This window comes from Euleptes europaea, chromosome 18 (assembly GCF_029931775.1).
Source record: "Euleptes europaea isolate rEulEur1 chromosome 18, rEulEur1.hap1, whole genome shotgun sequence".
Classification (NCBI taxonomy): domain Eukaryota; kingdom Metazoa; phylum Chordata; class Lepidosauria; order Squamata; family Sphaerodactylidae; genus Euleptes; species Euleptes europaea.
The window spans coordinates 13,588,820-13,708,858 of NC_079329.1; the positions used below are offsets into that span (position 1 = coordinate 13,588,820).

General features: G+C 48.3%; 5 protein-coding genes and 4 non-coding genes across 9 annotated transcripts; 2 read left to right on the forward strand and 7 right to left on the reverse strand.

The window, feature by feature from the left end:
- Positions 1-742: 742 nt before the first annotated feature.
- LOC130490202 (trans-1,2-dihydrobenzene-1,2-diol dehydrogenase-like) lies at positions 743-16,538 on the forward strand. Its single transcript, XM_056864025.1, has 7 exons — positions 743-841; positions 6,593-6,704; positions 8,141-8,304; positions 11,322-11,574; positions 13,063-13,187; positions 15,261-15,411; positions 16,402-16,538. Exons 1-7 carry the CDS (start codon positions 752-754, stop codon positions 16,536-16,538), a joined length of 1,032 nt encoding a protein of 343 aa, XP_056720003.1. The 5' UTR covers positions 743-751.
- A 2,247-nt stretch (positions 16,539-18,785) lies between these two features.
- Positions 18,786-25,119, reverse strand: RPL13A (ribosomal protein L13a). The gene is made up of 8 exons (XM_056864022.1): positions 25,037-25,119; positions 22,459-22,531; positions 21,754-21,819; positions 20,890-20,991; positions 20,659-20,744; positions 20,394-20,453; positions 19,500-19,622; positions 18,786-18,912 (listed from the first exon to the last, which is right to left on the reverse strand). Exons 1-8 carry the CDS (start codon positions 25,049-25,051, stop codon positions 18,826-18,828), a joined length of 612 nt encoding a protein of 203 aa, XP_056720000.1. The 5' UTR covers positions 25,052-25,119; the 3' UTR covers positions 18,786-18,825.
- On the reverse strand, positions 20,014-20,101 carry LOC130491012 (small nucleolar RNA Z195/SNORD33/SNORD32 family). The gene has a single exon (XR_008933849.1). It is a non-coding gene; the product is annotated as a small nucleolar RNA Z195/SNORD33/SNORD32 family (small nucleolar RNA).
- Positions 20,525-20,605, reverse strand: LOC130491013 (small nucleolar RNA SNORD34). The gene has a single exon (XR_008933850.1). It is a non-coding gene; the product is annotated as a small nucleolar RNA SNORD34 (small nucleolar RNA).
- Positions 21,478-21,562, reverse strand: LOC130491011 (small nucleolar RNA Z195/SNORD33/SNORD32 family). Its single transcript, XR_008933848.1, has one exon. It is a non-coding gene; the product is annotated as a small nucleolar RNA Z195/SNORD33/SNORD32 family (small nucleolar RNA).
- A 1,658-nt stretch (positions 25,120-26,777) lies between the features above and the next one.
- DHDH (dihydrodiol dehydrogenase) lies at positions 26,778-31,269 on the reverse strand. The gene is made up of 7 exons (XM_056864023.1): positions 31,168-31,269; positions 30,650-30,761; positions 29,538-29,701; positions 28,645-28,897; positions 28,084-28,208; positions 27,552-27,702; positions 26,778-26,887 (listed from the first exon to the last, which is right to left on the reverse strand). The coding sequence occupies exons 1-7, from the start codon at positions 31,258-31,260 to the stop codon at positions 26,778-26,780; spliced, it is 1,008 nt and encodes a 335-aa protein (XP_056720001.1). The 5' UTR covers positions 31,261-31,269.
- Positions 31,270-33,142: 1,873 nt separating this feature from the next.
- On the forward strand, positions 33,143-33,211 carry TRNAA-AGC (transfer RNA alanine (anticodon AGC)). Its single transcript has one exon. It is a non-coding gene; the product is annotated as a tRNA-Ala (tRNA).
- Positions 33,212-42,979: 9,768 nt separating this feature from the next.
- Positions 42,980-92,927, reverse strand: SLC17A7 (solute carrier family 17 member 7). Its single transcript, XM_056864020.1, has 12 exons — positions 92,837-92,927; positions 55,660-55,912; positions 55,335-55,453; positions 54,814-54,928; positions 54,496-54,583; positions 52,407-52,493; positions 51,937-52,079; positions 50,721-50,870; positions 49,366-49,498; positions 48,463-48,573; positions 46,314-46,441; positions 42,980-43,336 (listed from the first exon to the last, which is right to left on the reverse strand). The coding sequence occupies exons 1-12, from the start codon at positions 92,896-92,898 to the stop codon at positions 42,980-42,982; spliced, it is 1,746 nt and encodes a 581-aa protein (XP_056719998.1). The 5' UTR covers positions 92,899-92,927.
- Positions 92,928-104,758: 11,831 nt separating this feature from the next.
- PIH1D1 (PIH1 domain containing 1) lies at positions 104,759-116,323 on the reverse strand. Its single transcript, XM_056864269.1, is given in 10 exon segments — positions 104,759-104,863; positions 107,814-107,957; positions 108,082-108,169; positions 109,701-109,751; positions 111,125-111,221; positions 111,451-111,535; positions 111,651-111,712; positions 112,768-112,953; positions 114,624-114,690; positions 116,230-116,323. Coding segments are annotated over 10 exon segments (972 nt in total). The 5' UTR covers positions 116,317-116,323.
- Between the last annotated feature and the right edge of the window lie 3,716 nt (positions 116,324-120,039).

A 120,039-nucleotide genomic window follows, 5' to 3' on the forward strand; every position in this document is an offset into this window, starting at 1 on the left:
CAATCTTCTACAGCAGCAATGTAGACCAGTAATGGGAACTGGTCTACATCGCTGCTGTAGAAGATTGAATTGAAACAGACTATTTTTCTATGTAATTGATTTACTACAAAATTGATGACATGCTATGGGGCTGAAGAAAAGAATGTGAAACGGCCGTCCCCCATTTCTTGGATTTATACCTGCGATTGGATATCCTAAAGGAACTGGTTATCTTTGAAATCCAGAAGAGGACTTTTGCCTCCTGATTTACACCGAAAATTACTTCATACTTACCTTGTATCTTTGTATGTATTTAGCAACTTAGTAGTTAAGATTTCATGTTGCACACTATGTGCTTCTTTGTACCATTTCTCCCGTGCTAATTTCCAAACCTTATGGTATAGGCACGGAGGTGCCCTTGTTTTTGATTTACGACCTGGAGGTTGGCAACCCTACCCCTGGATCTGAACTCATTTCAGCAGAGAGAGGCCGTGGTCTCCTGGCTCCTCGTCCACCTGCCGCAGCAGCGCCGAGAGCGAATCTCAGGCCTCCCTCGCCACAGGCCTGCTTCTGGCCCGTGGCTTCTGTGTCAACGCTGAGGCAGCCAAGCAGGTGGCCACGCCCTGCCTGCGGGGAGCCCTGCCCTCCCACCGGGGCCCAGCCCGCTGTGTGGGCAGCTGATTCAGCCACTTGGGACGGCACTCTGGCAAAACAAGCACCGGCATCGGCTCTGTCTCGCTCTCCTGTGCAACCCAAGATCTGAAAACCCTCCATGGCGATACGCTGGGGAATCTGCTCTGCTGGGATGATCAGCCACGACTTCCTCGTGGCCTTGTCCACGTTGCCGCCTGAGGATCACCAGGTTGGTCCAGAGGGGCTGGAAGGGGATGGGGGAGAACAGGGGTGGGGGGATCATGCTTCGTGAGCGGGACACTCCGCTTTCCTGTGCCCTTCAAAGCTCTCTGTCTCTGCTGCTTTATCCTGTGGGGGTTATTGAGGCTACTGGTTCCTGCAAGGTTTTCATCTTCTCCTCTGTTCTGTTTAATGCCTGCACGAAACCATGGGGAGAGATCTTCAGGGCTGGCAACCCTAGCAAGGGGCCTGGTCAATGCTGATTGAAGAACTGGACTGTCACATTGCATGAATACTGCTTCATACTCAGAGAGGGTTGCCAGCTCCAAGCTGGGAAATACATATAGACTTTTGGGGTGGAGTCTGAAGAGGGCGGGGTTTGGGGGGAGGGACTTCAATGCCATAGAGTCCAATTGCCAAAGGGGCAGTTTTCTCCAGGTGAACAGATCGGCTACAGATCAGTTGTAATAGCAGGAGATCTCCAGCTAGTGCCTGGAGGCTGGCAACCCTATACCAAGATATGACCATGGAAACCATGCTAATGGCTCCATTCGGCTTTGGTATGTTGGGTGTAGGGATGCCAGCCTCCAGATAGGACCTGGGGATTCTCCCGGCATTACAGGTCATCTGCAGACTACAGAGAGCAGTACCCCTGGAGAAAATGGATGCTTTGGAGGGTGGACTGTATGGCATTGTACCCCACTGAGGTCCCTGTCCTCCCCAGGCTCCTTCCCCAAATCGCCTGTAGTTTCCCAACCTGAACCTGGCAATAGGTTTGCCAACCGGCAGGTGGTGGCTGGAGATCTCCCGGAATTACAACTGATCTCCAGCCGATAGAGATCGGTTCACCTGGAGAAAATGGCTGCTTTGGCAGTTGGACTCTATGGTATTGAAGTCCCTCCCCTCTCTAAACCCCACCCTCCTCAGGCTCTGACCTCAAAATTTCCAGGTATTTCCCAACCCGGAGCTGGCAACCCTACCTGTCAACCCTAGTTGGGTGTCTTGAGTGGTTTCGGCCATTTTGGAAAGTGCTGTGTCATTCTGTAACTGTTCCCAAGATGCAGATTGCTAAATGGCAATGAACTGTGACCCACTTTGGAATCCAAGAAACAACTTGGACAGAGGGAATCTGAAACCATTACTTAGGCCTATGCTGACAGTATGTGGTAATCTCAGGTTGGGTTCATACCTGATCAAGAGCAATTGAGGGAGTCAAGTGGTTATGGAGCAGTGGAGTCTGATCTGGAGAACCAGGTTTATTCCCCACTCCTCCATATGAGCGGCGGAGGCTAATCTGGTGAACTGGATTTGTTTTCCCACTCCTCCACACGAAGCCAGCTGGGTGACCTTGGGCTACTCACAGCTCTCTCAGCCCCACCTACCTTACAGGGTTTCTGTTGTGGGGAGGGGAAGGTGATTGTAAGCCAGTTTGATTCTCCCTTAAGTGGTGGAGAAAGTTGGCATATAAAAACCAACTCTTCTTCTTCCTCCTCTTCCTCTTCTTCTTCTTCTTTCTTCAATGGAAAGTCTAGGTTTTGCAGAAACTCCTTCATGATCTTGAGTGAGTTATAACATGTTGGGAAATGAGTGCCCCAAATCATTTTGTGGTCCATAGAGATAAAAAGTGGGTTCGGAGCTATTGCAGTCAGTTTATCGTGGCTTCCTGCAGATCTAACCTCACGCCAACCCCAAGGCCTGAGCAGAGAAAGAAAAAATTGAGCAAAACCTTCAGGGGCTGTGGCTCAGTGGTAGAGCATCAGCTTGGCATGCAGAAGGTCCCAGGTTCAATCCCCGGCATCTCCAGTTAAAGGGACTAGGCAAGTAGGGGATGTGAAAGACCTCTCTCTGCCTGAGACCCTGGAGAGCAGCTGCCAGTCTGAGTAAACAATACTGACTTTGATGGACCAAGGGTCTGATTCAGTATAAGGCAGCTTCATGTGTTCATGTGATGTTAAACAGTTTACTCATATCTGGGAGTAGGGTTGTCTCAGATCCCTCATGGGGAACCTCTTAACCAATGTATTAGCTGAGACCCCTCGTTGGGTCAGACGGCTTTGGTGGGGCGGGGGGAGAAGAACATAACTATTTGGGTGACAAATGTCTGCCCTGGAGAGGTGAGCCATACTGCCTGATCAAGTGTTGGATTAGTTAGTATTCTGGAGAAGTCCGCATCATAAAGCAGATCCTTGCACGGTCTGGAATTCCGGCTTCTTGTCCTGTAAACATCAGTCTTTAATCATTGCTGGCGTGCGATGAAGCTCAGACAGTCATGGATGAGACTTGATTAGGGTGTAAATGGAGTCCCCATGGGTATCAGGTGTCTTCTTCATGCACTAGCCTCTAGCTTCATGCACCACGAGCCAGCGTGCTGTAGTGGTTAACAGCTGTGGTGTGGAACGATGGACTCTAATCTGGAGAACTGGGTTTGATTCCCCACTCCTCCACATGAGGGCCGGATGCTAATCTGGTGAACCGGGTTGCGTTTCTCCACTCCTGCACATGAAGCCATCTGGGTGACCTTAAGCTAGTCACAGCTCTTAGAGCTCTCTACGCCCCATCTACCTCACAGGGTGTCTGTTGTAGGGAGGGGAAGAGAAGGTGATCATAAACCGGTTTGATTCTTCCTTAAGTGGTAGAGAAAATCAGCATATAAAACTCAGCTCTTTTTCTTCTTCTCTTCTCCGTCTTCTTCACACATGGCCCAAATCATTATTCTCTAGCTTGATATCAAAAGATGAATTCGATGTTCACCTCCGTCTGTTCAAGGCTTCAGGATCTGTAGGGGCTTAAAAGCATGAGGGGGGTGCCTTTCAAGTTACTTCCATGGAAGACTGCAGGGATTCTCCCATTCCACTGCAAATGCCCCCAGACCATATCCCATGACATCCTCAGAGGTCTCTAAACCCTCAAAACGGGGGGCTGCAGTGGAAAAGAGGAATTGGCAATGGCCCCGTCAGAAAACTGCTTTGTAGTTCTCTAAAAGGTAAAGGTCCCCTGTGCAAGCACCAGGTCATTCCTGACCCATGGGGTGACGTCACATCCCGACGTTTACTAGGCAGATTTTGTTTACTGGGTGGTTTGCCAGTGCCTTCCCCAGTCATCTTCCCTTTACCCCCAGCAAGCTGGGTACTCATTTTACCGACCTCGGAAGGATGGAAGGCTGAGTCAACCTTGAGTAGGCTACCTGAAACCAACTTTCGTTGGGATTAAACTCAGGTCGTGAGCAGAGCTTGAGACTGCAGTACTGCAGCTTAACACTCTGCACCACAGGGCTCCTTCTGTAGTTCTCTAGATCCAAGCAAATCTCTCATATTGTTTTGACACAATTTACATATAGGGAAAAAAGAAGGTTGGGTCTAGTAGCTTTCCCACGCCATCTTGCCCAATTCCTCCCCTCTCTACAGTCTTGTCCTCTATGGCTTTTGCCCATGAAGGTCCCACGATCTCCAACTAGGCTTACCACGTGCCTGCCTGTGGCAACTCCTGTCCCCACATGAGCAATAAACAGCTGGAGAAAAAGGAGAGGCAATGACATCACAGCCACCCAAAATTCCAGGAATGTCCTCTTATCTCTATGTCTTTACCATGAAGATTAGGAGGATTTCTAGAGTATCATGGGGTGTGTGACATCACTTCCAGGTAATCACCCAGATCATAGATTTATCGAATCATAGAGTTGGAAGGGACCACAAGGGTCATCTAGTCCAGCCCCCTGCACAATGCAGGAAATTCACAACTACTTCCCCCCCCACACACACACCCAGTGACCCCTACTACATGCCCAGAAGATGGCCAAGATGCCCTCCCTCTCATCATCTGCCTAAGGTTATAGAATCAGCTGACAGATGGTCATCTAACCTCTTCTTAAAAATCCCCAGGGTAGGAGAGCTCACCACCTCCCGAGGAAGCCTGTTCCTCTGAGGAACCGCTCTGACTGTTAGAAAATTCTTCCTAATGTCTAGACGAAAACTCTTTTAATTTCAACCCGTTGTTTCTGGTCCGACCTTCTGGGGCAACAGTAAACAACTCAGCACCATCCTCTAAATAACAGCCCTTCAAGTTGCTTTCTCCTCTCCAAGCTCCACTCCCCCAAAGCGCTCAGGGTTCACAGGCATGGGGGCTGGTAAATCTACCTCCAGCTTTTTTCAGTGGTTAAAAGGGGACCCCCGTCCTCTCTTTCTCACCAGCAGAAGAGCTGCCTAGATTCAGCTCAGCGTCTGATACTGTATTTATCGATTGCAAACTAAATTAACTGCAAGTGGGCATGAATCACAGAACCTGAAAAAGAGGAAGGGGAGGATCCTAAAACCCGAAATCCACCCTAATGGAGATAAAAACTTGGCCGTGTAGCCAGCCTTAATTATTACTCTGTGCATACGCTACTTAGAGATAAAATTAATAGCCCAATTAAAGAACATTTCATATATAACCCGAATCATATATTACAGCCTTATACTCTGCAACCATCGTCATTATCGCTAGAAGATCTATAAGGCGGTTTGTGACAATTATGAAAGCAGGTGAAATCGGACCACCGAAGAATTGCTGCGTGCTCTATTAATATGCAAGAAAAATGGTACTTTCAGACACTTCAATTAGATGGGTTGGACCTAGACAACTTTTTTTTGCTCAGCCTCACCCAGTTCTCCGCCTTACTGCAACCCCGATCTACAGTTGCCAACTCCAGGTTGGGAAATTCCTGGAGATTTGAAGATGCAGCCTGGGGATGGTGGGGTGAGGAAACTGAGCTGTAGAGTCCACCAAAGCTACCGCAGGGTAACTGATCTCTGTAGTCTCCTGGAGTTATAACTGATCCCCAGGCCCCAATTAGGGTTGCCAACTCCAGGTAAAGCCTACCTTGAGAGTCATGATGAAGAAGGGCTCAGCCAACAGACATCTGGGATCATGTGGTTTGTGCTCAGTGTAAGGGCATTGGGAATAGGTTTGCCTGCTCCGGGTTGGGAAATACCTGGAGATTTTAGGGGTGGACCCTGGGGAAGGCAGGCTTTGGGGAGGAGAGCTCAGCAGAGTATAACACGACAGGTTCCACCTTCCAAAGCAGCCATTTTCTCCAGGGGAACTGATCTTTGTCATCTGGAGAACTGTTTTAATTCCTGGAGAACTCCAGGTAGGGTTGCCAGCTCTGGGTTGGGAAATACCTGGAGATTTTTGGGCAGAACCTGAAGAGGGCAGGGCTTGGGGTATAATGCCATGGAGTACAGCTTCCAAAGCGGCCATTTTCTCCAGGTGAACTGATCCCTGTTGTAATTCCAGGAGATCCCTCTTTGCCACCAGTGGGAGGCTTTTGGTGCATAGCCTGAGAAAGGTGGGGTTTGGGGAGGGGCTTCAATGCCATAGAGTCCAATTGCCAAAGCGGTCCTTTTCTCCCGGGGAACTGATCTCTATCGGCTGGAGATCAGTTGTAATAGCAGGAGAGTTCTAGCTTGTACCTGGAGGTTGGCAAGCCTACACATTGCTAGGGCTGCCAGGTCCCTCTTCACCACCAGTGGGAGGTTTTTGGGGTGGAGCCTGAGGAGGGTGGTGTTTGGGGTGGAGAGGGACTTCAATGCCATAGAGACCAATGGCCAAACTGGCCATTTTCTCCAGGGGAACTGATCTCTAATGGCTGAAGATCAGTTGTAATAACAGGAGATCTCCAGCTAGTACCTGGAGGTTGGCAACCCTAGATCTAAGCCACAATTTGTCAATAGATAGGCTAGCTCCTTCCTCCCTTTGACATTACCCCTCTTTCTCTCCCCAGGTAGTAGCCATTGGTTCCCGGGATCTCACACGCTCCCAAGAATATGCCAAGAAGCACGGTATCCTCAGGGCCTATGGATCTTATGAGGAATTGGCACAGGACCCTGAAGTAGGTGAGGATGGCGCCTGGGAAGTGCATCAGGGCAGGAAGGAAAAGGAGGGAAAGGAGACGGAGGGTGGTATTTCCCAGTCTGCAAATGGAGACATATAAGTCAGTCTGTGGGGCTCAGCCCCTGGGTCGACAGGGATGGACTTCTTGGCCTAACAATAGGGATGCCAGACCCACACCCAGGGAGTGCTTCTGTACTTTTTTTGGCAATGGTGGAAAGTGGGGCTGCCAGGCTCCAGGCACTAACTGGAGGTCTCCTGCTATTACAACTGATCTCCAGCTGATAGAGATCAGTTCCCCTGGAGAAAATGGCTGCCTTGGCAATTGGACTCTATGGCATTGAGGTCCCTCCCCTCCTCAAACCCCGCCCTCCTCCGCCCTAAAAACATCCTGCCAGCGGCGAAGAGGCACCTGGCAACCTTAGTGGAAAGTACCGTCAAGTCATAGCTGACTGAGGCAACCCCGTAGGTAAGGTTGCCAACTTCCAGGTAGTTTATTTAGAAATTGCAACTACTATGGCTCAAAATAAGAAATAATATCACTTTGTGTGCATAATATTGCAGATTAGATATATTGGTGCCAAATATATTAAACTATAGCACTGTAAAAAGAAACTCTGACAATAAACTATTTCATTTGTATTAAACTCATACAAATAATTTTGCAAATAAATATAGTATAGCCAATGTAATACTTCTTACAATAGGTCAATAGGACAAATAAATGAGCATCTTGTTACAAATCTGTTATACAACATATAACACAAAACCGTTTTTGAGTTATATGTTATATGTTGTATAACAGATTTGTAACAAGATGCAAATTTTGCAAAATTATTTGTCTGAGTTTAATACAAATGAAATAGTTTATTGTCAGTTTCTTTTTACAGTGCTATAGTTTAATATATTTGGCACCAATATATCTAATCTGCAATATTATGCACACAAAGTGATATTATTTCTTATTTTGAGCCGTAGTAGTTGCAATTTCTAAATAAGCTTTTCCCTTAAGCAACTCTGTTTATATTTTTGCATAAACTTCCAGGTAGTGGCAGAAGATCTCCTGTTGTTACAACTGCTCTCCACCCGACAGAGATCAGTTCACCTGGAGAAAATGGCCGCTTTGGCCATTGGACTCTATGGCATTGAAGTCCCTCCCCTCCCCAAACCCCGCCCTCTTTAGGCTCCACCCTCAAAACCTCCCACCAGTGGCAAAGAGGGACCTGACAACCCTACCCGTAGGGGTTTACAAAGTCACACCTTCTGATTTAGAGGCTCTGGCCACTAATCCCTGACCTGTAACATGGCAGTGATGTTTTGTCAGCAGTGTGGCAGATGCCCTCTACACATGTGCGCACCGAAAACGGATTTGGTGGTTGGGCCAAGTGCAGATCGTCTCCCTTTTTTCTGCTCACGATCTCTGGGGGGTTTCTCTTTTCAGATATCGTGTACGTGGGGTCAGTCCACCCACAACACCACCGGCTCACCATCCTCTTCCTCCAGGCTCAGAAGAACGTCTTGTGCGAAAAGCCCCTAGCTATGAATGCTGCCGAAGTCCGGGACATGATACGCGTCGCCCGGCAACACAATGTCTTCCTCATGGAGGTAGGGAACAGTATGGCAAAGGAGAATGCAGACATGTAGGGTAGCGTGATCCAATGGGAAGGGAGAACTCTTTCATCATATAGTGTTTGCTTTAAGTGTCTTAACTAGGGTTGCCAGGTCCCTCTTTGCCGCCAGCGGGAGGTTTTTGGGGTGGAGCCTGAGGAGAGCGGGGTTTGGGGAGGGGAGGGACTTCAATGCCATAGAGTCCAATTGCCAAAGGGGCCATTTTCTCCAGGGGAACCGATCTCTATCGGCTGGAGATCAGTTGTAATAGCAGAAGATCTCCAGCTGGTACCTGGAGGTTGGCAACTCTAGTCATCACTGTTCTTCAGTTTGTACTTCATTTCAATCCCTTCCTTAAGACCATTTTTTTTTCATTGGAAGGATGGGCAGCACATTTACTATTCATTTAAAAAAAATTCTAGCCTACTAAAGATTTTTAAATACATCACAAGGTATCTGCTATGGGGAAGGGAAGGCGATTGTAAGCCGCTTTGAGTCTCCTTAACGGTAGAGAAAAGCGGGGTATAAAAACCAGCTCTTCTTTTTCTTCTTCTTATAAGAATTAAATACATTTCTAGGTGGTGGCTGGAGATCTCCTGCTATTACAACTGATCTCCAGCTAATAGAGATCACCTAGAGAAAATGGCCGCTTTGGCAATTGGACTCTATGACATTGAAGTCCCTCCCCTCTCCAAACCCCGCCCTCCTCAGGCTCCACCCCCAAAATCTCCAGGTATTTCCCAACCTGGAGCTGGCAACCCTATACCCATCCCACCCCTGAAGATGGAAGTACACAGAGTGGGGCTGCAAAAGTCAGGCAGGTTAATATGGGAACAAGCATAAGAACCACACTTGAAATAATTATTTCCGAGCATAATTTTTAAAAATACCAAAATGATCTCCCCAAATCTGTCACAGTCATAGTTCTTACAGCTGCATTCTGAACCCGTTGAAGATTCTGAACAGTCTTCAAGGGGCAGCCCTGCATAGAGTCCATTGCCAGTAATATAATACAGATTTCTGAGGCACGTTACAGAAGTGTGGTTGAAGGAAGAGGGGCCTTTCCAGAAAAGGAACTGGTAAATCTACAGATGCAGCAAGCAGACACTTGATACTCTGCATGTTGTCTCATGCTCAGTACTATCTGGCTAAACCAGCAGGCTTTGCAGTATTGTGGATGAGAAGCCCTTGGGCACCACTTCCTCCTGGCAGGGTGTGCTGAGCGTGGGTCAGCGCATTCCATATCTCATGCTGCTAATCATGAATATTCATTGTTGCCATGTGTGTGCATGTGTTTTTCTGCAGCAGAGACTTCAGGAAACCAAAAAAGTCAGTGGCTATGGAAGCAAAGTTATCTGCTCCTACAATTTTCTACAATTCTTCAGTCCAATCTGGTCTCTTGCACACGAACACATTCTTCCTGTTTGTGTGGGTGTCGTCACGTCAGGTCACAGCTGACTTATGGTGACTCTATAGGGTTTTCAAGGCAAGAGGCGTTCGGAGGTGGTTTGCCATTAGGGTTGCCAGGTCCCTCTTCGCCACTGGTGGGAGATTTTGGGGGTGCAGCCTGAGGAGGGCGGGGTTTGGGGAGGGGAGGGACTTCCATGCCATAGAGTCCAATCGCCAAAGCGGCCATTTTTCTCCAGGTGATCTGATCTCTATCGGCTGGAGATCAGTTGTATTAGCAGGAGATCTCCTGCTACTACCTGGCAGTTGGCAACCCTATTTGCCATTGCCTGTCTCTGGGTGGGATGGGAGAGTTCGGAGAGAACTGTGACTGGCCCAAGGTCACCCAGCAGGCTTCATGTGGAGAGTGGGGAATAGAACCCAGTTCTCCATATTAGTCTGCCACTCTTAACCACTACACTACTTTGGCTCACCCAATTTTCTCAGCGAACAACTCTTAAGAGAAGGGCTGACCAGATGAGGACAGATGGGCAGGTTGCAGAGCAAAGAAAGGGTGCTATGCTTACACATAAGTACTGCCTTTGTAACTGATCAGATTGCCAGGATGGACTGTTGATGTCCATTGTGAAGTATGTTATGAGGAGGTGATCAGTGAATCATGAGATATTAATTTTATCTGGTCAGATGTATTTATACAAAAGGTTTTACCTATATATTGTGGTGTGTGTGTGTGTGTGACAGTGTTGACCTCTTTTTGAGAATATGTGCCACTGAGGAAGACTAATGGCCAAAATACATTTGCTAATGGCCAATATATAGGAGTCCCGTGACGCAGAGTAGCAAGCTGCAGTACTGCAGTCCAAGCTCTGCTCACAACTTGAGTTCGATCCCGATGGAAGTTGGTTTCAGGTAGCCGGCTCAAGGTTGACTCAGCCTTCCATCCTTCAGAGGTCGGTCAAATGAGTACCCAGCTTACTGGGGGTAAAGGGAAGACGACTGGGGAAGGCACTGGCAAACCACCTAGTAAACATAGTCTGCCTAGTAAATGTCGGGATGTGATGTCACCCAGTGGGTCACGAATGACCTGGTGCTTCCACAGGGGATTACCTTTTTTAAAAAAAATGGCAAATATAGGTTGTGCAATTTTGGCTTTTTTATGATGCACATTTTTGCATCTTTTTACATATGGGGGTGTTGTATTTATATGTGATACGTTGATTCTGACCTTTGCAGTTTCTGGTGTTATTTCTGTGTAGGACACCTATATGCTGTTCTTGTAGGTGATACATCAGACTTTTTTTGCATGGAGGTGTTCTTATGATTTACTGAAGTCATTTGTTTTATGAAGATATTTTACAATTTCGCTTTTCCCCTCAACCTCTTGAGTTACCTAACCAGTCCTTTTTTTTCTGGTTGATGTTTTCCCCTTTTTTGTGACCATTTCCCAAGTAACCGTCTACACTCTTACCAAAAGAAATTGCAACTTTGAGGGCTAAGTAGTTGTTTTTTAAAAATAGTGACATTCTCAGGATGATGAATTCAGGAGGGCAATGTCAAATTCTGCCCCTCTGCGCACACCGATTCTTGATAGCTTTTGTCTCTTCTAGGGCTTCTGGACAAGATTCTTTCCCGTATCAGAGCAGATCCGCGCTGTGCTGGCCCAGAAGGCTCTCGGGGACGTGAAGATAGTCCAAGCTCAACTCGGCTTTCCATTGAAAGACATCCAGAGACTGGTTGATAAAAAACTGGGAGGGGGTGTCATTTTGGACCTGGGATGCTACTGCGTCCAGTTTGCTTCCATGGTCTTCGGGGCTGAAAGGCCACAATCCATTGTTGCGTCAGGACTGCTTCACGGCACAGGTAAAGTGTACGGCCGCTAGAACGGTGGTCTCTGTGGCAAGGGAGAAGAGGGCCCATTCTCTGGCATTTCAGAGCTAACATGGGGTAGCAGTGAGGGTGCGGGAACAGGATCTTGGAGACCTAGGTTCAGATCCTCTCTCAGCCATGAAGCCGACTAAAGTCACTATCTCTCATCACAGCCTAGCCTACCTTACTAGGGGGTTGTGAGGATGATATGGGCAGAGGAGAACCAGGCAGACCGCCCTGAGCTCCCCATAGGTGTGTGTGTGTTAAGTGCCGTCAAGTCGCTTCCGACTCATGGCGACCCTATGAATGAAAGTCCTCCAAAATGTCCTATTTTGAAAGCCTTGCTCAGATCTTGCAAATTGAAGGCAGTGGCTTCCTTTATTGAGTCAATCCATCTCTTGTTGGGTCTTCCTCTTTTCCTGCTGCCCTCAACTTTTCCTAGCATGACTGTCTTTTCCAGTGACTCTTGTCGTCTCATGAGGTGACCATAGGTAGAACAGGATAAAAATGTGGCAGAGAAATAAGACTGACACGTGAAAATAGAGACTTGCTTGTAAAACTCCAGTTCTACTACTTACCAGAACCCGCCTTACCACTGCAACATCACACACCAATGAAGGCTGCGCTTTGCCTGTTGTAGCCATTCATTTTCCAAGCGTTCATCCTTGACTGATTTAAATGAACACATGAAGCTGCCTTATACTGAATCAGACCCTTGGTCCATAAAAGTCAGTATTGTCTACTCAGGCTGACAGCGGCTCTCCAGGGTCTCAGGCAGGGGTCTTTCACATCACCTACTTGCTTGGCCCCTTTAACTGGAGATGCCGGGGATTGAACCAGGGACCTTCTGCATGCCAAGCAGATGCTCTACCACTGAGCCACAGCCCCTCCCTAAAGACACTGCATGTCACATGAACACATGAAACTCCCTTATACTGAATCAGATCCTTGGTCCATCAAAGTCAGTATTGTCTACTCTGACCAGCAGCGGCTCTCCAGGGTCTCAGGCTGAGGTCTTTCACATCACCTACTTGCCTAGTCCCTTTAACTGGAGATGCCGGGGATTGCACCTGGGACCTCCTGCATGCCAAACAGATGCTCTACCTCTGAGATATGGCCCCTCCCCAAGAAATGCCAAGGAAATGCCTGTCCTTTTAGTAAAAATGTTGTTTAAAATCATGATTGTTCTGCATCTGCAATATATTATCAATCATTCAGCCACAGCAGGGCTGCCAATGGCAGGCTGCACATTGCATAGTGCCATAATGTTGTCACGTGTGTATTTATGCAAGTACATGCGCCGGAAACGGGACACATTCTTTCTCCATACAGAGTTTTAATGTTCAGTCCAATTTAGCAGGGGCCTGATAAGCAGGAGCCAGCTGGAGCTTTTGGGAGAGGAAACTGGGGAGGGAGAGAAATTAGGGTTGTGCTTCTGGAAGAGACTTATCAGGCACACGTTCCTTTTTCTGTGTTTCCTAGGAGTGGATGAAACGACCGCCATCATCCTCAACTACTCAGGGAACCGGCAGGCCATCCTTAATGTCACCATGATGCTCAAACTGCCAGGAGGGGCAGTAATCGGGGGAACTGAAGGAGTTATCGAGGTACCCAATTAAGTGGTGGGGGATATCAAGGATTTAGAAATGGCATGCAGGTGGGAAGTGAAAGCAGAGGAGAGGCGGAAGGTGCGCACATAGAGAACTTCATTTTGGGGCAGGATCTTAGGGGAAACAGAGGTAGAACACGGGAAATTTTAGCTGAAATTGGTGAGCTGAGGTAGCATAAGAGTTGTGTGACTCTGGAAGTTCCTGGTCCAAACCTTGGGGGTTACCGCACTTGTATTCCCAGCGATGTATTAAGAGTTTGAAAATGTTATAAAAAATACTGTTTGCACTTTCTATGTATTCCCACCGATGTATTAAGAGTTTGAAAACGTTATAAAAAATACTGTTCGCACTTTGCTTGGCCCCTTTAGCTGTGAAGACGTCTTCCAACAATTTATAAGCCGTGGTATCCAAAAGCCCTTTTAAAGCGATGTTTTTTACAACATTTTCAAACTCTTAATACATCGCTGGGAATACAAAGTGCGGTAACCCCCCTTGCCTCTCTCATGAACTCACTAGGTTTTCTAGTGGAGCTAATACTGGCCTACGTTTAGGGCTGCCAGGTCCAGTTTGGGAAATTCCTGGAGATTTCGGGGGTGAAGCCTGAGGAGAGTGGGGTTTGGAGAAGGGAGGAACCTCAGCAGGGTATAAATGCCGTAGAATCCACCCTCCAAAGCAGCCATTTTCTCCAGGGGAACTGATCTCTGTCACCTGGTGATCAGTCGTAAATCCCAGTACTCCAGCCACTACCCACAGGTTGGTAGCCATACCTATGTTGCAGGACAGTTGTGACCACAGACCCTTATTTCACAGAATCTCCCAACACTGCTGAAGGCCCCACTCTGCCTGAATTTAGAAACCCCGTGGTTTGCCATTGCCTACTTCTGCATAGCGACCCCGGTCTTCCCTGGTGGACCCCCATCCAAATACTGACCAGGGCCGACCCTGCTTAGTTTCTGAGATCTGAGGCTAGCCTGGCCCATCCAGGTCAGGGCTTTACTGCCATGCATACTTACTCTTTTAATTTTTTAGCTTATCTGTATCCCCCCCCCCCCCGGTTTTGGTAGCCATGGGGACGGATTAGTAGGTTTACTTTCATGCATACCTACTAATCCCTCATCCGTGACTACCAAAGCCAGAAAAAAGACAGATAAGCAAAAGAAAAAAAAACCTGGCAGAATTATGCAAATATGCTTAACGCATAATTTATATCAACCCCTTTATCAATCCAGAACTTTAATTCTTTATTAAAAGAACGCACAGCCCTGATGACAGAGATGGAAACCACCTGTGGCCATTTTTTGTTTTTTTATAGATTGTGCAATGGCTACCAAAACACAACTTCCGCTACGTTCCTGCAGAACAGACTCCAAAGTCTATTCTCAGCATGGCGTAGTGGTTAAGAGTGGTGGTTTGGAGCGGTGGACTCTGATCTTCAGAACTGAATTTGATTCCTCACTCCTCCACATGAGCGGTGGATGCTAATTTGCTGAACCAGATTGGTTTCCCCATTCCTTCACATGTAGCCAGCTGGGTTACCTTGGGCTAGTCACAGTTCTTTTAGAGCTCTCTCAGTCCCACTTACCTCACAGGGTGTCTGTTGTGGGGAGGGGAAGGGAAGGTGATTGTCAGCCGGTTTGATTCTCCCTTAAGTGGCAGAGAAAGTCGGCATTTGTCACATACTGATACACAGTGCCTACGTTTTCCTTCGTGTGAGAGATTGCCTTGGAATGAATCAGCGGGGTGTAGTGGTTAGGAGCCACGGACTCTGATCTGGAGAACTGGGTTTGATTCCCCACTCCTCCACATGAGCGGCGGAGGCTAACCTGGTGAACTGGATTTGTTTCCCTGCTCCTACACACGAAGCCAGCTGGATGACCTTGGGCTAGTCACAGCTCAGCGCTCTCTCAGCCCCACCTACCTCACAGGGTATCTGCTGTGGGGAGGGGAAGGGAAGGTGATTGTAAGCCGGTCTGAGTCTCCCTTAAGTGATAGAGAAAGTTGGCATATAAAAACAACTCTTCTTCTTCCTCCTCTGGCCCTAGAAATGACAAAGTATTTCTCTTTCTCTAGATCCCCTCACACATGAACGCTCCCACGATCATGTTCCTGAAAGGCCAGCGCTGCGAGTGGCCCCTGCCCCCCTCCCCGGAACCCCTTTTCTTTGAAAATGACATGGGGTTGAGATACGAAGCCGAACACGTCCGGCAGTGCCTCCTGAAGGGTAACTACCTAGTAGTTGTGGTTTCTTTCAAAGAACGCCCGAGTGGACCAAAGGGTAGACATACACGAAGGCAGCATGGTGCAATGGTTAGCATCAGACCAGGATCTGGAAAGACCTGGTTCATTCCCCCCTCTACTTTGTCATGAAGTTTACTGGGTCATTTTGGTCCACTCTCACTCATCCATACTTTTATCTCAGCCTAACCTACGTCACTGGGTTGTTGTGAGGGGCTGAACCACCTTGGAAGAAGGGTGGGGGTAGAATTTGGGATTATCCACAAAAGCTCGCTGGCAATAAAGACACTAAGAAAGCCAGCATGGTGTAGTGGTTAACAGCAGTGGTTTGGAACGGTGGACTCTAATCTGGAGAACCGGGTTTGATTCCCCACTCCTCCACATGAGCTGCGGAGGCTAATCTGGTGAACTGGCTTTGTTTCCCTGCTCCTGCACACAAAGCCAGCTGGGTGACCTTGGGCTACTCACAGCTGTTAGAGCTCTCTCAACCCCACCTACCTCACAGGGTGTCTGTTGTGAGGAGGGGAAGGGAAAGTGATTGTAAGCCAATTTGAGTCTCCCTTAAGTGGTAGAGAAAGCTGGCTTATAAAAACCAACTTTCTTCTTCTAAGCATCTCTATGGTTGGGGGAATCACTCACATGGAATCATTGCTGCCAGATACGGTGACTGCCCCTAAAGTAGGCAGCTTTTAAAAATGACCCGACTGGTTGGCAAGTAATTGTCAAAGTGGCCCTTGTTTTTAGAACTCTGAAGGACCAGCAGTAATGGCTCTTAAAGCCATTGCTGAAGCCCCCACCCTACTTATTTATAAAAGGGAGAGGGGAGAAGCATCTATCCTTAAGAGGAGAGTGTGGGAGAAGGGTTCTGAATCCCCCACCCCTTCCTTCCTATCAGTCCGTTACACCCCTTGTGGCTCCAATTATAGAAGTGAACAGAAAAATGCAGTGTTATTCATTCAGGTTCTTCCTTATGCAGGTTTGAAGGAAAGCCCCGTCATGCCCTTATGCGAGAGTGAACTCATAGCCACCATTCTGGATGAGGTACGGAGGCAGATCGGGGTGTTCTTCGAGGGAGACGGCTCTATCAAAGGCCAGAGTCGAAACACCAAATAAACTTCCTTTTGCTAAACAGGCATGTCTATGAAAAGGACTCAGTCTATCATTGACATCACATTATGGTTTGAGAGGCAGGAAGATTGGAAAGTTTTTCCTTTGGTGTGGGAAAATCTCTGAAAATAGGACACACAATATTGTCGAAGGCTTTCACGGTCAGAGTTCATTGGTTCTTGTAGGTTATCCGGGCTGTGTAACCGTGGTCTTGGAATTTTCTTTCCTGACGTTTCGCCAGCAACTGTGGCAGGCATCTTCAGAGTAGTAACACTGAAGGACAGTGTCTGACACTGTCCTTCAGTGTTACTACTCTGAAGATGCCTGCCACAGTTGCTGGCGAAACGTCAGGAAAGAAAATTCCAAGACCACGGTTACACAGCCCGGATAACCTACAAGAACCATAGGACACACACTTCCTGCATTTGGCTTTTTGAGGAATGCAGTCTTTTAAACAAGGGGGGGAAGCATCTAGCCCTCAGTGTTCACATGCATGCATTCCAGCAGTCCACTCAACGCTCCAAGTGAATCAGAGTGGAGGACTTCTGGTTTCTCCGCTGACCTCAAAAGTAGGCAACACAGCCAAAGGTTTTACCTTCTGCACACCATCTAACCTTCTGCTTTCATTTAAACAATGCAGTGAGTTTTAGCTTGTATCGGTACCAATCACTACACATACCCAGTATAACAGATACCTAAAACCTACAAAGCTACTTGTATTCCACTGGTATTAAGAGCACTCCAGGATGTAGTGATGGTTGCCAACTTGGAAGGCTTTAAGAGGGGAGTAGACATGTTCATGGAGAGGGCTACCCATGGCTACTAAAAATGGCTACTAGTCATGATGCATACCTACTCTCTCCAGGATCAGAGGACCATGCCTATTATATTAGGTGCAGTGGAACACAGTTGTCAGGCCTTTGCTGGTAGCAGGAGTAAAGGCTTTTGACCTGAGTAGGCCAGTTTCTGGCTACACGTCAAGTCCTTGGTTCCCATGCCTGTAAACTCTGTGTAGTTTTGCTCGTCCTGTTTTCCACAGCTGCGCTCTGATGTTTAGTCTTCCTTCCTGGGAATTGCCTATCTCGGGATTGCTTAGCCATGTTTACTTTCACAGCCTGTAGTGCTTTTAAACATGTAACCTGCCTATGTTTTGCCATTACCAGCCTCACCTGCCTGTAGGCAGTCAGTCCTTTAATCTGTCTTTTTGCTCCTAATAAAGTATTACTGCTTCAGAGCTACCTGCCTGGATGAGTTTGCTTGTGGGATGCTAGGGACAGACGCCTGATCCTGACACACAGGTAGGACGCTGCTGCAATTGTCTTGTTTGTGGGCTTCTTGTTTGAGGCACCTGGTTGGCTGCAGTGTGAACAAACTGCTGGATTTGATGGACCTTAGTCTGATCCAGCAGGGCCTTTCTTTTGATCTTAGCTCATACTACAGGGGGGAAAGGCAGGCACACTTTAAATGAGCATTAACAGCAAAGAGCAGGAGGATAATTACGGGTGGAAACATACTGGCTGGATATTAGGGGGGGGGATTTTTTTACGGTAAGAGTAGTTCAGCAGTGGAATCGGCTGCATAGGGAGGTGGTGAGCTCTCCTTCACTGGCAGTCTTCAAGCAGTGGCTGGATGAACACTTGTCAGGGATGCTATAGGCTGATCCTGCATTGGGCAGGGGCTTGGAGTAGATGGCCTTTAGGGCCCCTTCCAACTCTATGATTCTAACAAATGCACCTTTATGGAAACCCACAGCCATATAGGGGATGGGTGGGTAAGAATTCCCTAACTGAAACACGCTGAACTAAGCCTAAAACATTTTTTAAAATTAAACTGGATTAAGGAAAGGTCTCAAGACATACTAGGGAAGGGTATGGAGTACAATCTCCACCATCCAGAGAAAAGCAATAAAGATATGGCAGGTGCTAAGAACACACAGCATTCTGTAATACACAATGTGGTAGAAGGAGCCACATGCATTAAACAACGGCACTGGGAGGCCTAACACTGCCCCCACCCCAAAACTGGTTGTCTTAATGGGTAATTCATCTCTGACCTGCCAGGTGCAGGGATCATTCTCTCAAGCAAATCCAGAAAACTTTTGCCACATCCAAACCTTACACTATTCTAAGGGGTCCCCATTCCCTCTACCCAACTGAAGTCCACCCACAACAGAATGATTGACCACAACAATCTGTAAAGGGTAATTTTAAAGTGGAATTCCCCCAATTTAAAAACGAAACGAAACAAAGAGCGCGTAAACTATTTTTTATTGTTTAATGAGCCTGGCAGCTATTTAAACCAGGATGCCGTACTGCTTCAGGACATCTGTGTATTTTGCGATCTTGCCCTCCACGTTTTTCTCGGCCTGCTTTCGGAGTTTCTACAAGGAGAAAGGAGGAGAAAGTCAGCTCGGGAATGGATTTTAGCAGACCAAAAACGCCCATGAAACACCGGACAGCTCAGGTTACAGCGCCACATGACAAAGCTGCTCATTTCACAGGGCAACAAAATAGTCAGAATTACAAGAGACAGATTCGTAAGGACATAAGAAAGGCCCTGCTGGATCAGACCAAGGCCCATCAAGTCCAGCAGTTTGTTCACACAGTGGCCAACCAGGTGTCTCTGGGAAGTCCACAAACACGACGACTGCAGCAGCTTCCTGCCTGTGTTCCACAGCGCCTAATATATTCGGCATGCTCCTCTGATACTGGAGAGAATAGGTATGCATCAGGACTAGGATTCATTTTGACCAGTAGCCATGGATAGCCCTCTCCTCCATGAACATGTCCACTCCCCTCTTAAAGCCTTCCAAGTTGGCAGTCATTTAGGATTCATTTAGGATGCCTGAAGGATCCTGACTTCTGTTGGCCTGTGGTTGGCCAGACTACTCCATGAGGATTTCGCTCTCTTTTCTAACACACAAAACCCAGCCCCCTCCCCACTGGCAAGTCCGGCTCACTCACTCACCATCAGCTGCTTCTTCTTGGTGTAGTGAAGCTTGGCCTTCTCCTTCCGTTTCTCCTCTAGGGTGGCTGTGATGGCCTGGTACTTCCAGCCCACCTCGTGGGCAAGGCGGCCCAAGAAAGCAAACTGCGGGGAGAGAGGAGAAGCCTCCGCTTAGGACTTGGAATTACTCCAGCCCTGAATCGCCTCGGTCCCACGTACAGCACCACCGTAGCCAGCTTTCCCATGAATCCTTTCTTGCAAAGCAGAAAATGCGGCTTCCAATCCGGGCATCCTTGCCCACTGAATCCTACTCCCATCCGGGAGACTTCTACACTTTTCCAGAGAGGACCCTCTCCCCCTTCTGGGTAATAAAGGCCCACCCCAACCTGCACTAGGTCAATATCCAAGCCCTTAGTGTGGTAAGCAGCAAGACCACTGCTCCTTGAAGAGTGGCAACAGCCTTCGGTGCCCTTGCTCGAGACCCGCTTTCTGCTCTCTCTCCCTCCCCACAAGCACATCTTTGCGCTCCCCAGAGGCGGTCTCAGATGGTAGTGCATGAGGGGTTGTCGTCTCATGGTCTTGAGACTCGAACAAAAAGGTGGTGTGTTATCATCACAGACCTGCCCCTGAGCCTGCATACCATAAGCTGCTTAAGGTGCCAAGCGCAGTGGTTTTGCTGGCAACGGCACAGTAAGGCTTATGCCCAGTAGGCGGGAGCTATTTTTCAAGCCCGGGGTGCACCAAAACGGAGCTCGTTAAGTCGCAGGACAGGTTATGCCACAACGGACCACAAGAGACAGAACTACGTTTCCTGACATTGAGCAGAATAGGAAATTGATGGTTTCTAATTACGCTTTATGCCTAGTCAGACTCTGGTCCTAGTCTAGAAGCACACAGAAGAAGCAAAGCACCCACCTTGCGAGTGGGCTTGAGGCGAACCACTTTCAAGGCAGCTGGCGCCACCATCCTCTTGCGCTGCAAGAAAAGGGCACATTTTACTTGCAATGTTCAAAATGGCACACAGCTACACTGCAAGACGCACGTAAATCTGCCTCAGCATTGGAAATTTTTTTCTCACTCCTCTAGTCAAACAATGTAGGTATGAAAGTAAAACATCACTGACAGAATTGGGGGGGGGGGGTCATGCAGCCTCTCTGATGCACGACAGCGAGGAAGTTACCTTGTCGTAGGGAGGGGGGATGCCGTCAAACACCTTCAGCCTCTCCAAGGCAGCCTGACCACGTTTGGTCTTGTGTGGGAGCATTCCTGCAAGAAGAGAGGAGGGCTGGACATTTATCCTACGCGTACCCCTCCTTTCCTACACAGAGCTCCGCAGGTCCTTCCTCCCACCTGATGTACTTGTTTGTTTTAAAGGGGATTTTGAACGACAGTGGCAATAACACACACTTACCTCGCACTGTTCTCCAGAAGATTCGGCTGGGGGCACGGAAGTGGTACGGCCCCCGGGAGGGGTTGGTGTTCATACGCTTACGCAGAAAAGAAAGGTATTTCACTGGGAGGAACAGGAAGGGTCACAGGGTTAGATTAGGCTGACAAGAAACTTATCGGTTCAGCAGGCTTGAAAAAACCAGAGTGCTGCCTTGAATCTACTGAGATTTCCCTTCTAGTTTCTCTGTCCTATGTTGCATTATGGTAGAATAGGCTTCTTGGAATGCGGTGGCATGCAGGCCACAAAGGCCCCCAGGGACACATACATCCCATAGGTCCTCCCAGGCCTGACTCTTAAAAATACTAATAACGTAGCATTCAGTATAGGAGGCATACCAGAATTCCAATTTCATCTCCAACATGCTCTCATGGTTTCTTAATCCCAATAGCTTGCCTATCCCCACCCACAAAACGTGTTGGACACTGAAGAACCCAGTTTCTCAGTAAGTTGTGCTGGCAGCGGCTCTGGGGCCTAGAAGCTCTTCTCTATCCTCACAGCTGAACCACGTCAAAGATGCACAAAGGCAAGACATGCCATGTGGTAGTGGGGGTGGTCTCAGATGGTAGTGCATGAAGGAGTAGTCTCATTGTCATGACACTCGAACTAAGGGTGGAAAGGCATCATCACTGACCACCAGCCCACCTCAGCCCAGAAGCATGGGTGAAAAGGGGCAGATACGGAGGTACAGACAGAACTCTGGCTGTTCCCTGCCGTTCCCACAAATAAGAGAGTATCTCCGCAACTGTTGCACGCTTCCTGTTGTGCAGCGGGAAAGGCAAGCCAAGAACCAGAAGCCTGGAACAAATTTAGAAGCCACCATCTTACATTTGTTGCGGTAGAAGTTGCCGGAGATGTTGATCCCTTCACATCGCACGACCACAACCTTGCGCCCTTTAGTGGGGGGGAAAAAGAGAGCAAATCATGTTCATGGCAGGACAAGGTAACACCCGCTCCAGAGTCTTGGCTCAACAGCCAGGCTTGAGCAGAAGAACCCAATGACCATACAAATGTGTGACCTACGGGCTGTACTCTTCCATTCTCCAGTTCTTACACCCAAATGAGTCCCTTCTCTTACCTAGGCCCCTTGCTTTAATTTAAGGCTGGCCCAACCATGGCTTAGGAAAAACTATGTGCGGCGACTAGTTAGCATGGGTTCCTTCCTCCTCCTGAATCTCTGCTGTCCTCCCAACATGAAGTATTAAGTGTCCACGTGTCAAGGTTTTTGTTTTTGCCATCAAGTTACAACTGACTTATGGTGACCCCATATGATTTTCAAGGCAAGAGATGTTTGGAGGTGGTTTGCCATTTCTGCCTCCGCGTCACAACCCCGGTAGTCCTTGAGGTCTCCCATCCAAATACTAGCCAGGGTCAGGGCTGAGAGCGTGTGACTGGCTCAAGGCCATCCAGAAAGCTTCCATGGCGCAAGTGGGGATTCCCTGGCCCTAGTCCGACACTTTAACCACCACACCGGCTCTCATGTGTCAAGGTAGGAGTGATAAAGCCTCTCTTTTCCCCTCAACTGAACCTTACCCAGCAAGACTTGCTTAGCCACGATCGCTGCCAGGCGACCCAACAGGTGGCCACGTCCATCAATCACCAAAACCTGCAAAGAGAGGAAGGGAGAGAGATTAGGGCTTTAACCAAGGCCTAAGAGGGAGTCTCCAAAGGCACTCTCTGAGGATAGGGGGCACGGATAGGGCAGAGGATAATAATAATAATCTTTTATTTATACCCTGCCCTCCCCTGGCCAGTTACCAACACCATAAAATACACATAACATTTACTTATATAAATAAACCAATCAAACATATTTAAAAACATAATAAAACCTTAGCACGCTGTAATTCTAAGAATCTAACTTCGGCACCCAGCTTCTGATGCAGGGAGGGACGATGGTATGACTGGGCTAGTTGTTAAGTGTCACGCCCATGTTACAAATCTGGAATCTCAGGAAGGGGGGCAATGGACCTAGACATATGGGGGAAGGAAGGGTTCAGAATAGGATCATCAGCCCCAAAAATGGGATGGGGAGAAGTGGGGGAGGGGGAAGAAGGAAAGGGGATGATCCAGGCAGTAGCAATAATAGAAGTGCAGAGAGGTTACAAGGTCTCTAGAGATGAAGGATCAACTCTACCCACAAGCTCCTGCGCTGAGAACAGTCAATGGGTATCTGTGGGAGGAACTCAGCCATCTGGTTGGGATGAATACAGTGGTTTTCTTGGCCATTGCCCTCAAGCTTGGGAATGCAGACCCTTGCTCCCAATAGTCCACTTATTAAAAATAGTTTGCTTATTTCAAGCCTTTGGGAGGCCGCTTGAAGCCACCTTTTATCCAGTCATATTTCAAAGACTGAAGGGCACTGCCGTTTCTGCTGCTGCTTCACTTTCACTGCTGACCCCCCCATGCCATGAAATTTTAGGGGGGTGCTTTGGTGGTATGAAGCCCTCTTAAGAAAAAACATCATTCACTTAGACCATCAGATCTGCGTGGTTGGCTGGAGGTCTTACATCCCAAGAGGAAAGGCCTTGGAAAAAACATTGGAATTCCTTCATGGATTTTACTGCTTTTTTGTTTTGTGTACTTTCCCAATCTGCAATTTCAAGCCTTCTGTAAAATTGGGTTCCCCAGTTAAGCATTACGTTTTTTTCCTCTTGAAAACCTACACAAGGTTTTCATGGATTTAGCCACCGTTCATACTCTACTGTACAGTCTGCTTCATACAAGCATACCAGTGCAATGGGAACGAGGAAAAGCCCTCCCACAAAAGGTACAATGATACTTGAGAATGCTGATGGTTGTTTCCAGCTTTCAACATTTTGTCCCATTAAAAAAAAAAAAGCCCCACAGGTAGAAAACAAGCACAGTGAAGGGAACAGTCCCCTTCTCTGCATGCTGCTTTGGTTTTCTATGCGCCAAGAACATTCAACATCACCACATGCAGTCTGAAGCAGCAAGTCCATCCCAGCACAAAAATGCACCCATGCTGAATTAGGCCAATGGCCAGCATCCCGCTTCACTCACTGATTAGCCAGAACCACCTACTAGCACAGCACAGGATGCTCCCCCTGCTGCCGTTGGCCAAAAGCACTGCTTTGGGGGCCCATTGCCACCGAACAAAGAATTTTCATTTATTTAGTTATTTTAATTTGCGCCCCCATTCTATCACAGCCAAGGCCAGGTATTGTTCACATGCAAACGTATGCAACACTAAAATGCAAAAAATATAATCTCGGATTAAAATCATGGTTCATAAAATACTAAAAATCCGATGCCCAGATTCCCCCACGAACAGGCTGACAGCCATCTCACCCTTCATAAGAACATAAGAAAGGCCCTGCTGGATCAGACCCAGGCCCATCAAATCCAGCAGTCTGTTCACACAGTGGCCAACCAGGTGCCTCTAGGAAGCCCACAAACAAGACGAGTGCAGCAGCACCATCCTGCCTGTGTTCCACCGCACCCAAAATCATAGGCATGCTCCTCTGATACTGGAGAAGATAGGTATGCATCATGACTAGTATTCATTTTGACTAATAGCCATGGATAGCCCTCTCCTCCATGAATACGTCCACTCCCCTCTTAAAACCCTCCAAGCTGGCAGCCATCACCACATCCTGGGGCAGGCAGTTCCACAATTTAACTATGTTGGGTGAAAAAATTCTTCCTTTCATCTGTTTTGAATTTCTCACCCTCCAGCTTTAGCAGATGACCCCGCGTTCTAGTATTATGGGAGAGGGAGAAAAACGTCTCCCCGTCCACTCTCTCCAAACCATGCAAAATTTTACAGCTCTCTATCCTGTCTCCCCTCAGCCGCCTTCCCCCGTCTTGCACGCCTTAAAGATGACCACTGCAGAGGGGGGGGGGGCGCTCTGCACATACTCAGAGACAGCCTCACTCTTTAGCTGAGCCCAAGAGCAGGCCCAGGAGGGAAACGGCTTCTCCCCCTCCCCCACCGGTCCGGGCCCGACTCGGCCCCTTCCCTCTTTCCCTCCCCGCCACCAAATCCAGGGGGCCGAGGGTGAGGGGAGGCCTCCCCCGAGGCCTCCCCTCGCCCGCTTCCCGACTAACGCGCCAAAACCCCCTCTAAGGCCCCACAAGCCGGCAGCACCTTCGGCTCCGCCATGGCTGCTTCTCGGCGGCCGCACGGGAAAGAGGCTCCGCCCCGAGCACGCCGCGGGGTCGCCCTTTCCGGCGACTCAGAGAGCAAGAGCGGAAGTGACGTCTCACGTCAGCCCTCCCCGCAGTATCAGCTTCTGGCGGCCATTGGAGCGCCTCCGAGAGTGGCTGTTTGCGCTCGGTGGCGGTCGCTCTACGCCAGTACATCTCTATGGTGAACCCCCCCCTCATATACTTTGCATGTCAACTGCGGGAAACCGAGTTCCGTTTTAGACCGGAAGTGCCAGTAAGGAGTAACGGCAATAGTCTTCCCCCCAATAGGGTTACCGCACATGGTATTCCCAGCGATGTATTAAAGAGTTTGAAAATGTTGTAAAAAACATCGCTTTAAAAGGGTTTTTGGATGCCACAGCTAATAAATGGTTGGAAGACGTCTTCACAGCTAAAGGGGCCAAACAAAGTGCGAACAGTATTTTTTATAACGTTTTCAAACTTAATACATCGGTGGGAATACATAGAAAGTGCGAACAGTATTTTTATAACGTTTTCAAACTCTTAATACATCAGTGGGAATACATAGAAAGTGCGAACAGTATTTTTTATAACGTTTTCAAACTCTTAATGCATCGCTGGGAATACAAGTGCGGTAACCCAAAGAGATGCATGGAAACGGTAGAAACACCGATTTGGTTGATGAAGAGCTACAAAAGGAAGCCACCAAGAGCGGGAATGGGTTCACTTAGGGCGGAAGGGCTTGAAGAAGCCACTTCAAGGCCGCCGCTATGCGAAATGCGTTTTCTGTGCAATCTTTTTTAACAAATATATTTTATTGTTTTTATAAGGGGATACAGAAAATAAGAAGGAATCAAATCTGTTTCTACTTCCGAGCATTGCACTGTCTGAACTATCGTCAAATCAAGATAACATCAATCATCTTAAGCATTTAGCCACTGTTATAAGCACTCACTAAATAGTTAATAAAGTAATTCTCTAAACTTTTTTTATTTTCAGTAAATAATTATGGCACGTGAGCAATGCGTTTTCTGTATAATCTGTAGTACTTTCCTCGCTGCATTAAAAAAATCATATTCGATTTCACTTTCTGTATGCTAGGACTGAATTTACAGTAGGCTGACCATATTTCCTTGAGACAAAAATGGGACATTGGGATGGCAAAAATGGGACGGGTTATGTAGTATTAGTGTAACCCGGTCGGAGCACTTTTTCTATGAGAATTTACCCAGCCATGCCTGCATGCAGCACAATCACCTTCCCTTCCCCTCCCCACAACAGACACACTGTGAGGTAGGTGGGGCTGAGAGAGCATGACTAGCCCAAGGTCACCCAGTTGGCTTCATATGTAGGAATGGGGAAACAAATCCAGTTCACCAGATTAGCCTCCGCCGCTCATGTGGAGGAGTGGGGAATCAAACCCGGTTCTCCAGATCAGACTCCACAGAGAAAAAGTGGGATATAAAAACCAATTCTTCACTTCGCTTGGGAGGCCACCACCTTCAGGGCCTCACAGTATCCCTCCTGAAGGAACCTGCAGGTTTGTCCATATACTGGCAAACCTTAGTTTCCAGTTATATCTAAACTAAGCGCCTACATTCCACACTTCTTGAAAATCCACAGAAAGAATAATTTTGGAGCATGACATCTAGGCTCTCTGATTTATTGGCATGATTGGTTTTCTCTGCTTGCAGACACAGGGCTCCAAAAATGTGCAAAGGTCAAGGCTGGTCTTGAGGATAGGACACCCCCAGCTGCCTTCGGACTTCATCCAGGATGGAGTGAACCAGCTCACTGTCTGCGTGAGACATGACGGGGCTCTCCTTCAAACCTGCGGGAGGGACGAGAGAGCAGAGTCAAGGTCAAGCCTGGAGTCAAGACGAGCAGCTGAGCTGCCACATAGCCTTTCCCCTTTCTAGGGATATTTACCTTTGCATGTAAATTGGTTAGATCTAGAGTGTTGCACCTTGACACATGGAGCACTGGCTGTAGAGCGCGCAGGGTATGCTCCTTGTACTATCTGGGCCTCCCCATTCCAAGGATCCTTCCTGCTTATTGTAAATTCTTTATTGTCCCCAAATATAGAATACTTTTCTCCAAGGCCAGATTAAATCCACTACCACTGGGGGAGTTAGCAGGCAGGTTTTCAGGGATCCCCTTTTCTGAATGTTTTTGTGTTTGTAAATCAGGGAATTTGGACACTGTTTGGCATTTTTTAATTCATTGGAAAAATTATGATCTCGCCAGAGATACATGGAACACAGTATACATTCAGAAATGGGGACGTACCCTAAAGCAAGAGATCCAAATATAATCCTTACCATGGCAAAAATGTTATCTATTATGGCTTTTAATGATACTTTCTTTTAACTGTATATGTTAGATTTTGTATTTCTGTAAGTTTGGTTGTTTCTGTAGTACTGAACGTATTGAATTTGTTTTGTTCATGACCGGCTAGTCCGCGAGCATAAAGAACAGAAATAAAGGATATTTACCTTGGAGAAGACATTGTCGGACATGTTCTGCTTCATAACACAGACCAGCTGAATTGGGGAAGTTCAGTTGTTGGGAGGGAGGGGGAAGGGGGAATTCTTCATTCTTCCCATTGACAACCAGCTGTACTGGGCTCCAGAAAAAATGTGGAAACTGTAGGCACAGGAAAACAAGAGGGAAACGGATGATAAATTGAAAGAGATTTTAGAACTGCTCTAGGATTCTAGTTCTGATCAAGGCCTACTTTTCCTCTCTCCAGGATGACAGCAGGAAGCGCCTCCTCCCGCCCGCCCCCCACACACACCTAAACTTGCCAGCTCTGGGTTGGGAAATACCTGGAGATTTTGGGAGAGGGCAGGGTTTGGGGAGGGAAGAGACCTCAGCAGGCTATAATGCCATAGAGTCTCCAAAGCAGCCATTTGCTCCAGGGGAACTGATCTTGGTCCCCTGGAGATCAATTGTAATAGCGGGAGATCTCCAAGGGCCACCTGGCGGCTAGCAACCCTACACACAACCTTCTTGAGGAGAACTGACCTCGATGATTCCTTTAGTGCCACTGATGGTCGCTTGATTGGGCAGCTGAGTCACCATGGTGTAGTTGAGGACCGCTTGGCGACCGCCTGAGAAGTTCAGGATGATAGAACCTGTTTTGTCTACTCCTGGGTGGGAGGGAAATACATATTCAACAATGGCCATGCTCTGAGTTCTTATATTTAGATTGTTCCCCACTCCTGCGAAAAAACCTCTCCCCGCACTTCTTGTTTGTAGCCACCATGTCAAGCCCCAACCTGGATGGCCCAAGCTAGCTCGATCTCATCAGATCTCAGAAGCTAAGCAGGGTCGGCCCTGGTTAGTACTTGGATGGGAGACCACCAAGAAAGTCCAGGGTCGCTATGCAGAGGCAGGCAATGGCAAACCACCTCTGTAAGTCTCTTGCCTTGAAAACCTCATAGGGTCGCCATAAATCAGCTGTGACTTTACACGCATACACTCTTTGGACCACGAAGCCAAACCAGTGGGGTTTGCCAAAAGGAAATCCTTTCAGGAACCCCCACGGATGCAACCCCTCCCACACACACACACCCCATGACTGACCTGTTTCGTGCAGGAAACCAGAGGCCACGATGGACTCCGGCTTCTCTCCACTGAAGACCATGCAGGCCCACTGGACACAGTAGAGACCAATATCCAGCACGCCGCCTCCGCCCAGTTCTTTCTCCGCACACCGGGGGATCGTTAGCAGATGGAAGCCAAAGTCAGCATGAACCACCACCACGTCTCCAATGGTCCCTTGCCTTAGCAGGGAGCGTAGTTTCTCTGAAGCAGGGAAAAAACGGCTCCAGAAGGCCTGTAATAGGAGAAGAACGTTATCCAGGAGGCTGTCTCTGGATTTAAATGCCTTGGCAGGGAGAATGTGTCATTTGAGCATATGAACCTGCCTTATACCAAGCCATTGATGCCATTGATGGTTGTTAGCGTGTCAGATGAGAATTTGAGGGGAGTCAGGTTCCAGTCTTTATGTTGCCATGGAAGCCCACCGGGTGATCTTGGGCCAGTTGCTTTCTTTTAACTTAACCAACCTCATAGGTAGGGTTGCAGGTCCCTCTTTGCCACTGGCAGGAGGTTTTTGGGGAGGAGCCTGAGGAGGGAGGGGTTTGGGGAGGGACTTCAATTCCACAGAGTCCAATTGCCAAAGCGGGCATTTTCTCCAGGGGAACTGATCTCGATCGGCTGGAGATCAGTTGTAATAGCAGATCTCCAGCTAGTACCTGGAGGTTGGCAACCCTACTCATAGGGTTGTTGTTGTGAGTATAAAAGGGAGAGGGGGGAAGAATGTTGTAAACTGCTTTGGGTCCCCATTGGGGAGAGAAGCAGTGTATAGTGCACATGTAAATAAATGTCCGATGGGCCACTGAATACAGAGAGGAGAACTTCAGGAGGCCACGTGGTCCCAGCTCTGAGCTACAGGGGGCACCACAGCCGCTTACCTCCATGAGGAAGACTCCCTTTTCTCGGGCTGCCCGTACCATCGCCTTGACTTCTGCAGCGTTCATGCCCAGCGGCTTCTCACAGAGCACATTCTTCCCGGCCTGGATGAAGAGGAGAGTGGATGGGAGATGATAGGGATGGATGACCCCCACGTAGACCACATCTGTTGACGGGAAGGTGCCAAAGCTGAACGTAGGTTAGGAAAAGAATCTGTCTAATCCAGCAACTCTCTAGAACAGTGGTTCCCAACCTTTTTTTGACCAGGGACCACTAGGACTTTTTTGTTCAGTGCAGGGACCCCAAGGTTCAAAATAAAAATTCCAGGAATTTGAAAATAAACTTTAATCATAACTGTTAGTTAAACATTAAACTTAGAATTATATTTGAATATATATATTTTATAATAGAGAACTTTTAATTGAAAATATTAATTTAGTATGGGTTTATAACTTTGTTTCGCGGACCTTAATTTAGTTCTCGCGGACCCCTGGGGGTCCATGGACCCCTGGTTGGGAACCAGTGCTCTAGAACAAGCTTCTTAAACTGTGGGTCGCGACCCCAGATGTTGTATTTTCGAGCAAGTCTATCAGCACCATATTCCCAAGCTCTCCCTACAAGCTTTTCCTACAAGCTTTCCTCTTTTACTTCTGAATGTGGGGGCTGCGAAAAATTTGGCAACAACGAAAGGCTGTATGTGTACCAAAGAATTGTTTTAAAATAAAACATTTTTTATTTATTATCAGTAAATGCTTGACTTGCATACCTATTTTATATACCCGTGTTCGCATAAAAATTTCTCAGGCGGAAAGGGGCCGTGAGTGGAAAAGGTTTAAGAAGCCCTGCTCTAGAAGAAGGGCTTGGAATGGGGGGGGGGGCATCCCCATCCTCACTGTATTCCCACTGATCCTACAAATCACAAAATCACACAAGGCTGGAAGAGACCACAAGGGCGAACCAGTCCAACCCCCTGCCATGCAGGATCCCACAAACTAGGGGGCTAGATGGACAGTCAGTGAGAGTCAAATGATATGACTTTTCTTACATGCACCCCCCCCCCACGGCCATCCACATTCCCTTGCGAACGCCCCCCCTTTAGATGAAAGTTGCTCACCAACATCTGGATCCTGAGCCAGTTCTGCGTAAGACCCGTGGGCCTTGGGGATGTTGTGCATCTGAGCATATTTCTGAGCCCGGCTGAGTTCGCGAGAAGCGATGGCCACCACCTTGGGGCAGACAGAGAGTTAACGTTGGGGAATCCTGGCTCCATCTACCACTATAACCTTAGGGCAAAAGAAAGGAGCCTCTTCTCAAGGATCATGGAGTGTCTCTCCCTACCCCCATCCTGGTTTTAACTAACATTACTGCAGAAGTTGTACTTCCAGTTTTCCTGCTGCTGCCTTTGAAAGAACTTTCCTTTTCCAGAGAACGTAGCATTCCCATTCTAATTAGACCACCCAGCCCTCCTCTTCTCCCCAAGAACCTCGGCTGTGTGCACTGTGAGCACAGCCCTATTGTGAGCCCTGTTTTGACCACCTGAAGCAAAAAAAAAAAGATTCCCCCCTTAATCCTTTATGGGGTCTTGTTCCCAGGTGCCCGCCTGTGCCCCACCACCCGCCCTCTCCGCCCTACCTTATGATCCTCAGGGGGCAGAGTCTTCAGGGCCACTAGGAAATCGTGGCTGATCTTTCCCGCCGAGCAGATCCCCCAGCGCGTGGGCCCCATGGCAGAAGGGGACAGATGGGGCCGCCGGGACTGGCTCGAAATCAGAGCTCGACCAGAGCAGCAGGCTCAGCTATGGACTTTGAACTTGGGCATCAAGCCTTTTATAGGGGGAGAGAACCAGAGATCTAAGTACAGAGGAGGCTGAAGTTGGTTCCTTATTCCCAGTTCGTTCCCTATTCCCAGTTCCTTATTCACATTTCCTAGTTTGTGAATGATTTTGAGGACATTTCAAAAGCTCTTCACCCCAAGATATGGATTGGACCACCACATATCATACACCCCCATATTCAGGGGACTGTGCCCTTCCAGATGGCGCATGCTGGGTCCTGGTCCAAACTCTGGTTCTTGTGCCAGTGACTCCCAAGTGGGGTGACCCAGGACAGATGCCCATACAGACCCTGCACCCCAAAATAAGAAACTGGATTGGGATCCACCTAATTCAATTTATAGGTTTAATCTGAACAAAGGAGAGAGAAAAAATACAGGGATGATCAAGACCAAACAACGGCGCTGTACACTTTGGTAGTATCTCTGGGACTGACCGGGCATACTCCTTGTTTACCATCAGTATAAATAAGTTTTTCCAGCAGGGAAAACAGTGGTTCTCCAGGGCTGTTTCAGGTCTGGGAAACGGTGTGGTTGGAAACCTTAATCCCTTCTCCCTGTCCACCGCATTCCCGATCCAAACTGGGAGACGTGTGCCTACCCCATTAAATTCTGAGCACAGAACTCTCAGACTATATCAGTTGACTGAAACAAGGGACAGATAGGGTTGCCAACTGCCAGGTGGTAGCAGGAGATCTCCTGCTAATTCAACTGATCTCCAGCCGATAGAGATCAGATCACCTGGAAAAAAATGGCCGCTTTGGCAACTGGACTCTACAGCATTAAAGTCCCTCCCCTCCCCAAACCCCAACCTCTTCAGGCTCCACCCCCAAAATATCCCGCCGGTTGCGAACAGGGACCTGGCAACCCTAAGGACAGACCCTAGAGAAGCATCCAAACGCCACAATGTTTTTTTTTTAAGTACTGGAGATGCTAGCATAAGTACAAGAATAAAGTCCACCTTAAAACTGCCATTTCCAACAGCACATTTTGCAGAATGTGTTAGATTTAAAGGCATAATAAGTACCAACAGATTAATTGTAGGATTAAAGAGTGTATTAAATATCTAGGGGATTTAAAAACACATTTCACTGTTTGGTGCCTTTTCTGCTTCAGTGTTGGACTGGCAATTGTGAAATACAGGAATATAGAATTCAGATAATGAAAAAGATCCTTGGGTGGCATGCAAAGAAGGGTGTGGCTCTGGAGTAAACTTTGGTGCAAAACGTGTTGCAATTATAAGCACACAAATTGTTCTGTTGCCCCAGAAGGTCGGACCAGAACCAACGGGTTGAAATTAAATCAAAAGAGTTTCCATCTAGACATTAGGAAGAAATTTCTAACAGAGCGATTCCTCAGTGGAACAGGCTTCCTCAGGAGGTGGTAAGCGCTCCTTCCCTGGAGGTTTTTAAGCAGAGGTTAGATGGCCATCTGTCAGCAGTGCTGATTCTGTGACCTTAGGCAGTACATGAGAGGGAGGGCATCTTGACCACCTTCTGGGCACGTAGTAGGGATCACTGGGGGTATGTGGGGTGAGGTAGTTTGGAATTTCCTGCATTGTGCCGGGGGTTGGACTAGATGACCCTGGTGGTCCCTTCCAGCTCTATGATTCAATGATTCTATAAATATCCCGGTTTTCGTCGGTGAAATGTCGGAGAGTGTGTATACAAGTTACATTCTAAACTGCTGTGAAAACTGTTTCAAAATGTGGTTTCCTGCAAAGAAACTTGGGTCTTGTAGTATTACAAAGAGTGAGAGAAAAAATTGCAAGAGAGGGGCCGTGGCTCAGTGGTAGAGCATCTGCTTAGCATGCAGAAGGTCCCAGGTTCAATCCCTGGCATCTCCAGTTAAAGGGACAAGGCAAGTAGGTGATGTGAGAGTCCTCTGCCTGAGACCCTGGAGAGCAGCTGCCGGGTCTGAGTAGACAATACTGACTTTAGTATAAGGCGGCTTCCTGTGTTAACCAAGGACTGCCAGATGGCAACTCCGTGAACTCAGCGGGACTTCTTTGCTTTAGAACTTCCATTCACCTTTTGGTTTATCCTTACCAAAGATTTTTTTTTCTCAAAGAGAAAATCTAGGGTGCCACAACCCACCTGAACCTTAGCTTTACCCCACCTAAGATTTCTTAAAAGTTTTTTCTTTTTAAGTGAAATGGCAGCTTCTGTGCAAAGAATTAGTAGCCCCATGGTAAGCTGCAGTACTACAGTCCAAGCTCTGCTCACGACCTGAGTTCGATCCTGACGGAAGTCGGTTTCAGGTAGCCGGCTCAAGGTTGACTCAGCCTTCCATCCTTCCGAGGTCGGTAAAATGAGTACCCAGCTTGCTGGGGGTAAAGGGAAGATGACTGGGGAAAAGCACTGGCAAACCACCCCATATACATAGACTGCCTAGTAAACGTCGTGAGGTGACGTCGCCCCATGGGTCAGTATTCTTTTCTCAAAGGGGATATTTTTAAACCTACCCTTTAATACCTCCGAGGGGAGGGCATTAAGTCTGGAGAGCATAGTGAGCACTGTTTTGATCTGCTAAAAGTAGTCCAGAGACCACCTGAAGCAAAAGAGATTCCCCATTCATCCTTTACGGGGGTCTTGTTCCTAGATGCCCGCCCTTTCCACCCTATCTTATGATCCTCAGGGGGTAGAGTATTCAGGGCCACTAGGAAATCGTGGCTGATATTTCCTGCAGAGCAGATTCCCCAGCGCATGGGCCCCGTGGCAGAAGGGGACAGATGGTGCTGCAGGGACTGGCTCGAAATCACAGCTCGACAGAAGTGGTGGGCTTGGCTATGAACTTTATAGTGGAAGAGAACCAGCAGGGGGCAGCACAACCTCAGGAACTGGGAGTGGAATCGGTATAGTGGGGACTAGGGGGAAAACGCATGGTCGCTTTAGCCTCCTTTATTCCCTGTTTCAGCCAGGATTCAGCCAGGATCGAGCGCATGCGTTTTCGCCAAACTTGGGTTTGATCCTGGCTGAATCCTGGCTGAAACAGGGAATAAAGGAAGCTAAAGCAACAGTGCATTTTTGCCCTGGGGTTTTGCATATCGATACACCGGAGCCGAAAATAAACCTGAAATTAGCCTTTTCTGCAATATTTGGGCTTCCGTTTTACCGAACGCCAAAACCTGGGGGTCTGCCCAAAGCCGAATAGGCGATTCCTGAAAAAGCCGAATAAAGCTCCCTGTCCTCTCCAGGCACCACCCCAACTCTCCAGGAGTTTTCCAACCTGGTCAGTGGAGATTTATCTCATGATTAGGGTTGCCGGGTCTCTCTTCTCCACAAACAGGAGGTTTTTGGGGTGGAGCCTGAGGAGGGTGGGGTTTGGGGAGGGGAGGGACTTCAATGCCACAGTTGCCAAAGCGGCCCTTTTCTCCAGGTGAACTGATCGATCAGCTGGAGATCAGTTGTAATAGCAGGAGACCCCCAGCCCGTACCTGGAGGTGGCAACCCTACATGATCCCAGTAAGGGCTTGCCTCAGCTCAACACGCAATGTGCCAATTTTCTTCCAAACATCACTACAGAAGAATTTTAACATTAAAAAGACCCCCCCCCCAGAAACGAATGAAGCAACTACGCTTCTTTGTTGATCTGGTGTGGGGGAGGGGGTAAATTTCAGGAAATACAACGAAGGGTTGCCAACTGACCAGGAAATATAGCCTGGCTTGCTCCTGTGCCACTGATATACAGATAAAGCTTTTAATGCCTTGGAGCGAAACGTGATCACTTGCGGAAGGCGGCAGACTCCTGAAAGGACAATTACAGGGGCTGATTCAAAATTTGGCAATCCTAATGGTGTTTTTGCCAGAGTACCACAAGGGCTTCCTAAGACTCAAAACTTGATGGCGGGGGGGGGGGGGGGAGACTGCTTGTTCCTGTAAGCCATCCGTAATGGGTCGGTTGGCATGAGGAGTCAGGGTACGCTGATTGAATGAGAGAGAGACAGAAAGTATTCCTTTTGGGGAAAAACCATCTTTTGTAAAAAACCAGCTTTTGTGAGACAAATATTTCAATTTCAGGCTGATGAAGCCCTAGGGGCGAAAACGTTCCCTGCTTCCTTGCATTTTTTCCCTGACTCCTCGTGCCAACCGACCCTGGTTGGTTGCCTTGTTGGGGAAGAAGGCATGATACAACGCAGCCCTCGCCCAGGCTACAGAAATTGATGATTACCAAGCTGTTGGATTCACAGTCAGCTTTATTTTTGGACTTCTAGTTGCCTGTTTGTTTCATATTGTATATATCCTTGGACCTTTTTCATGTTTATTTGTGTTGTATTGTATACTCACTTTGTATTTCGTGCTTGCAATTGTTACACTTGGTGTTTTTTGTGGATAGATACCTAAGACTGTCGTTTAAATTTGTAGTTCAAATAGTCATTTGATTCTGAGCTTTTTGCTGGTTGTTCTCCTGTCATTTCCTTATTCAGCATGAGGTGTTCTTAGTTGTGCTAAACCTCCAGGTACTAGCTGGAGATCTCCTGCCATTACAACTGATCTTCACAGATAACAGATAAAAGGAAATATTTTTTCACGCTACGCATAGTTAAATTGTGGAACTCCCTGCCCCAGGATGTGGTGATGGCTGCCAACTTGGAAGGCTTTAAGAGGGGAGTGGACATATTCATGGAGGAAAGGGGGTATTCATGGCTATTAGTTAAAATGAATACTAGTCATGCTGCATACCTATTCTCTCTAGTATCAGAGGAGCATGCCTATTATATGAGGTGCTGTGGAACACAGGCAGGACGGTGCTGCTGCAGTCGTCTTGTTTGTGGGCTTCCTGGAGGCACCTGGTTGGCCACTGTGTGAACAGACTGCTGGACTTGATGGGCCTGGCACTGATCCAGCAGGGCCTTTTTTATGTTCTTATGTTCCAGCCGATAGAAATCAGTTCACCTGGAGAAAATGGCCGCTTTGGCAATTGGACTCTATGCCGTTGAAGTCTCTCCCCTCCCCAAACCCTGCCCTCCTCAGGCTCCACCCCAAAAACCTCCCGCTGGTGGCAAAGAGGGACCTGGCAACCCTAATCCATAAACAGCCAGCGTGGGTGGGGTGGGGGAACCGGATTTGCACGTGGCCAAGCCAGCTGCAGTGGGATTAGCCAGGAATAGACAGTTGGCTCAAGGATTACTGGGAGGGCAGATCAGAGAAGCGAAAGGAAGAGCTTGGAATAAACCAGTCTGCAAGGCTGCCAGCTCCAGGTTGGGGAAATACCTGGAGATTTTTGGGGGTGGCGCCTGAGGAGGGCGGGGTTTGGGGAGGGCAGGCATTTCAATGGGGTATAATGCCATAGGATCCAACCTCCAAAGCTGCCTTTTTTCCCCCAGGGGAATTGATCACTATTAATCTGGAGATCAGTTGTAACTCTAGGAAATCTCCAGGCCCCATCTGGATGTTAGCAACCATGACTTCCTTACTTGCCCCTCCTGCTGTAGCCAACAACAAACCCCCAAATGTTGCACCTGGGAGACAAAAGACTCCCAGGAATAACACTGGGGAGTTGGATGTCTGCTGTGTTCAGTTGCCAACTCGAACTGGGAAATTCCTGGAGATTTGGGGATGGAGCCTGGGGAGGGTGTGGTTTGTGGAGGGGAGGGACCCCATTGGGGTATAATACCATAGAATTTGCCCTTCAAAGCGGCCATTTTCTCCAGGGGAACTGATATCTATAGTCTGGAGATCAGTTATAATTCTGGGAACTGATCTCTGTAGTCTGGAGATAAGTTGTAATTCCAGATCTCCAGGCACCACCTGGAGGCTGGCAACCCTATTGCTGTGTAAAGGCAAACTCAGGGAGGGGAAGTCACACACCTCTTTTCAGCTGGTGGAAATTTTCCTTGGAATCCAAGCCAATATTTTCTGCAATGTAGTCCTTGTAACTCCTTGAGAGATGTGCCATCCCCTCTTTTATAAATGTCCCTGCTTTTCATAAATATGCATTAGAGTTTTTACAACCAAGGTTCTTTCTCCTGGATCTCAGGGCATTTACTATCTGTTGGGGAAGGAATGCACACAAATACGCAGATCCACACTGAACCAATGCGCAGTCATTCTGGACGATTTAAAGAGCAAGAAAGAGTGTGTGTTTACATTATACCGGAATGAATAATAAAAGTGTTCCATCAAACTAGGACAGCCGAGCATAAAAACTCCGCTTTGAGCTGGTGGGCATTTTATAGCTGACCCCTTTCCCTGTCGTGAGGCTGTATAACTAGGGTTGCCAACCTCCAGGTACTAGCTGGTGATCTCCCGCTATAACAATTGATCTCCAGCCGACAGAGATCAGTTCACCTGGAGAAAATGGCCGCTTTGGCAATTGGACTCTATGGCCTTGAAGTCCCTCCCGTCCCCAAACCCTGCCCTCCCTAGGCTCCACCCCAAAAAACCTCCCGCTGGTGGCGAAGAGGGACCTGGCAACCCTATGTATAACCTGGGCTGATTTTGCAGTGTTGCCTCTCCAGGACCTTATTCAAGTACCGACCTGTGGACATCACCATGCATCGTGCAGAATCAATAGGGTTGCCAGGTCCTTCTTCGCCACCGGTGGGAGGTTTTGGTGGCAGAGCCTGAGGAGGGCGGGGTTTGGTGAGGGGAGGGATTTCAATGCCATACAGTCCAATTGCCAAAGCAGCCATTTTTCTCCAAATGAACTGATCTCGATCGGCTGGAGATCAGTTGTAATAGCAGGAGATCTCCAGCTAGTACCTGGAGGTTGGCAACCCTAAGACTCAATACTCCACACTGTGGCTCATGTTGAGGCCTTTTCAAAGAGGTTTGGAATGCTTATTTGGGGGAGCAGAGGATTTTAAACTCCCAAATCCTTCTCCTGGCTGCTCATACAGCTCGTTGTTGAATAAAGGACTGGGATTTCAAGCTTGTTGGCTCACATAGCTAGATGGGAACATAGAGTAGCCTCAAGCAGATGGTCCTAGAGCATGTGGGGAGGATATGGGGAAAGACAGTGCCTGTGTGCCTACAGCTTGTACCAATAAAAATTTCTTTCCCCATGTTCTAACACCCCCTTATGCAGCTCTTCCTTGCACGAATTAAAATGTGGTATCACAAACTTCATATTGAGGGGTAAATGGCCACTGTCATGGTAGCTTGCAACCTCAAATGCTTCAACAAACTGAACCATATTTTCAGAAATCAAAATATAATCCAATAGGCTCATTCTTTCTCCTGACTAATAAGCATATTCTGCTGGGTGATCATTAGGATAAGAGCCATTTAGAATACAGAGGTTGGTACGACTGACCATCTGTGCCAAAATATATCCAGCATAATTGGATTTAAAATCTTTTGATAAACTTGTATATGGGAGAAGTACAGCTTATACCTGTGATGGATCTTTAAAGAAGATAAGATGAACGGGCAAGGGCCAGATTCGGGAGCTAATGTGCCATCCTGGTAGGCTACCAGATCTGCTGAATCCCAAACTCTGAGATTTATAGGATGGGGCCCGCTACTGAATAGCTATACTAACGGCAGTGCTTCCCACACAACACCAGGAGTTGTTCCACATGTGCTCTGTGAACATGTGCAGACAACCATCTGTGAAGACATGGCCTATTCAACATGTGTCTGTGTGTAAAGTTCTGTCAAGTCACGGTTGACTTATGGCGAACCCAACAAGGGGGTTTCAAGGCCTTCCTCTGCAGAACCTTCCTTGGTGGCCTCTCTTCCAACTGTCGGCCCAGTGTAGCTTCCAAGATCCGATAAGATCGGGCTATACCATGCCGCCTTCCCTCCTTATTCAATATACATAAATGTAAAAATCATATTCCCTATTACCATGTATGGGTGTGAAAGCTGGACATTGAAGAAAGTTGATAGGAAGAAAATAGATTCCTTTGAAATGTGGTGTTGGAGGAGATGTTACGGATGCCATGGACTGTCAAAAAAACAAATTAGTGGGTTAGAGATTAAATCAAGCCTGAACTGACCCTAGAAGCTAAAATGACTAAACTGAGGCTATCGTATTTTGGTCACATCATGAGACGACAAGAGTCACTGGAAAAGACAGTCATGCTAGGAAAAGTTGAGGGCAGCAGGAAAAGAGGAAGACCCAACAAGAGATGGACTGATTCAATAAAGGAAGCCAGAGCCCTCAATTTGCAAGATCTGAACAAGGCTGTCAAAGATTTTGGAGGACTTTCATTCATAGGGTCGCCATGAGTCGGAAGCGACTTGATGGCACTTAACACACACACACACACACAAATTGTGGAGGTGAACTATGCTCTGAACATCAAATGGTGTCCGTCAGTGCCAGATTATTGCCTCCTATCTCCAAATTATATGCAATAGCTACCAGCACAAAGATGCAGTGAAGTCTCCGAAGAAGGCATCAAGGATGCACCTAGCCAGTGGCCCTGAGAATTCGACCTGATGCCTTAAGAGCAAGCCCTCCAAAACTTCTTTTCAAGGCCAAAGGATGAGACCCAGCAACCCTAGGTGAAGTCAGCAGTAATGCTGGACAGTAGGGCTTTCTGGGTTGTTGCCCCCAGGTTACAGAAACCAGAGTATCAGTACCAAAATTTGAGACTGGCTTCCATATATCCTGACTCTCTTCTCTCCACCTGTTTATTCCCACTAGATTTGCCGTCTGCATGTACATATATAAGGGATGGATGGACCATGAGAAATGGATGAGGGAATATGGTATTCTGCTACTATAAGCTACTTTTGTGATGGTCTCTAAATCCATGTTAAAGAAAGAGGAATTTGCCCTGTTCCCTGGAATACCAATTTCCCCACCCCATTTTTTTTAAATGTTGGGAAACTTTAATATTACAGTCTTTGAGCCTGTCAGATGCAGCTTCCGTATTAAGGTAATATTGAGGTAGATAGGAGGCATATTGAGGATAATTGGTTTGATGAGTTGGCACGTAATAGAGTGAAGTGATATAAGGGTTGACAAAATAGAGGAAAGACTGTATTGAGATGAAGACAGATTATTGCTCAGCCCCCAGCTCCAAACACACAACCAGGCCCCTTCCCAAGACTGACAAACCATGTTTGGTTTCATATATAATATTTATATTTATATATTTACACAATAACAGGGTCTTTATTCCAACTGTTGGGGTAATCCGACGAGGGAGGTTACATGAACAGAGCAAACGCCAGACAGACCAACCAACCCACGGAGGGAACTATTGGGAGGAAAGCACTGAGAGGGGAGGGGAAAGGGGAAAGTCCCTCCATAGTTGGGGGCTTGCCACCACCAGTCAGTCGCTATTGTTGGAGGGGGGCTTCCATGAGTTTTTGGGGGGGGACTGCAGCCTGGGGCTGCTGGGATAGAGGGGTGCTCTGGAACAATCCAAACCACTCAAACCCAGTTTGTATCAGTTTGATTTCTGATACAAAAGCTATATGTCAGTGTGTGTACATGAGGGCGTATGGTGGGGTAGTATAATCAGAAACAGTTCCATAGACCCAGACAGTACTGTTCCCATGATTCGTCATTCACTTAACTGCATAGAGTGCTTTACAATCCTATTGCATTCATCCTCACAACCACCCTATGAGGTAGGCCACTATCATTCCATTTTCTTTTTTTTTGTAACTGAGGGAACTGAATTCCTGAAAGCAGCTCATGCAAGGACTCCCAGAGCATCCCTGCCTAAAAAAATGAAGCCCCTCAGTTCCTAGAACAACATTCTTGTGTCCACTGGGTAATGCTGGCTAGGGTTGCCAGTTTTTTAACAGGCCTCGGATAACTGTCCCTTTAAGAGTAGTGGTGATCTGCAGCAATTAGCAGATTAAATAGGGTTGCCAGGTCCCTCTTCACCACCAGCGGGAGGTTTCTGGGGTGGAGCCTGAGGAGGGTGGGGTTTGGGGAGAGGTGGGACTTCAACTCTATAGCATCCAATTGCCAAAGCAACCATTTTCTCCAGGTGAACTGATCTCTATGTCAAACCTCCCCTTGTCAAACCTTTCCCCATTACACTCCCAGTAAGAATTGGTTAGTTATTTCTGTGAGCCTAAGACCTTACAGCCTTTTATCCAAGGACGTTTCTCCATGGTCACCCCCGCCAACTGCTTCGGGGCTTTCGATTATGCATGCCTTTCCCACCCATCAGAGGTCATCTTGCTCTCCCCGCACATTGTGCCCATATTTTCTAGATGCTGTTTTAGCCAGAATCTGGAAAACACGGGCAAAACTTGTGGGGAGAGCGAGGCGACCTCTGACAGGCAGAAAAGGCATTCACAATCAAAAGGCAGCCCCAAAGCAGTTGGCGGGGGTGACCGTGGGGAACCATTCCTGCATAAAAGGCCTACGAGTGACATGAGACAGGACATGGGTGCCCAACTTGCTATCACATCTAACGACAGATGTAGAGTAGGTTTACTCACCTAAAAAGCACACCATTACCCCTAGGAAGGAATGTGCAGCCAGGCTGCCCCCACGGCCATTTCTGCTGGCAAAAATGGCGGGGTAGTAAAGCTGGAAGCCCCTCCTCCCCTCTTGCAGGGCTCCGGAAAGCAGCAGAGAGCTTTTTAGGTGACTATACCTACTTTATACGAGTTGTCACATGTGACAGCGAGTCAGATTGGGCACCTGTGTCCCAACTCGCATCACTCATAACGTCTACTTTGGCTGTGATTTTGAGCAAAAGTTCTGAGATGCAGGATAGACCCATTCAAAGGCTTGTTTAGTTGATAGTTTTTTGTTGTTGTTGGTTTTGGCACTCCTACCTCATGCGCTGGGAAAGTGTGCTACCTGCAATCCTTCCGACACATGCGGCTACCATTTTGTGCCAACGCACATATTTCCCAGCTTTGGTACTTGCAACTGGAAATCCAGATTTTTGAAGGTATGCGTTCACACACACCAAAGATGGAAAATTCATTTGTCGACCTGTTCACACAAAACGGCGACTGTGCGCGTCAGGAGGGTCGTAGATGATACACTTTCCAGTAACGATGGTCAGAATATCAAAATCATAATGACCCAACGGGGCTCCCACGAGGGACAAAACAGGCGAATTTAGCACCATCCCCTGCCTTGCACTGAGTCAGATCATCAGTCCTGCTAGTCTAAGTTTGTCTACCTGGACTGGGACCAGTTCTCCAAGGTCTCTGGCTTGGATTTTTCCTAGTTCTGCCATTTGAGATTCTTGAACCGGAGTTGCCCGGGATCAGATGTGGGAATGCTGTGCATACAAAGCATGGGCTCGACTGCTGAGCTGCGACCCCCTACCAAGCCCCAATTAATCTGCAGCCAACGTGTCATACCACAGCATCGTAGTGATGTGGAGGGAGCCATTCCTGTGGACTAGGGAAGTCATTTAAGTCCACCCCTAAGTTCCAGGGCCACAGCAACGCACTACAGCTGGAGGGATAAGAGCAGATGGTGAGTGAGGCCTGCTTGCTGTCATGGCAATGCACCAAAGCTGGTGGGAAAGGAAGGAGTAGGGTTTAGAGTAGGGGCCACTCGGTCGTACCAAGTCAATAGGAGGCTGGGGTGGGGAGGGCAGTTTTCTGTGGATCCGGACAGTTGTACCAATGCACCAGAACTGAGGCGGGAGGGGAGGAAAGATCACGTGAAGAAGGTGGGGAGAAGCAATCTGAATGCAGGCCTTTCCCCCTCACTCCAGTGGATAAGTCTATGATAAGTCCCGTTCTCCTGCTGTTCCGTACATGTATGAATCTTTGCCGGGCTCTTGTACGTATTCTTCCTTCTTGTCCCAGTCAGCTGTCCAACCCCCATTGGCAAAACTGGTGCTCTTGGTGGCGCCGTAGCCACCTCCACCCCCAACGACCGCTCCCGTCGCCATGCGGGCCGCCTCGTCCTCCTCGTCTGCCAGTTCGTCCTCGTTGATAAAGCCACACTTCTCCTCATGCATCTCTTCGGGCTCGGCCCACGGCTGCTTCTCGCCGGAGGCAAAGGCCCCGTAGAAGATGACGCCGCCGTAATGCACCAGCGAGGCAATGAGGAAGACGTATTGCCACTCCTCTCGCGTCTGTGGGAAAGAGCAAAGAGGTGAGAGGGGAAAGTGGGTTGTTCAGAAATCATCATTTTCGGAGATCTTCGGGATCCTGCCGATAACCCCCAATGAAGAGGGATTCCAGTTCATGATACCCATTGGTGTTCTTCTTGTGTTATAAAGTACACTTTATTCGAACTTTTACATTGAACTTGGAACTTATGGATTCTTGTGTTTCTGGGATCTTATCCTTTGGGACATTTTGAGTTGTTATGCATAGTAGTATTTTTTGTTAAGCCTAGGTGAGCAACTATATGTTTAATGATATCTTGTGTATATAGTGTGCTGTTATCACTGTATCATTGTTGTTGAAGCATTTTATTTATAATATAAGAGGTTCCTATATTATTAAGAGCGTTAGTGCTGTTGTGTTTTAACTAACCTCCAGGTGGTGGCTGGAGATCTCTCGCTATTACAACTGATCTCCAGGAGACAGCAATCAGTTCACCTGGAGAAAATGGCTGCTTTGGTAATTGGACTCTATGGCATTCAAGTCCCTGCCCTCTTCAGGCTCTGCCCCCAAAATCTCCATGTATTTCGCACCCCGGAGCTGGCAACTTTAAGGATGGTGTCCCCACTCCCTAAGATAGACATTGGCTCAGACAGTGGGCAAAGGATTATTAGAAATCTGTGTTGTATTTTGTTTTCTGATGAATGCTGGCTCACTGATGAAAGAAAGGCCAAGGTCATGTTTGTATTTGCAGCTGTAGCAAACCTATGTTGTTTTTACCCCCCCCCCCCAAATCTCTCCTAGGATTCTGCGGACTCTGTCAGCAGGCTGATTCCCCCCACCCCATTCCCATTTAATTCCATTATTTCAACTTAATTTCCCTTCTCAACATTTCATGATCCTGATGGATATTTTGTCCTCGTTGAGTGATTTCCGCCCCTTTTGGTAAATTTATGAGTCATATTTTCTGCATACCTGGGGAGATCATTGCGAAAGCAGAGACCCCTGCCTCATCTGAGGGTGACCCTCTGGCGTCGCTTCCCTCCTTCTTAGCCAGGTTACTATTAGATTGTGTGTATGGGTATAAAATATATTAAATGTACGCTTAACTGTAAGGGGAATGGAGCAGTGGTGGAATGTGATTACCAAGGGAGGTCAAAATGCCAAGCAATAGGTTGGTTGCATCACCAAGCAGATTACAAGGGCAGGTAGAAAGGAAAAGGACAGGAGGTTGCGCTGGCAACAGTATTCTTGAGAAGTCAAAAAGAACATTCCAAAAATAATTTAGAAAGACGTGCTGTCACCTTAGCAAGAGTAAATGTATTCCCCACAAAGGTCTTAAAGGGCCGCTTTTTAAAAATTCCCTTTGGCAACCGCTCATGTGATTGTGGAACCCGCGAAATAGAAACCTTAGGGCACTTATTTCTATTTTGCAAAAATTGGAAGAGAGAACGACATGGATCACACCTATCTTAACAAAGTACAATCTTCCCTCTGAACCCTGGATTGTTCCCCTTCTCCTATCAGACTTAGAAATAGATAGCGAGAAAATCCATCAGGTCGCCAAATATTTAACACAGGTAATGGTTTCAAAACTATCCCGGTAAGTGACACTGACATGTAGCCTAAGAGATTTTGCTGAACATGTATAAATTTATTATAAGCTTTTTACACTTCATGTATTTTTATACATTCTAGGCATCTATGTGTCATATGTATATGGTATGACTTTGTTGTTAATGAGCAATAAATGAATATACTATTAATAATTTAGAAACCTCAGCAGGAACAGAAACCTAAGCAACAGAATCACTGCAAGGCGGAAAAGTATTCCATCAGTCTGTAAAGGGTTAATGAAGCCAGCTACAAGCATGCCTTGGAGATATTGCAGGTTCGGTTCCAGACCACCACAATAGAACGAATACAGCAATAAAGGGAGTCACGGGAATGTTTTGGTTTCCCAGTGCACATAAAAGTTGTTTACACTATACTGTAGTCTATTAAGTGTGCAATAGCATGATGTCTGCAGTTCAAATTCTGTTGGTTGTGAACCTTTTATGAGGAAGTGGCATGCACACATGGTCAAAGAGTGGGGTTGTGCATATCGATAAACCCGAACTGAAAATAAACCCTAAAAAGGCCTTTTCGGCTTCTTTCGGGTTTAATTTTACCCGAATATTAAAACTGGGGATAAAGCCGAAACCAGATAACTGATTGCCAAATCAGCCGAATAGGTATTTGGCTTTTTTTGGCTTTGGCTTTCCCAAGGCTTTTCCCTATGGGAATTTTTAAATGAGCTCTGGGGGAGGCGTTTTTGAAGGTAGAGTTCACAAATTTTCAGGGTAGTTTCAAGGGACTCTCCTTGCATGAACCCTGAAGTTTGGTGAATATTGGGTCAGGGGTAGTTTACCATGCTTTTCTATGGAGGAGAGGGTCGACCCCTTTGGGACCCCATAAAATTGGACCCACTGACCCAAACTTCACCAAACGTCGGGAGCGTCCCTTGCAGCAACGCTGTGAATTTGGCGACTCTATCACAAAAAATGTCCCCCCCCCCGGGAAAATTTTAAACATACTTACTTTTCATAGTCTGTAATGGCCACTTCCTCACCAAAGAATTGTGGGAAAACTCAGTTTCCCATGAATGCTTGCAATGGGCCTGTGCAAAGCTATGGGTCGATCCCCTCCTCCATAGAGAAGCATTGTAGTTAAACCGGACAACATTCTGATTTAAATTTATTTTTGTACTTGATTTTAAATGTTTTTTCTTGTTGAATCAGATTTGATTTTATCCACTTGATTGTAATGGCCTTTGGCGATATAAAATAAGTCTGTACCTGTACCATATCATGTACTGTCCAATCCCTTAAACTGGAGGCGCTGGGGATTGAACCCGGGACCTTCTGCATGCAAAGCAAACGCTCTGCCGCTGAGCCACACCTCATCCCCTCACCAAAACTTAAGTACAAACATTCCTCACTTTCAGGGACTCGAGTTTCCTACCTTGTGTTTGGTCATAGCTCCAACGATAAGTGGGCACACCATACCCGATAGGGTCCCCACGCCATTGGAGATCCCCATGAGAATGCTGGCATACCGGGGAGCAATGTCTAAGTGGTTCACATTAAATCCTACAGGGGAGGTCAAATAAAAACAAAGAGATAGAGACGTTTGCTTGGTTTGTTTCTTATATTTCAATCCTGCATTGCAAACAATGTCTCTCAAAGCAGTTACATTATCATTATTTTCATTTACACAATGCTGCCAGTGGGCAGTGGACGGAAATGAAAATAAGGGCCAAACTAGACATTACAGCATCCTTGGGTTGCCAGCCTTCGGGTGGTAACTAAGGGAATAAGCAGCACATGGGCTCTATCTTCGTGTAGCGTTAAAAGACACTATTCTGAAATTGACCAACAATTTTAGTTTTGCAACACACATGTACATTTTGACTGAGAAATGATCAGTAGCATCTCTGATGTTCTTTATGTTGTTATTTTTGTCGTGCTTTTTACCTTTGACTGAGACTGAATCAGCAATGTATGTACATATTCTTTAGATGCCCTTTTTCAAACTGTAATTGAAGCTGCAGGATACATAGCGTTATAATATTGCACATGTGTGCTTTTTTGCGTATATCTGTTTTTGAATGTTGATTTATTTTCTATTAAATGCCAGCTAGGTTTTCCCTCATTGAATGCTGGTCAATTTCAGAATAGTGTCTTTTAACGCTACACGAAGATAGAGCCCACGTGCTGCTTATTCTCTTAGTTTCTACTACTTACAGCACAGGTTACACTTTTACCTTAAGCCTCCAGGTGGTGGCTGGAGATCTCCCACTATTACAACTGATCTCCAGGCAACAGAGATCAGTTCCCCTGGAGAAAATGGGTGCTTTGGCAATTGGACTCCATGGCATTGAAGTCCCTCCCCTCTACAAACCCCACCCTCAGCCTCCACCCCCAAAATCTCCAGGTATTTCCCAACCCAGAGCTGGCAACCCTAGCATCCACAGGTCCAATCTGTAATCATCAACGCCATTTTAGAGAAGAATCTGGCCATTTAAAAATGCCATGTGGGCCGATCCTGATCAAACCCACAGGACAGAAGGACCAGATGCGATCTTGAGGTGCATCAACAGAGGCATAACATCCAAATCATAAGATGTCATAATTCTGCTGTACACAGCATTGGTCAGGCTGCACCTGGAGTACTGTGTGCAGTTCTGGAGGCCTCACTTCAAATAGGATGTGGCCAGAATGGAGCGGATGCAGAAGAGAGAGACGAGAATGATCAGGAGCCTGGAGACCAAGCCCTAGGAGGACAGGCTGAGGGAGTTGGGAAGATTTAGTCTGGTGAAGAGGAGATTGAGGGGGGACATGATTTTCTCTTTAAGCATCTGAAAGGCTGTCACTTAGAGGAGGGCAGGGAACTGTTCCTGTTGACAGCAGAAGATAGGACTCGTAATAATGGGTTTAAATTGCAGGCAGAGAGGCACCGGCTGGATATTAGGAAAACGTTTTTCACAGTAAGAGTTTTTCGACAGTGGAATCAGCTGCCTAGGGAGGTGGTGAGCTCCCCCTCACTGGCAGTCTTTAAGCAGAGGCTGGACCAACACTTGTCAGGTATTCTCTAGGCTGATCCTGCATTGAGCAGGGGGTTGGACCAGATGGCCTGTACAGCCCCTTCTAATTCTATGATTCTATGAGATCTCCAGCCACCACCTGGAGGTCGGCAACCCTAGTACCAACCTTTATGTTAAGTAACCTTGAAAAGCTCTTGTTTTAACTATTATGGTCATGAGTATGACAAAGCAGAGTGGGAATGAAGGATAACTCAAGGAAGTCTAGTCTTTATGATAAAGTAGGTAAGAGCTTCTGGTCATAAAAATAATGGATCTTAGTCATCTTAAATATGGTTCATGCTGAGAAGCCATAAATGCACACTTAGACACACCTAGAGCTTGGCAGCTAGAGCTACAAAAGACTATTAGTAGCGAGGAATCCTTGATTTGTTTAAGGCTCCGTCTGGTGAGGAAAGGCTGTCTATGAGCTTGCAAGAACCCCCAGGCTCTGGTATGGGAAGGAAAGGGGCAATTTTTATCTGTAATGCCACAGTGCCTGAAAATCAGCCTCACTACTTGAAAACTTACCCGAAATAGCAAAGCCACTGAACCCGACGGCCATGACGAGGAACGAAATAGCAACGCCTTTGCTATGGGAATAACCAACCACTAAGAGGAGCGTGGCTTCCATGCCAAACCCTGGCGAAGGAGCAACAGAGAAAGAGACCTTAGAAATGCAGAAGCCATTCTGCTTTGCCATAACCCCTGGTTTCATGCTTCTAACCACACACAGCATGAGGGCTAGAGTAGGGTAGCATAGGTCCATCAGGCCAAAGGGGACCCCCATATTCCCACTGTGGTGTGTGTTGGACTAGGACTTGGAAAGCCTGGATTCACATCTCCTCTCTGGGCCTAACTACCGGCTATGTTTTTCTTTGCATTCTGTCTGGATTTGCCCAAAGTTCTGACAATCAGTTGTGTGCTGATCTCAGGCACATGGGGACCCAATCCAGATCAGGAACATCAGAAAATGGGGAAATCTCTGAGGTCATTTTCATATCTCCTGCTCTTTCCTCTGACCTCCTCTTGAACCTGTTCTGTTGAAACATATGTTTGGCTATTCTAGTTGGAAACCATCCATGTCAGTTCCATATCTCCCATGGTCTCTTGACCACCTCCCCGTCCTCCTTCTCGCTGACTTCCTTGAACTTTCTGAGCAGACTGTGAAGCACGAGGAAAGGAATCACTGAATGAAATCAGTTCATTCCCATTCATTTTCTTTCCCCGGACAAATTAGGATTTTTTCTTGCTTCATTTTGTCTGTTGTTCTGAAAGAAATGCACGTTCCTAATGCCTATACAGATTTATAGAATGCCTGCTCACTGCCAGACCAAGCTTTAGACCCTCATCCCAATTATGATATCACTGAATCTCAACCCTCACCCCTGGATCACAGTTCTGATTATGTCCCCCACTTTCTCTCTCTCTCACCCCCACAGTTCATCATCTTGCGGACATTTGTGGTAGTCATGATCCTCCGTGATCGCAGGAAGTCTGCAATCTGGCCCCCAATGGGTACGATGATTGTCATGACCAGGTGGGGCAAGGCTGAAAGCATACCAACCTGCGTAGAAGGAAAAGAATGTAAAGAGGCACCGATGAAACCCAAACGTGGGTGGGGGGTAAATAAAAAGCAGTTCGGAAAGTCTAGCTGATTTGGAGAAGGAGAAGGTTTTTGGGAGGAGACCACAGTTCTACCTCTTAATTGTGGGCTCTTTCGTCACCTCCTCTTATCAATGACTCATGATTTGGCCAAAGAACTTATTAAGACTAGAGTCTCTGCGGTAGAGAGGCAGCACGATCTGAATAAGATTCAGAATCCCCTCTTTAGAAAGGACCTGCTTATTAGGAACACCACTATGCCTTATCTGTCAGATATTACAAATCATGAATATCGTAGGGCTTTTATGCTCCTTCGATGGAATGCTCTTCCCTCTAAGTTTCTCGAAGGGATAGATAATAAAAAGGCCAATTGTTGCACGAAAATGTATATGCAATCAGGACGCATTAGAAACCACTGAACATGTCCTATTTGAGTGCGCATTGTATGACCATATACGATTAGCCCCTCTGATTCCCTTGTTAGACAATTGCCCCAGACCTCTCAGAAAACATCGTTTAGAGCTCCTTTTGTCAGACACAATACCAAATTTATCTGTAAGTATGGCTGGAAACTAAAATCAAACAAAATGCACTTAAGGGTCTAGATTAGAATAACCAATCTATGACTAGAATCTCTACTATTTTATGTATACTTTGGAGGAATTCATCCCTTTATTTCAGTTTTTAATCTCCACTACATCTTTATCTTTTGTATTATCAGTTCATAACTATTTATGTATATGTTTAATTACAATTTTGGGGGGGATATTTGATGGTCTATGACTACAAAGCCCTGACCTGGATGGCCCAGGGTAGCCTGATCTCGTCAGATCTCAGAAGCTAAGCAGGGTCAGCCCTGGTTAGTATTTGGATGGGAGACCACTGAGGAATACCAGGGTTGCTGTGCAGAGGAAGGCACTGGCAAACCACCTCTGTTAGTCTCTTGCCATGAAAACCCCAAAAGGGGTCGCCATCAGTCGGCTGCGACTTGAAGGCACTTCACACACACACATGACTACAAATAAAGTCTGATTCTGATTCAATATTACAAGAGAGCCAGCGTGGTGTACTGGTTGAGATGTCAGACTAGGGTCTGGGAAACCCAGGTTCATAAACCCACTCACACCTGAGGTCGCAGCCAAACACTGTTGGACCCCGGTCTCAAATGAAGCACCGTCTCTTACCTTACTGATTTCAAAGCCAAACACTTCTTCAAAATAGGCTGGTTGGCTGATTAAGAGCAAATAGAAGGTCCAGCTCCGGCAAAAATTGGCCACTATAATGGCATAGACAGGCATGGACGTGAAAAACTTGCGCCACGGAGTTTTGAATTTCTGCCAGAAGGGAGCAAGAAGCCAACGGTGAGTATTTCAACATGGTCAGCGTGGTGTAGTGTTTACGAGCGGTGGTTTGGAGAGGTGGACTCTAATCTGGAGAACCGGGTTGGTTTCCCCACTCCTCCACATGAAGCCAGATGGGTGACCTTGGGCTAGTCACAGCTCTCTTAGAGCTCTCTCAGCCCCATCTACCTCACAGGGTGTCTGTTGTGGGGAGGGGAAGGGAAGGTGATTGTAAGCCAGTTTGATTCTTCCTTAAATGGTAGAGAAAGTCGGCATATGAAAACCAACTCTTCTTCTTCATACCCCCCCCCCCGTTTGCAGGACACTTAGAATCATAGAATCATAGAGTTGGAAGGGTCCACCAGGGTCATCTAGTCCAACCCCCTACACAATGCAGGAAACTCACAACTACCTCCCCAGTGACCCCCACTCCATGTCCAGAAGATGGCCAAGATGCCCTCTCTCTCATCATCTGCTTAAGGTTATAGATTCAGCATTGCTGACAGATGGCTATCCAACCTCTTCTTAAAAACCTCCAGGGAAGGAGAGCTCACCACCTCCCGAGGAAGCCTGTTCCACTGAGGAACCGCTCTAACTGTTAGAAAATTATTCCTAATGTCTAGACGGAAACTCAACCCATTGGTTCTGGTCCGACCTTCTGGGGCAACAGAAAACAACTCAGCACCCTCCTCTATATGACAGCCCTTCAAGTACTTGAAGATGGTTATCACATCCCCTCTTAGCCTTCTCCTCTTCAGGCTAAACATACCCGGCTCCTTCAACCTTTCCTCATAGGACTTGGTCTCCAGACCCCTCACCATCTTTGTTGCCCTCCTTTGGACACGTTCCAGCTTTTCTACATCCTTCTTAAATTGTAGTGCCCAAAACTGACCACAGTACTCTAGGTGAGGTCTAACCACAGCAGAGTAAAGCGATACCATTACTTCTTTAGCAGTGCCCCCAAAGGAGCAATCCAAGACCCTCTGCCCTCAAAATGATGCATCCATCAGGCTTCAGAGACCTCCTCCATTGCAAGGAGTTCCTGCCCCAAGCTGCTCACCATAAGTGGATTCATAAGACTGCAGCCTTCCCCAATGCTTTCTTCTATGTATTTCCTCTCTTCTTCCGAGATGGTTGGGTGCTTTGCAGGACTCTCGTAGGAAACCAGCAGCCAAAATATGTACCAGAAGATGCCAAAGCTGCCTGCCGAGGAACAGAACAAAGGATAGGTTGGGTGGAGAGGATCTCAGTTCCAATCCAACAAGGCTTGGACAGTGGAGAGACCTGACATAAAAGCTAGGTCGACTGGTAGGGTTGCCAACCTCCAGGAACTAGCTGGCGATCCCCTGCTCTTACAACTGATCTCCAGCTGATAGAGATCAGTTCCCCTGGAGAAAATGGCCGCTTTGGCAATTGGACCCTATGGCATTGAGGTCCAACCCTCTCCCTCCTCAGGCTCCGCCCCAAAACCTCTCACCGGTGGCGAAGAGGGACCTGGCAACCCTATCGACTGGTCTCCCGTTCTCTTACCATAGACATAAAATACGGAGCTCCACCCGGTGTACTGGACCAGGATCCCAGCCAGGGGCATGGCCACCACGGCCCCCGCATAGGAGCCTGCAGAGGCACATGGGAAAGGTTAACCAAGTATAAAAGCTGGGACTCCCAGCATCCTTTGCTCTGCGTTGACTTTCTCGGTGGATTGGGGTGGTCCTTCTCAAACTGTGGGATGGGACCCCAAAGTGGGTTGTGGGAATCTTGCACAGGTGGTTCGTGAGGCAGGGGGTGAGGAGGCGGGGGAGGAGGTTCTGGGAAGCTCCCTGGAAAATTAGGATTCGCTTCTGCTTTACTAGGTTGATACCTGCTCACATAGTATATGAGAGACTTATACTAACCAGTATTACAACAAGAACCTATTATACCAGATGTTTGAGTAATTGGGAATAGAATTTACAACATATACACATGCCTGGTTGGGTTTGAACTGTTTGTATTTGTATTCATTAATGTATTTCTGTAAATGTGTGCAGGCTTAAGAAAGGGTTTTAATTAACCACTGATGAAGGCCCCATGGGCCGAAACGTGTTTGGTATGTGGTTACAGTTATCAACCTCAGGATATGCCATTGTGCTATTTTAATGCTTTTAAATAATTTTAAATTTTACATAGTGCTTCTAATAAATTACACTTTCAGTATTTATACATAAACTTATATATATTTTCTTTTCACCCAACCTTGGTTACCCAGCTTTTGTTTTTAGGTTGGGTTTTATTCCCCTCCTTTTTTTCTTCCACTAATGTGAGAAACAGCCATGGAATACAATTCGTTGCTTGATAGCGCTCTAGGTTTGGATCCTGTGGACAAGCCCCATGGGCGCTGGATAGCCTCTGTCGTGGAACTGGCTTCCTCTTAGAATCATTGATTCATAGCATTGGAAGGGACCAGCAGGGTCATCTAGTCCAACCCGATGCAGGAAATTCACAACTACCTCCGGCCAACACCCCCAGTGACCCCTACTCCATGCCCAGAAGATGGTCACAAAAACCCTCCAGGATCCCTGGCCAATCTGGCCTGGAGGAAAATTGCTTCCTGACCCCAAAGTGGCAATTGGCATTACCCTGGGCATGTAAGAAAGGGCCACGAGAGCCAAGCACTGACACAACCCTTCCTGCGAGCGCTCGCTGAAAACCATCCATCTTGCACAAATGAAACTGCTAGTGGGAGAGGAAGTGTGCAGGGGATCCCCCAGGTTTGCAGAAGTATCCGTTTTATGTAAGTGTGGCCGGCCATTATAAAGGTCACAGCTGCCAATCTGCTACCGGCATAATTCAAAAAACTAGTGATCACCTTCATGATTGTCTTCATTGTATTACCTTATTGCTGGTCTATTTCTTTAGGATGTTGTTGCATTTTTATCCAGGGCCTGCCCAAGGTAAGGACACACATACTGCCCCCCTGGGACCGCGACAGGGCTGGCCGCCACCCCTCCATCACCGGCTCCCTAGATGATTGTCTACAGCCACTAGTGGACAGGCTGGCCCTGTTCTTATAACAGAACTGTTATTGGTTTTAGTTATTATTGGGAAGCTGCCTTGTTGTGAGCCTTCACGGTGGAGAGTGTCGAAGACAAAAACGTTTCAACAAATCAATAAATAAGATCCAGTGTGCCAGGAGTCCTCAAGGACAACTGGTTGGCTGCTGAGTGAGACAGAATGCTGGGCTAGATGAATTACTGGTCGGATCCAGCAGGGCCCTTCTCGTGTCCTTATATTCTCTTATGGGTTAAGTCAACTGGTATCAGGTTCAGGTAGGGCTGCCAACCTCCAGGTGGGGGCCTGGAGATTTCTCTCTATTACAGCTAATCTCCAGGTGACAGAGATCAGTTCACCTGGAGAAAAGGGTCACTTTGGAAGGGGGACTCTATGGCACTATACCTCATTGAAGTCCCTCCCCTCCCCAAACCCCACCCACCTCAGGCTCCACCCCCAAATCTCCAGGTATTTCCCAACCTGGACCTGGCAACCCTAGGCTCAAGACATGAGAAACAGCTTGATGAGATTCATCCTGCAGACTCTTCCATCCAACACAGTTTTCTTCCCTGACGAAGGGTTACCTTACCGCAGAAGGCCGTTGTTGCCAGTCGGCTACGTTCCAGCGGGGGTGCCCACTTGCTCCAGATACCGTGGCATGCTGGATATGTGACCCCCTGGAGGTAGGAGGGCACAGGGTATTACATGAAGACCAGAGCGACTTTTCATCCAGAGAAAAAGAGGGAGGGCCGTAAACCTCTTACCCTTAACTCTGACCCACCTTCCCTAGAAGAGGGTTACATGTCTGGAGAGTGAAGGCACCAGGGTGAAGGAAGAGGGCCAGGGATTCGCTGCTAGATACCGTGGGGCACTGCGGGATTCCCAGGGATCAGTACGCAGGCCTTACCTCCACAAGGCCTTGCAGGATCCTCACAAAGATGACACAGCCATAGTGGACCCGGGCAGCTGATGGAATGAGCATGTTCAAGGTGGACGTTGCCACAATGGCGAAACCAAAGACCCTGCAAGTTGGAAAGCAGGTGTTAATAGGAACGGCATGACTACTACTACCAGGTTGGCCACTGTGTGGACAGACTGCTGGACTAGATGGGCCTTGGTCTGATCCAGCAGTGCTTTTCTTATGTTTTCAGTTGAAAGCCTGTTGTTTGTACCCACCTGGCTGACAATTATAATCTCCCCTGCTTCCCTGGATCACTTTTCTTTTTGAAAAACTCACAGGCATTTATTATATCAATACGTTATACTGGCTGGGGTAAAAAAGCACCCCAGTGGAGCAATAAGCAGATTTCTGGAATTGTTTTTCACAGAAAGAAAACTGCAAGTAGTAAGTGCCCATAGTGTGAGGATATTGTTTACCTAATGTGTAGGTGAGTCTTAAAATGACCACACCCCCTACTTGGTTCTTACCTGTTAGCTGCAAATTTCTGTGATATGAACCCACCGGGGATCTGGGTGACGATGTAACCCCAGAAGAAGGACCCATGGATCATGCCCACTGTCTCTGGATCCCAGCTGAACTCTGCTTTCTGAAGAGGGGGAAAGAAGGAACAATAAGGGTAGACAGGGGCAGCCAGTAGAGCCAATGACCCTAGAGGGAAAAGCCACTTCTGTTTGTCTCTTGCCATGAAACCAATATGGGGTCGCCATAACGCAGCTGCAGCTTGACGCCACCGTTCACCACCAAAAGGGTCAAAGCCAGCCTCTCCGGGAAGGACGAGGGACTCGCCCTCACCTGCACCACGACTTTGTCCCCATGATAGACGGTATTATTGTTGACCATGCTGACAATTGCCACACCCAGGTTGCACCGGATGCCGAAGCTGATGCAGAAGCCCAAGCCGCACAGGATGGCAATGATGTAGCGGCGCGGGAGGCCAAAGCAGGTGCAGTCGACCACCGGCTGGTGCTTCTCGGACACTTGTACAGGCTGGCCCTCTTGGGTCAGCTCGATGATCTCCCCGCCCGGCTGCTTTCGCTCGAGGATCCTGTGTGGAAGAGATCATAGATGGTATTGGAAGAACACAAGTAGGAGCCCGTTAAATGAAAGGTCTAAGCAACTGACTGCTGGAAATAGGGTTGCCAACCTCCAGGTGATGGCTGGAGATCTCCCTCTAGAGTTGCCAGGTCCCTCTTCGCAACCTGGGGAGATTTTTGGGGCAGAGCCTGAGGAGAGCAGGGTTTGGGGAGGGGAGGCGCTTCAATGCCATAGAGTCCAATTGCCAAAGCGGCCATTTCCTTCAGGGGAACTGATCTCTATCGGCTGGAGATGGATTGTAATAGCAGGAGAACTCCAGCTAGTACCTGGAGGTTGGCAACCCTATCTCCCACTATTACAACTGATCTCCAGGCGACAGACATCAATTCCCCTGGAGAAAATGGCCACTTTGGCAATTGGACTCTATGGCACTGGAGTCCTTCCCCTCTCCAGACACTGCCCTCTTCAGGCTCCACCTCCAAAATCTCCAGGTATTTCCCAACTCAGAGCTGGCAACCCTAGCTTTGAGAGCTGCCAACAGGCCGTTCGATGGCCAAGTTAGAGGTATATCTGGCCGCCTGCAGTTTTTATAAGTACCTACAATCTATTTTTAGAATGCTGCTCAAGTTAAGCAGGGGTGTTGAGAGGTCCGTTAGAAGGCTCTGCTATAGTTAAAGGCTGCAACCTTATTCTGCACTATAAATATCCAAATTGTGAACAAAAGGGACACAAACCCTGTGCCAAGAAATGATGTAGTTTGTAATCTGCACGATTTTGCTTACCTTGCACAACCTATACAGCCTGATCTACACGTTTACTCAAAAAGTTGTCCCACTGAGCTCAATGCGGCTGTCTTCCAAGAAAGTAAACTTTGGATTTCAGCTTTATATTTAGGGTGGCCAACCTCCAGGTACTAGCTGGCGATCTCCCACTATTACAACTGATCTCCAGCCGATAGAGATCAGTTCACCTGGAGAAAATGGCCAGTTTGGCAATTGGACTCTATGGCATTGAAGTCCCTCCCCTCCCCAAACCCCGCCTTCCTCAGACTTTGCCCCCAAAATCTCCAGCTATTTCCCAGCCTGGAGCTGGCAACCCTAGCCAGCCTGCCCAAAAGCTGTGATAAGCTGTTGTGGGAGATACCCTCCTGCCAGAGATTCTCCTACTTGGATTGCCTTTTTTTTAAATTTGGTGCCTCTAGCTGTCCCTTGAATATCAATTTGATCTGCAGCAAATTTGGGGCGATGTGATTTAGCTCCAGAGAAAGTTTTGACTCCCTGTTTCTGCATATTAGCCCTCTTCTAAAGAGACAGGACATTTTTTCCACCCTGGCCAGTTGGCAACCTTAGATTTCAGGGGTCTTGGAGCTCCCCCAATTCCTCATCCGTCATCGCCCCCTTCCTGCTCTTACACAGTATCTTGTCAGCCTGGTAGGGGGGCGGCTGCGGCCCACGCAGAAGCTGTTGCGATCGGAGCCAGTGCAGATGGGCTCTGAGCTCAGCCTCGGCACATGGCCCAAAAACCTCCTCTCGCTTAGCAACCAAAGCGACAGGGCCTTCTTCCCAAGTCTGATTCCCCTCCCTTTCTTCCATGAATCTTCAGAGCCCTGAAAGTTTCCACCTTTCCTGCAGCAATGCCCTTGTTCTCGAAAGTTGCATCTTTTAACTGAAAGAACATAAGAACAGTCCAGTGCTCTGGCTAGTCCAGCATTCTGTATCACACAGTGGCCAACCAGTCCCCCTAGAGGGCCAATGAACAGGTAGGGCTACCACGTCCCTCTTTGCCACCGGCAGGTGGTTTTGAGGGCGGAGCCTGAGGAGGGCGGGGTTTGGGGGAGGGGCTTCAATGCCATCGAGTCCAATGGCCAAAGCGGCCATTTTCTCCAGGTGAACTGATCTCTGTGGGCTGGAGATCAGTTGGAATAGCAGATCTCCAGCTAGTACCTGTAGGTTGGCAACCTCCTTGGAGGTTGGGAAATACTTGGAGATTATGGGGATGCAGTCTGAAGAGGGTGGGCTTTGAGGAGGGGAGGGACTTCAATACCAGAGAGTCCAATTGCCAAAGCAGCCATTTTCTCCAGGGGAATTGATTTCTATCACCTGGAGATCAGTTGTAATTAGGGCTGCAAACCTCCAGGTAGTAGCTGGAGATCTGCTATTACAACTGAGCTCCAGCCGATAGAGATCAGTTCACCTGGAGAAAATGGCTGCTTTGGCAATTGGACTCTATGGCATTGAAGTCCCTCCCCTCCCCAAACCCCGCCCTCCTCAGGCTCCACTCCAAAAATCTCCAGATATTTTCCAACCCTGAGCTGGCAACCCTAGTTGTAATAGCGGGAGCAGTCTGGAGGTTGGCAACCTTAACTCTCCTCCAGAAATCGGCCTGACCTATTCTTGTGGCCATCTCTACACCCTCCGGTGGCGAATTCCAGTGTTTAATTACTTATTGAGGAAAAAAGCATTTCCTTTTGTCCATCTTGAATCTCTTGTTCATCAGCTTCCTTGGGTTCCCCCCACCCCACCCCCAAGTTGTATTATGGAAGAGGGAGAAAAAGCTCGTTCGATCCACCTTCTCCACTCCATGCATAATTTGATAAACCTCTATCATTAGGGTTCCCAAGTTCCTGCAATTGGTAGGCAATTGCTGCCCCCATCCTCGTCCCTACAAAGCTCCCCCGGTTGCCAGGAGGGACCTGGCAACCCTATCGATCATCTCCACTCCTCCCCCTTAGTCATCTCTTTTCTAAACTGCAAAGTCCCAGACTCTTCAGCCTGCCATCATAGGAAAGGAGCTCCAACTCCTTCATCACTGGGGATGCCAGCCTCCAGGTGGGGCCTGGGTAGGGTTGCCAACCTCCAGGTACTAGCTGGAGATCTCCTGCTATTACAACTGAGCTCCAGCAGACAGAGATCAGTTCCCCTGGAGCAAATGGCCGCTTTGGCAATTGGACTCTATGGCATTGAAGTCCCTCCCCTTCCCAAACCCCGACCTCCTCAGGCTCCGCCTCAAAAACCTCCCACCAGTGGCGAAGAGGGACCTGGCAACTCTAACGGTATCCCACTGTCCTTCCCAGGCTCTATTCCCAAATTTACAGGAGTTTCCCATCCTGGATCTGGGAGCCCTATTAATCATTAAGGGCAGATCATGGGTTGAAATTAAATCAAAAGAGTTTCCGTCTAGACATTAGGAAGAATTATTTAACAGTTAGAGTGGTTCTTCAGTGGAACAGGCTTCCTCGGGAGGTGGTGAGCTCTCCTTCCCTGGAGGTTTTTAAGCAGAGGCTAGACGGCCATCTGTCAGCAATGCTGAGTCTATGACCGGCTTAGGCAGATGATGAGAGGGAGGGCATCTAGGCCATCTTCTGGGCTTGGAGTGTGGGTCATTGGGGTTGTGTGTGGGGGTAGTTGTGAATTTCCTGCATTGTGCAGGGGGTTGGACTAGATGACCCTGGTGGTCCCTTCCAACTCTATGATTCTATTATCTTGGTTGCTCTCTTTGGAATACTTTCCCCAGCTCTGTGAGTGCGATATCCTTTTTTGAAGTATGGAAACCAAAATGGGGTTGATCTCCCAGCGTGGTTTTGAAAAAAGAATTCAAGCCAACAGGCGGCAACCCTCCAAAATTCCCCATCTGTTTAAAATGGGCCCAAATCCTGCAGTTGGTATGAACAAGAGGACCTGCCTTTCTAAATGTGTTAGGTTCCTGAGGAAGTCCTAATTGGGCCTGCTCTGGAGTAGGTCCCACTTTATTCAGTAGGGCTTAGTAGCCTAGAAAGCGTTCTTAGGATCACAACCTGAATCCGCCAATACCCATGCAGGATGGCTGATTTACAATGGCATTTCAACCTCCGGCTTGTTGGAACCGCTGGATTAAAAAAATACAAATATTTTTTAAAAAAAAGTAAAGTAAGCAGTTTGCAGTTTGATTTTTGGCTTAAATGAATGCAGGATACATTGGCAGAGGACTACTTTCAATCAAGTGTAATGTGGGGGTGGGAAATTTAAACCATAATCCTTGTGAGAACTGGAGATTTCTCAACTCACATAAATATTCATATATTCATCTATGAAATGTTGGGGATGGATGGTATGTTAGGGTTACCAGCTCTGGGATGGGAAATACCTGGAGATTTTGGGGGTGAGCCTGGGGGTGGGGAAGTTTGGTGTAGGGTTTTTGGGGAGGAGCCTGAGGAAGGCGGGGTTTGTGGAGGGGAGGGACTTCAATGTCATAGAGTCCAATTGCCAATTGAACTGATCTCTATCGGCTGGAGATCAGTTGTAATAGCAGGAGATCTCCAGCTAGTACCTGGAGGTTGGCAACCCTACTAAAGACGCCCACCGAAGTTGGCCAGAAACCGACCAATCGATATCCTTGCTAGGAAATGCAGCAAGGGCCATTCAGCTCAGCTCTCTAAGCAACAGCACCCTCTACTGGCTGGGCTATCTTCCTCTCTGCAATACAACAGCCACGCATCCAATTCTGGATCTTGCCCAGTTTTGCATACAATCCCTTTTTGCTGACGTTGGCTCTAGGCGGCAGCGCTGGCAGCTTAGAAGGGGAGGTTTTAAATATCCCTGGCTAAGCTGCAAACGGCCAGCAAGGTTGCAGTGACCTTGGGGAGCGCCGTAAGCTTCTCAGGATCCAATTTCTGCCTTGGCTCCACCTGCGGGTTCTGGTGACCTCTATCCCAACCCACCAAATCTCGGCACTGGAAGAACAAAAGCAAGACGGAGACCGGGTATGACAGTGGCAAAATTTCAGTTCAGGCACAGTGGCCTCCTCCTGTGCAGGTTTACTCACAAGCAAATCCCACTGATCTCTGTGAGGCTTACTGTCTAGTGCCAAAGCTGGTGTGGCATAGTGGTTCAGAGGTTGTGCTGCAACCCAGGAAATCATGGCTTTGATTCTTGCCTTAACCATGAAATCATTAGCTCAGGGGTGTCAAACATAAGGCCCGCTGGCCGGATCTGTCCCCTTATCTGGCCTGTGAATGAGCCAAGGCAGCCACCACCACCCCTCAATGTGGGCTGGCGAGGTAAGGGCGAGTCTGGCCCAACCAAGTGACATTTATGTCATATCCAGCCCTTGTAACAATTGAGTTCGCCACCCCTGCACTAGCTGGCCACTGACTCTCTCAATATTTGCAATGTAACCGAAATCACTTATCCATTGTAAGTGTCGGAAGGTCGAAATATTGATTGATTGATCGATCGATCGATCGATTGATCGCTCTTATATCCCTCCCTCTCAAGGCATCTCACAGACCATCAACTTCATAAATACAATAAAATATAATGAAGAACAATAAAATGGCATTAAAATAATTCCGATCAGTTAAAAACAAGCCCCATAAAACAATCATAATACACACAACATAGTTTATACATTCACTATTCAGATGGCGCCAACTGCAGAAACATGCACTCCAGCAGGGCCTGCAAGCAGTCAGGAAAAAAAAAACCCATCCCATTGATATTAATCATAAAATAGATTGAAGGTAACGGGGGGTGAGAAGGTGAGAGGAATATGACCTTCCTTCTTCGACATCAACTCAGTGGTAGAGCATCTGCTTGGCATGCAGAAGGTCCCAGGTTCAATCCCCGGCATCTCCAGGTAAAAGGACTAGGCAAGTAGGTGATGTGAAAGACTTTTGCCTGAGATATTGGAGAGCCACTGCCAGTCTGACCAGACAGCACTGACTTCAGTATAAGGCAGCTTCATGTGATTCAGGAGCCAACTACCGGGGCATTCAGAACTGTCGCTCTCTGTTTCCCCCCACATTTATTTATTTAATTCATTTGTTCCCCCACCTTCCTCCCCAATGGGGACCCCAAGTGGCTCACATATTCTCCTTCCCTCCATTTTATTCTCATGACAACCCTGTAAGGTAGGTTAGGCTGAAAATTAGGGTTGCCAACCTCCAGGTACTAGTTGGAGATCTCCTGATATTACAGCCGATCTCCAGCCCACTTTTTGTGTTTTCCCCAGCTTTGCTGTGATCTTTCTCAAACCTGGTTTGGTACGATCTTTTTTGGGAAAGATCATGCCCAAAGCATTTTTGTATGTCCCATGGATGGGACATGGTGCGCATTTTTTCAGGGCCTACCCACACCCGCATTTTCCTCTACAGTCACAGATAGGGTTGCCAACCTCCAGGTACTAGCTGGAGATCTCCTGCTATTACAACTGATCTCCAGCCGATGGAGATCAGATCACCTGGAGAAAATGGCTGCTTTGGCAATTGGACTCTATGGCATTGAGGTCCCTCCCCTCCCCAAACCCCACCCTCCTCAGGCTCCGCCCCAAAAACCTCCCGCTGGTGGCAAAGAAGGACCTGGCAACCGTACTCATAGGTCATGAAAGGAAATATTTTTTTTAATTTCTGAATTGAAAAAAATGGATTATAGCAGGCTAATAGAACTGCACCCCAGGCTGGATCCCCCTAGCCCCCCCCCCCCGTTCCCCCATCATAGAATCATAGAGTTGGAAGGGACCACCATAGTCATCCTTGTGTGTGTGTGTGTGTGTGTTAAGTGCCATCAAGTCGCTTCCGACTCATGGCGACCCTATGAATGAAAGTCCTCCAAAATGTCCTATCTTTGACAGCCTTGCTCAGATCTTGCAAACTGAAGGCTGTGGCTTCCTTTATTGAGTCCATCCATCTCATGTTGGGTCTTCCTCTTTTCCTGCTGCCCTCAACTTTTCCTAGCATGACTGTCTTTTCCAGTGACTCTTGTCGTCTCATGACGTGACCAAAATATGATAGCCTCAGTTTAGTCATTTTAGTTTCTAGGGTCAGTCCAGGCTTGATTTGATCTATAACCCACTGATTTGTTTTTTTTGGCAGTAACACTCTCCTCCAACACCACATTTCAAAGGAATCTATTTTCTTCCTATACTCATCCTTAGGTCTTAATTTTAAGATAGAATTGCCAATGTCCTGGTGGGGCCTGGAAATCTCCTGGAATTACCACTGGTGTCCCCACTACAGAGATCAGTTTCCCATGGGGAAATGGAAACTTCAGTGGGTAGGTTCTATGGCATTATACCCTGCTGAGGTCCCTCCCCCTCCAAGCCCCACCCTCCCCGGACTCCAGCTCCAAATCTCCAGGAATTTCCCAACCCAGAGTTGGCATATAGAGGATGGTGCCGAGTTGTTTTCTGTTTCTCCAGAAGGTCGGACCAGAACCAATGGGTTGAAATTAAACCAAAAGAGTTTCCGTCTAGACATCAGGAAGAATTTTCCAACAGTTAGACCGGTTCCTCAATGGAACAGGCTTCCTCGGGAGGTGGGGAGCTCTCCTTCCCTGGAGATTTTAAAGAAGAGGTTAGATGGCCATCTGTCAGCAATGCTGACTCTATGACAGGCAGATCATGAGAGGGAGGGCACCTAGGCCATCTTCTGGGCATGGAGTAGGGGTCACTGGGGGTGGGGGGAAAGTAGTCGTTAATTTCCTGCATTGTGCAGGGGGTTGGACTAGATGACCCTGTTGGTCCCTTCCAACTCTATGATTCTATAACCTCACTTTAAGTCGGCGCCATCTGCTTGATCAAGCCATGCAACAGCTTAGGGATGAGGTCATTTTGCACCTCTAAAGAGCAAGAATGAACAAAAGAGGAGAAAAGAGACAAGGAAAAGAGTTAAGATTGTGAAGGAATCTGTTTTGCATGTCTGATTGACTTCTGGCATATGGCACAACTAACTACTGTGATACTTCTTCATCCACATTTAATGAGGAATGGCTTAAAACATCTTGTACTGAGGTCTCTAAACCCTGTTCTACTCCTCATAGGTCACTGTCCCTCTTTTGATCCCCTCTTTTTTGTATTTATTTTATTTATTACAATATTTATATCCCACCTTTCCTCACAGCTCAAAACAGTTCACAAAACAGAATTTAAAACACACAAAATAAAGCCCCAAACAACCCGCTCCCCCAAATACCTTTGTTGGGAATGTCTTGTTGAAAGTTAGTGGGAATAACTGAAGGTGTCAGTGGGAGAATCAGCTTCCTTCCAAGCTTCTCTTCTGGTTGCCAACTTCCAGGTGTAGCCTGTTGCTCTCCAGGAATTACAACTGATCTCTAGACAACAGAGATCTGTTCCTTTGGAGAAAATGGCTGCTTGGGAAGGTGGATTCTATGTCATTTATACCCTGCTGAGGTTCCTCCCTTCTCCAAACCCTGCCTGTTCCAGGTTTGATCCCTAAATCTCCAGGAATTTCCCAACTTGGAAATGGCAGAACTTAACATTTCCATACAGAGGTGGTGATGGATGAGCCTTGTCTCTAGTGCGCATGCAAATAAATGTGTGCGCATGAATATCAAGGCACCCTGCGGTGAGCAGCCAGCCATTTCACACCTTGCAAGCTGCTGAGGTGGATTTTGAACTGTGATAGCATATTGTCAGATAGTTAATTATGTGTTTCCAATATATATATTCACCTGAAAGAAGAAATGCTATCTTGACTTTTAAATCAGTAGGGGTCTGGCTATTACAGATTAAAGGAACCCAGCACGCAGCTGAGGGTCAAATGAAACACAGATAGAGGTCATGGATCTCCATTAGTCTTTTAAAGGCACATTAAAACCATACATGGGGTGTTGTCTTTGCACCTTTAAGTCACTAATAACAGCACGTACACATTACAGTCAGCAAAACTTTGCCCAATGGAAGGTTGAAACCCCTCTCCTCTCCCCGATTCAGATAGAGGCCACGCACGGCTGTAATTTGCCGCTAAAAGACAGGGATCGGTGACCCTGAGCATAGAACCTGAACGCATGAAGCTGCCTTATACTGAATCAGAGACCCTTGGTCCATCAAAGTCAGTATTGCCTACTCAGACCGGCAGCGGCTCTCCAGGGTCTCAACCAGAGGTCTTTCCCATCACCTACTTGCCTAGTCCCTTTAACTGGAGATGCCGGGGATTGAACCTGGGACCTTCTGCAGGCCAAGCAGATGCTCTACCACTGAGCCACTGCAGCAGTGTATCATGGGGGTGGCGCTGGCCCAGGGAAGAGGACTTCAGCATGACCCTGTTTTGATCTGTCTGTGAAATGCTGCCCGCTCTCAGGTTTGGCTAAGAGTCATGCCGGGAGCCTCCTGCCCTGTGTACGGGTGTCTTTATGGTAAACCCCAGGAGGCCACAAAGGGCAAGTCTGCCCTCTTAGGTGGCGCTCCAAGTCTGGCCCCACCCTCTGCCCCACCTCCTGACAGCTCATTGGTTAATCATTTATTAACTTGGCTTTAGGGTTGCCAACCTCCAGATACTAGCCGGAGAACCAGGTTTGATTCCCCACTCCTCCACATGAGCGGCAGATAGGGTTGCCAGGTTCTTCTTCGTTATCGGCGGGAGGTTTTGGGGGTGGAGCCTGAGGAGGGCGGGTTTTGGGCAGGGGAGGAACTTCAATGCCATAGAGTCCAATGGCCAAAGCGGCCATTTTCTCCAGGCAAACTGATCTCTATCGACTGGAGATCAGTTGTAATTACCCGGAGGTTGGCAACCCTAGCAGCAGATGCTAATCTGATGAACCAGGTTGGTTTCCCCACTCCTACACTTGAAGCCAGCTGGGTGACCTTGGGCTAGTCACAGTCCTCTTAGAGCTCTTTCAGCCCCACCCACCTCACAGGGTGTCTGTTGTGGGGAAGGGAAGGGAAGGTGATCGTGAGCCGGTTTGACTCTTCCTTAAGTGGTAGAGAAAATCGGCATATAAAAACCAACTCTTCTTTTTCTTCTGAGGTCAAGGGAAGCCACTTCAGCTAAGTTGGGCCCTGACATTTCCGTTAGGGTAAATAGGTGTTGGGCCAGTCACACACTTTCACTCAATCCTAGCAAGTATTTGGATGGGAGGCCTCCATGGAATACCAGGGGCGTGACGCGGAGGCAGGCAATGGCAAATCCACTTCTGAACATCTCTTGCCTTTGGAGATAAATTGGAGCTCAACTCCTGGAGCTCTGTTTGACTCTAATGGCAGCTACCCTCTCCTAGCCTATTCTAACCTATCCCTGCCTCATCTCCACGTGTTCTGATTTTTCCTTTCCTATTCCTTCCCTCTCCTTGACTGGATATCCTGTGAGTGTGATTAATGTGGAGGGAGCCACCTGGAATCTCCTGGAAATTTGGAATCATTCAATTTTTAGAATGTTAAATAATGGGATTTTATTTATAATGTACCGTATGTTATGGTTTGATATATTATTGTTTCTATTGTATACTCTGGTTGTGAGCTGCTCTGAGCCTGACCTCAGTTTGAAAGGGGGGGTAGAAATATAATAAATCATCATCCTACATCCCGTCTTTCTTTCATCACCATAAGTCTGTTGTGGCTTGACAGCAAAAAAATTTTTTTAAGAAAAGGTGTCCAGTAACTGTTGGTTTGGGCCTGCCGCATATCCATAGGGGAAGAAGGCATGGGGATCTTCTGGGCATGGATTAGGGGTCGCTGGGGGTGTGTGGGGGAGGTAGTTCAGAATTTCCTGCATTGTGGAGGGTGTTGGACTAGATGACCCTGGTGGTCCCTTCCAACTCTATGATTCAATAATAATAATAATAATAATAATAATAATAATAATAATAATAAGCTGTAACCATTGGTGAGAACCATTGCTAGGAATAAGGGCCAAGAAGTGGAGGGGGAGGAGACCCCTTAAGTGCACCTCGTGAGGAGTATTAATGAAGACTTTGCAGCGATTGCTGGTAGTAATAATAATAATAAGCCATAACCCATTGGTGGGAACCATGGCTAGGAATAAGGGGCAAGAAGGGTTAATACAAGGGTGAGGGGCATCTTGGCCACCTTCTGGGCATGGAGTAGGGGTCACTGGGGGTGTGGGGGGGAGGTAGTTGTGAATTTCCTGCATGGCGCAGGCGGTTGGACTAGATGACCCTGGTGGTCCCTTCCAACTCTATGATTCTAAGGGTTGCGTCTTCAGCAAAGAGGCCAGCGGGACACGCAACAGCACTCCGCGCAGCTGTCTTCATCACCAACATTTTCATCCTCCCCTTCGCAGCCTTATGGAACAGGTGCCAAAAATGGCACCTTGTCAGTTTTCACGCAGAAAGGCCCCAAAATAGAATGCTGAGCAGAGGCTTTTTGAAAACAGCGAAGGCGCATCTTCTCCCCCCACTTCCCTGCCCGCAACTCAGCCCCCCTATCACGTTCCCAGCGCCCAGTGCCTTCCGGCACGGTGCCCTCAGACATTTTGTTCGCCTGGCCAACGAACGCCAAAGCCGGAGGCAGTTCCGATCACAGCAAGAGGGTGAGCGATATCGCTGGCATCAGATAACAAGGCAGCCGGGAACATATGGAGGGAGCATTAAAGCTCAGCGTTTATTGAGGGTGGCCAAAGCCTCCGCCCCCACCCTTCTTCCCGCCCTACTCCTTTGTCACCTTGTTCATAAAATATGCAGCAAGGAAGCCAAGAATAACACACACACACACACATATGCAAGCACACACAGTTATCCCCCCCAACCCAAAAGCCTCCTGCTCACAAGCTGTCGCTGGCAGACATTTTACACACACCAAGGATGAAGGAGAAGGAGAAGAAGAGTTGATTTGTATATGCCGACTTTCTCTACCACTTAAGAAAGTATCAAGCCGGCTTACAACTGCCTTCCCTTCCTCTCCCCACAACTTACACCTTGTGAGATAGGTGGGGCTGAGAGAGCTCTATAAGAGCTGCGACTAGCCCAAGGTCATCCAGCTGGCTTCATGTGGAGAAGTGGGGAAACCAATCCAGTTCTCCAGATTAGCCTCCGCCGCTCATGTGGAGGAGTGGGGAATCAAACCCGGTTCTCCCGATTATAGAGTCCACCGCTCCAAACCACTGCTCTTAACCACTACACCATGCTGGATGAAGAATTTGGGCAAAACCTTGTATTTGTGTTGTTGCTATGTGTTAGGGTTGCCAATCTCCAGGCATTCGCTGGAGATCTCCTGCTATTGCAACTGATCTCCAGCCGATAGAAATCCGTTCACCTGGAGAAAATGGCCACTTTGGCAATTGGACTCTATGGCATCGAAGTCCCACCCCTTCCCAAACCCCACCCTCCTCAGGCTCCACCCCCAAAATCTCCTGCCAGTGGCGAAGAGGGACCTGGCAACCCTACGATGTGTGCTTGCTTACTCTCTCTGGGAAGGTGAGCAAGCCAAGGAGAGAAAAGAAACCACTGTGGCTTATTGAGTGGAATCAGAAGTGCTGAGGTCTGCATACATATACAGGAGCCCGGACTCCAAAGATTGCCTCCTTTTCTACCAATGTGACTGCCAGCTATTAAAATATATATGTATACTATGAGCCTCTTTCTGTGCATTTAGCAGCTGGCAAAAATTAAGCCTGATTCTCCATCCCTTTATCCTGCTAGGAAACATTTGTGTGTATTTATTTATTGACAGTCTTTCTATTGTACCTTTCCCTGGGGTTGCCCACCTCCGATATTATTTATTTGTTTGTTTGTTTGTTTGTTCAATTTATGACCCGCCCTCCCTGGCCAAGACCAGGCTCAGGGCGGGGAACATCAAACATATCAATATTAACAATAAAAGCAATAATTCTAAAGTCAAACAATAAAACGAAATTTAAAACCCTTAAAAACTCCAGGTGGCGCTTAATTTGGCCCGTAGTGCCCAGAATAAGCAGTAGGTTGCCCACCCCCAATAATGCAAGTAACATAGAACAAGGGGGGGAAAGGGAGGCCAGTAGAGGATGATACCCGCAGGTGTCCTCAACAGTAGGCCTGGTGGGAAAGCTCCGTCTTGCAGAACTTTTTAAGGTCCCGCAGGGCCCCGATGTCACCAGACAGAGCATTTCACCAGACCAGCGCCAGGGCTAAGAAGGCCCTGGCTCTCGTTGAGGACAGCCGCACACTCTTAGGGCCAGGGACCACCAGTAAGTTGTTATCTGATGACCATAAAGATCTTCAAGGGGTATACCAGGAGAGGCAATCTCGCAGATACGAAGGTCCCAGGCCGTGTAAGGCTTTAAAGGTCAAAACCAGCACCTCGAACCTGATCCGATACGCCAGCTGCAGCCAGTGCAGTTGACAGAGCACTGGCTTTATGTTCTCTCGGGGCGACACCCCTGTAAGGAGTCTCGCTGCCACATTCTGTGCCAGCTGGAGCCGCCGGATCAGTCTCAAGGGCAGCCCAACGTAGAGCGCGTTACAGTAGTCTGGAGATCTCCTGCTATTACAACTGACCTCCAGCCGAAAGAGATCAGTTCACCTGGAGAAAACGGCTGCTTCAGCAACTGAACTCTATGGCATTAAAATCCCTCCCCTCCCCAAACCCTGCATGCCTCAGGCTCCGCCCCAAAAATAGGGTTGCCAACCTCCAGGTGGTGGCTGGAGATCTCCCGCTATTACAACTGATCTCCAGCCGATAGAGATCAGTTCACCTGGAGAAAACGGCCGCTTTGGCAATTGGACTCTATGGCCTTGAAGTCCCTCCCCTCCCCAAACCCCGCCTCCTCAGGCTCCACCCCAAAAACCTCCCGCTAATGGCAAAGAGGGGCCTGGCAACCCTACCCAAAAACCTCCCACCAGTGGTGTATCCCTTGTGGAACGGTTACATTTGCAATGACTCCTGTTTATTCTAACTATATCCTCTATAGACTTTAAGTCATATGGACTACTGCATTTGCGAATGGATATAGTTATAAGATTTATCCCTAAGGGGAAGAAATGAATTTTTGAACCTTGTGTATACCTTTTGAACTGCATGAATTGAATGGAACTGATGAAGAATTAAACGATCGTCTTCCTTTCATAATAGTCTTTTACACATCTGCTGAGTTCTTGTGACTAGCTATTGGAATCTTCTTGGCTCTATGTACCCTTATGGACTATTGAAAAAAATACATTTATACATATTTTTGTGGATTATTGAAATACTATTGTATATGGCTGTATGTTTGTCCTTTTCCACTATTGTATGTATTGATTACACTTTGATGTTTCACTCATTTGTGTTGTATTAATTATAGCCTAAGATTCCTGCACTACTTTCCTCATCTTTGATATTAGTGCAGAGGTGTTGATTTTGGTTTGCTCAACCTCCAGGTACTAGCTGGAGATCTCCTGCTATTACAACTGGTCTCCAGCCGATAGAGATCGGTTCCCCTGAAGAAAATGGCCACTTTGGCCATTGGACTCTATGGCATTGAAGTCCCTCCCCAAACCCTGCCCTCCTCAGGCTCCACCCTAAAAACCTCCCGCCAGTGGCAAAGAAGGACATGGCAACTTTACTGGCTACCCTACCTGAAGAAAATGGCCGCTTTGGCAATTGGACTCTATGGTATTGAAGTGCCTCCCCTCCCCAAACCCTGCCCTCCTCAGGCTCCACCCCAAAACCCATCCACCGGTCGTGAAGAGGGACCTGGCAACCCTACCTTTCCCCCAAAGGGCCTAATGCACCTTGCAGAATGCACCCAAAGCATCCATTGAAACGTTCAACAGTATCAGAAATTCCCATTGTTAACAGTTGCCTGGCAGAAAAGCCCTCGCCTACATTCAAATACCTTAACAACAGGACAATCCCTCCCTCCCAGATAAAACTTTGCATGACAGCTTTTCCCTACAGCGGTCAGAGACAGTGCCCGCCTAACGTCCTCAGCCAGGCCCGGCCACAAAACTGGAACTTCTGTCGCAAAGGCTCTGTCTGGTTCTGGCCAAGAAGGATCATATAATCCTCAGGGATGAGACAGCAAGCCAGAGCATCTGGCACGCAACATCACATGCAGAAAAGCTACCCCTGCGTGATTCATGCGTGCCAGGCTGCTGTTAAAGGCCCAGGAACAGGGCCATTCGAAAGAATGGCAGCGGTGTTCTAGGGCTGCCAATTTTGGGTTGTGAAATTTCTGGAAATTTGGAGGTGGATCCTGGGGAGGGAAGAGTTTGGGGAGGGGAGGGACCTCAGCTGGATATAATATCAGCCAACCCCTGGAGGTTGGCTCCAGGTTGCTCATTCTAGGGTTGCCCACATCCAGGTTGTGGCTAGAGATCTCCCTCTATTACAACTGATCTCCAGCCGATAGAGATCAGTTCCCCTGGAGGAAATGGCCGCTTTGGCAATTGGACTCTATGGCATTGAATGGGCAGCTGAAGCATCTCCTAGCCTGGAGGTAAATAACATCGCCTGGTAAATAATATCCTATTAAAGATAAAGGTAAAGGTAGTCCCCTGTGCAAGCATGGGTCATTACTGACCCATGGGATGAAGTCACGTCTCAACGTTTACTGGGCAGACTAATATTTACATCCTATTAAAAAAGGTAAAGGTCCCCTGTGCAAGTACCAGATCATTCCTGACCCATGGGGTGGCGTCACATCCTGACGTTTACTAGGCAGACTACGTTCACAGGGTGGTTTGCCAGTGACTTCCCCAGTCACCTTCCCTTTACCCCCAGCAAGCTGGGTACTCATTTTACCGACCTCGGAAGGATGGAAGGCTGAGTCAACCTTGAGCCAGCTACCTGAAACCAACATCCGATTAGCCCTCTATTAAAGGAACCGGACATTTCCCCCTCCAGGATGTTGGCAACCATATGCTCACTACACTGAGCTCCTTGGAAGAGAGGTGGGCCATTTATGCATGGGGGTGGGTTTGCCTTGGATTTGCCGCTCTTTAGATGCATATTTTCCCCGTACAAATTCTCAAAACTCAACAATAAGCCCTCATGCAGAGTTTTGAGAATTTGGATGGGTGGGGGGGAATGTGAATCTAGAGAGCAGCAAACCCAAGGCAAAACCTCCCATCCATAAATGGCCACGGTGTCAAAATATATGATTCAATAGGTTTAAACATCTCCAATTGGCAGTTTCGTGCTGATTAACGCTGCCCAGGTCCAGTGTAACCTTAAGTGCCTTCACTATAACATTTCTGGCTACCGGCCTGCGGGCACACTTTGGCCTAATCCCCCCATCCCACTTTGGCAAAGTACCTCTGGAGTCCGGACTGCTCCAGCAGGCAGAGAAGAAGGAGGCATAGGTGAGAGAAACCACGCGTGCGTCACCGGTGTATTTAAAGGTACAGACAGCCTCTGTGGGTGGTAACTTGGCACCTTGGCGGAGAGAGGTGAGCCTGCCGGCGTGATCTCACTCCAAGTTCAGAGCAGGCCAGGGGCAGCAGATCTGTTTCGGCGGTAGGGCTGCCAGCCTCCAGGTGGTGGCTGGAGATTTCCCACTATTACAACTGATCTCCCGGCGGCAGAGATCAGTCCCCCTGGAGAAAATGGCCGCTTTGACCATTGGACTCTATGGCACTGAAGTCCCTCCCCTCTCCAAACCCCACTCTCCTCGAGCTCCACCCCAAAATCTCCAAGTATTTCCCACCCTAGAGTTGGCAACCTTATTCGACGGGCAGCTCTCAGTCACGAGTCGAAGGGAGCGAGTTGAAATTTCAGGTCTTTGCTTCTGAGTTTTGGCTTGGGGGGAAATACTTTTAAAGAACCTTAAATTAGAAATCGACACGGATTTTATAGGCAAGTGTGAAGGCACGCACACATAGAGTTGCCAGCTCCAGTTTGGGAAATAGCTGGAGATTTTAGAGGTGGAGCCTGAGGCGGGCGGGGTTTAGAGAGGGGAGGGACTTCAGTGCCATAGAGTCCACCTTCCAAAGGGGCCATTTTCTCCAGGTGATCTCTGATCGCCTGGAAATCAGTTATAACAGTGAGAGATCTCCAGCCACCACCTGGAGGTTGGCAACCCTAGGCATTCAGCTGTAGGACAGTGGGAGGGGGCCACCTGGCTCGTGGCAGCACTGGTGGCATAGGGTTGCCAACTCCAGGTTGGGAAATTCCAGGAGGTTTGTGGGTGGAGCCTGGGGAGGGTGGGATTTGGGGAGGGGAAGGACCTAACAGGATATAATCTTCAATTCCCACCTGGAAGCTGGCAATCCTAAGCAACAATAAGCAAGGTGGAAAATGTAGCAGGTGTGCTGTGCCCCCTCCCCCCAGTGATTCTGGGACTCCAACCTTGAATTTTTCCAGGGGTTCCAGAATCACTAATACCATCCATGCTCACTGCCCTTTACCTATATTACCTCCAGGTCTATTGTTCTCCTTAGCCTGCCTGCTCCTGGTTCACCTTCCTGCCGCATGGTCTGGGAACTGGAGGTCAGGTTGCCAACCTCCAGGTACTAGCTGGAGATCTCCCACTGTTACAACTGATCTCCAGCTGATAGAGATCGGTTCCCCTGGAGAAAATGGCCGCTTTGGCAATTGGGCTAGGGTTGCCAGGTCCCTCCTCACCACCGGCGGGAGATTTTTGGGACAGAGCCTGGAGAGGGCGGGGTTTGGGGAGGGGAGGGACTTCAATGCCATAGAGCCCAATTGCCAAAGCTGCCATTTTCTCCAGGTGAACTGATCTCTATCGGCTGGAGATCAGTAGTAATAACGGGAGATCTCCAGCTAGTACCTGGAGGCTGGCAACCCTAAATTGGACTCTCTGACATTGAAGTCCCTCCCCTCCCCAAACCCCGCCCTCCTCAGCTTCCACCTCAAAACCTCCCACCAGTGGCGAAGAGGGACCTGGCAACCCTAGCTGGAGGAAATTTACGGAGCTTTCCTTTGCCCAAACTGACCTTTCACTTCCCTCCCAGAAATGGTGTTGCTTGTCAACATGCTCTTTCTCCAGATGCAGTCCGAGTATGCCATGACATCACAGCAGGCCAACCAATGGCTGAAGTTGTGGGTATTTTGATGACTAGCAAGCAATAGGAAGTGGACCTATTAACACTTTGATGGCAGCGTTCATGTCTCTGGTGGCATCTGTGTTTTTTCAGGGCGAGCGACAGGCGTCAGGATGGATGGATTTCTAGTCCCGGCTCACTGGCCCGGAATATGGGCTGTCTCCTCACCTTCCAACCTTTCCTGTCATGCTGAGCCGCCAAGGTGGCCCAGGACCACAGGAAAGCTCACGCAGGAGGCCTTTCAAACCTGCTCCATTAGTGAATAATTCATGTCCCTGTAGCACTAAATGCTTCCTCCTTCATCTATATTTCATGTAATTAAACTTTGCTTGGGCTTTTTCTTGCTCTTTCTTTTAAAAAATTGCAGTGCATATAAGTCTCTGGTTTTTGTTTTTTGAGCGGGGGGTGAAGGTCAGAGGGGCTGGAGCTGTGGAGGCTCAGAAGACAATACAATAAGGGGAGCTCTCTCTATCATGCCCGAATATTGGCTTTTCAGGGGCACCTGGTTGACCCCCTTTGGAGACAGCCGTAGGCTCAGTGGTCTGATTCAGCAAGGCAATCGATAATTTTTATGAGGAGAAGCTTGAGAAAAGCAGCGTTGCTCTGTCAAGCCGGCAGTGGTGACGTTGGCTCCTTGCAAGAATTTAGCTTACTACGTAAGGTCCGGACATTGACTAGGCAGACTATGTTTACAGGGTGGTTTGCCGTTGCCTTCCCCAGTCGTCTACCCTTGACCCCCAGCAAGCTGGGTCCTCATTTTACCGACCTCAGAAGGATGGAGGGATGAGTCGACCTTGAGCCGGCTACCTGAAACCAACTTTCGTCGGGATCGAACTCAAGTCGTGAGCGGAGCTTTTGACTGCAGTACTGCAGTTTACCACTCTGCACCACGGGGCTCTCCCATCAGGATGTGATGTCACCCCATGGCTCAGTAATGACCCGGTGGGTGCACAGGGGACTACCTTTACCTTTAGTTAAGGTCAGTTTGGCAAGATGTCAGCGGCAAGTCAGTTGAGAATGTGGAAAGAAATGCTGAAAATCTTATCTCTTTTTTTGGAAAAAAATAATAATATAAACATTTTCCTGTGTCTGCTCTTTGTGAATGCCCAGGAACGTAAGCAGCATTCATAGTAAACATGGCCAGTGTTCGTAGCTGGCACATCAGTCCAAATTTAAGAAAAAGCTGGATGCTTTTCAAGGGTATCAGGCTCCACCTCTTGAGAGGCGGAGTCCAGGTCTGCTGTACCCTCCAGCATCCTTTAGCAGTGGGCCTAGGGTTGCCAAGCTCCAGGTACTAACTGGAGATCTCCTGCTATTACAACTGATCTCCAGCCGATAGAGATCAGTTCACCTGGGTTGCCACATCCCTCTTCGCCATCGGCGGGAGGTTTTTGGGGCAGAGCCTGAGGAGGGCGGGGTTTGGGGAGGGACTTCAATGCCATAGAGTCCAACTGCCAAAGCGGCCCTTTTCTCCAGGGGAGATGATCTCTATCGGCTGGAGATCAGTTGTAATAGCAGGAGATCTTCAGCTAGTACATGGAGGTTGGCAACCCTACACACACCGCAAAGGACGCTTTCAAGCATGTCCCAAATGGAACTTGGCGATTTCATCTGACTAGAGTTTATGATGAGGAAAAAAGACAGTGGGGTATGCAGAGTCAGATCCCGACGGCTAAACCTCAATATGAATCATCTCTTAAATGTCTGCTAGAGTTTCAACGCACGACCCCTGGCAGCTCTATGGTTCTAGCGCCACACATGACTATGGCGCACGGCCAGCATCAGGTAGTGAGAAAACAGCAATTATCACCTGTCTGAGTCAGTGCTGGGCCGCAGAGGAGAAAGGCCAGAGGGGCGATGCAGAAATAGACTGCTTGCATCACTCTAAGGCCGGGAGGAGCCCCCTCCGACCAAGGACGGTTCTTCTTAAGGGCACCCCGAATGACTGCATTGACACATCATTAGATGTTGTAACATGACAGTCATTTGCCTCCTGGATCGTTTTACGCACAGAGGAAAAGACAGATCAGAGTTATAGAGCAATGATAGCTCAAAGATCCAACAAGGTGTGGCCAGAGAGCATGAGGGCCTATAGGGTTGCCAGGTCCCTCTGCGCCATCGGCGGGAAGTCTTTGGTGCGGAGCCTGAGGAGGGCGGGGTTTGGGGAGGGGAAAGACTTCAATGCCATAGACTCCAATTGCCAAAGCGGTCATTTTCTCCAGGGGAACTGATCTCTGTTGGCCGGAGATCAGTTGTAATAGCTGGAGATCTCCAGCTTCTACCTAGGGGTTGGAAACCCTAGGTCCCCGATGCCAAGCCTCTGAAATCGGTGAACTGAGCTAGGCGTTCAACAAGCAGAGACAGGTCTGCTTCGTTGACCAGACGAGGGCAGAAGGCCACAGTCCTAGTATTTGTGCCAGTCTGGAGGCATAAGGATGATGATGGTGTGTTGCCAACTGCCAAGTCGCAATTGACTCATGGCGACCCCAGGGTTTTCAAGGCAACAGATGAACAGGGGTGGTTTGCCATTGCCTTCTTCTGCATACCAGTCATCCTTGGTGGGGCCCCATCCAAGTACTAACCAGGTCCAACCCTGCTTAGCTTTCAAGCTCTGAAGCTCAGGGGCCTGGAGAGACCAAGCCCTATGAGGAAAGGCTGAGGGGGTTGGGAATGCTTAGTATGGAGAAGAGGAGGTTGAGGGGGGACACTATTGCTCTCTTTAAGTATTTGAAGGGCTGTCACTTCGAGGAGGCCAGGGAGCTGTTCCTGTTGGCAGCAGAGGAGAGGACTCGCAATAATGGGTTTACATTGCGGGTGGAAAGGTGCTGGCTGGATATTAGGGGAAATTTTTTACAGTAAGAGTTGTTCAGCAGTGGAGTCAGCTACCTATGGAGGTGGTGAGCTCCCCCCTCGCTGGCAGTCTTGAAGCAGAGGCTGGACAAGCACTTGTCAGGGATGCTCTAGGCTGATCCTGCATTGAGCAGGGGGTTGGACTAGATGGCCTGTATGGCCCCTTCCAATTCTATGATTCTATGAGATTAGGCTAGTGTGGACTATCAGGTTGCTTGGAGGCTTCGTAATGCCGGGAGCCGAATAATGCACTTTCAAGGCACTTGAACGATTGTTTGCAAGTGGATTTTGCTGTTTCACAAAGTGCATTGAAAGTGGATTGAAAGTGCATTGTTCGGCATGTTTGAAAGTGCCCATAGTCTGAGAATTAAATAGGGGGCCTGGGGGTGACTGGAATACTTTATCGTTAGGGTTGCCAGCTCAGAGTTGGGAAATTCCTGGAGATTTGGGGGTGGAGCTGAGTTTGGGGAGGGAGTTCAGGGAGGGTGTAATGCCATAGAATCCACCTTCCACAGCTGCCATGTCCTCCAGGGGAACTGATCTCCAGAACTGATCTGGAGATCTCCAGGTCCCCCCTGGATGTTAGCAACCCTATTTGTAAACTTTGAGTAAGCCTTTTCTCCACACCGTTTTCCCAGCACAAATTTCCCTGTACAATCGCCTTCCCTTCCCCTCCCCACAACAGACACCCTGTGGGGTAGGTGGGGCTGAGAGAGATGTGACTAGCCCAAGGTCACCCAGCAGTCTTCATGCGGAGGAGTGGGGAAACAAATCCAGTTCACTAGATTAGCCACTCATGGGAGGAGCAGGGAATCAAACCCAGTTCTCGTCTGATAATCGTCTGATAACTGCATCTTGGAATAGTAGACAATATTTCATCTGATCACCTCCCCACAGTGTATGAACCCTATCTCTAATTTGCTATTGGATTGGATTCTGCACAATGTTTCTTTCTTGAACTTTCCTGTGTGACTTTACTGGCGGTTAACACGAACTTTGCAAAACCTGAGCTGCTCTGGCAAGCCAAAGCTGCTTTCAAATCCAGATCCTACCACTAACCTTTGAAAAATGCTTCTCTGCATATTAAGCTAAGCTTGGCAAGAGGTGAGCTGCTTGACCATGTCAGAGCACCTCTGCTTTTGATCAGGGTACGCTGCACAGGCAAGACTCGAGTCGCTGGATAAATCTCTTACCCTTTTCAACAGCTTCTCAGTAACTTAATTAAAGTAAGTGAGATCAGCTTGTCAAGCAGCCAACTACCCGTCAGTTAAGATTAAAACTCACGAACAGCGAGAAACAAAAGAAGCATTTAAACCTAGTGTCAGGCATCAACAGATGGCAACATGTGTTAACTTTTTCTTTTTATGGGTACATTTAGGAATGTGGTGTGACATGATTAAAACGCTTGCATTGTTTTTTAGGGACTTGGCCCTCTGGTTGAATGAAGGGGTGAACATGGGAGGTTTTTTTTTTTGAGTGGGACACAGTGGAGCAAATTCCAAATCTGGAATTTTCAAATGCTACAGTTAGGGTTGCCAACCTCCAGGCACAACCTCCTGGAGATCTCTTGGAATTAGAACAGATTTTCAGATGACAGAGATAAGTCCCGCTGGAGAAGATGGCTGCTTTGGAGGGTGGACTGTATGGCATTATACCCTGCTGAGGTCCCTCCCACCCCCAAACCTTTCTCTCCCCAGGCTCGATTGCCAAATCTCCAGGAATTTCCCAACCCTAGCTGCAGTGTTCCTTCATCCATGCTTACAAAGGGTATTGAAGAGGTCAGGATGGCTTCAAGCTGTCTGTGAATGGGTAGGTTTTGAGATTTTGGATAGGGTTGCCAGGTCCCTCTTTGCCATCGGCAGGAGGTTTTTGGGGCAGAGCCTAAGGAGGGCGGGGTTGGGGAGGGGAGGGACTTCAATGCCATAGAGTTCAATTGCCAAAGCAGCCATTTTCTCCATCGGTTGGAGATCAGTTGTAACAGCAGGAGATCTTCTGCTATTGGAGGTTGGTAGCCCTAATTATGGAGTACAAATAAATTCCAAAGAGCAAGGTGGGAAAATATGCATTTTTAAAGTAAATGTGTCATCTCATAAACCTCCATACTGTTGGCAGAGTAATTACCTCAGCAAAGGCGCGCAACCTGATGAAAGGGTAGATAAAGAAGAAGAGTTGGTTTTCATACCCTGGTTTTCTCTGCCTTTAAGGAGACTCAAACCAGTTTACAATCACCCTCCCTTCCTCTCCCCACAACAGACACCTTGGGAGGTAGGTGGGGCCGAGAGAGTTCAGAGAGAACTGTGACTAGCCCAAGGTCACCCAGCAGGCTTCATGTGTAGGAACTGACATATTTGACAGTGGAGGGGAGAGACACAGATAATGTCCTAACTACATCACTAGCTGAGAAAGAGAGAGAGATAGAGAGAGACTAAGTATAGAACTTCGTAGAAAAAACAGGATAGTGCCCTAAGGGAGAAAACGCACGGTCGCTTTAGCCTCCTTTATTCCCTGTTTCAGCCAGGATTCAGCCAGGATCGAATGCATGTGTTTCGCCGAATGTGCGTTCGATCCGGGCTGAATCCTGGCTGAAACAGGGAGGAAAGGAGGCTAAAGCGACCACGCGTTTTCGCCCTAAGAGTAGCAATCTGGAGACAGACAAGGAATGACCCTTAATAGGAAAGTGCTGACCTCGCTATCCTATCTAGTTGTCTTCTTGCTGCCCCCTGCAGAGTCTTCTGCTCTTCGCTGACTTATGGCGACCCTGTAGGGTTTTCAAGGCAAGAGACCTTTAGAGGTTGTTGGCCATTGCCTGCCTCCGCGTCACAACCCCGGCATTCCTTGGAGGTCTCCCATCCAAATACTTGCCAGGGTCCACACTGAGTGTGTGTGACTGGTCCGAGGTCACCCAGCAATGGGGTTGCCAACCTCCAGGGACTCACTGGAGATCTCCTATTACAACTGATCTCACATGAACACATGAAGCTGCCTTCTACTGAATCAGACCCTTGGTCCATCAAAGTCAGTATTGTCTGCTCAGACCGGCAGCAGCTCTACGGAGTCTCAGGCAGGGGTCTTTCAAATCCCCTACTTGCCTAGTCCCTTTAACTGGAGATGCCGGGGATTGATCCTGGGACCTTCTGCATGCCAAACAGATGTTCTGCCACTGAGCCACGACCCCTCCAGGCGATAAAGATCAGTTCACCTGGGGAAAATGGCCGCCTTGGCAATCGGACTCAATGGCATCGAAGTCCCCCTTCCAATCCCCGGCCTCCTCAGGCTCCACCCCAAAAAACCTCCCGCCGGTGGCGAAGAGGGACCTGGCAACCCTACCCAGGAAGTTTCCATGGCAATCTGGGGATTCAAACCTGGGTTTCCCAAAACCTAGTGAGACACCTTAACCGCTACACCACACTACCTCTCGGATTCCAACACGTACCTGGTATCAAAAGGCAGGATGTGAATTACTGAACTGACTTCCCTTCCTGTGGCACTTTCCTGGTCTAGCACAGTTAGAGAACTGTACAGATATCATACAGGAATGAGGAGGGATCTTACTGCTGAGGTCCCCCCCGCCCCCGAAGGAAGGAGTTTAGTAACTGGTATCCTTAGTTCTATTTGACACTGCTTCTTACATATAAACCGATGGAAGAATGTACGAAATTGTAGGCTTTATTGCTTGTGTGACACAGTAGTTAGAGTGTTGGATTAGGACTTGGGAGGCCCAGGTTCAAATCTTCACTCCGATCTGAAGTGGATGGCCTTGGCCACCTCATTCTCGGCCTAACCTACCTTACAGGGTTGTTGTGAGGATAAACGGAGTCGGGAAGGACCGCGTACACTGCCCTGAGTTCTTGGGAAGATGCTATTAAAAAAGTGATGGATTGAATGGCAGGCTTCCCAAGTTGTCCTGCACTGTATAGTTGTCCTGCACTGTACTATGCTGCCTTTTTGCCTTTCCCTATGATAATATTAATCTATTTCACAGATATACTGGACTTGCACAGGTTGGAGACCGGTTGCACAATCCGGCTTTCCTTGGCCCAAAATCTGGGCTATCTTTACCCCAGATGAGGAGGAAGATGATTGGTGTTTCCTTCTCTTTTGCATTCCAGATCCTGCCATCTCTCCTTCCCCAGATCTGCCTCTCCCAGTCCTGCTGGGACACCTTCCCTCTTGTGTGTAAAGTACCATCAAGATGCAGCTGATTTATGGCGACCCTGTAGGGTATTCACGGCAAGCCTGCTCTCGTCAGATCTCAGAAGCTAAGCAGGGTCGACCCTGGCTACTATTTGGATGGGAGACCTCCAAGGAATACCATGAAGAGGACCTCCAAGGAATACCTGCAGAGGAGAAGACTGAAAGGGGATATGATAACCATCTTCAAGTACTTGAAGGGCTGTCATATAGAGGATGGTGCTGAGTTGTTTTCTGTTGCCCCAGAAGGTCGGACCAGAACCAACAGGTTGACATTAAATCAAAAGGGTTTCCGTCTAGACATTAGAAAGAATTTTCTAACAGTTAGAGCGGTTCCTCAGTGGAACAGGCTTCCTCGGGAGGTGGTAAGTGCTGCTTCCCTGGAGGTTTTTAAGCAGAGGCTAGATGGCCATCTGTCAGCAATGCTGATTCTATGACCTTAGGCAGCTCATGAGAGGGAGGGCATCTTAGGGTCACTGGGTGTGTGTGTGGGGGGGAGGTAGTTGTGAATTTCCTGCATTGTGCAGGGGGTTGGACTAGATGACCCTGGTGGTCCCTTCCAACTCTATGATTCTATGATTCTACCAGGGTCGTGATGCGGAGGCAGGCAATGGCAAACCACCTCTGAACGTCTCTTGCCTTGAAAATCCCACCAGGGGTTGCCATAAGTCAGATGTGACTTGATGGCAAAAAAAAAAATCAACTCTTTGGATCATTACTTAAGGAAGAAAGGAAGCGGCATTCTTTCTTCTCTGGGACACAATGGTCACAATATGATGTCTGAGGGGCCAAGTCATCCCCCCCCCCTCTGGGGTACAAGGCTCCTCCTTAGCTTCCATCCATCTAATAAGCCCATTTGCCAAAGAAGCTAATGGTGCGGGGCCTGAATAAGCTGTCCTTTCCCACACACTACAATTTTTCTCGAACAGGATGAATTTCCACATATTTCCCTGTTGTTGTTGTTTCTCTAACCATTTTTTCCAGGTGTGCTTCTGTCAAAGCTGAACACAATGCCATCGAACACACAATCTGTCACGCACACACAGAAAGTCACATTATATAAGGCATCAGCTATCGGGGGCAGGAAAGCCCAACAACATCCATGAAAAGATTTGAGGCCGGATGCCGGGCAGAGGATTAGCTCCAGGGCCAGCTGTCCTGTTCTCTGCAACCGTGCACCAAATGTTGCGGCCGCTGGTCGGCTTGCGAGCTCCCAGGGTATTGTCGCTGTACAACCTCGTTGCTTTTGCTACAGGTGGCGAGGAGGCGGAAATAAATTGGAGATCAACTCCTGAAGCTCTGTTTGACTGTAATGGCAGCTACCCTCCCCTAGCCTATTCTAACCTATCTCTGCTTCATCTCCACTTGTTCTGATTTTTCCTTTCCTATTCCTTCCCTCCCCTTGACTGGATACCCTGTGAGAGTGATTAATGTGGAGGGAGCCACCTAAAATCTCCTGGAAATTTGGAATCGTTCAATTTTTAGAATTTTAAATAATGGGATTTTATTTATAATGTATGTTATGATTTGATATATTATTGTTTCTATTGTATACTCTGGTTGTGAGCTGCTCTGAGCCTGACCTCAGTTTGAAAGGGGGGGTAGAAATATAATAAATCATCATCATACATCCCCTGTCTTTCTTTCATCATCATTCAACTAAACACATACAGAGGATTCCAAGGTCTATCAGGAGAGGCTGTGGAGGAGGAGGAGGAGGAGGAGGAAGAAGAAGAAGAAGAAAAAGAAGAGTTGGTTTTTATATGCCGACTTTCTCTACCACTTAAGGAAGAATCAAACTAGCTTACCTTACCTTCCCCTCCCCACAATAGACACCCTGAGAGGTAGGTGGGGCTGAGAGAGCTGTGACTGGCCCAAGGTCACCCAGCAGGCTTCATATGGAGGAGTGGGGAAACCAACCCGGTTCTCCAGGTTAGAGTCCACCACTCCAAACCACTGCTCTCAACTACTACACCACGCTGGCTCTCTTTGCCACATATTACTTAAGGCAGAAGTCCAGACAAATGGCTAGGTGTGTAAGCAGTGAATGAGGAGTGGGAGGATGGAGAAACAGACAAGGAAGGAGGGGTGAGGAAAGCTGGAAGGAAGATGTGAGAACAAATGGGAAGGGAGAGCAAAAGGGAGTGAAAATAGGGGTGTGCATTTATAGACAAACTGGTTGTGAGAAAACATAAGATCCCTTCTGGACTAGATCAATAATCCCTCTAGTCTGGTATCCCAGTGATTGATCAGATATCTCCAACTAGCCTGCCAGCAGGACATGAAGGCAATGGGCCTTCTCTACAATTGCTCCTCCCCAGCAACTGGTATCAGTGGCCATCCCAAATAAGAGCCACTAACAGAGTTCTCTTGATGAATTTGCCTAATCTCCTTTAGAAGCCATCTTGTTTGGGAGCCATCCCTGCATCTTGTGGCAGTGAGTTCCTTGGGTCAATCAGATGAGGTGTGAAAAAGGAAGAGCGTGAAGAGGGCATCCTTGGGTATAGACAGCTGGAGATACTCAGAGCTGAAAGGCCAAAATAAACCTACAGTATGAACACATGAAGCTGCCTTATACTGAATCAGACCCTTGGTCCATCAAAGTCAGTATTGTCTACTCAGACTGGCAGAGGCTCTCCAGGGTCTCAGACAGGGGTCTTTCACATCACCTACCTGCCTAGTCCTTTAACTGGAGATGCCGGGGATTGAACCTGGGACCTTCTCCATGCCAAGTGGATGTTCTACCACTGAGCCACAGCCCCTGCTTCAGCATTCCAATTTTTGACATAAAATAAGCCATTGGGCTGATGACAGGATCCCCACCTTTAGGATCACATTCATGGAGTTCCAATGAATTTTAGGATTTTTACAATGCACTCTTGAGCAGAGGTGCACCCTTCTGAGCCCACTAACTTCAGTGGAATTTGTAGGTGTAACTCTGCTTAGGACCGCATGGTTAGCAACCCTCCTGCATTTGAAAGTAGCCCCTTCCTCCTCCCCCCCTTCCAAAAGCTCTGTGATTTAGAGCATCTTGTAATATCTATTCCACAGGGAAGATTTATTGCACTGCTTTGTTAGGATCAGTAAACAGTTTCTTTGGTCATGATATTGGCTTACAAGTAGGGTTGCCAGCCTACAGGTACTAGCTGGAGATCTCCTGCTATTACAACTGATCTCCAGCCGATAGAGATCAATTCACCTGGAGGAAAGGGCCGCTTTGGCATTTGGACTCTATGGCATTGAAGTCCTTCCCCAAGCTCCACCCTCCTCAGGCTCCGCCCTAAAATCTCCTGCCGGTTGGCAACCCTACCTATATGACAAGCATAACGTAAATCTGTAATTTTTGATGGGAGAAAAATCATGCTAAATGGGCTTCCATTAGACTTGGTGTTCACACAGTGGAAGGAAGTCAGCCATTTCTCCACCACATATAGCCCATCTCTAACTTTGGTATATATAATACAGGCCCAGGAGATTCTGTGTGTGGCTGTTCACTGAGAAGCTGGGGACTTGCAGGAAATTGGGAAGTGTGGAATTGATCTCCCTTCAGTTGAGTTTTCAGGATTCTGTAAGCTTTCAGGGACTCATGAGCAAGCCTCTGAGAGCCACCGTGGTGTAGTGGTTAAGAGCAGTGGTTTGGAGCAGTGGACTCTGATCTGGAGAACCGGGTTTGATTCCTCACTCCTCCACATGAGCGGTGATCTATAATCTGGTGAACCGGGTTGGTTTCCCCACTAACTGGGAGTCAGTGTGTTGTATCAGACTAGGATCTGGGAGGCCCAGGCTTGAATTCCCACTCTGTCATGTAAGCTTGCTGAGTGACCTTGGGCGAGTCACATAGTCTTGGCCTAACAGGGTTGTTGTGAGGATAAAATGGAGGAGAGAAGAATGATGTCAGCAGTTTTGGGTCCCCATTCAGGAGACAATCAAATAAATACATAAATGTGTGTGTGTGTTAAGTGCCATCAAGTCGCTTCCGACTCATGGCGACGCTATAAATTAATGTCCTCCAAAATGTCCTATCCTTAACAGCCTTGCTCAGATCTTGCAAATTGAGGATCGTGGCTTCCTTTATAGAGTCAACCCATCTCTTGTTGGGTCTTCCTCTTTTCCTGCTGCCTTCAACTTTTCCTAGCATGATTGTCTTTTCCAGTGACATAAATAGCATTAATAAAAAGTTTTTAAAATTATTGTCACAAAAAACAACTCACGGGTAAAGAAAATAAAAAGCAAGACAGGTGAGGGAATTTATACACACCCACCCCACCCATACAAATTAATCTGCCAGACATTTGGGGAAACAAAGTAGTTTTTACCTTGCACCTAAAACTAAGCAGGCAAAGCGCCAAGCAAGTGTCTGTGGACTGGGCGTTCCATAACTGGGGTGCCATTGCTGAGAAGGCCCTGTCTTTGGTAGACTGTGACCTTGCTTCTGCAGGTGGGGACACACAGGATGTCTGTGGAAGTGCCAGGCAGGCTGGCATGGGAGCTAGTAGTACTTTAGACATCCTGTTCCCAGACTGTTTGGGCCTTTAAATAACCAGCTTTTTAAATGGTGCCTGGGATCAAATAGGAACACCTTTAAGATCAGCAAAATACGACCCCGCTGTCGCTCAAGCGGCCGGCCTTTATGGCAAGCATGCCTGAGCAGTAACAACACCACTTGTGCCTGGAGGATATGAGCTCATTGACAGGTGGGGAATGAATATGCTCCCTGGGAAAAAACCCTCTGAAGACGCCAATTGGCTGAAATGCCCTTGGCTTTTGCAGAACACCATAAATTCAAACTCATTTGCACACTGCATCATTTCCTTGCCAGCGGGACTGAGCAAGACGTTTCAAGCGTATCTTGATAAGAACCACCAAACGACACGATCGGCTGCCCGGTTTTGCACCCAGGTCTGTAATTACTGAAAAATTGAGAAGGGGCTTTAATCCTGAAGAGTGGCAGAGATTTTAGATCCTGTAATGACTTAATCTCTAGTATTTACCCCGGGAGAATGTCGAAGGGTTAAATTGCTGACAGATATGTGCAGTTTTACCTGATGTCTATTAGGACTATCCTGTGTCTATCAAGATCATTTGTATATACATTTTATTCTTTTTATAATTAACGTTTCCTTTATATACCTACTGGTCGTGGACTGTAATGATAAAGAACTGAACTTGATCCGGCTTTGGTGGGGCCAAATAAAGTTGCTAGGGGGGAGGGCAGGCCCGGCCAGTGGCCTGCTGCTTGGCCACCTCTCATCGGATTTCTCCTTCTGCCTCGTGAACCAAACCCCAAAACAAACCCAGCCAAAATTATAGCTGCCTGCTTAAGACCACCAGGGATGGAAAATGCGCCTGCTCCTAGGCCATTCCTCCCAGCTCTCTGCAACCCCTTGGAGTATGAATAAGGTTGCCAGCTCCCTCTTCGCCACTGGTGGGAGGTTTTTGGGGTGGAGCCTGAGGAGGGTGGGGTTTGGGGAGGGGAGGGACTTCAATGCCATAGAGTCCAATTGCCAAAGTGGCCATTTTTCTCCAGGGGAACTGATCTCTATCAGCTGGAGATCAGTTGTAATAGCAGGAGATCTCCCAGCTAGTACCTGGAGGTTAGGAAATCAAAACAAAGAGCTAGTGCCTAGAATAGGGAGTAGCTAAGACAAAACAAGGCACTTATGGCAAAAAAATTCCAAAATATACTCAGAAGGTAACCAACACCAATATATTCCAAAATATGTACAATATACACATTCAATACGGTAACAACGGGAACAAATTCCTGTTGAACAAAGTAAAGTCCTTGGACTTTGAATATTGAATATGTATTGAATAAGTGTATTGCACATATTTTGGAATATATTGGTGTTGGTTACCTTCTGAGTATACTTTGGAATTGTTTTGCCTATTCTAGGCACTAGCTCTTTGTTTTGATTTCCTCACCTAGCATGGCTACATGGTCTGAAACCTTTGCTTATTCGACAGCAGACCACGATTACTCTTACTCTTGGCATCCTAGTACCTGGAGGTTGGCAACCCTACTTATGAAAGGTCAGCTCAATGCCCTCTCTGATCCAGGGGCACCAGTGCCAGTAACCATTGTGTAGTTCTGCGCCAAGCAATTCCATCGGTTAAGAAGAAGAAGAGTTGGTTTTTATATGCTGACTTTCTCTACCACTTAAGGCAGAATCAAACCAGCTTACAATCCCCTTCCCTTCCCCACAATAGACACCTTGTAAAGTAGGTGGGGCTGAGAGTGTTCAGAGAGAGCTGTGACTAGCCCAAGGTCACCCAGCTGGCCTTGTGTCTAGGAGTGGGTAAACCAACCCAGTTCACCAGATTAGCCTCCGCCACTCATGTGGAGGAGTGGGGAATCAAACCCAGTTCTCCAGATTAGAGTCCACCGCTCCAAACCACCACTCTTAACCACTACACCGCGCTGCACAGGGTCACTGTGCAGAGAGCTGTGACTAGCCCAAGGTCACCCATCTGGCTTCATGTAGAGGCGTGGAGAATCAAACCTGGTTCTCCAGATTCGAGTCTGCTGCTCCAAACCACCGCTCTTAACCATGACACCACTGTACATAGAGCCACTAAGTACTCTCCAAAAATCTTCAGCCATTCACTCTTCTGCAGAGCTACGGTCATGGAAACATACGTAAATGGCCTTATACAGTCATGGAAGCATACGTAAGTGACTCCTACTCCATGCCCGGAAGTTGGCCAAGAAAGAGGGCATCTTGGCCATCTTCTGGGCATGGAGTAGGGGTCACTGGGTGTGTGTGGGGGAGGCAGTTGTTAAATTCCTGCATTGTGCAGGGGGTTGGACTAGATAACCCTGGTGGTCCCTTCCGACTCTACGATTCTATGATTCTTATATTGGGTCTGACAGTCTTGTTCCGTGTTGCCTGTTTTAACAGGGAGCAAATCTTCAAGGTTTTAGGTAGAAATCTGCAGACTGGACCTATCTAGGACTCCTGGCACGCCAAGTATGTGCTCCGAGCCTCCTCCAGTAATCCAGAGCAGCGGTGACCAGCAGTGACGTTGTTAGCGGTGCCGCTGACTCACAATGTTGCACAGCTGCGAATTCCAACATGAGCTCTCTAAGACAGTGCAGGTTGTGCCGCTGCCCGTCACCATGCCGGGTGTAGTGCCCTGCCCTTTCAAACATCCCAAAGCGACTTGAAAATCCGCATGAAGAAAAAGCAGACTCTGCAGTATCCAAATAAGCGATCTGCAAAGCCAGCAAATCGGGCACCTATTTACCTGCCTGCGCAGTTTATTCTGAACAAAGAGAGATGCCCCGTGCGGAGGATCTCCCCTGTGGCCGCTGGTGATTCTTGTCTGTGCAGCCATGAAGTCTACAAATGTGTTTCAAAGAGTCATATTACCAGCATGCTGAATCCTGCTCAAGCTAAATTCCACACTTGCATAGGGTGATTGCTACTTTCTTGTTGCATACATGCTGTGGTTTGGAGCAGTGGACTCTGATCTGGAGAACCGGGTTTGATTCTCCACTCCTCTACATGAGCATCGGAGGCTAATCTGGTGGACTGGATTGGTTTCCCCACTCCTGCACACGAAGCCTGCTGGGTGACCTTGGGCAAGTTACAGCTAGTTAGAGCTCTCTCAGCCCCACCTGCCTCACAGGGTGTCTGTTGTGGAGAAGGGAAGGTGATTGTAAGACCGTTTGATTTTTCCTTAAGTGGTGGAGAAAGTCAGCATATAAAAACCAACACTTCTTCTTCTTCTTTCAAGTCCCCCACCTTTTTAAGACACCTATGTCAGAAATCAAGACAGCCAGCATGATGTAGTGGTTAGGACCTGCAAAACCCAGGTTCAAATCCCCACTCGCACCATGGAAGCTTTCTGGATGACCTTGGGCCGGTCACACACCCTCAGCCCTGACCCTGGCTAGTATTTGGATGGGAGACCTCCAAGGAATACCAGGGTTGTGACATGGAAGCAGGCAATGGCAAACCATGTCTGAATGTCTCTTGCTTTGAAAACCCTATGGGGTGGCCATACATCTGCTGACTTGATGGCAAAAAAAAAATTGCTACGAATCACTGGCAACTAATTCCATAGGTTAGGGTAAGGCCCTACTATCTGCCGAACTGTTTATCTCAGCCATGTAGGATATAATAAAGCTGAAAAAGAGACAGAAAAGGGTGGTCCAACTTGCTACAGGGTTGGAGCACCTTCCCTAAAAGGAAAGGTTAAAATGTTGGGGGATTTTATTTTTACGAGGAGGAGGAGGAGGAGGAAGAGGAAGAAGAAGAAGAAGCAGCAGCAGCAGAAGCAACAACAAATATCTTTCTCAGTGTACGAAGTAAAGAAAGCAGAAAGTGTGTGTGTGAGAGGGAGAACATCTTCCTCTCCAACAGAATTTGGAAGTATCCAAAAATGTTGATGCATAGTAGACTCAGGGTGACAAAAGGAAAGTACTTCTTTGTACGAAGGATAATTAACTTGTGGGACTCACAGCCACAGGATCCAGTGACAGCTACCAGCGCAGATGCCTTTCAAATGAGACTGGGCAAATTCATGAAAGATAGGCCCATCGAGAACGACTTGCCATGATAGTGAAATGGAACCTCCATGCTCAGAGGCAGCGTATCTCTGAACACTGGGGGAGAACAACGAGGGGTAGCTTCAGATGCTGGGCCCTACTCGTAGGTCTTCCAGGAGCATTTGCCCAGCCACTGTGGGAAACAGGAATCTGGAGTAGATGGTGCAGTCTGTCAGGACACTTCTTACGTGCAGAACATTAAAAGTCAAAGAAAATATATATCCTTGTGGATATAAATATATAGAGGGGGGGCAGAGAGCGAAAAAGCTCTCTGTGTATCCACTTATAACTCTGGTGAATATTTTATGAAGTTCTGCTATGACGGTGCATCTTTGAAAGCAGAATCCACGGCTGTTATGTAAAGCAATTTTGCCGTGGCTGCGGCAACCCTTCCCCTCCTCCAGGGTGGGTTGGGATTTTGTTTTTGTTTTAATTTTGCTTGTCTTTTAAAATAGCAAGCATCCTCTTGCTGCATCGACTGGCCTCGTGCGACCTCTGTGAGCTTCGGACAGACTTCGCTCAACAACATACCTGGGAGACAAAGGGGAATCTGCCAGAACCCATCCAAAGAGGTGACAGTGGAGAAATCATCTGGCTTACTTTATACACCCTGATGGTACCCTGATGGTAGTTGTGATCTCCTGGGGGCTTTAAAGCCAAGTCAGTTTTTACACACTTGATGGGAGGGAGGGCCCTTTGATCAAGTTTGTGTAGGACATCTGGACCTATTGATTCGTATTTTGATTTAATAGGGGTTAAGAAAGTGCCCTGACCTGGACGGCCCAGGATAGCCTGGTCTCATCAGATCTCGGACGCTAAGCACTGGTTAGTATTTGGATGGGAGACCTCCAAGGAAGAAGAAGAAGAGTTGGTTTTTGAATGCTGACTTTCTCTACCACTTAAGGGAGAATCAAGCCAGCTTACAATCACCTTCCCTTCCCCTCCCCACAACAGACACCCTGTGAGGTAGGTGGGGCTGAGAGAGCTGTGACTAGCCCAAGGTCACCCAGCTGGCTTCACGTGTAGGAGTGGGGAAACAGGAATCTGGAGTAGATGGTGCAGTCTGTCAGGGCACTTCTTACATGCAGAACATTAAAAGTCAAAGAAAATATATATCCATGTGGATATAAATATATAGAGAGAGGGGGGCAGAAAGTGAAAAAGCTCTCCAAAAGTACACCAGATTAGCCTCCGCTGCTCCTGGGGAGGAGCGGGGAATCAAACCCGGTTCTCCAGATCAGAGTCCATCGCTCCAAACAACCCCTCTTAACCACTGCACCACACTGCACAGAGTCACTGTGCAGAAGCAGGCAATGGCCAACCACCTCCGAACACCTCTTGCCTTGAAAATCCTGTGGGGTCACCCTGAGTTGGTTGTGACTTGACGGCACTTTTCACCCCTCAAGAATGTGGTCCCCACAGCCCTGAGCATCTATATCCTACTTCCGTTTCATTTCCCAACTGTCCTCCTTTTTCACTGGGTTGAATCCCCCACTCTGGGAACTTACAGCCTCTGAGAACCTCAGCCTTAAGAGGATACCAGTTTGATACGTTCATCGTTCACAGTCACCCCTGTTGCTCCCACCCACATCCTGTCCGACTGGTTTCTTAAACCCATTAAAAAGCGCCCTTGCTCTTAAGCACTTGATTTCCTCTATGCCAGTGTTGGATGAGATCAAATTTAATAAAGAGCCAGAAAACCTAGGATCTGACCCGACCAATGATCCAGATACATTGGGGAGTTGTGTGTGTGTGTGTGTGTGTGGGAGATTATGGCTGAGTGGGTGGTGGGGGGTAAAGGTTAAAAATAGAAATATCTCCCTCCTCTTGTTCTTTTGGCATTCAGTACCCCCCACCCCTCCGGTGACCCAGCACATAATGGTGAGTGATAATGGATGGCACCATATAGCTGAAATTGTGTGTGGGGGGAGGGGGAGGGATGTGTTATATCCAATTAACAGAAAGGCCCCAAAAGAAAGGGGGGGGGAAATGCATTTGCACATGTGTTCCGAGCAAACAGAACACGATGATACAAACTACATCCGAGCATCCAGGTTTGCAACAGAGAGACTCCATCTGGCTAAGGGGAAGGGAGGGAGCATTAAAAATAAACCGGATAGAAGGTGGATTGAAAGAGAGGGAGGGGTGAGTTGGATTGCAGGCGGCTGTCAACGCAAAACACAAAACTGTGTGTGTGAGAGAGATGGCAGATGATAGATAGATTATAGATAGATAGATGATAGATAGATAGATAGATAGATAGATAGAGAGAGAGAGAGAGACAGACAGACAGACAGACAGACAGACAGACAGAGATAGATAGATAGATAGATAGATAGATAGATAGATAGATAGATGATAGATAGATAGATAGAGAGATAGAGAGATAGAGAGATAGAGAGATAGAGAGAGAGACAGACAGACAGACAGAGATAGATAGATAGATAGATAGATAGATAGATAGATAGATAGGTGTGTGTGTGTGTGTGTGTGTGTGTGTGTGTGTTAAGTCACTTCCGACTCATGGCGACCCTATGAATGAAAGTCCTCCAAAATGTCCTATCTTTGATAGCCTTGCTCAGATCTTGCAAATTGAGGGCTGTGGCTTCCTTTATTGAGTTAGTCCATCTCTTGTTGGGTCTTCCTCTTTTCCTGCTGCCCTCAACTTTTCCTAGCATGACTGTCTTTTCCAGTGACTCTTGTCGTCTCATGATGTGACCAAAATACGATAGCCTCAATTTAGTCATTTTAGCTTCTAGGGTCAGTTCAGGCTTGATTTAATCTATAACCCATAATTTGTTTTTTTGACTGTCCATGGCATCCATAACACTCTCCTCCAACACCACATTTCAAAGGAATCTATTTTCTTCCTATCAGCTTTCTTCACTGTCCAGCTTTCACACCCATGTAGGTAGGTAGATAGGTAGGTAGGTAGACAGCTGGGAAATGTGTGTTCTTCTGAGCCTAGGTGTGTGCAACTATGACACAGTGGTGGTGAGTTTATGAAAAGTGTTGGTGTGCAAAAGTGTATGATCCTCCCAGTGCAATCCTATGTAGAGCTGAACTCTTCAGAGCCCCACTGACTTCGATGAACTTGGGTGTATCTCTGTTTAGGACCGCAGCGTCCGTCTCGGAGCACCCATGTCCACTTTTTGTGTGTATGGCTGTGCATGGTTGTAGGCAAAAATTGCGAGACCGCAGGTATGGGGGTGAGTCGTGGGTGGCAATTTCGAAGGAGGGTTAGAGGAGGGGCTTTTCAAGGAGTATTTCTGAGGGTCCGGCGGAGTGAACCGGGGATCCGAGGGCACACCTGTGAGTGTGTGGCACTGGGAGCATATTATGTATGGGTGTGAAGTACCCGAGAGCATCACCCATCTGTCAGACTGAGAAGAGGAGGTGGGGACAGAGCGAGCCTGGCCCATCTGAACCCCTTGACACCCCGATCCCTGGAAAGAGATTTTGCCCTCTAACTGAGATCCCATTGTTGTGCATGAGTAAACGCACCGAACATCGTCAGCGGTCCAAGCCAAACCGCTCTGTTAAAGCATTTCCCCTCCCTCTCCAACATTACAAGGAACTTGGTTCTCACCCAGACACTCTTATCCCCCCCCCCCATACACAAACACACACTTTGCATCTCAAGCCTTACCTGTTTATCTGCCCTAAGGTCCTCCCGGCGAACTTTTTAAACTCTTCCTTTCGGAACTCCATGGTTTCTTGGTGGTTTCCTTCCGAGAAAGAGGCGACGGAGTCCAAGGATTTTGTCCCGGTATCGCCTTTGGAGACCCGAAGGTTGGCAATCAAAGACTCCGCCAAATCATCATTAAGGCTGCTTTGGGGTCGGTACAATGGGGGTTCCCGCTGGTTTCCTCGAAAGGGAGCCGGGTCTGGTCCTCGAATCCTTTCCCTCGCCCCTCTTTTCCTCCAGTTCTCTCCTCTTTGCTTCCGATTTTTTCCTCCTTCTCTCTCTTGCTCTCTCCTTCCCTGCCTTCCCCCCTCCTCCTCCTCCTCCTCCCCTGCCCTCCTCTTCCTCTCGCTCAGTCCTGTCTAGGGCACCAAGCGCTCAGCTTGAGGATCGGTGCGTGGGGATGCGACCATCACCGGCTGCGCCTGCCTGGCCCGGTGCCCGTTCCACCAACACGGGCAGAAGCGTCATTGGGGCCGCTTCCCCGACGTAGTAATGCCCGTGCCCTGCGGGGGACTCTGCAGAGGCATCCGATCCCCCTGCCCCGCCCCACCCCTGCTAGGCACCCTTCCCCTAGCCAGGGGTCTGCGGCCAGAAAGGGGGCGCCGCGCTGGCTCCGGGCCGCCCGCAGAGAACTTTGCGCGTCCGGGAGAAGAAGCGCCCGCCCGGCACCGCCCAGGGCGGCACGTTCAGCACCGCGGAGAGCGACGCGGAGGCCGGAGGGCGGCCGGGGAGATTAAGGGGGCAGCTATGGGCAGCGCCGGGATTAGGCGGGGGGGGGGGCGGATCAGCCGGAGAGATAAAGAGGGCACGGACAGAGAGGAAAACCGGGGAAGGAAGGAAGGAAGGAAGGAAGGAAGGAAGGAAGGAAGGAAGGAAGGAAGGAAGGAAGGAAGGAAGGAAGGAAGGAAGAAAGAAAGAAAGAAAGAAAGAAAGAAAGAAAGAAAGAAAGAAAGAAAGAAAGAAAGAAAGAAAGAAAGAAAAAGAGGGAAAGGAAAGGAGGAAGGAAGGAAGGAAGGAAGGAAGGAAGGAAGGAAGGAAGGAAGGAAGGAAGGAAGGAAGGAAGAAAGAAAGAAAGATAGAAAGAAAGAAAGAAAGAAAGAAAGAAAAAGAGGGAAAGGAAAGGAGGAAGGAAGGAAGGAAGGAAGGAAGGAAGGAAGGAAGGAAGGAAGGAAGGAAGGAAGGAAGGAAGGAAAAAAAGAAAGAAAGAAAGAAAGAAAGAAAGAAAGAAAGAAAGAAAGAAAGAAAGAAAGAAAGAAAGAAAGAAAGAAAGAGAAATAAAGAGGGAAAGGAAAGGAGGAAGGAAGGAAGGAAGAAAGAAAGAAAGAAAGAAAAAGAGGGAAAGGAAAGGAGGAAGGAAGGAAGGAAGGAAGGAAGGAAGAAAGAAAGAAAGAAAGAAAGAAAGAAAGAAAGATAGAAAGAAAGAAAGAAAAAGAGGGAAAGGAAAGGAGGAAGGAAGGAAGGAAGGAAGGAAGGAAGGAAGGAAGGAAAGAAAGAAAGAAAGAAAGAAAGAAAGAAAGAAAGAAAGAGAAAGAAAAAGAGGGAAAGGAAAGGAGGAAGGAAGGAAGGAAGGAAGGAAGGAAGGAAGGAAGGAAGGAAAAATAAAGAGGGAAAGGAAAGGAAAGGAAAGGAAAGGAAAGGAAAGGAAAGGAAAGGAAAGGAAAGGAAAGGAAAGGAAAGGAAGGAAGGAAGAAGAAGGAAGAAAGGAAGAAAGGAAGAAAGAAAGAAAGAAAGAAAGAAAGAAAGAAAGAAAGAAAGAAAGAAAGAAAGAGAAATAAAGAGGGAAAGGAAAGGAGGAAGGAAGGAAGGAAGGAAAATAAAGAGGGAAAGGAAAGGAGAAAGAAAGGAAGGAAGGGAGTGTGTTGAAATTCTAAACAGGAAGGAAATAGAGGTGTTGGGTGGAAACTGTAACTATTTATTTAGAAGTGGAACGAGAAAAAAACTGCACGGGGCGGCCAGATGGTCATTTGCTGAAAGGTACCGGCAGGTTTCTCTCCTAAGGAAGGGGGAAGGCGTGGGGCTCGCCGGCGGAGCGAGTTCCCTGCAAGTCCCAGCTGGGTCCCAAGAGGAGGGCAGGCTAACAGCGCCCTCATTAATCTTTCAAAAGTACTTAACTAAGCAGAGACAGGAGGGAGCAGGGGAAGGTCTTGGAGGAGGAAACAACTGTGTGCCCAGCAGGACGGAGGCAGAGAGAGAGAGAGAGAAAGAGAGAGAGAGAGATGACAGCAGACAAGGACCTTCAGACTCTGCAGGTCTGGGAGTTCAATGAGAAGGTGTCTCCACGGTACAGATACACCTGCCGGTGCGGTAGGGGCAGAGGAGATGCCATTCCCTTGCACTTAGGTGTGCTGCCTGAAATAGGAATGCTACTCACCCACATGATCTTTGTGTGTGTGTGTGCGCGTGTGTGTAAGTCATCTGTTCTTATACCCACCTGGGGCCTGTTCTGACATTATCATTGGTCAACACAGGGATGTCTTTTGGAAGGGATGCTCCAAGCTCGTCATTTTATAGAATTTTCCCAGAGAGGATCCCCTGAGTCTCAAGGCAGAAATCATCAGCCCAGTTCATGCCAAGCTTTCCTGATAGCAACTGCCCGGCTACCCCCAATTGGGCATCGACTTCCCAGAGGCATGCACGCACTGTGGGAATCGCTTTTTTTTTTAAGGTGCATCAGGCACAGCCTTGGTGCCTTTTTTGTTACCTCAGGGACACGGAGATGAGAAAATGTGGATGAGACTTGAAGAACGCTTTTTCTCCCATGCTCCAAGCAATGGGGTGTCCTCTTGTGTTGACATGAATGGAAGGTGATGTTCCTCATTAGACAAGAATCCATTAAAGTTGTATGTGTGCGGGGAGGGTGTGGTGGTTGGAGTGTCGAACTAGGATCTGGGAAATCCTGGATCAGATTCCCCACTTGTCCATGCAAGCTTGCAGGGTGACCTTGTACCAGTAGCTGCCTCACTTCCCGATGGAGTAAGAGTGACTCAGCATGCCTGTGGGGTGTTAATTTACTCTAAATTTCTAGTTGATATCCTTGGATGCTCAGGTAGATTCCGTGGAAGACACGCTGCAGGAGCAACCTTTCGGGGGACCACTGGCCATTGCTACTGCTACAATAAGCCAGAAACTCTGGATTTTTGGGGAGGGAAGAGCTTAAGTGTCCTGATGGCTAGGGGGCTGGTGGTGGATTAGGTAGGAGAGAAAAGGAGACACAGGAGTTGTCTCATTCCTTAAACCCAGGACTGTGGAACTCCCTGCCCCAGGATGTGGTGATGACTGCCAACTTGGAAGGCTTTAAGAAGGGAGTGGACATGTTCATGGAGGAGAGGGCTATCCATAGATACTAGTCAAAATGGATACTAGTCATGATGCATAACAATTCTCTCCAGGATCAGAGGAGCATGCCTATTCTATTTGGGGCTTTGGAACACAGGCAGGACAATGCTGCTGCAGCCGTCTTGTCGGTGGGCTTCCTGGAGGGACCTGGTTGGCCACTGTGCGAACAGACTGCTGGACTTGATGGGCCTTGACCTGATCCAGCATGGCCTTTCTTATGTTCTTATGGCTGGAAATTCCTTTTCTTCTCACTGGCACACACACAAAAAAAAAAAAACCTGCACCTGAAAAGCATATAGCTCAAAGATTTCCTGATAAGGTTTGCTCATAAACCTGCTAGCAGGTGGTAGAAAAAGGTGGACTCGGCCAACCACAGGGAGCAGTAGGGGGGAAACAGGAAAGTTTTGAGGTAGCAAAACACCATATAGTAAACCTACAACCCTTCCTGGTTTCCAGTGTTTGCTGTAGCGCACAAGAATCTCTCTTCTGCAGGCCTGATTGCTGGATCACTGGCTCTTAACCAGTCATACCCCAGTCCTCACAGACTACAGCTGTGTCAGCTCTCAGCATCAACCCTGCCCTGGATACCATAACAACCTCTCCCTTTGCTCTAGATACATTCATGAGATGTGCAGCCCGATCCTGGGCATGTTGCTTTAGAAGTCAGCCCCCATTGAATTAAATGGGACTTGCTCCTTAGAAAGTTATGGTCCACATACTCAACCATCAGTCCCGTTGGGTTCCATGGGGCTTACCCTCATGCAAATGTGCGTGAGGGGTTTGGTTAGGGGAGCCAGGTCCCTCTTCACCACCGGTGGGAGGTTTTTGGGGTGCAGCCTGAGGAGGGCAGGGTTTGGGGGAGGGCTCATTGCCATAGAGGCCAATGGCCAAAGCGGCCATTTTCTCCAGGTGAACGGATCTCTATTGGCTGGAGATCAGTTACAATAGCAGGAGATCTCCAGCTAGTTCCTGGAGGTTGGCAACCCTAGGTTTGGTTCGACCCTCTCTCTCCCTATTCCATACCCCATCCTCCATGCAGCTACTCCCCCTCCTTTGAAAAAATGACTGGAAAGATCTGTTCCAGGATCTCCCAGGGTTATGTCTGGTTTGAATGACTCCTCGTGGATACGTCAACCTTCCTTTTTACAGGTAAGGAATTATATTTCAGACACAAATATGCAAGCCAAAGGAGCAGAGGTGGAAACATCGTCCCCAGGTTGGTTCTCTGCCTCTGCCTGACTCTTGGGATATAGGCCAGCTGTCAGCTGAGCCGCAGAAGGCCGGGGAGTTCTCCATGCTTTAGGAGGAGTGTGGCTTTGGAAGGGAGACCCAGTGGGACACAGATGGTGCTGGCAGGGAGGAAGAGGGGATTGGTGGAGAGGGAGAAGAGATCAGCACTGGAGACAAATCGGAGGTTGGCTAGCGCAGCCTGGGTGGGGGCTCCAGGCTTGGATTCGAATACTGAAGTCTCTCTTGGTAGTGATCCTTGTGCGCTCTCAGGAGAAGCGCATGACTTGGGAACGTTCAGTCTGGAGAAGAGGAAGTTGAGGGGGGGACATGATTGCTCTCTAAGTAATTGAAGGGCTGTCACTTAGAGGAGGGCAGGGAGCTCTTCCTGTTGGCAGCAGAGGATAGGACTCGCAATAATGGGGGCGGAAAGGTACTGGTTGCATATTAGGATTTTTTTTTTTACACTAAGAGTGGTTCAGCAGTGGAATGGGCTGCCTAGGGAGGTGGTGAGCTCCCCCTCTCTGACAGTCTTCAAGCAACAGCTGGACGAGCCCTTGCCAGGCATGCTTTAGGTTGAAGAAGATGAGTTGTTTTTAATATGCCAACTTTGCCACTTAAGGAAGAATCAAACCGGCTCACAAACACCTTCCCTTCCCCTCCTCACAACAGACACATTGTGAGGTAGGTGGGGCTGAGAGAGTGTGACTAGCCCAAGGTCACCCAGCTGTCTTCCATGTGTAGGAGTGGTGAAACAAATTCAATTCACCAGATTGGCCTCCACCGCTCATGTGGAGTGGGGAATCAAATCCGGTTCTCCAGATCAAAGTCCACCGCTCCAAACCACCGCTCTTAATCACTACACCACGCTGGCTGGTTGATCCTGCATTGAGTGGGGGGTTGGATTAGATGGGCTGTACAACCCCTTCCAACTCTATGATTCTATGAAGTACATGCAAGGTGTAGCCAGGGCTGGGCCAGCCAGTGCATCCTCTGCTCCACCTGGAGCACTGGTTCGACCTACCTAAGGATTTTATAGGCAGAAGGCTTTGTATTTGAGACATGACTGTTCAAGAAACACTTGCTCTCAGTTTAATTTCTGGGGTTCTTTTTAAACCCCTCTGTAGCTACTGCATCTATGAGCTGGGTACTCATTTTACTGACCTCGGAAGGATGGAAGGCTGAGTCAACCTTGAGCCAGCTACCTGAAACCCAATTCTGTCGGGATTGAACTCAGGTTGTGAGCAGAGCTTTTGACTGCAGTACTACAGCTTACCACCCTGTGCCACAGGGCTCCTAGTAAGGTAGAAAGGCGGCTAATAAATGTTTTAAGTAAATAACAAGTTAATAAATATCATCTGTCTCTGCATAGCAGCCCTAGACTTCCTTGGGGGTCTCCCATCCAAGTATTCAACAGGGCCGACCCTACTTAACCTCTGAGATCTGACTAGCCAGGAGAAAAGCCAGAGACCTGGCTGAATCGACTCTCCCCGTCACTCTCTGAGTGCTTGAGAGATCAGCAGGCAAGGTGGTGAGCAGATCAGGGAAGCAGTACAAGCAGTGGGAGAGGAAATGCCATGCCGAAACCCATGGCTGTAGAAAGCGCAAACAGTGAGGTACTTGAACAAACTGACAACACCCTGCTGGCTTGGGGGGTGCGTGTGCAGAAATGTCTGTGCTTTGAAAATTTCGAGAAACCACACTTCGTAACACTATGAATTCCTTCAGTAATGGTTGTCATCTTCCCAGATAACCACCATCCATGGAATAATGATGCACTCTCCTCGACTTTTAAAAAAATAGGTGCACAAGTTTCATAGAATCATAGAGTTGGAAGGGACCACCAGGGTCTAGTCCAACCCCCTGCACAATGCAGGAAATTCACAACTAGCTCCCCCCCACACACCCCTAGTGACCCCTACTCCATGCCCAGAAGACGGCCAAGATGCCCTCCCTCTCATGAACTGCCTAAGGTCATAGAATCAGCATTGCTGACAGATGGCCATCTAGCCTCTGCTTAAAAACCTCCAGGGAAGGAGAGCTCACCACCTCCCAAGGAATCCTGTTCCACTGAGGAACCTCTCCAACTGTTAGAAAATTCTTCCTAATTCTTCAGTTACTGAAACTGTTCACAGGTTTCAGTAATGCCAGAACAGTCTGCCCTTTTGAGCGACGTTCCTTGGGAGAACTCTGGCTCCTCCATTCAAATTGCCCTCGCTCTCTGGTGCCCTCATTTGCCCACAGTGATGTCATCTGCAGCCAAGTCTAATTTATGGCATCGACCCACATTTTGTTTACTGATGATGTCATCCTGTCTGATGCAGCAATGGAACATCATTCCATTTCCTCTCTCGCCCCAGAGTCGGTAGCATCAGCCCAAAGACCTAATTCAAGGCGGAGGAAGAGCTAAAGCCATGCAAAACAAAAACCCAGTTTGGGGAGGGGAGGGACTTCAATGCCATAGAGGCCAATGGCCAAAGTGGCCATTTGCTCCAGGGGAACTGATCTCTGTCGGCTGGAGATCAGTTGTTATAGCAGGAGATCTCCAGCTAGTACCTGGAGCTTGGTAACCCTAGCCGTTAGGCGCTTACATAGATTCATAGAATTGGAAGGGACCACCAGGGCCATCTAGTCCAACCCCCTGCACAATGCAGGAATTTCACAACTACTCCCCCACACATACCCAGTGACCCCTACTCCGTGCCTATAAGATGGCCAAGATGCCCTCCCTCTCATGAACTGCCTAAGGTCATTGAATCAGCATTGCTGACAGATGGCCATCTAGCCTCTGCTCCAACTCTTGCTCCAACTTCCCCACCTCTTCTCTTCCAGGGCTCTTTCCCACGCAGAACTCTTCTTGAAAGGCTGGACGTGGGCTACACAAATCAGTCCTCTTTCCCAGACCTGCAAACCCAGCAATGTGCCCCTAGAACTCTTCCCTCATCTCTCTCCCAGGAACCCGGGACTCTTTGCCAAGCGGCAATTAACTCATATCACAGCAGGATACAGAAAATTCCCCACCGTGAGAGGTGTGTGCACGCGTGCTAATAAGATGCAAATGTATTGACAGTGGAAGCCGTGTCAGCAGAGGACAGCCAGCACGGGGGGCGGGGGCGGGGCCTCCAAGGTTTTCCTGGCTCACCGCCTGCTCCCCCAACCCCCATCCATTTGCTGTTTTTGAAAAGGATCTCCTTGTCTGAGGGAGACTAAAACAGGGAATTCTCACCATGGTATAAATTCAACCCTCTTACCTATCTGTAGTTACTTTTTCAAATCCTTGCAAAGGGAGAATATGTCTAATCCAAGATTAAAGGTGTGAGTAGGGTTGCCAACCTCCAGATGCTAGCTGGAGGTCTCCTGCTTTTACAACTGATCTCCAGAACTCAGAGATCAGTTCAATTGGAGAAAATGGGCAAATCCCGTCCTTCTCAGGCTTCATGCCCCCAAATCTCCAGCTATTTCCCAACCAGAAGCTTTTGCCAAGTCCAATTCATGTTCTACTGGGCTTGTCTATGCTTGCTGGCAGGAGCTCTCCAGGGTCTCAGGCAAATATCTTTCTCAGTTCCTGCTACTTGAGAGCTTTTCACATTAGAGAGGCCAGGATTGAACCCCACCACTTCCACCTGCAAAGCAAACAGGTGATCTGCATCCCCACACTTCCTCCACTGGGTGACCTCGGACCAGTTTTGGCCTCGCAGCTGGCCTACCTCGCAAGGTAGTTGTGAGGTTAGAAGGGAGTGATCCACTCCACCACACTCCCTCCACTGGGCGACCTCGGACCAGTTGCGGCCTCACCACTTGGCCTACCTCGCAAGGTGGTTGTGAGGCTAGAAGGGAGCGGAGGTGACAATGATATACACTGGCCTGGGCTTCTAGGAGGAAAGGTGCCTCCCACCCAGTGGTGTGTCTTCAGGAGTTGAAGAAGAAGAGTTGGTTTTTATGTGCTGACTTCCTCTACCGCTGAAGGGAGAATCAAACCAGCTTGCAATCACCTTCCCTTCCCCTCCCCACAACAGACACCCTGTGAGGTAGGTGGGGCTGAGAGAGCTCTATCAGAGCTATAATTTGCCCAAGGTCACCCAGCTGGCTTCTCGTGTAGGAGCAAGGAAACAAATCCAGTTCACCAGATTAGTGTCCGCCGCTCATGTGGAGGAGTGGGGAATCAAACCTGGTTCTCCAGAACAGATTCCACTGCTCCAAACCACTGCTCTTAACCATCACACCACGCTGGGCGTTATTTAATTGCCCCACCAGGGGGCAGCCTGAACGTACACCATGGGCATGTTGGCCCTTCTCATGCTCTGAAAGAGGGTTCCTCCGGCAGGCTCGGCCACAGCGCCTCCTACAGGGCAGCCCAGTGATACCCCGCGGCCCCTTCCGAACTGTAGCCAAAGCCCTGGCGAGAAAGCCGGCTTCAGATCTACAAAAGCCCCCCTCTCCTCCTGACCAAGCGAATGCGAGAGAAAACAGGTTGTATGAAGAGAAGCGAGAGAGACAGAAGGAGCGAGGGGGGGAGCTGGCGGGGGTGGTGGCGACGGACATGTGCTTGTGGAACAGGCTGTGCAGAGTGCGGGGAGAGCCAGCGAAGACAGGAACAGAGGAAGGAGAGTTTGTGCCTGTACATGTGCACACACAATAAGAAGAAGTAGGAACTTGCCGATTTAATATTGAACACATGAACACATGAAGCTGCCTTCTACTGAACCAGACCCTTGGACCCTCAAAGTCAATATTGTCTACTCAGACTGGCAGCGGCTCTCCAGGGTCTCAGGCAGAGACCAGCATCTCCAGTAAAAGGGACTAGGCAAGTAGGTGATATGAAAGTTGAACCTGGGACCTTCTGCATGCCCAGCAGATGCTCAACCACTAAGCCATGGCCCCTCTTCATGGCTCTCCAGGGTCTCAGGCGGAAGTCTTTCCCATCACCTATTTGCCTGGTCCCTTTAACTGGAGATGTCAGGGACTGAACCTGGGACCTTCTGCATGCCAAGCAGATGCTCTATCACTTAGCCACAGCCCCTCCCCTTAAATGAACACATGAAGCTGCCTTATACTGAATCAGACCCTTGGTCCATCAAAGTCGGTATTGTCTATTCAGACCGGCAGCGGTTTTCCAGGGTCTCAGGCAGGGGTCTCAAACATCACCTACTTGCTGGTCTTTTTAACTGGGAGATGCCGGGGATTGAACCTGGGATCTTCTGCATGCCAAGCAGATGCTCCGCCACTGAGCCACAGCCCCTTCCCCAAGGGAAGGGTGGTGGGAAAAGCCCATAGCTCCATGGAGAGCATAAGGAGGGACCCCGGTTCAAGCTCGAGCCCTGCCAGGATTGGAAGCAGCAGGGCCAGGAAAAGACCTCGCCTGGAGAAACTGCAGAGCACCGTGAGTCAGAAGAGACAACACTCCTCTAGGTAGACCATCGGTCTGACTCAGGGGAAGGCAGGATTTACAAAGCACTAACAACACCAGTCAAGCAGGAATCTGAACTGGCAGGACGTAGGGAGCTCTCCAACAGTTTGAAATCCACATGCAAGGAAATGGAAATATTTTGGTAGATGGCGAGAGCTTGGAGGCAAGCCAGCTTGGCAGCGGCTCAGCCCCACACCGCCCCTTTCTCTCCCCGTTCTATGAGTAAAGCGGCACCATCCTCCCCCGTCTTCTTCAGGATAGGGACACCTCACACAAAGACACACACACTCCCAAAAATCCCAGCGGGGCAAATGAGATGGTGGGGAAATCAAGTGACAGGGTTGGGGCCGCCGGCAGTGTCTCATTTACTTCCTTCCAGATCTGCTTTGGCGGAAGGTGGGGAAATGTGGGCAGGAGAGGTGGGACAGATTACGTTCGTCAAGCCTCACCCCGACGGATCCCAGCCAGCTATTTTGACGGGTTTGAAGAAATGGCAGCTTCAGCTGGGATGTATCAGTGATGAGCAAAAACCGACGCAAGGGAACAAGTGCCCAACTGAACCCTCATCCCAAAGCTCTCTTTGGTTTCTAAAACCATCCTGCAAGCGGACAGGCATTGCAGGCTTCTCTTTAGGACCATGAGAGCAAGAAAGCTTTGACATTTTTGTTTCCTTCCCTCGAAGGGCAGTGTTTAGATGCTGTCTGAGGCTTCGACTGAAAACCTTTCGCGACCACAGAATGTGAAGATTAAGGAAAGGTGCAAAGGGTTTTGGATACAACATACCAAAACTGTTCCCCGCCTCATCAAAGACAAGGATAGCCCATAGAATCAGAGAGTTGGAAGGGACCACCAGGGTCATCTAGTCCAACCCCCTGCACAGTGCAGGAAATTCACAACTACCTCCCCCACACACCCCAGTGACCCCTACTCCATGCCCAGAAGATGGCCAAGGTGCCCTCCCTCTCATGATCTGCCTAAGGTCATAGGATCAGCATTGCTGACAGATGACCATCTAGCCTCTGTTAAAAACCTCCAGGGAAGGAGAGCTTACCACCTCCCGAGGAAGCCTGTTCCACTGAGAAGCCGCTCTAATCGTCAGAAAGTTCTTCCTAACCCTTAGCCGGAAACTCTTTTGATTTAATTTCAACCAGAAGATGGCAAAAAGCCCTCCAGGATCAATGGGCCAATGAAGCTGCCTTATACTGAATCAGACCCTCAGTCCATCAAAGGGGGTATTGTCTACTCAGACCAGCAGCAGCTCTCCAGGGTCTCAGGCAGAGAAAGGTCTTTCCCATCACCTGCTTGCCTAGTCCCGTTAACTGGAGATGCTGGGGACTGAACCTGGGACCTTCTGAAGGCCAAGCAGATGCTCTACCACTGAGCCATGGCCCTTCCCCTAGGGAAGTATTTTTTAAAAAAACAAAACCATCATGCTCTGGCAGTCCAGTGCCCCAGCCTGCCTCCTCTTTTTTCTTGGCATAGGAGGGTCCTCCTCCCCTTCCTTAGAGGATGAGCATAGAGGGCCACGAGCCAGGCTCCCTGCAGCGGGAAGGCCGGCCCCAGACAGCCAAGGAGGCTCAACCGCTCACAGGAACACACACATGCATGGGTGGATGAGGATTGGATGGGGGGACAGAAAGAGACATATGAGAAACACCGACAGCTGCTCGGGAAGTCAAGAACGCACGCCGTGGGAGGAAAGAGACACAGTCTGGATCCTGTCCAATGCGCTTTACTGTATGTATTTGGGTCCGGCGTCAGATTGCCGCGAAGAGACTGCAGTCCTCAAGCCTGGTGTTCAATTCTCTCTCCCACCCCCCCAGCAAGCACTGTGCCTTCCGCAGAAGCTCTTCGGTCTCCATCCCGCATGCGGCTGGGTCCTCCCTGGGGCCAGGGTTTTTTTGGTGGTGTCCTCACACCAGCGTTCCAGCCTATGAGATGACAGCATTGCCGGGTTGGCCGCCCGGCACTGGCAACAGCGGCGAGGGGTGTTGGATAGGCATAGTCACGGTTAGGCTCTGCGGGAGGGAAGAAGAAACACGAGAGAGTCGGGGGTGGGTAGTTTGAGGCTAGAGCGCCCCCTGCAGTGCCAGAGAGGGTAAGGATCGTCCCTCTGTTTAGTTGGGCAGGGCCAAGCAAGCGGCTTGCAGGCTGTGCATTAAGGACACACTAAAGCTGTAGCCTATACAGTGCTGACTGCTCCTGATGAATGTCTTTGGGGAGGGGCCGTGGCTCCTCCGCAGAGCATCTGCTTGGCATGCAGAAGGTCCCAGGTTCAATCCCCGGCATCTCCAGTTAAAGGGACTAGGCAAGGAGGTGATGCAAAACACCTTTTTCTGCCTGAGACCCTGGAGAGCCGCTGCCAGTCTGAGTAGACAATACCGACTTTGATGGACCAAGGGTCTGATTCAGTGTAAGGCAGCTTCAAGTGTTCATGTGAGGTGTTTGGGCAGGTGAGGACAAAGTGGGGGGATTTTCGGTGGTGGCCCCCTAACCATGACACTCTTTCCCAAAGACACTCCCCTGATTCCTACGTAACTGAAACTTAAACAACTGTTTTATTTCCCCAGCTCAGTCAGCTATTTCATTTTCTTTTCTTTTTTACTGTTAACTATGATGGCTGGTTGACCACTGGCATCGTTTTGGTGTTTGTGTTCCTCTATGTGTGCAGTTCTGGAGGCCTCACTTCAAAAAGGACGTGGACAGAATGGAGTGGGTGCAGAGGAGAGCGACAAGGATGATCGGGGCCTGGAGACCAAGCCCTATGAGGAAAGGCCGAGGGAGCTGGGAATGTTTAGTCTGGAGAAGGGGAGGTTGAGAGGGGACATGATTGCTCTCTTTAAGCATTTGAAGGGCTGTCACTTTGAGGAGGACAGGGAGCTGTTCCTGTTGGCAGCAGAGGATAGGACTCGCAATAATGGGTTTAAATTATGGGCAGAAAAATACCAGCTGGACATTAGGAAGATTTTTTTTTTTTACAATAAGAGTTGTTCGACAGTGGAATCGGCTACCTAGGGAGGTGGTGAGCTCCCCCTCACTGGCAGTGTTTAAGCAGAGGCTGGACAAGCACTTGTCAGGGATGCTCTAGATGGATCCTGCATTGAACAGGAGGTTGGACCAGATGGCCTGTGTGGCCCCTTCCAACTCTATGATTCTATTATTATCAAAAAGCCTGAGACTGAAAGCTGGGGTAAACCAACACATAAAAATTTAGGCAGGCTGCAGAACTGGGATTGCCAAACATCAACGTGGCAGGTGCCCAAAAGCAAACAGAGAACCCCAGGGGCTGTGGCCCAGTGGTAGAGCATCTGTTTGGTATGCAGAAGGTCCCAGGTTCAATCCCCAGCAGCTCCAGTTAAAGGGACTAGGCTAGTAGGTGATGTGAAAGACCTCTGCCTGAGACCCTGGAGAGCCGCTGCCGGCCTGAGTAGACAATGCTGACTGTGGACCAAGGGTCTGGTTCAGTATAAGGCAGCTTCATGTGGACCCTGCCCATTCAAATCATACTGGGACGGCACATGTGCTGGGATGGGGGTCTCACCCACCCCTGAGTTGTGGCTCCTCCAGGCAGGTCACTGACGGCGGAGGCCATCGAGGCTGAGGGGTGGGAGAGGCGAGAGGGCGGAATGGGCGGGCCGCACAGCAGGGACCGGGGCAGAGCCCGACTTCTCACCAGAACAGGAAGTCTTGCGAGAAGAGCAGGCATTCCCGGTCTTTGGCAACCTTTAACAAGGCCAGAAAAGCAGCCAATGAGGACATTCTTAGCCATCTGCTCCAACCGTATAGTGGAGGAGATATGTCGCAGAATACCCAGCAAGCTGCTAAAAAATTAACTTGAAGACTATCGAGATGTTCTATATGGCCAGTGTACCAAACTGGAGCAGCATACCTAACAATGAATTGTATGATTGTTCTATGTAGATCATAAGGGCTGGTACAAATTGCCCTCCTTTGCAAAAGTAGAATTTTTCAAGGAAGATAAATGAGGAATTTAACTTTTGCATGAACATATGGATATGCAAGTCCCAAGAAAGACTGTGCGTAAATATGACCCCAAGGTACTTAAAATTTCTTACTATTTCTACAGAATTTCCATGCAGGGATAACAAATGCACCCTTTTAAGTTTAGATTGAGTGAAGATCAAAATTTAGTTCTAAATATTCTTTAGTGCAATTATCATAAAACTCATTTAAAATTTTCAGAATACCTGGGAGTGTACAGGCTAACAATACCAGATCGTCTGCGTATGCTAAGTATGGTATTGGCTGGCCACTTAGCTGAGAACAGGATCTACAATCCTGGCTAGGTAGAAAGTCATTTATGTATAAACTGAATAGATGTGGGCCGCCATCTGCTCTAAGCCCTGCAGGACAGCAGTTGGTGAAAGGAGGAGGAACTGGGTGGGGGGGCAACAAGCTCGGTGCCCCCTTTGATCCAAAGGCCATGGAGAAACGTATTCCCTCTGTACAAGAGAGCTGGGGGCGGAAGTGGTGACAATGGAGGGGTTAAAGGGGGCAGGGCCAGAATGCGCAGGGGAGGGACGAGTTCTTAGCCAGTATGTCCTCATTTCATCCCTGCAGGCGGAGGTAGCAAGAGCCGGTTGTGGAATCTGACACCGACCATGTGGAGCAGGAGCAACTCCGGCATGCGGCTGGACGGCTAAACCCAGCTGGTGCAACAGATCATCCTACGCCACCAGGTGGGCGAGTGCACCACCGTTTGGATGCCTGCCTGGTTGCCCGAGCGGGGAGCCCGCTTGGGGCTTGGTCGGCTAATTTTTAAGTTGATAATTTTGTATGGCCCTGCGAATGATGTTATAAATATCCAAACGGTCCTTGGAGGGGGAAAAAAGGTTCCCCACCCCTGCTGTAAGGGGCAAGAGCGAGGGCTGGCCGGGGTCAGAGGACCGAGGAACATGTGAGCGCCTCTCCAAAGAGTAGAGATTGGGAGGGATCTTTCTCACTCACCCTGGTTTTTTTGTGGAACTGGGCCTGACTTTCCTCGGGGATGATGCTGTAAGGAATGAAGATGTCCAGGTGATAATGGCCAGGATGGTCTTGTAATACAATTCGATCTTCTCCCAGGTCCAGTTCGAGGGACCTCACCGAGTTCTGGGTAGGGGGAGAAACATAGGACAGCATGCAGTGTGTTACAGCGCCATCTCCTGGGACTGGGCTACCTGCGCACCCTTCCCATAAATCGCAGGACGTCTTCCTGAACCGCATACTGAATTACCGTTTTAGGGAGGCTGATTTTTGCAACCAGGCATTCAGGGTGGCTTGGCGGCCGGGAGATGATGGCAAAGTCGGGAACTGCGGCAGAACTGAGAAAGAAAAGCAAGACAGACCAGATCTGTAAGCAGCAGGGAAGGAATCTCCTGGAATTGGGGGTGGGGAGCATATCCAGTCACTAGACTCCCTCATCTGGGATCCTTTTCTCGGAGTCATAAATAGCCGTGGACAGCTTACCCAGGATTAAGGGCTATGACAGAAATGAGTGCTAGCTGCCCGCCCTGGCTCACGATAGGCCTGTGTATTCTAACCAAACATTATTTTATTAGACCCACAGCCCAGTATGATATGAGTGTGCGCGTAAAGTGCTGTTGAGTCACAACCAGCTTATGGCAACCCTCACGGGCAAGAGACAAACAGAGGTAGTTTGCCATTGCCTGTCTCTGCCCAGCAACCCTGGACTTCCTTGGACTTCCTTGGTGGTCTCCCCTCCAAGTACTAACCTGGGCCGACCCTGCTTAGCTTCTGAGATATGACGAGATCAGGCTAACCTGGCCCATCCAGGTTAGGGCCCAGTATGATATTCAGCATGTTAATTATTCTACATTATCCTTGGCCACTAAAAACCCAGTCTGAAGGACAGTAGCTTCTTTTGGAAGACGAGTAGGCTCTGACTTGGTCTCTGGGAGAAGAAAACTCCCAAGATGCAGGGTAGCCCATCGAAAGCACTTTTCTGCATACCATTCGGCACACAGACGGAGAATGACCTGGAATTATGTTCTCAAAACCGCAGTGGGCTAGAGGAGTGGTAGTGGTTTCTCATGTATATGGGAGTCAGGATGTTTAGGGCTGTCAAAAATTAAATTGTGGAACTCCCTGCCCCAGGATGTGGTGATGGCTGCCAACTTTGAAGGCTTTAAGAGGGAAGTCAACATGTTCCTGGAAGATAAGGCTATCCATGGCTACTAGTCAAAATGGGTACTAGTCATGAGGCATACCTATTCTCCCCAGGATCAGAGGAGCATGCCTATCATATAAGGTGTTGTGGAACACAGGCAAGATAATGCTGCTGCAATCGTCTTGTTTGCGGGCTTCCTAGAGGCACCTAGTTGGCCACCGACTGAACAGACTGCTGGACTTAATGGGCCTTGGTCTGATCCAGCATGGCCTTTCTTATGTTCTTATGCTGTTATGCTATGTCATTTTTCGTAAGCCTCAAGTACTAAAGGCATTGTTGGAGAAAGAACCCTTAGAAGGGGCTATCGGGGTGCCCAACCCTGTCTTGGAGGCAACTCCATTTTGATAGACTCCATCTTGATAGACAGCTGGACTCACGCCAGAGAAGACAGCTGGACTCACACCAGAGAGACCAGAGCTCAGATCCCGACTCGGCCTGGAAGCTCTGGGGGGTGCCCTTGAGCCAATCACCACCTGTCCACCTAACCTGACTCACACCGTTGGAAGAACGGGGTGGAGAGAAGACAGGGAGCCATGCTCACAGTCCTGACAATGTAATCCATAAGTATTTAAGTGCCACATATCTCTTGTCCTCCTCCTCCTCCACCCAACTCCCTCCATCCCTGCACCATGCTCCCCCCCGCCCCCGTCTCAACCGCACCATACCTCTGGGCGTGAAAGGGCTGCAAAGGTTTCCTGGTTGTCTCCTGGGTTTGGCTACTGAAAAGCAAATAAATGTGACTTGGTTTTTTAAAAAAACAAACATATTCACAAACTGTAGGCCACTCTCCAAGTCTGCTGGTCTAAATGGCCTTTTCTGGCCTGACTCAAGGCTCCCTGCTGTTTTGCCAAGACGGCCAGGGGGGCTGTCCCTGCTGACGCATCTCAGGATGGTGGTTTCAGCCCCGTCTAAAGCTTCTGTGTCAGTGAGGCTAACAATGGATCCCCCCCCAATCACTTTAGCCCTCACATGGAAAACACTCCCAAACCACTCCAATGCTGGAATTTCCATTTGACACCCTCTCCCCCCACACACTCACACATGTAGATCCCTCTGGGTACCCAGATCTTGCCTTACTTAGTTCACAGCACACCCAACCCTGGCAAGTGCTGGGGGTAGGTGTACAAGGACTGTGTTATGCCACCCCACACCAAAGTGGGCACACGGACAGGATAGTGCTGCTGCGGTCATCTTGTTTGTGGGCTTCCAGAGGCCCCTGGTTGGCCACTGTGTGAACAGACCGTAGGACTTGATGGGCCTCTGTCTGACCCAGAAGGGCTGATGTTCTTATGTCCTCAACACATAAAACCCCCTGATTGCACCATCTGAAGATGGCTGCACAATTCGTTCTCGGCTCTGGAAGTCCTTTCTTAAGCACCTGTCTTCAAGCACATGAAGGTCTGTAAACTTGAAAGCTTAACATTGGTTGGGCTTGTGTTCAACAGGGATTCTGTTTATGGGAATCTGCGTCTCATCCTCAGCAGAAGTTACTACTTAGGAGCAGGCCAAGAAGCAAAACTAATCCAAGCATCTCCCCCACACACACCAAAAGAGGGTTCTTATCAGTTTATCATGTGAGTGTTTTGATCCTGTTGACTACTAAGAAGAAGAGTTGGTTTTTATATGCCGAATTTCTCTACCACTTAAGGGAGACTCAAACCGGCTTACAATCACCTTCCCTTCCCCTCCCCACAGCAGACACCATGTGAGGTAGGTGGGGCTGAGAGAGCTCTACGAGAGCTGTAACTTGCCCAAGGTCACCCAGCTGGCTTCATGTGTAGGAGTGGGGAAACAAATCCAGTTCACCAGATTAGCCTCCGCCACTCCTGTGGAGGAGTGGGGAATAAAACCCAGTTCTCCAGATCAGAGTCCACCACTCCAAGCCACCACTGTTAACCACTACACCACGCTGGCTCCATAAACATTATGGATTTATGTAAGGAATGCCAATTTGTTTCTCATACAAGGGCTTATGAAGTCTGGCATTGTCTAAGAATAGAAGCACTCAGATTATCTGATTATCTAACAATGCAGGAAGGGGATGGAGGTAAAAAGCAAGCTGGAGGTTCCCCCCTAAAGCTCAGCATACCTGCTATCCATTTCCTGTATGATGGGTTTGGATTTTGTGCGGATGGTTTGCTCTGATATGGAGCCCATAAACTTCCTGTTCTTCAGAATGCGCCATTCTGGAAGGGGATGCGTAAGAGACAGCAATTTGGTTGCAGAATGTGGTTGCAGAATTCCATCCCAAGGCACAAAGCTGCAGCCAGACCCAAAATGGACAAAGTGTGTCTGGCGTTGCTACAGCCAGGCCTCAGCCATTTCTGCACATGAGCAGGGACACAACAGCGGAAGATCAGAAGGGGCCCCCAAACAGATGAACCAGCTTCCCAGAGCGACGCTGATCTCCCATACCTGCGTGGCTGATCTCCATCTTGTATTTGTCTGATAATCCTTCCAAAACAATTGTGATGAAGAACTCTTTGAGGAAACGGTTGCTCTTGACAGAGGGGGAGAAAAACAGGAGTCGTTGGGTCTCCTGGCAGACAAGCTGTCCCTCCCCTGAAAAGCACAATGACTAGCCCAAGGAATCCTCCACTCAGACAGATGCTCACCTCCACCTTGGTGAAGAAGTCGGTGTTGATGGTGACGTCATACGCAGTGCAACCGTGACCGCCTGGAAGGGGTGAGGAGAAGGAGGAGTCAGGCCGGTCATGAAGACAAGAGGCCCAAGTCCTAAAGCCCACAGGCAGGGCCAGGCCATAGACTTGCCCTTCAGCTAGGGTTGCCAACATCCAGGTGGTGGCTGGAGAACTCCCGCTATTTCAACTGACCTCCAGGCGACAGAGATCAATTCCCCTGGAGAAAATGGACACTTTGGCCATTGGACTCTATGACGCTGAAGCCCGTCCCCTCTCCAATCCCCATCCTCTTCAGGCTCCACCCCCAAAATCTCCAGGTATTTTCCAACCTGGAGCTGCCAACACCACCTACAGGTGACCAGTCCACATTTCACAATCTCGCTGAAAAAGCCCGTGTGTCAAAAACTTCACTGACCTCCTGCAGCTGTTCCACACACGTTTAAATTCCTCACGGCAACAATGAGGGCTCAAAACTATTTTTTTTAAAAGAAGATTCCCCCCTCCTCCTGCAAACTGCACTCCTGTTTTTGTGGATTGTGGAATACACTTAGCATTACCTAAGCAAAATTAAAAGGGAAGGAGGACGATGGCATCCTTCAAGAAGAAGAAGAGTTGGTTTTTATATGCCGACTTTCTCTACCACTTACGGAAGAATCAAACCGGCTTACCATCACCTTCCCTTCCTCTCCCCTCCCCACAACAGACACCCTGTGAGGTAGGTGGGGCTGAGAGAGCTCTAAGAGAGCTGTGACTGGCCCAAGGGCACCCAGCTGGCTTCATGTGAGGAGTGGGGAAACCAACCCGGTTCATCAGATTAGCCTCCGCTGCTCACGTGGAGGAGTGGGGAAACCAACCCGGTTCACCAGATTAGCCTCCGCTGCTCACGTGGAGGAGTGGAGAATCAAACCCAGTTCTCCAGATCAGAGTCTTCAAGTGTCCGGCTGTCTGGCAATTCCACCCCACAGCTTAGATGAACCATCGGCCATGCTTCCGTTTCCTTTCTCGCTGCTCACCTCCCCCCTCCCAGCGCAGCCACCTACGCCAGTCTTGCCGCCAGCCCGTTTCCCCTCACTACAAGCTGAAATCTCACCCTTGTCCACTTCCGCATGGGGCTCTCCCAGGCTCATGGGGATCCGGAAGGTGGAGGCATGGTCCGACTCAATGAGGCACTCAAGCTCTTCATTGGTCAGGTCGGGAGGGGGCGGGATGTGAGGGGATCTGCAGACGTTGACGAAGATTTTCTCGCCTGCATCAGTGTGAGTTTTCAGGCAGAGCCCTGGAGAAAACAGGGGCAAGCTTAATAGTGTCACTAGCCCAGCCAGAAGTTTGATCTTTTATTTTATTTTATTCCATTTATACCCTGCCCTTTCCCAACCCAAGCTAGCCTCAGGGCAGCTTCCGACACGACATATCATACAATGTAATTAAAATATGAGTTAAACACACAGGATTAAAAGTGATATGCAAATTAAAGACAGCTGTCTAATTTAACCTACTTCAATAATAGTTTCCTAGAAGTGAAGATGAAGAAGAAGAAGTTGGTTTTTATATGTTGGTATTCTCTACTTTTAAGGCATGTCAAAGCAGCTTACAATCTCCTTCCCCTCCCCACAACAGACACCTTGTGAGGTAGGTGGGGCTGAGAGACTGTGACTGGCCCAAGGTCACCCAGCAGGCTTCATGTGGAGGAGTGGAAAAACCAACCCAGTTCTCCAAATTAGAGTCTGCCGCTCTTAACCACTATACCATGATGAGGAAAGCGAAGAGCGGTCGTAACAGAAGGCCAAGTGATCTAACCCTCAGGAAATGGAGGTAAAAAGGGTCCAGGAAAATAGGGACTAACAAGGGAAGGACCAAAAGGAAGGGAGTGAGTGGAGGAAGGAAAAGGGGTAGGAAGGGACAGAGAGGAGAAAAGGGAAGGGAGGCCAAACTGCTCTATTCACTGTTGATGCCTTAACCATATGCCTGAGCAAAAAATAAGTGATATAACAAGCACGCACGCGAAAACAAAAATGTAGTTGAAATCTAAGTCTATTCAAAATAGCAATGCATATGTAATATATATAGCATCAAACACATATAATCAAGCATACTGAGACATATACGAGAATAGTACAAAATTCCTCCACATATCTAAGAATCAATATAAACTCCAAAAGTTGAGTCTACAATACTGTACAAAGCAAGACTGAAATGCGCCTCAAGCAGCGGGGGCCAAAGTAGCGCGTCTCAGAGAGAAAAAGAACATGGAACCTGCGCACTTGTTGAAACTGAGGCACATTTCAGCCTTGCTTTGTACGTTATTGTAGACTTGACTTTTGGAGTTTATATTAATTCATAGATATGGGGAGGAATTTTGTACTATTCTTGTATATGTCTCAATATGTTTGATTGCATGTGTTTGGCGCTATATATATTACATATGCATTGCTATTTCGAATAGACGTAGATTTCAACTACATTTTTGTTGTGGCTTGTGTGCTTGTTATATCACTTATTTTTTGCTCAGCTCAATAACAGCACGCGCCTTACTTAATTAACCATATGCGTGGCAGGATGCCTCTGTCTTACAGGCCCTGTGGGACTGAGTTAAGTCCTGCAGGCCCCAGGTCTCACTGGACAGAGAGTTCCACCAGGCAGGAGTCAAGCCTGACAGGGCGGCCTCCAGGGATGCCAGGCAGGAGTTTGCTCTCGCGAGTCACCACCCAGCTCTGGCCAGAGGAAGAACTGCAGAAGGACCGACCACACTAGTGAAGGAAACGTCCTCGCACTGATTGCCCACAATGGATTAGGTGACAGCCCCTAGAAAAACTTCCTGGCCAGGCCACCTCTGCCTTGCTCTTCTCTGTCTTCGCCTCTACACAAAAACTGGGTATAACACCCAGGCCTGTGCTCCCTTCCTCCCAACAAACCCTCTGTTCTTTCGCCCTGTTTGAAGCTCTTTACCTGGAAGCGGTCGGATGGGCTTGCAGTCCGCTGGAGGGGGAGCGGCACTCTGGATCTTCTGGGTTGCCTGGAGAGAAAGAGATTTGACAGGCTTTTAGGTCAAGCCCAACCACACTACTTAGAAGCCAGTCCCATTCATGTCAGCGGGACTCCTTTCCAACTATCCATCCATCCATCTTTTTCAGCATGGTGTAGTGGTTAAGAGAGGTAGTTTGGAGTGGTGGAGTCTGATCTGGAGAACCGGGTTTGAGTCCCCACTCCTCCACATGTGCGGCAGATGCTAATCTGGTGAACTGGATTTGCTTCCCCACTCCTCCGCATAAGGCCAGCTGGGTGACCTTGGGCTAGTCACAGTTCTCTCTGAACTCTCAGCCCCACCTACCTCACAGGGTGTCTGTTGTGGGAAGGCAATTGTAAGCTGGTTTGATTGTTCCTTAAGTGGCAGAGAAAGTCGGCATATAAAAACCAACTCTTCTTCTTCAAATCTGCAGCATTGTTATGGCCAGAAACCGGACAATACAGCAAGCCCTTGTTGCCTTCCAGTCTTCTCCCTACAATCACCCGAGTTCCTCCCTGCCACACCATTGGCAGCCACTTGCAAGAAGAAAAAAGGGGGCCATATCAAGGCAAAATGAAGGCAAGGAAACAAATGGTGCAAAAAGAATCAATTCTTTAATAAGTTATGTTAACCCCAACGCGATGCCATGCATGGGGATGTTGTGAAAGTAGAATCTGAAAGATTCCTCCTGAAGCAGTATGTGAAACGTGTTGGGGTTAACATAACTTATTAAAGAATTGATTCCCTTTGCACCATTTGTTTCCTTGCCTTTGTTTAGCCGCTTGCAAGAACCAGGAATACCACAGGCTGACAATGTCACAGCCCCTAGAAATAATATTACTGCCATTATAGCATACTGCCATGTTTATATTTTAACACAGACAGTTCGCACGTATATGCCACTTTGTGGTGTTCGATGCACTTCGTGAGCATTCTTGTCACAATCCCGACAGCGATCTTATAAAAGCCAAGAGGACCTCTCCAAACTGGGCAAATGGGCAACAAATGGCAGGTGAAAGTCTGTGTCAGTCAGTGCAAACTGATGCACATTGGGGGGGGGGGCGGAATATCCTAATTTCAAAGATACACTGATGCGGAGTTGAACTGGTGATGGTAAAAGGTAAAGGTAGCCCATATTCTCTCCAGGATCAGAGGAGCATGCCTGTTGTATTAGATGCGGTGGAACACAGGCAGGACAATGCTGCTGCAGTCGCCTTGTTTGTGGGCTTCCTAAAGGCACCTGGCTGGCCACTGTGTGAACAGACTGCTGGACTCGATGGGCCTTGGTCTGATCCAGCACAGCCTTTCTTATGGATCAGATGGATTTAAAAGGGGGATGGACAGATTTATGGAGGATGGGTCTCACGTCAGCTATTAGCCATGATAGCCTCCAATTGCAAGGCACCAGGGAGCAGACAGCAAGCAAGCCCTACTTGTGGAATGCCCTGGGGCAACTGACGAGCTGCTGCTGGAAAACGGATGTTGGACTGATGGAGCCATCTTCCCAACTACCTCCCCAAGAAGAAGAGAGCCGTATCAGCGGCACACCTGGAGCAGAAGGCGTCTGAACTCCTCCTCTTCTTCCTCCCCCTGCAACTCAGCCGATAACAAGGACTTGTCAGGGGCAGAGGCCATGGTGGTGCAGCCTGCAGAGACCATGACATAAGGATTAAAAACAAAGCCACCCCTCAAGGCAGGGAACAGTATAACCCCTCAGGCAACGGGCAGCAGACCCAGAGGGTTAGGAAGGAAACCCCCTAAAGCAGGGAGAATGGCATTCCTCCCCCCTTTCCTGTACTGAGCAAGTTCCCATTCACTTTTCAGAAAACCCAGAATTCCAGGGTTCCAGACTTTGCCCAAATTCTCTATTTTCCAGAGCTTTTAAAATTGGCCGGTGGGGGGGGGGGAGCTGGGTAATAGGGTTGCCGACCTCCAGGTCCTAGCTAGAGATCTCCTGTTATTACAACTGATCTCCAGCCGATCGAGAGCAGTTCGCTTTGGCCACTGGGCTCTATGGCCCCTCCCCAAACCCCGCCATCCTCAGGCTCCACTCCAAAAAAACCCACCGGTGGCAAAGAGGGACCTGGCAACCCTACGCGGGACCCCGCCTCTAACACACCCACAGATAAGACCACACATCTCCCCCCTCCAACTGGCCTCCCTCCCAAACCTTCAATCCTCCCAGGCATATTCGTTTGGAAGTAAGACCTCCCTGGCTTCTTTATTTTGATGGGTCCACCAACATCACACACCTACCCGCTTCCTCTCTCCAAGTGTGGTGCCTGGGTAGGATGCACTTCAAAAGGAACAAACTTCCGGTGTTGCTATAGCAACTCCTACGCTCGGTTGTCCTAAGAGGGGGAAGGAAAAGATGCTAAAAGTTAAGAACGCAGAGAGAAGACTTCCCTTATCTCCCCCCCCTCGTCTTCCTGCCTTTTCTCAGTACCACGTTTTTCACTTATTTTAGGCCAATAATAATAATAACGATCCATTTTTCAGATTCCCCCCCAGTAATCTACCTTTAAAGTAGACCTTTCGCGTCTACTTTATGTCTTTGGATGGGAAGGAAGTGACGGCACAGAAGGATACAGACAGTTCTACCATCGAGACGGCCATAAAACATAGAGCGGCGCCACGCTAATAATCAGGGCTCATCTCGGTTTTTACCGGAAGTTCAGTTACTCCCTAAACGAGGAGTAAGAGAGATATATTGGCCATTTGTGCCCAGAAGGGTTTTTCCCTTGGATTTGCTGCTCTCTCGATGCACATTTTTCCCATCCAAATTCTCAGAACTCTGCACAGGGGCTTATTTTTTTGAGTTCTGAGTTATTTGGATTACTGTATTGGATTATTATAGTTTTTATTATATAATAATAAACTATATATTATATAATAAACTATATATATATATATTGTATTATAATAAACTATAACAATTGGATTATTATAGTTTTTAGTTATTTGGATAGGAGAAATGTGCATCAAGAGAGCAGCAAATTCAAGGCAAAACCTGTGCATAACTCTGCGCAGGGGCTTATTTTTTTGAGTTCTGAGTTATTTGGATTACTGTATTGGATTATTGTAGTTTTTATTATATAATAATAAACTATATATCTATATTATATTATAATAAACTATAATAATTGGATTATTATAGTTTTGAGTTATTTGGATAGGAAAAAATGTGCATCGAGAGAGCAGCAAATCCAAGGCAAAACCTCCTGTGCGCAACTCTGCACAGGGGCTTATTTTTTTAGTTCTGAGTTATTTGGATTACTATATTGGATTATTACAGTTTTTATTATATAATAATAAACTATATATTATATAATAATAAACTATATATCTATTTATTGCATTATAATAAACTAACAATTGGATTATTATAGTTTTTAGTTGTTTGGATAGGAAAAAATGTGCATCGAGAGAGCAGCAAAACCTCCTGTGCGTAACTGACGTTTCCCTTGTTCCTTCTCCGCGGTGGGTAGTCTCTATGGTAGCTGGGAGGCCGGAAGGGGCGCTGTGGAGTGGGCGGGCGGAGGGTTTGGGTCCCGGCTGGCGCCTTCTGACTGTCCCAGGCGTGCAGTGTCAGGGTCTATGGCGGGCTCCGCAGCGCCAGGCAGCCGTGGGGCCCCTTCAGTGTACGAGATCTACAGTGCCATGGAGTATGGGCCTGTCCCAGAGGGGACTGGGGCAGCCCAGGTAAGGGGAACGTCCTGAAGTCGCTGCCTCTCCTCCCCCCAGGACGCCTGGGTCCCCCAAGTGCGGGTCTAGAGGGCTAAACAAGCGTTCCTGCAGGTGGAACAACTGAGTTGGGATGGGGTTTGATGCCCAGGGAGATGAGGACGCAGAAGGCGCTTTCAAACATAACTGGATAATTCACTTGCAATGCACTTTAAACGACCAGTTGCAAGTGGGTTTTTGCGATTTCGGGCAGTAAAATCCAGCTGCGAGGTGCATTGAGAGTGGGTTGAAAGTGCATTATTCAACATGTGTGAAAAGTGCCAGAGAAAGAAGCAGGGACATTGTTGCTGGGGGGGGGGCACTTTTCATCACCACCCCTCCTTTGATTGGTGCAGAATCCACCTTTTACATTGCTTTTTATTCTGTGGTTTTTTTTAAAGCAAAGTTAAACATTTCTTTTGCTTCTCTGGGTCAGTCGCTAACCTTTGCTCTGTTGCTGATCCAGCAACTGTGCTGAATGGGGAAGGGCGGTGGCTCAGTTTGTAGAGCCTCTGCTTGGCAGCAGAAGGTCCCAGGTTCAATCCCGGGCATCTCCGGTTAAAGGAACTAGGCACATAAGTGACGCAAAAGACCTCTCTGCCTGAGACCCTGGAGAGCCACTGCCAGTCTTAGACAATAATGGCTTTGATGGACCGATGGTCTGATTCAGTATAATCTTCAGAGAGCCGGCGTGGTGTAGTGGTTAAGAGCGGTGAACTCTGATCTGGAGAACTGGGTTTGACTCCCCACTCAACATGAGTGGCAGACGCTAATCTGGAGAACCAGGTTGGTTTCCCCGCTCCTACACATGAAGCCAGCTGGGTGACCTTGGGCTAGTCACAGCTGTCTTAGAGCTCTCTCAGCCCCACCTACCTCACAGGGTGTCTGTTGTGGGGAGGGGCAGGGAAGGTGATTGTAAGCTGGTTTGAGTCTTCCTTAAGTGGTGCAGAATGTCGGCATATAAAAAACAACTCTTCTATAAGGCAGCTTCATGTGTACATGTGAATAGACTCTCAAGTCTATGATGTGGGTCACTGACCACCCAGGATCCAAAGGTCTGTCTCATAAAGAAGAGATGCGTGTCGGTGCCTTTGGCTGCTTTAAATCTGCCTGTATGGTGGGGGGGGGGGGAGGGCAGGAAGCATGCACGTGTGACGGCACAGGCATCTTGCCTCCCTATCTTTTTCGCTAGATGTCCACATTCTTTATAGAACCCCAGAGACTCATTGTGCTACTGTGGCTGGAGTAGCAGTCTAGGAGTGGGGAGACATTCCAGTCAAGCATATGAGCCGGTGGTGTTCCACCTAACCTACCTCGCGGGGTTGTTGTGAAGGTCCAAAAGCAGAACTGTGTATGCTGTCCTGAGATCCTTGAAAATTGGGATGAAAATGTGATAGTGACATTCTGCTACTCCCAAGATCCACCTCTCCCTTTCTAGAGAACCTAGAACCCTGTCTCTCACATGCATAAATATGTGCTCTGACCCGGATCTTTACCGTTCAACCCTCTTCTTACTTAGCTGCCAGTGAGTGTTGTGGTGGCTGCTTGCACGGACCAGGACTTTAGAAAGATCCATGAAGGTGTGTCCAGCTACTAGCCATGGGGGGTTAAGGGATCCTCCACATTCAGTGGCAG

Bases quoted from the DNA above. Each gene is read 5' to 3' on its own strand.
- DHDH (XM_056864023.1), bottom strand. From the start codon at position 31,260: ATGGGGCCCACGCGCTGGGGGATCTGCTCGGCGGGAAAGATCAGCCAC. The intron at 29,702-30,649 runs GTGAGCAACTTT...TCCCGTCAACAG, and splicing joins GGCTCAGGATCCAGATGTTG to ATGTGGTCTACGTGGGGGTC. The intron at 27,703-28,083 runs GTCAGTTCTCCT...CTGTGCCTACAG, and splicing joins GCACTAAAGGAATCATCGAG to TTTCCACATTTTTTCTGGAG.
- RPL13A (XM_056864022.1), bottom strand. The intron at 20,992-21,753 runs GTAAGATGGTGG...TGTTCCTCCCAG, and splicing joins CAACTTCTACCGCAACAAAT to TGAAATACCTTTCTTTTCTG. The intron at 20,454-20,658 runs GTAACTTCCTCG...CTTTTCTTGCAG, and splicing joins TCCCCCCTCCCTACGACAAG to CGCAAGAGGATGGTGGCGCC.
- SLC17A7 (XM_056864020.1), bottom strand. From the start codon at position 92,898: ATGGAGTTCCGAAAGGAAGAGTTTAAAAAGTTCGCCGGGAGGACCTTA. The intron at 55,913-92,836 runs GTAAGGCTTGAG...TCTTCCACACAG, and splicing joins ACCTTAGGGCAGATAAACAG to GATCCTCGAGCGAAAGCAGC. The intron at 46,442-48,462 runs GTAAGTTTTCAA...CCTCCCCTGTAG, and splicing joins CAGTGGCTTTGCTATTTCGG to GATTTAATGTGAACCACTTA.
- LOC130490202 (XM_056864025.1), top strand. From the start codon at position 752: ATGGCGATACGCTGGGGAATCTGCTCTGCTGGGATGATCAGCCACGAC. The intron at 842-6,592 runs GTTGGTCCAGAG...TTCTCTCCCCAG, and splicing joins TGCCGCCTGAGGATCACCAG to GTAGTAGCCATTGGTTCCCG. The intron at 15,412-16,401 runs GTAACTACCTAG...TTCCTTATGCAG, and splicing joins CCGGCAGTGCCTCCTGAAGG to GTTTGAAGGAAAGCCCCGTC.